Below are 143,177 nucleotides of genomic sequence, written 5' to 3' on the forward strand. Positions count from 1 at the left end.
CCTAGATTGAAGTTTCTATTTTATTTTGCTCGACATATGGATTCTTCATTATACCTAATTCTTGGGATTTAGCCTTAGGATATGATTTCTAACATAAACTCTAGGTTTGCGTGTTGTATCCTACATTAGTTAGTTTTAGAGATAGACTCTTTTGTTCTTCATCATGCCGATGGATACAAGGAACCACGATCTTTTGAAGGGAGATACAAAAGAACACATTAAGTGTGGAGAAGTACGTAGTGCACTTGAGGAAGTTACTATTTGGTTTGAAAATGTTCATCACATAATTGATGAGAGATTAGAGGTGAGTTTAAAGCAAATTCAAGCCAAGTACGACAAAGAATTGGCAAACTGGACATGTATATGTATATATTTCAAAAAGTAGTCTCACATATTGTAACAAAATATATAAGGCTGACTTAACAAAACCATATACGTTGAGATAAACTTATCTTTCAAAACTATAAATGGACTCCTGATTCATACTTTTAACCTATAGGTGTTTTGTGTGATAGGATGAATAACAGGAGTTACAGAAATTCATCTTTCAAACATATAGTTATAGCATGCACGATTAATTATTCAAAACATTAAAATAAAAAAGTTTTTTAGTAATAATTATCGAGTAATTGAAATCTTATTAAGCATGATAAGACATCAATTATTCATTTTGATCAACAATTTAAATATACAAAATTCAATTCTATCACATAAAAAAATACATAACACAAACATGACAAAGTAGTTGATAAGAAAATCAAGGTACACAACTAATATACACCTCAGTCAAGTTAACTAATTGTCCCAATACTTGACCAGTGTTAAACCACATCGTTCTTTCTTGATTTTGCGGCTAGTCGGTCAAACCACACTTAGGTGACTATTTATCCGGTTCAAGTTGGCCGTTAACCAAGATCCTTGTATAAGGATCAATTACATTGGTCATTCATTTAACGACTGTAGACTTAAAATTATCACTAACAAGCCTAGGAGAAACTCCCGCGTCTAAAACCAATCTAGCATACAATGTGAACCTCGAAAATCTCTACTCTCTACAAATATTGTCTTTACATGCAAGTTCTTCAATAAAATGAAGGCGAATCTCATGAGTGATGCTATTTTCTAGGGCGTCCCACACCACCAAGGATATTAGACATCTTAATTGTTATCCTAGAGTAACTAGTCTCTTCCGAAATGCATAGCTACAAATTACTCTTTTTAGGCATTCACCAACTTTTACTGAATCACAAAATCATTTTTATAATTATTTACTTACGACATATTTTGATATTTTTATGAAAATACACTCAAGTATGTGCAATGATTCTCCATTTTCCACCAATATCATGACTCACATGGCATAGCCCAATGGCATTTCGTCACTCTCTCACCAATAGGACTTACATGGCATCACCCAATAGCATAGAAAACCTAATGGAGTCACCCAACATATACCCAAACATGTCAACCCAACTTACTTGGGTTGTTCAAATAACAAGCCCAAGATTTATAAAAATTATTAATTAAATCTGAAAATTTCAACTCAACACAAATCTTGGATTGTTAGTGAAAGTCTATAACATCACTAGTCCATCAGTTCTAATAGAAATCAACGCTACCGCTACACATCTAAATATAATTTTCAACTATTATCTTCCCCAAAATAATAATACTACATATATATGTTAAATGCAACATTTTTCCAAAGCTTATTGTTTAATCCATAGTTGAAACATCAATTTAGAGGTTTGAAACCAATTTTTGAAGTTCTAGAGAAAACAAAGGTCAAACACCCGAAATTTGGTAACTTACAAGGCTGGTTTTTGGCTTTCAAATTTGGTTGTTAACCCCATGATTCAGAATTCTGTTTTTTAGTCTTTGACAATTTAAAAACGTAATTTATTTTCAATTTTTATTCGTCTATCTATTATATATTTCAGTTATAACATAGAATATGTAAAAACAGCAACATAAATGCATGAACATGATAAAGTGAATTTTAACATGTATATAACATTGAACATATATAAAACAAAACTCCTGCAGCTATATATGAGAATAGATAAATTCCTACCTGATATTTTTCCCTTAATGGTCCTTACTAGTTCTTCTCCAAAACTCTTGGTGAACTCAGATTCTTTAGCTCTAAATTTGATGTAGCTTTGTATGTTGAAAACTGTGATAAAGAAGAACACCTTTTTGAAGCTCTAGTCTTGGTGAATAATTTCCTCTCGTGCTTCTCTTTCCAATTCTTAATTTATGTTGAAGAAATGGTGAGTTGTAGGTTGAAGGTAGTTGAAAGATAATAGGTCTTTTACTAACTTGAGCTGAGAGAGGTTAAAAATCTGCTTTTTAACATTAATTTTATGTTTTAATATCTTAACATCAAAATTTGATGATTTTGAGGTTGTCTGTGTAGCAAAATTAATTTAAAAAGATTTACTAGTTCTAGCTAAATGACACCTCTCCAGCTAGGTGTCACAACTTATCTTGACTCTGTACAAGTTGGTCATTGACCCGGTCAATCAAGTAAACTCAGTTTGACTTTGTTAAGCCAAACTTTTGGCTATCCCATCTAGTTTAGTCCATCTCTGATTTTGATGATCAACTACTCTATTCTTATTAATTTTTTGAGACAATTCTAATGGTGTGCTTTGTTTGTTCCGAAAATGTTTCAATAAAAACTCATTTTTCAAACTTCTAATTGCACATGTTTCGAGATTTTCTGTTTGAGTGTGGATTTGATTAATCTTACAATAGAAACTATATTTTTCGATGCCTTTGATTTTAATGAAGTCCATTTATCCTTAAAATCTCGCTATCACAATTTGGATATTTAATTATTAACGATTCAAAATCCTTCATTGAAATTCTTAGGGATACATAATTATTTTTTCAAGTCGTTACATATATGCCGCAGAGAAGCACTCAAGCCAGCAAATTCTAGAATACATTTATCTATTAAGAGCATTTCCAACCCCTCTCTATAGCTATCTCCTTAATGTGAAGATAATTTCTTGTCAAACTGTTCTTTGACTGAAGCGCCCTCGATCCGCAGGGTACGCGGATCCGCTTTTGACCCTTGAGGTTTGGGAGTCGCCACCTAGTTATTATGGTCTAGGAACCAAACTAACTCTAAAATGGATAAAAAACTAATCTACTATAGAAAATCTGAATCCGGGGATCATGTTACGGGGTTGGAAGGTGTTAGGCACCAACCCCGCCCGGCCAATGCCGGTCTCTACTTATCCAAAGTAAGACTACATTGCTAATGACCAAAACCTAGATAAAAAAATAGAAAAATGTTACCTTCGATACGCAAAGGTTCTATTCCCTCAGATCTGGTGAAACTGCTCCTTGTATCGTACTCCTTGCTTTGTTCTGTTTCCGGATCTGATTTCTGATCTCCGAGGCAAGGTATCTCTTTCTTGGATCTGGCTGCTTTGATTTTTTATGGATTTTTCGGGTGTTTTTGAAAGGTTTCTAAGTGTTTTTTAGGCTAAAATCAAAGTAGGGGTGTTAGGTAAGGAATTGGGACTCCAAAATTAGGGTTTTGGGGAGGTTGGGGAGGTTTCTTTACCTAATTTTTCTAGGATTTTTTCTTTGATGCGAAAATAGGGTGTGGAGGCTTCTATTTATAAAGTTTTTTAGGAGAATTAGGGTTTGATTAGGGTTTCTTTTAGGGTTTCAATTAGGGTTTAAACTTTGGTCTCATGAGATGGACTTAATCTTTAGGGTTTTAATTTAGGGTTTTGACTTTTAATCTTATGAGATTGACTTGATTAGTTTAGATTAGGGTTTTGATTTTAGTCTCATGAGATTGACTTGATTAGTTTATATTAGGGTTTTGACTTTAGTCTTATGAGATTGACTTTAATATTTTAACTTTAGTCTTTTTTGGTTGGCTTTTAATATCTTGACTTTAGTCTTACTTGATTGACTTTAATGTTTCAATTTACGTTGTTTAATGATTTATTTATTAATTTCGAAATTTTTAATTATTAAAGTTGTAAAATTACCGTTTTACCCTAAAAGAGGATTTTTTACGTTTTAAGTCGTTTTTCAATGGTCCAAGATGTTTTGGAATCAGTTTTTCATAAGAAATTTAATGGGAATGTTGGTTTTTGTCATTTATGAAATTTTTTGTGTGAAATGGTCGTGAATTTTATGAGGGGTATTTTCGTAATTTTGTCAAATTATGTGAAAATTAGCGAAATAATTTATTTGATTTCGATTTGTTGTTTTATGTGTTTGAATGGGTTTTCCTAAGCGTAATGTAGGCTCTAGGGTTGTTTTGAAGTTAGGGGTATTTTGATAATTTGGTCATTGTTAGTGATTTTTATCGTGAAACTTCTTTTTGGTATGCAAAATGATGATTTCTATGTTCCTGGGGTCGTATTTTCCTAGCGTAGCGTGGTTTCTAAGTTTTATCAGTTCGAGATACCTTATCCGGATTTCTGAAACATATCTGATAACAAAATAAAGCATTGGAATAAACATCCATCATTGGGAACCATTGCGATCGGGTTGACGAGTTGATTAATCAGGCGAGTGCAAAAATGGGGTGTCTACATTGACAGCCGACTTTAAAAAATCACAGTAGTGGAGCTCTTTAAAATAAAGATCCATGTCATCTCTCATTCTCTCCATCTCTCCCTCTTATATATACAATTATATATATATATGAATGATCTATTAAGAGTATCTCCTACGCCACTTCAAACTATCAAATTTGAAGAGTGCATCCTCTCCAATATTGAGCTAAAAGATAAAACTATTTACTTTGAGCTTCACACTCTCCAAATATAAAGATTAACTATACACTTCTCAAATATGTCACATGAACATTAAAAAAACAAAGTAGCAAGAGAGTTTCTATCCAACATTTACTTTTTGAACATTTCTCTCATTTATCAGTAGATCATGAATATATACAATTATATAATATATTACTATTGCTTGTACCTACGCCACGGGCACCCACTTCGAGGTTAAGGGATAAAAGAAGAAAAACAATAAAGTTAGAGGAATATTCTTAGAAGGGAAGTAGAAGAGGAAAGACAATAAAATTGAAAGGGTATTCTTAGGAAGGAAGAGAAAAGGGAAGACAATAAAGTTAAAAGATTTTCTCCAAATTCGTAGTGACATTCAATCTTAACCCTTCTTTATGGAAAGGATAAAGGTAGTGGGTCCACCCTTGTGGTTTATTATATATATATAGATAGATAAGAAGGAAGGATAAAGTGAATGTGAGATAAAAAAGATGACGTGACTCTTTATTTTAAAGAGCTTCATTGTTGTGATTTTTTAAAATTGGTAGTCAAATGATAGTTTACAACAACGTTATCTCCATATTATGGAGATAACGATAGAGAGAGGTTGAATAACCACCTACATTGAATAAAGAGCCATGTCATCTTCTTTGTGTGTTAATTTAACCACCTACATTGAATAACCTTGTGCAAAATACTTCTTTAACCACTTGTTGTTGACTGGGTCGTTTAGTTCTTCGCCCTCAGTTGTCGCAAGTTTGTAATATCCGTTGTCCAAGGTTGCACGAATGACGAAGGCCCTTCCTATGTGGGTGTTAATTTCGGTGTTGTCATACCCCTTCTTAAATGTTTATTTGTTCATAGCACCAAATCTTTCCTCTTGAAGCGTCAGACCTTAACTAATTTTTCGTATGCTATGGTCATCCACTTTTGGTAGTTGTTGACATTGTCTTCGGCTACGTTTTGCCTTTCTTCTAACGATTCTAGCTGAGCCATCCTCTACTCTTCATCTCCTACAAGTAACTCGCTCGTCGCGGCTATCCTTGCTAAAGAGAACTCGATTTCTTTTGGTAATACAACCTCTGAACCGTACACCAAGGAGAAAGGAGACGCTTTTGTAGACATGCGTAGAGATGTTCGGTAAGCTCATAAAGCAAGGGACAAGTGTTGATGCCACTGTCTGTGATGGTCATGGACCATTTGGTTCAAAATCCTTAAGAGTACCCAATTTGGGCCTCTGCCCAAGCGTTCCCTTGTGGATAAATCAAGATTATCCTTCCATGATGTATTCTATAATTCAACAACATTTGCTATATATACTGATTGATAAAAGGTGTTCCATTATCCGATATTATTTTCCTGGGGATGCCAAAACGACATATAATGTTTTCCTTGATAAAGTCTACCACTATGGCCCCCTTAGCCATTTAAAGTAGGACCGTTTCGACCCACTTGGTAAAGAATTTTGTGGCGGTGATGATCTAGATGTGCCCCTTGGCGGACTTAGGGTTAATTTGCCCAATAAGGTCTAGGCTCCATGCGAAGAAAGGTCAAGGGGTAGCAATTGCTTGTAAAGGGATAGCTGTGCATATATCATGTCCATGTGCTTTTGGCACACATCGCATCTTTGCACGAACAATGCAATATCTCTTTCTATTGTTGGCCAATAGTAGCCCAACTCTAGCAATCGTTGGAAGAGGAAACTCTTCCCTTGGTGTCCGCCTGCCAAGTGCTTGGTCTCATCCATTTCCACTATCAATCAGGAGCTTGGTATGATTCATCTTGCCACTTTGATTTTGGACTCTTTGCCTTCGAAAGACAACTTCGTTGCCAATGTCGCCAACGCATCCGCATGACAATTTCGTGACCATCCAATATGTAGCATCGTAGTTTGCTCATACATCTTCAATATGCGTTGGGCGCTTGCTCTATATGGGACCAAGGTAAGCTCTTTCAAGGCGAAGGTGTCATTCATCTGATTAACTAACATGTTGGAGTTCCTTTTGATGTCGATGTGAGTTACCCCCAGATCTCTTGCAAGTGTTAAACCAATGAGGAATGCCTCATATTCCAATGTGTTATTTGTGCATGGAAAATCGAATTTGAAGAAATAGGAGGAAGTAGTTACATATGGCACTATAAGCATTATGCATACTTCTCCTCCATTCATTATGGTCAATCCCTCAAAGTACATCTCCCACTTACGCTTTTCAGTTACACATGACATGCTCTCACAGGGGCGCCCGACACACTGTCATAGCAGACAAAATCACCCGATCTAGGGAATGCAACGAGCAAGTCAACTACTAATTGTCCCTTTGTAGCCTTCTGATCATAGAATTCTATATCAAATTCTAACAATTGAAGCAACCATTTGGCGACCCATACTGAAAGAGCCGACTTTAACAATAGGTAACGCACTAGAGTTGACTTCGTCATAAACGTTACCTTGTTAGCCATTAGATAATGTCGAAGTTCTTGAGTAGCGTACATAAGTAAAAGGCACACTCGCTTGACCGTTGGGTATCTAAATTCGACAGTCCTCGACGCATGACTTATATAATAGATGGGTTTTTCACCATCTGGTCCTTTTTGTGCGAGTAATGCATCGATAGCCTTATCAGTGGTAGCTATGTAGAGTAAAAAGGGTTGGTTCATATCTAGTGGCATCGTTGTTGGTAGAGCACTCATCAATCGTTGGATTTTAGTAAAGGCCTCAGTTTGATCCATTTTCCACTCGAATGCTACTCCTTTCTTTAACAGTCGTCCAAAATGTTCAATCACTTGAACTAGACCAGTATGAAGCGCCTAACATATGACACTTTTCCGAAAAACCTTTTCAACTTACGGAAGTTTTGTGGTGGCTTCATAGACATAATGGCTGCCAACTTATGACCATCTACTTCGATCCCATGTTTATGGACTACGAACCCCACAACATGTTCTTCCCTTGTCCTACTCTTTACCACAATGTCATCCACATAGTTATTGAGATCCTTATGCAGAATGTCACTGAATATAGCTATCATCGCTCTTCGGTAAGTAGCCCCCGCATTTTTTAGGCCGAAGAGCATGACTGTATAATAAAAAACATATTTAGGATGATTGATTGAGTTGATGTTTAGTCCAACATATCTCCCAAGTGGGTGTTGCAGGGGATTTCTTAGGTGGCTTATAGTGACTTGCACACTGCATTTGAAATACTAGAGTTTGCCTTTGCCTACGGCATGGGCATCCTCTATGGAGTTAATGGGGTAAAAGAGGGAAGATAGTAAAGTTAAGGGGGGGAGGAAAGGCAATAAAATTGGAGGGAGTGAAGAGGAAAGATAATAAAATAGGGTAGTCTGCACTCCACTCCACTAGAGTTGGAGTTAGATCCACCGTTGTGTTTTATAAAATAGATGTTTATATAATGCGGCCTGTATATGTGGCACTTTTAATGATAATTCCCTTGTTTTTTATTTATTTCTGCATTGAGTTACTTGAGTTCATGCTTAAAATATCCAAGTACGGAATTGCTACTTAAAAGGAGGTTTTTTGCATTGGCTTGTATTCCTTCTCAAAAAATGCATGGTGCTTCTGCTGACCATTTTCAGATTTATTGTAAATAAGGGTTCCCCTGGACTGATGGCCACTAAAATACAAAACAAAATTGGCCAAAGGATTGTTCAGAATGGGGATATTATCTTGAAGAAAGTCTTTGTTCCTGAAGAAGATAGGTTACCTGGTGTTAGTTCCTTTCAGGATGCCAACAAGGTATGATGTTATACCAATTCTCTTACAGTTACTTAATTGAGTAGTGAGGGAATCTTTTAATTCTCTACAAGAAAATATTGAATCAGGAACCAAACTACAAAACGGATTTAAACCGTTTTACCTATTAAAGCCATTTTAGTCCTCTTTTAAACGTCCCATTTCCCATCTCATTATTGGGAACGAACTTCTCTCTGTGCCTCTCTCTTTCTCTCTCCGTCGATCTCTCTCTCTCTCTCTCGGTCAATCTCTCTCTCTCTCTCAGTCGTTCTCTCTCGATCTCCTTCTCTCTCTCTCTCTCTCTCTCTCTCTCTCTCTCTCTCTCTGTCGCTCCCTCGATCAACCTAATTTTTCTCAAATTTTCGACACGGAGCAGGTATGTAATCGAATCGTGTTTCGCTTCAATTTATTTTGTAATTTTTTATTCTGAAAAAGAGATCAATCGTCTCACTCTCGCCTACTTCATCATCTCTGGCCTCAACATTCTACGTGCCCTAGATCGAGTAATTAATAATTCGTCTCTACTCTCTCTTTCACTCTTTCTGTTAGTTATCTTTGTTTCTGATTTTCTGTAATAAATTTCAGCTTAATTTCATCAATTAATTGGGTATTTCCATGATCACAAAGTCGAATTCTTGAATATTAGAACTTAAAAAAGGGAGAGATGATTTATTGGTTTGCAATGCATTTAAGTGACCTGAATATTGGTTTTATCTGAAATGTACAAATCTTTACTATATTTGATCTTTTAAATATTAAATATAATTTCAGCTTAATCAATTAATTAGGCGTTTCCATGATCACAAAGTCGAATTCTTGAATATTGTAAGTTAAAAAAAGAGAGATGATTTATTGGTTTGCAGTGCATTCAAGTGATCTGGATGTTGTTTTTATCTGAAATGTGCCAATTTTTACTATATTTGTTCTTTTAAATATAATTTCAGCTTAATTTCATCAATGAATTAGGTGTTTCCATGATCACAAATTCGCGTTCTTGAATTATCTTGTAATTGTAATTATTAGAACTTAAAATGGACATAATTTATTGGTTTGCAGTGCATTTAAGAGATCTGGATGTTGTTTTTATATGAAATTTGCAAATCTTTACTACATTTGTTCTTTTAAATATTCTGCTTAAAATCAATTAGAGTTTTAAAGATTCAGAATTTTTTTGCCCCCCCCCCCCCTGAAATTACATCTTGGGTTGACATTGGAACAAAAAATTGACCCCGAAACATTGAATGTCGCAGATTGTCTTGGAATTTACCAAAATATTACCTTTAAGTGATTTTTCTGTTAGTTATCTTTGTTTATGATTTTCATCAACAAATTTCAGCTTAATTTCATCAATTAATTAGGTGTTTCCATGATCACAAAGTTGGGTTCTTGAATTATCTTATAAATTTTTTTTTTTGTAAGTTCAATTTAAAAAAAAAGAAGTTAAATTATCTTTTAATTTTTTTTGCACATGGTTTTTTGAATTATCTTATAATTGTAATTAGAGTCCGGATCGTATGCACCCAGGGTGGAGGATTGAAAGCCTCTGCCCACAGCTCAATACATGCCATGTAAGCCAAAATTCAAGGAATTAGTACCTAAAATATCTCGTTTTTAAAATTTCCTTGCATTATTACGTGGCATATGTTGGGGTGTGGGAGGAGGGTTTCAATCCTCCACCCTGGGTGCATATGATCCACACTTTTGTGATTATTAGAACTTAAAATGGAAAAAATTTCTTGGTTTGCAGTGCATTTAAGTGATCTAGGTGTTGTTTTTATCTGAAAAAATGTGCAAATCTTTACCATATTTATTCTTTCAATTTTCCGCTAAAAATCAATTAGAGTTTTAAAGTTTTATTTTGTACAAATTTCAGAATGTGTTATCCTAGAAATTACTGTTTGGTTGAAACGCTGGATGTTTCAGATTGTCTAGGAATTCACCAAAATATTGCCCCAAGATGAGATTTTAAACCTGGGTTGTTACTTAGCTTATTTAAACTGATATGATCATTACAGGACCAGGAAAGCTTAAGATGATCTTTGGTAAGCGGATTTTAACTTTTTAGATGCTCTCTTAAACTGTTAAAAAATTTCAATGCATCAAATAATTTATTGTTTTCCGTGTTGTCTGCTGTCATCTTTGTTCTTACCAGTCCCAGATGAGGGGGGCATGGCAGTGGAGCTTGATGTTCATGATTTCAAAGGTCCTGGAATTGCATTGGCTATGTACAATGTTGATGAGGTTTGTTTGATTTAACCTTTTGTATGGAGAGGTGGATCATGATATACTTTCTCACAATTTTAAGAAGTCCTATGTAATTTTTAGTCGATTAGAGCTTTTGCCAAATCATCAATGGCAATGGCATTTGCGAAGAAATGGCCGCTTTACTTGAGCACTAAAAACACGATCCTAAAGAAATACGATGGGAGGTAACCATAGGCTTTCACTACTGATAGAGCTCATTCTTATGCCTATGATGTAGTCAGAAATTTTAGTCAATTAGCAAATTTGCAACCCATAAGGATTAAACTATTATCATGGGACCATTACAGGTGTAAGGATATCTTTCAAGAGGTTTATGAAGAGAAATGGAAACCAAAATTTGAAGAGCATTCCATATGGTAAGTGTGCATCTTTGACGAACTGCGACCCATTTGCTTATATTGTTAACATATTTTGAAAAACGAAATGGTTGATAAAAGATTGATTCTTTGAGATTCAGGTATGAGCATTGGCTGATCGATGACATGGTGGCTTATGCACTAAAAAGTGAAGGCGGGATATGTGTGGGCTTGTAAAAACTATGATGGAGATGTCCAAAGTGATTTTCTTGCTCAAGGTCCTATTTTTTTGCTCTGATCATTTTAACTAGTGGGCATACTACTCTCGCTCCTTGCATATAATTCATTTATTCAAGATTGGCTTCTTAGTTGATAAGATATCTCCATTAAGATTTTAATCTAAAGCAACCTCCCAAGCAAATTCCTTCTCATTAAGAGAAGATGAATTATCCCAAATGATCTCAATAGAATACTCTTCTCAAAAAACTCGCCAAAATGTTGAGAAGTACTTTACTGAGAATTTACCTTTTGGAACCACTTTCCATAGGCAAGTCTTCTCCATTGGTAAAAATAACTACGTCAACACGATGGGACTAACTACATCAACATGAATCCCTCAATTTTGTTATCCAATGACCCTTTCTAAAAATCAGGCCTTCACCTGTTCCTTGTTGCTTATAATGAAACATTGTCATCCTATTGAAAAGGTGTAGAAAAATTGAATTTATTGAGAATTCTTGGATGATCATTACAAATGCCCCAATAGTGGTATTTATAGACCAACTATCCTATTACAAGAATAATCTAGAACTTCAAGAATATTCTAGAATAATAAACCAACTATCCTATTGTAGAACATTACAAGAATATTCTAGAAAGTTAAGAGTAATCAAGAATAATCAAGAAGAATATCCTATTTTCTTGATTCTATGAGATCAAATTTCTGGATTCTTCTACACTCCCCCTCAAGTTGGTGCATAGATGTCAATCATGCCCAACTTGCTTATCAGATGTTCAAAGTTAGGTCTATCAAGCCCCTTAGTCAAGATGTCGGCTGTTTGCTGACTAGAAGGCACAAACGGCAAGCAAACAGTTCCAGCTTCAATTTTTTCCTTAATGAAATGTCGATCAATCTCAATGTGCTTCGTCCTATCATGCTGGACAGGATTGTGAGCAATACTTATTGCAGCCTTATTGTCGCAGTACAGCTTCAGAGGAAGTTCCACAGTCATCTTGAGTTCTTCGAGGATTCTGTATATCCACAATACCTCACAGATCCCTTGAGCCATTGCTCTAAACTCAGCCTCTGCGCTACTTCTGGCAACAACATTTTGCTTCTTGCTTCGCCAGGTAACCAAGTTTCCCCACAAAAAGGTGCAATATCCTGAAGTAGATCTCCTGTCATTCACTGAACCTGCCCAATCTGCATCAGTAAATACCTCAACACTCCTTTGATTTGTCTTTTTGAAAAACAGACCTTTTCCAGGAGTAGACTTTAAATATCTCAAAATTCGGTAGACCGCCTCGAGGTGTTCTTCATAAGATGCGTGCATAAATTGACTAACAACACTGACAGAGAAGGCAATATCCGGTCGAGTATGAGATAAATAGATTAGTTTTCCAACCAATCTCTGGTATCTACCAGTATCAACAGGAACACTTCCCTCTTCCCAAAGCTTTACATTGGGATCCATGGGAGTCTCAGCCGGTCTGCAACCACTTAACCCGGTTTCCTTCAAAAGATCAAGAATATACTTTCGTTGAGAGACAACGATTCCTTTCCTTGAACGAGCAATTTCCATGCCAAGGAAATATCTTAGTGCTCCCAAATCCTTGATTTCGAATTCTAAAGCAAGGCTCTTCTTCAATCTCTCTATTTCGATCACATCATCACCTGTGAGAATAATATCATCAACATAAACTATTAGCACAGCAACCTTTCCTTCATGAGAAAACTTGAAAAACAAGGTATGATCAGCTTGTCCTTGAGAATATCCTTGTTTTTTGACAGACTGTGTGAACTTCTCAAACCAAGCCCTTGGAGACTGTTTGAGACCATACAGGGACTTTTTTAGTTTGCATATTCTTGAGCCAAACTTCTCTTCAAATCCCGGCGGACTATCCATGTACACTTCTTCCTCCAAGTCACCATTGAGGAAGGCATTCTTCACATCTAGTTGTTGCAAGGGCCAGTCCAGATTAGCAGCAATAGATAAAAGTACTCTCACCGTGTTTAATTTTGCAACAGGAGCAAAAGTCTCAGAATAATCAATGCCATATGTCTAGGTGAATCCCTTTGCCACCAACCTAGCCTTGTATCTTTCCACTGAACCATCAGAGTTGTACTTCACAGTGAAGACCCATTTACAACCCACAGTGGTCTTCCCAGCTGGCAATGCCTCAACACTCCAAGTATTGTTCTTCTCAAGAGCTTTCATCTCTTCAAGTACTACTTCCTTCCACTTTGAAATCTTTAGAGCCTCCTGTACACTATTAGGAATTTCTACACTGGACAATTGAGAGGTAAAAGCAGCAAGAGATGATGACAATTTCGAGTATGATACAAATTTAGACAGTGGATGACTAGTATAAGATCTAACCCCTTTACGAAGAGCTATAGGAATGTCTAAATCAGAAGGCTTAGACTGACTGTTGGAAAGAGAAAGAGAATTACCTGTAACAGACTCAGATTGTTGATTCGTCCTTGGTTCAGAATCATGGCTGTGCTGTAGAGTCAATTCGTCTTTCCTTTTCTTATGATTCTTCTTCAAGTAAACAATCCCTTTCCAAGTTCGGTCACCATCCTTGAATCTATTATCATGTTGTGACATTATAGTAGGTTGTTCCTTATTTTCGGTTTCCAAAATTTGTTGTTCAGAATTCTGATTTTTAAATTGTTTTTCAAATGTAGGTCTAGACTCAGGGGAAACATCACTCATAATAGGAGGATTTTCAAGGAATGAATCTTGGCCATTTACTGTAGGTGCAGAGATACTAGACTCAGATTCTTGCAAGAGAAACACATCATCTAAGAGAAAAACATTGCCCGAGTTAAATGAATCTTCCTTAAAAATCTCCCCCTGAAGATGAATATCCTTAAAATATAGTTGTTTTTCAAAAAATGTAACATCTATTGTGACAAAACATTTTTTCGATATCGGGTCAAAACATTTATAGCCTTTCTGAGTTGGGGAGTAACCAATGAAGACACATTTTATAGCTCTGGGCTCAAGTTTTCCAATTTTTCGATGTTCATGAACAAAAACCGTACAACCAAATATTTTTAGAGGTAGATCAGCAGAAAGTCTAGTAGTTGGAAAACAATTTGTGAAAACTTGGAAAGGAGTTCGAAATTGTAAAACTTTGGAGGGCATTCTGTTTATTAAGTACGCAGCAGTTAAAACAGCCTCTCCCCATAGATACTTGGGAACTTTAGTTGTAAAAAGTAATGCACGAGCCACCTCCAACAGATGTTTATTTTTTCTTTCTGCAACACCATTCTGTTGGGGTGTATCGATGCAAGAACTGTGATGAATTATTCCTTTTTCAAGAAAAAATTTTTCCAAGGTCGTGTTAAAATACTCTTTCCCATTATCACTCCTGAAAACTTGTATGTTAGTTTGAAATTGAGTCTGCACCATATTGTAAAAAATTTTAAAAACGCGTTCGGCCTCTGATTTTTCTTTCAATAAATACACCCAGCAGAGTCGAGTATGATCATCCGTAAATGTGATGAACCATCTCTTGCTAGAAGGTGTACTTATCTTATTAGGACCCCAAACATCACTGTGAATAATAGTGAAAGGTTTTGATGGTTTATATGGTTGTGAAGGAAAAGATGTACGGTGGTGTTTTGCAAATTCACATATTTCACAATGAAACATAGATGGATCTTTATTGCCAAACAACTTAGGAAATAAATGTTTTAAATATTTGAAACTTGGATGACCTAATCTTAAATGCCATAACATAATATTATTATTGGAAACAGAAATAGATTCAAAGCAGGAACTTATTTGTTGAGATTGTCGCCTCGATTCAGATCCATCATCAAGGAAGTAGAGTCCTCCACTCTGTTTAGCACTGCCAATCATCCTCCCCGAGGTCAAATCCTGGAACACACAATGAGTTGGGAAAAAATTAGTTTGACAATTTTGATCACGGGCTAGCTTGCTGACAGACAAAAGATTACAGGAAAGTTTGGGAACGTGAAGAACATCGTGAAGAGTGAGTGATGGAGATACTATAATAGAACCTTTTCCTGCAATGGCTGAAAGAAAGCCATCTGCAATCTTAATTTTCTGATTACCTGCATAAGGATTATACGAAGAAAAAAGATTTGACAACCCTGTCATATGATCGGTTGCACCTGAATCGATGATCCAGGTGCGATCAGGGTTGACACCAATGAGAGCTGTTTTCAGGTAATTACCTTTTTGAGCCAAAGAACAAGTAGGATTTTTCTGAGACTCGAGAATCTTGTACAGTTGGTCTATCTGCTCCTTGGTGAAAGGAAACGAATTTGAAGAAGACTGCTGCTCTTGATCCGAGACACTGGCCTGAAGTGCACGCCTCGCTCCACCAGACTTCTTCCAGTTTTGAGGCTTGCCATGAATTTTCCAACAGGTTTCCCGTGTGTGCCACGGACGTTTGCAGTGATCGCACTACGGCCGTTCAGAACGCTTACCATCCTTCTTCACCTCCTCCTGAAAATCTCGAGTTACAAGGGCAGAACTTTCTACTTCCGAGTTAGTAGTACTAGGAACCGATTTGTTGTTAAGCATCACACTCTGCCGTGCTTCTTCTCTCCGAACATCTGAGAAGGCCTCACGAATTGTTGGCAGAGGAGTTTTCCCTAAAATTCGGCCCCGCACCTCGTCTAATTCTTTGTTAAGTCCTGCTAAGAACATAAATACACGATCATTCTCCTGTCGTTTCATGAACCGGACACTATCATTCGCACACTCCCAGACATCATCATAACAGAGGTCTAACTCCTGCCATAATGTCATCAACTCGTTGTAGTAGGAGGTTACATCTCGGTCACCCTGTTTCGCGTGCCAAAGTTTGGATTTTAAACCAAAAATCTGCGAAGAATTTTCTAGATCGGAATACGTATCCCTGACTGCTTCCCAAACATCTTTGGCCGTCGGTAGGAACATGAAGGGCTTGCCAATTGCGGGTTCCATTGAGTTCACTAACCACGCAATAATCAAAGAATTTTCTGATTTCCAGGTCTTGAGAGTCGAATCTACATCGGCAGGTTTTGTCACTTCTCCTGTCAGATATCCAAGCTTCCCCTTGCCTTCCAAAATCAAACGAACGATTTGCGACCATTCCGTGTAGTTTTTTCCATTTAGATGGTGGATATTTAATTGGAACGAATTCGTGGACCCTTCTGAACCACTAAATGAGATGGAAGAGTTCAGGTTCGGACTTGTGGTGCTTTCCTCTGACACCACTAAGTCCTTACTAGTCGCACCGATTAAAGCCGTCTTCCACGGATTTTGACCCGCCATAGGTAATCCCTAGATCAGAACCTAGTGCTCTGATACCATGTAGAAAAATTGAATTTATTGAGAATTCTTGGATGATCATTACAAATGCCCCAATAGTGGTATTTATAGACCAACTATCCTATTACAAGAATAATCTAGAACTTCAAGAATATTCTAGAATAATAAACCAACTATCCTATTGTAGAACATTACAAGAATATTCTAGAAAGTTAAGAGTAATCAAGAATAATCAAGAAGAATATCCTATTTTCTTGATTCTACGAGATCAAATTTCCGGATTCTTCTACACAAGGATACAACACTTTTAAGTTTTTTTTCTGTGTTGGCCACAATTCAACACATCGACGCCCTAACATACATTCTAACTCTAAGGTAGTGTCACCCTTTTTGTAGTGTTTTTCTCTAAAAATGACTTTTGAAACTTGAAAGAGGGTTGGCACTATCCATCTTCCATATGGTAATTTATTGAGTTATACAGAGCAATGACTTTTTATTAGAAATATACTTTTACTAAGCTAGGGTGTTTACTTTTCATATGTTTCTTCCTTATCTTATTTAAAAAATTATTGTATCATTTTTTTTATAGGTTAAAATATCATATTATTATGCATGTGTATGAAAAGTATGGCATTTTGGGCTTCTCAAACACGTCTTGAAAGAGCCTCTTCTTCTCTCCACTTTGCACATAACTATAAATCTTCTCAAACACAAACTGCAGAATTTATTTGGTCTACAGTATTTCTACTTCACAATATAGAATTTTGTCTTTTCTTTACTTTTTCATATCTTCAACTTATATTCCCTCAATGTCTGTTGGCGGATACAGGATTTGGTTCCCTGGGCTTAATGAAATCAGTGTTGGTTCATATCATCTTGACATCACCTTTTTTTTTTCTTTGTGATTTATATTAACTTCCTTGTGTTAATATGAATAATTACATTTGTTTTATGGTTATTATTGTTGTTATTGTATCTTTCATATAATGAAATTATTTTCCCCTTTCAAGCATCATATAGGTTCGGTGAAGAATGTGGAATATTACGAGACGTGTTAGATCTCACACTTCTCAACAGACCCAACAGCCTTCCGTTCAACAATTGACACCATTTGCCAGACATCAACAGTCTCAATAATCTTTGCACCAACAACAAACACCAATACTTAAGCAGCAACAGTCGCTATTGGGACAAAATAGTGTCCAAGATATAAGACAACAACAACTTAATTTGCGAAATAGTATTCCAGATTTCCATCAACAGAAGTTGGGCTCACAAAGTAGCAACATTTCTGAATTACAGCAGCAACCACATCATCATCAGGCATCAGATTCCTCATCCAGTAGGTCATTTTCTTTATGTTCTCATTTTTGTTTTTGTTGGTGGGAAATATGCGCCATCATAATGGCAATATAATTTTTTTTTTTTTATAATGGCAATTTTTTAAGGAAATATTGGTAGCATTTGGAATAACATTAAACATCTAAAAGCATTTTATTATTTATGTTCATGCATGTTACGTAACAGAGACTTTAGTTCATCTCTTATGCATTATTTTACAGGGTTCCATAAAAAATGTAAACGAGGACATACACACCTCGAGTCTTTGTGGAACATAGATCGACAGACCCCAAAGATAAGAGTTGATGTAAGCTTATTGGTGTCGTGGCCCGTGAGTTAGGCCAATTCTTGGGCACCGTGGTACGTAAACCACGGTTCTTTAGCATGATGTATGAGATTGTCCGGGTAGCATAAAAATAACTACCTTGAAGTATTATAATTATTAAGGTTAATTCTTTATATTAGAATCTTCATTCCTATTCTTTATAAATGTGATGTAGGATGTATTTGAAGTGGACATCACCTTGAAGGATTGGATACTTGAATCCTTCAACGTAAAATGGAAGGATTACAAAGTCTAAGTTGAAGAGGAAGCATTATATTCCCTTTAAAGATAACCTGAATGTGGCTAAGAGAAACTATCCATTGGATGTCGAGCAGATGGAGTGGGAGTGGCTCATCCGATTTTGGGAAAGCGATGTCGGTAAGGTACTAATCTACTCTGATATTTTTTCAGCAATGCCAACCTATGCATAATCAATATTTCTGAATTTTAAATTTGTTTCACTAAATGGTACCCTTTCTCACCGGTTAGTTGCCAACCCACTAACCACTCGTCTTGTATGTACATGATTTCTTATAGTTCAAGATCATCAATCCATATTTCTAATGTCTGCAATGTGATAAAGTGCATTAGTATAAACATCTTTAATAGTTCATGATTTATTTATTTTTATTTTTTTGAAATTCTGCTACTCATTTTAGAATCACAAAGTGTAGAATTCAAATGAAATTTGGTATTTGTGCAGGTAAGTCTCCATGGAAGGCAGTTAATGTACCGGTTGTTACACAGAGATCCCAAAAATAGATTGGGCTCACGTGAAGGAGCAAATGAAGTTAAGCAGCACCCATTCTTCCATGGTATCAATTGGGCTCTAGTCCGTTGCATGGTTAGAATCATAAACCTTATCACATTGAGTTGAAGTAATCGTCAATATAAGCATATTAATTTGAATTGATTTTTTTTATGAACCAATATGATTTTAAACAAATCACAAGAAGGGCTACTTGTGTTAGAGCTCATCATCATCATCATCAAAGACCTACCAAAAAAGGGTCAGCAAGCCATGTCATTCGTTCATTCGAATGTAATCTGCTTTCGGCCTTTGTTACACGTAACCAAACCATCTCAAACGACTTTCCATTGGTGTATCACCTACTGGAGTAATATTTTTGCAAATGTGTTCATTTCTATTATGTCAAACTGTTCTTTTGTACCAAAATACCGAATGCTATATATTTAAAAAATGAAATTTTAGATATCATGATCGATTACTAAACTTTTTACTCTTTTTTTTTTTTTGGCTTAAAGAAAACAATATCAAAAGGGATTCAAAAGAAGTCCTTTTTTTCATGTAGATGCATGCTGCATTATTCTCCTCTTGCTTTTGTTTTTTTGTGTGTATTATTGTATCAGATTTTAGGTGCTGATATTTGCATATTTATCCAGATCCCACCTCAACTTGAGGTTCCTATCTTTACTCATGCTAACAATGAAGCTAAAGTTGTAGATCCTGAAAAATCTTGAAAAATCGTGGACCGTCCATTTTTTGTGAACCATTTTTTATGGGGTTAGAAGTTTTGGAATGGGCTGATTTTTGATGAGGATGATCTCCTCACCATAGAGATCATCCTCACCAAAAATCAGCCTATTTCAAAACTTCTAACCCATGTAGGACAAAACACGTTTGGTAAAGCGTAGGGTGGTGAATGGGACATGTATATATATATATATATATGGGTCGGGTTCCGTAGACCCCCATTACGACTCACATTGCGACACACCATTTTGTCTTATATGGGCAAAAATGTTTGGAATGGGCTGATTTTTTGTGAGGATGATCTCTATGGTGAGGAGATCATCCTTGCCAAAAATCAGCTCATTATGAAACTTCTAGCCCCATGTTTACAAGTTGAAAAATTTTAGACCGTCCAGTTTTTGTAAATCAATTTTGATGGGGTAAGAAGTTTTGGAATAGGATGATTTTTTGCAAGGATGATCCCCTCATCACAGAGATCATTCTCAAAAAATCAGCCCATTCCAAACATTTTTGCCCATATAAGACAAACGGTGCGTCGCAATGTGAGTCGTAATGGGAGTTGTAGGAACCCCACCCTATATATATATATATATATATATATATATATATATATAGAGAGAGAGAGAGAGAGAGAGAGAGAGAATAATGATGAATGCATGCGTTCTTGGTATGCAGCTAACGTGGCAAGGGCACAGAACTGCACATTTTTTCATGTGTATCCCAATGAAAATGATCTATGGTTCTCTGCACTTGCCACGTCAGCCGTGTACCTAACTGCATAGATTTTCCTCGGGAAACACAATTGTACATCCCCATAAGTACTTACATTTGTGTATCACGAGTTTATTTAAAAATTGTAAAAGTAGTTTATTTAAAAATTATGTATAGAATAATGATGAATTGCTTGTACAAACTAAAAATTGTACTTGTGGTAATAATCGAGTGAGTGGTGTAGAAGTATCACAGTTGAGCTTTGCAATGCTAAACCATGAACAACTCTTGTAGTTGATGACCTGTAAATCAATCTATATTCTATAATACCCATGCACACACATATGCAACATCATTATACGTTGTAGTCATTTATGAAGTGCAATTTTTTGAACTAGAAGATTTCTTAGGTTTAACATATCAAATGATTGTCTGCTCCTGCAAGAACGTGTCCTCTCTTGGTAATGTTGAAAAAATGATCACATCAATTAAAATTTGATTTTTTGTTGTCAACACGGACTCTGGGTCCTTTATCTTAGGTACTTTTATTTGTATTCAATTTATTTATGCTTCTAATTGGACTGCCTTTGGAGTTAAACAGTGGACATGAAGATTTCTCACCTTATAGCCCTTGGTTATTTGGTTGATCAGGAGCACTTGCTTCAAACACTCTTTTGAAGGTGCGGAAGCTCATCGTAAGAGAGTGCAATGTGACGACACAAAAGAATTCTTTTATTGATAGTTGCGGGCATTGTGGGGATCTTAAAGAAGATAGGGAGGGATGGGAGTGATGACATTGCTTCCTTGTAAACACTTGTGCTTGTGTAACGATTGTGAATGGTTTATCGATGCATTGTAATTTTGGATTTGTAAATTATGACTCATTGCAACTCTTTTTATGTATAAATTAATGTGATAAAGAACTTCGATGTTATCTATTTGGGTCTATTTTGACCGTGGCTAATAGGTAAGTAGGAAAAAAAAAATTCAATTTTAGATATCAGTTTATGATAATTTTAGATATCGGTTTATAATCGATGTCTAAAGTCTTAGACGCAGGACATCAGTTCTATAAAATCGGATGTCTCAAATCGCATATTTGGAACGGTATTTAGCCGTTCCAAATCATGAGATCTAGAACGGTTTCCAGCCGTTTAAATTCATTAACGACGCCTCGATTTGAGACGGATTCTAAACCGTTTCATACTGGATTAGGAACGGTTTACAACCGTTCCTAATTTATATATTTGTTGTAGTGGTTCTTTCTTTCTTTCTTTATATATATATATTCCTTTTTTTGTGTTATTATTTTTGGGTTTGCATGGATAATTGATTTCTCTAGAGAAAGTGAACATTTCTAGTAGTGTAGACAACATCCTTGAGTGTGGCTTACTAGTGGGTGAGTGTAGAAAGTATATTTTTCAGGTTTCATATTTTATTAAAGTTCTCACAAGAAGCTATCACCACTTTCTTGGATTTTTGTAGACTTTGGATTGTCCCACCTCTATTTTTTCCTAATTAACACCAAATTGTAGCAGGTACTTGCTGTTTCACGTGTCATGGTTGCCTGCAGCCAATTGGCATTTCAATGGGTGTCTATGACATGTGTCAAAGGTAGCAAAAAATGTGCTATTCTATCTTTACTATGTTAAAACACTGCAGTTCATAACTTCTTAGAAGCTAAAACCTAGGTATTTGAACGAGAGGAAACAGTTTGGAGCTTCATTGGCAGCATTCCAAATTAACCAAGAGAAACTTGTCCGCATGTTGGGTAATATTCAAGCTATGCTTCTTGTCGGTTGGCGCCCGGTTATGCTAGCTTGGGGAAGGTAAAGATGTTGCAATGGTCAGTAAAGTTGAAGAAGTTCTACCAATTCCAATACCAATTAAGCAATAACTTACTTCTAAATGTTTAGGCATGGAATACTTTGAAGGCAAGGGAGACCATTTTCCTTGGGCGAGAGTTACTTGGTCGAAATGGAATCTTGGCTGATTTTCTTGTCACGAAGGTTTTTACAACTTTCTCTTGCTTCCAAATTGCTTTATTTGAGTTGATTTATGCACTTCATGCTACTATTGCTTGCTTCTGCTTTCCATTGTTAATGTCATTTATTCCGGATAGATAAAGAAAAAACAAGAAAACAAAGTTGTTTGAGTAGACCTACAAGAAGAAACAAATGCAAGAACAAAAAAAGCTAAAACTAAAACACGAAGGACGGGTTCCACAAGATTACAAGCACACTCCCCATGAACGAGGAAACCCTGATCTAGTGTTTCTTTCCTTCCAAATACCCCAAGTAACCACAAACACTTTTAACGGATGACCTACAGTTCAAGACCACATTATCTAATACTCTTGATTATCCCCTCAACAAGCTTAAGCTTCTAGAATACTTACAATTTCCTGGAGAGTCTGATTTTCTAACTCAATCTGACAAAATAACTCAAAAATTAATTGATGTGGCAGGTGCAAATACCGTAGATTTTTCGCTCGTGATACACAACCGCATATTTATGGGGATGTGCAGTTGTGTATCCCGAGGAAATTTATGGTTCTTGCATATGACTGTTAGTGAGTTGTTGAGTTATTGTGTTAGAAAATCATTAGACTTTCCTCGATGGTCGAGAATATATGATTGGTTTATTGGTTTTGGTGGCTAAGATTTAAGGCAAACTTAGCTTGGATGACTTTGCCCGACTCAAAGCGTAAAAAAGAGAGTCTAGATTACCATGACTCTGTGTGCATATTGCCACATCAATGAGTGTTTTTTTTTTTTTTTTTTGTTGATTTAGCACAGCTCTAAGAGAAATGGTCATGAGTTGCCATTAAAAAAAAAAATAAATGTTCATAAGCTCCTTCGATTCAATTCGAGGAGTAGACCATTTTAACTAACCAACTACTTCAAAAGGTCGATCTGGTGGAGAATGGGAGAACTATGAATATAAGATAATCACGAGGCTTAACTAGGGTATGATACACCAGATAGTGGAGGAAAATATACACGTAACACTCCCTCTCACTCACAAAGGTGGAAATAGTCAAACCGATGACCTATACAAACCTAACGCTTTGATACCATGTTAACCAACCAACTACTCTGAAAGATCAATTTGATGGAGTAAGGGAGCACTATGAATATAAGAGGGTCACAAGACTTAACTGAACTATGACTCACCCGGAAGTGAAGGAAAAAATATATACTCAACAAACCACATGGGTGGTGGTGTGGGAGCAACAAAAACTTGCATATTCTTGATTAGACCTAAAGGAAAAAAATAAAAACAAAAGTCATTAGATATTTTCCATGTTCTAGAATCTTCTCCCTTGTTCCCCTCCATCTCAAAAGAGTAAATATTAATATTTCAGTATTTATAATTTATTATAGTTAAGATTAAAAATAAATAGAATAAAACGATGATAAAGAAGATGATATTTTAAAATGTGGGTCCTACATGTCACTAATGTGGAAGGCAGAGAGATACAGATGGAAATCACTATTGATATTGATATTTAGAAAATAGTAAACGAAGTGGATAATAATTGCAAACTTGAAATTAATTTCTCCAGCACAATGAAATAAGAGACGTGGCCTGGGGTGACCTACGTTACTAGACAGTCCAATCTATCTTCTAATCTTCCACTACCACGTGTCCAATTCACACAACTTTTCCCTATAAATACACACATTGGTGTCCCTGTGTTTCCCACATCATACCATCTCTATAGAGAGAGATCGATAGATAGATAGATTAGAGAGAAAGAGAGAGAGAGAGATGAGGGTTGTTCGGGTTTGGTGGTTATTCTTCGTTGTGTTTGCGATAATATGTTTTGCAGGGAACATCGTTTCACTCTCAGGTGATAAATACTTTTCTTTCAATATGTTTTGTTTTATAACTTTAAATATCAGTCGTACAAAAAGGAGTTTAGTATCTCATGATTTCATCTCCTCCGTTGATTTCATTACCCGTTGGCCTTTGCTCAGCGTTACGAAATGCTGGGTCTCGGTATCGTTTCGCCTCCGGGTCTACATAGACAAAAGTAATGTATTTAAGTTGCATTGTGGATCCTACACGTGGTATAATCAAAACGGAGGAGAGGAGAACAGCGTTGGATTCTCATTAATATGTGGGCCCTCATCCCTTCCGCTATCGCCTTGTAGTGCGTGCAGTGGCACTAAAGCCTAAACAAGGATGGCGAGCAATGACATCTATCCTCAGGCTTCCAATCATTTATCGAAAAAATAAATAAGAGATATTCTATTTCCACCCTTAACTTTTGCTAACACCACTCCAATTCATAGAAAAATCAACAACGAACTATGACACATCTTAGGGTGGCGTCAGCAAAAGTTGGTCTGGCAATAGAAGCTTTCTAAAATTTGTGTACTACCTAAAATACCCTTTAAAAAAAAAAAATCCTATTAAATGGATCTTAATATATGACCTTGGGACACACGTTAACAAAACTTCCCCGCCATAGTTTTAAAAGTTGTCAGACTTCTCTACTCGAGTTTTCATATTGACTCAAGTCAATGGATATTTGAATCATCAACTTTAAAGACTAATGTGGTTGAGAATCTCCCGAGGAGAAGTCGAGTGTTTGGGTAAGTTAAGATCATTATTTGATCAAACTAGGGGATCGGACTTGATCCGAAATTTTGAATTTTATTACAACAACTTAGAAAGAAAATTATATAATATAAAATATAAATATAAATATATATAATTATGATCTTATTATTTTGAATGTAGGGAAGGAACTGGTAATAGAGAGGTCTCTCAAAATGAACACTAATGACTACAGCCCACCATCGGCAAGCAATTGTCATGATCCGCGCAACAAAGGGGCCAACTGTGGTCGGACAAACACACCCTGAACATGGAGATGGCTGCGACTCCCGTGCTGTGTGTGATTTAGTAGTTAGTAAGGCATATTAGAACCTTCAAATTATGTATTTCTTGTAGGTGATGGATCGGATCATTCCCAAAATCTGATTTGCCCTAATATGATAATTTGGATGAAGGATGAAGGATTTGGGTTCCAATAAAAATCTGATTTTATAAGCTATCGGACTAGTTCTGGATCAAACCTGTCCTAATTTGATAGGGCACCAAATAATATGTAAACCACATTATGTATTTTATTTAAATATATGTTTTTAGTTTAATTTTGTATAGCAAATCAATTTTGATCCTATCAAGAGAGAGATTAAATCTTCAATAAATACATAAAAATAAAAATAAAAACTATTTAGGTATGTACCACCAAGAAGTGAGCCATGTATTCATGTAAGATTTTCTTCACTGTTGATTGCTCTAAAACATGCAACGTCTTTCATGTTGTTCATGACCGATACTAATATGACTTAGACGATTCATTTCAATATCTCTATGAGACGAAGGTGTTTTGCACGTGTGTGAACCAAAATGAAGAAAAAGAGGAAGAAGAAATTGAAGGAGAAAGAAGAGAATCTTTGCCATGATATCGTGTCTTGTTTACAAATTATGCCATGGCCAGGTCGATCGTCTTGATCTCAAGTACGAAACCATGCATGTCATAGGCTCCATTAACTAAAGAGTAGGGATCCACAATGGTGTCCCATACCTAACCAAGGTCAGGTGGCACTCCATTTATGCCATATGACATTTTTGGGGACCTATTGACCGTATAGATATGTATCCCTAAGTGAACCAACGTACCAAAAATTATAGTGTTTGATAACTTGTATCTAATAGATCTAAGCTTTTGTAAAATAGTTTAAATCCGACGATTAGAAATCATTCTTACGACAATGCTATCATCAATGGATGCACATCACCAATCAAATTGATCTTTTGTACGTAGATTCACTGAGGGATGGACCACATATCCATACGATCATTGAGTCACTAAAAATGCTAGGTGGCATAAAATGGGGTACCACTTGACCTTGGTTAGGTATAAGATGTTGTTTTGGATCTCTACTCTTAACTAAATGACTCTTTCCCCAACTCTTTTGATTTGCACACAAGAATGAGTGTTCAAGTACTTTTTTGAATTTTGACCATTGAATCTAAGAGCTATTTTGGATACTTGATTTAAGATCGACTCCATTAACATTATTATAGGGTAAAATTGACTCCCTAGCACTTGTCAGTTAGTTTGAGAAGATTAAAAAAAAGGTTAATCTAGTCTAAGAAAGTTTGATTTATGCAATCAAGATGATTCTATGAAGGCTTTTGGTGCTTGCCCTCCCTCTGTCGGACTAAAACCGAGGACGCTTTATTTTATAGGATAAAAATGTTTTTTCATAATTTGTGGTTGATTGGCAATATGTAATAGAAGTTGTTGGGATAATTTGTAAGATTTGAGAGTAAAGAGGGATTTGTAATTTTCTCATAATTTTCTGAGAGAGTCATGAATTTGGAAAATGAGGGAGTTAATTGTAATTTTTAAATAGTTTTAGTCTTTAAATGGATGAGAGAGTTTTTAAGGGGGACTCTCGTTGCTAACTAATTCAAACGTGATTTGTAGACTTTCTCAACTTGGTGAGTTCTTAATTTGTTTCCTTCTTTCTTTGTTTTAATAAGTTAATGGACTTGAATCCATGGGAATTCTAACATAAAAACCCAATTTTGATTCTAATTAGAAAATCACAAGCAACTACAACAATTTTTTTTTTTAACATTTTAATCTACATTTAAGAAGAAATTTTAAAACTATTAATTAGATATGATCATGCCTATAATGAACATGTTTTACATCATTCAATGTGTGGTAACATAATTATATACCTTGAAAATGAAAGTTAACTTTAGAAAGGTGTCGACTTGCTAAGTTGGTTGAAGTCTGAGTATAGATAATAAATTAAAAGGACAAAAAAAAAAAAAAAGTCTCTTGGGTATCGATACCGTCACTAAGTTAAAAAACCTGTCTTCACCTACTAATTAGTGCCCTCATTTGCCTGGCAAAAAATAAAAATAACTACAATTCAAAAAGTCAACAACAAATGATGTTTTTTTTTTCCCTTCTAAGCATTAAAATATAAAAATGTTTCAAAAAGCCAATAAAAAATTCTTATACGAAATGTCTGAAATCAAACTTTTTTTTCCTTCTAAGCATTAAAAAGAATGGTTTTTTTTTAAGCAAAGGTTTCTACTTTTCTTGCTTGAATGTTGGGGAATTAAATTTGTTGATGGCATGAAAATCATTGAAGCGAAACCAAGATAAACCCTCCATCTTTTACTTTTTAATGTTTTATTTTCTATTTTATGTCCATCAAGAATTCTCTATAACCCCATCAAAAAACCTATTCAATTCTCCTTTTATCATAAACTCTTTATACCATTAAAATATAATTAATTCATCTTGAAAACCCTTCACAATGGCCAATAAAACCTTTTAGAATTAAGACCATTTCTATAATTTTTCTTTCTTCTTGATCGTCACTTAACTAATCCTTTTCCCACCAACTTACAAGGGACATTTGAAATATTGCATACATTTTGGAACTGAGTCGTGATGAATGCACACGGTCTTCGTAGGCAGCTGACGTGTGAAGGGCACATAACTATAGATTACTTTCATTGGGATACACTGGAAAAAGATGTGTGGTTCTATCACCTCGCCATGTTAGCCGTGCACCCAACTGCATATCAACACCACATGCATTCATCATTATTCCTTTCTAAAAGACTAACAAAAATGTCCTCATCTTCAAACTCTAGGCAAGTACCCTTGATTTTGTTCTCCCCAAAATTCACCTTGACCTTGATACCTTAAAGAACAATATAACATCTCAAAAAATAAAGGGCAGATTTATCAGTTCATAAAATGTGAAGAATACCCATCACGGGTGTGGCTTGGCGGTAAGACGTAGTACCGAGTTTGCTCTTCTTAGTTGTGAGTTTGAAACTGAGTGCAACCTGTAGATTACCTGTCTAATGGGGTGATCGGTCCCGTGCCGCTAAGGAGACTTAGTCTTAGAATTGTGGGGATACTCCCTGAGTCAACATAAATGTGAAGAAGAATCATTTTATAACCTGAAACAAATACATTTAAGTATATTTAGCACTAAATACTGATTTTAAATATTTTAAGTCAGTTTCATTTCGGTAAATATTTTGTTTTTTTCCTTAACCGAAACATTCCTCCAAAACGAAATTTTAAATGACAACCACCTCACCACCATACTACTTATCCTATAACTATACATGATGGTGAACGAATTGGTGACAATGCATAGATGTTCCTTGGCAACCAGACACACCTACATAGAAAAAAACACTTATCACTAATGACATTGATTTTCGTGTCTTATTCTTTGAAATGAGGCACTAATGGAGGCGCATTGGAGCATTGAATTTCTTGTCTTATCCTTTGAAAATTAGGCGCTAATGGGCACAACTAAGGAGCATCAATTAAAGATTTCAAACACCAATATTTTATTTAAATAGTAAACCAATTAAAAACTGAAGAGTTACTTGCAAATGTCTACAATCAATGCAATTTAAGTGATTATAGAATATTCCTTAGAACATAACTGCAAGTCAAGATTACTAATTTGACATCCAGAACAAAATTGGACAAATACTTTGACTAAATATGAATTAATAATTAGGTCTGAGAACCAGAAGTTACACAAGAACATTATCCCTAGGATAGTATATAGACCCTAGTCCACTCAGGTTGACCTTAGCCTAGTCGATGGATTGTATCAGAGACCGACTTTCGAGTCGGGCAGAACCAATGCCTAACCCCTTCCAAATACTGTAACCTGACCCATGTATCAAAAATCTCAAATGCAGACCGACCTGAATCCATTTTGGAGTCTAATTTGGTACCTAAACCTAAAACTAGGTGGCGATTGCGTGGATGTGATTGCAAGTCAAGATTACTGATTGTCAAATACTGACTAAATATCAATTAATAATTAGGTGTGAGGACCAGAAGTTACACAAGAACATGATAATAATGACTGATAGGGAACATGGATTCTGCTTATTGGAAACCCCAATAAGTTCCACTCTTCTTTAGTAGTGCTTAATACAAGTGATTTTGACGGCAAAGATGCAATTAGCCAAAACCTTGAGGAGTAATGAGTAGGGTTCAAATTGATAAGAAATTAAATATACCAACAATAAAAAATAAAAATAACAACAATAATAAAATAAAAAACATCAGAACAATATCTCAAAAGAAATACTTTTTTTTGACAATTCACAATTTAGTGTCCAAAGTTAAAATCTCAAAACCCAGATCCAAGCTAATGAAAATCAAATTAAAACTGGACCATATTTACAAGTTTTTAATCCCTCAAATAAAAGCCTAACTTGAATTGGTGTTCGTCAGATATTTTGTACTGTCTACAACAACATACTCAATACATAAGATTTGTTTAATAATAGAACTCGTCACAATTGTATAGTACATAAGCAATGGCAAATATCAGGCAGTGGGAAAGAGAGAAAAATTACCCCATGTTCATCTTTTCTTGAACCCGTATTTCTTTCGTTCATAGAAGAGATCAGTTTTGGCACTCCCCAGATTGACAATCTTCGGACAACCATCCCGGTCTTTCTCCAGCTGAGTACACTCTTTGCAGTAATAGGCATCAGAGATCCCCACCCCTCCGCAAACCACACAACGGCCCTGGAAAGATCCATAATTGCATTCATCGCAGACACGCACAAGTGTGCAAGGACGCACAAGTGAATCACATATCACACACTTACCATCGCATTTCTCACACAGCCGTCCAATTGCAATCCCTGGTTGCTTTCTGCACATAATCAGATCAGGATGATGCTTCGCCATGATCTTTCTGAGTCTCTAAGTTCCTCAAATGAGCCTGTAACCTGAGAATATTTCACAATAGTTGTTACTATTCTTAGTATGTTGTAGTTAAACAGCATTTTTAACTTAAAATCAATAGAACAGACCTAATTATCACCAGCAAGTCAGTATTAACACCATTTGAACATGACATCTTCATTTTTTCCAACATTCCCAATGAACAAATTGAAATTCCTGTGATCGTCTCAACAAGTCAATTTTCAACGCAAAATCTGGTAGGTGTCACCCATAGAATAATGATCCTACACTCGCCTGTGTACTGGTATGTTCTTACTCATGGTTTCTACCCTATGTATAGCCACTATAGAAGCAAGGAAATTTGAATCTTATATTTTTGACCCCAAACTCCTTACAATCTGATGTAGATAGGTTTGCCAACACTTATCTCAATGCTTATGATCGAGTTAAGATGCGTCAAAGAAATCGGTAAAATTGACTGAATCAAATCAGTCAAAACTGAATCAACTCAGTTTGACCAACTAAGTCAACTCGGTCCAATCTTTGACCGGTCCACAAGACTTGGTCCAACTTCTCTTAGGACTCTTTCTTTTATTGAGTTTCTATTTTTTAAATTGCTTAAGTAGTCTTACCTAATTTCTATTTCTATTTTAGAAAGTTTATTTTCCTAATTAGTTTCTATTTCAATTTTATAAACTTTCTATTTTAGTATTGGAGAAGGTTTCTAAGTTGTTATGAGGGAATTATCTATATAAGGAGCCCTAATAAACAAATTTTGCAGTTTGTTTTTTTTTGTTTTTTTTTTTTTTTGAGAATAATTAATAAAAGAAAAAGAAGAGACTTTTTCTCCAATTTCTTTGTTTTTCCGAAGCAAAAGAATCCGATATTCATTCTTAATTTTAGTGTTTGCGATTTATTTCCATCAATTTCAAACCTAGATTGAAGTTTATAGTCTATTTTGCTCGACATAGAGATTCTTCATTACTCCTAGTTCTTGGGATTTAACCCTAAGATCTGATTTTTAACATAAACTCTAGGTTTGCATGTTGTACCTTATATTAGTTGGTATCAGAGACACTCTTTTGTTCTACATCATGCTGATGGGTACAAGGAGCCATGATCTTTTGAAGGGAGATACACAAGAACACATTAAGCACGAAAAAGTACGTAGTGCACTTAAGGAAGTTATTGTTTGGTTTGATAATGTTCATCAAACAATTGATGAGAGATTAGAGGTGGGTTTAAAGCAAATTCAAGTTAAGTACGACAAAGCGTTGGCAAACTGGACATGTATATGTAAATATATAAAAAAGTAGTGTCTCACATATTGTGACAAAATATACAAGGCTAGTTAAACAAAACTATATACGTTGAGCTAAACTTATCTCTCAAAACTATAAATGGACTCCTAACTCATACTTTCAACCTTCAGGATAGTGATACACAACATCCTCCTGCTCATCAGAGACCTCTACATGATCTTCAACATTCTCTGTCATCATAGGTTCACCTGTAGGTGTTTTGTGTGATAGGATGAGTAACAGGAATTACCCAGAAATTCACCTTTCAAACATATAGTTACAACATAAACGATTAATTATTCTAAACATTAAAACATATAAGTTTTTCGGTAATAATTATCGAGTAACTAAAATCTTATTAAGCATGATAAGACATCAATTAATCATTTTGATCAACAATTTAAATATTCAGGATTCAGTTCTATCACATAAAAACAATACATAATACAAATATGGCAGTGTAGTTGATAAGAAAATCAAGGTACACAACTAATATACAACTCAGTCAAGGTAACCGATTGTCCCAATACTTAACTAGTGTTGAACCACACCGTTCTTTCCTGATTTTGCGACTAGTCGGTCAAATCACACTTGGGTAACTATTTATCCGGTCCAAGTTGACCGTTAACCAAGATCCTTGTAAGGATCAATTACATTGGTCATTTATTTAACGACTGTAGACTTAAAGTTATCACTAACAAGCCTAGGAGAACAATCTAGCATATGATGTGAACCTCGAAAATCTCTACTCTCTATAAAGATCGTCTCTACATACAAGTTCTTCAGTAAAATAAAGGGGAATTTCACAAGTGATGCTATTTTCTAAGGTGTCCCATACCACCAAGGATACTAGGCATCTCAATTGTTATCCTAGAGTAACTAGTCGCTTCCAATATACATAGCTACAAATTACTCTTTTTAGGCATTCACCAACTTTTACTGAATCACAAAATCCTATAATTATTTACTTACGACATATTTTCATATTTTTATGAAAATACACTCAATTATGTGCGATGATTCTCCATTTTCCACTCATATCATGACTCACATGGCATAGCCCACTGGCATTTCGTCACTCCCTCACCAATATGACTTACATGGCATCATCCAATAGCATATAAAAGAAAACTTAATGGAGTCACCCAACATATACCCAAACATGTCAACCCAACTTACTTGGGTAGTTCAAATAACAAGCCCAAGATTTATAAAAATTATTACTTAAATATGAAATTTACAACTCAACACAAATCTTGGATTGTTAGTGAAAGTCTATAACTTCACTAGTCCATCAGTTCTAATAGAAATTAACGCTAAACATCGAAATATAATTTTCAACTATTATCTTCCCCAAAATAATAGTACTACATATATGTTAAATGAAACATTTTTCCAAAACTTATTGTTTAATCCATAGTTGAAACATCAATTTAGAGGTTTGAAACCAATTCTTGAAGTTTTAGAGAAAACAAAGGCCAAACACCCGAAATTTGGTAACTTACAAGGCTAGTTTTTGGGTTTCAAATTCAGTTGTTAACCCCATAATTCAGAATTTGTTTTTTAGTCTTTGATAGTCTAAAAACATAATTTATTTTCAATTTTTATTCATCTATCTATTATATATTTCAGTTATAACATAGAATCTGTAAAAACATAAATGCATGAACATGATAAAGTGAATTAAAACATGTATATAACATTGAACATATATAGAACAAAACTCCTGCAGCTATATAGAGAATAGATAAATTCCTACCTGATATTTTTCCCTTAATGGTCCTTACTAGTTCTTCTCCAAAACTCTTGGTGAACTCAGATTCTTTAGCTCTAAATCTGATGAAGCTTTGTATGTTGAAAACTGTGATAAAGAAGAACACCTTGTTGAAGCTCTAGTCTTGGGGAATAATTCCCTTCCTTGCTTCTCTTTCCAATTCTTAGTTTATGTTGAAGAAATGGTGAGTTGCAGGTTGAAGGTTGTTGAAAGATAATAGGTTTTTTTTCTAATTTGGGCAGAGAAAGGTTAAAAATCTGCTATCTAACATGAATATAATGTTTTAATATCTTAACATCAAAATTTGATGATTTTAAGGCCGTATGTGTAGCAAAATTAATTTAAAAAGGCTTACTACTTCTAATTAAATGACACCTCTCAAGCTAGGTGTCACAACTTATCTTGACTCGGCATAAGTTGGTCATTGACCTGGTCAATCAAGTCAACTCAGTTTGACTCAGTCAAGTCAAACTTTTGGCTATCCCATCTAGTTTAATCAATCTCCGATTTTGATGATCAAATACTCTATTCTTATTAATTTTTTGAGACGATTCTAATGGTGTGCTTTGTCTGTTCCGAAACTTTTTCTATAAAAACTCATTTTTCAAACTTCTAATTGCACATGTTTCGAGATTTTCTATTTGAGTGCGGATTTGATTAATCTTACAATCTAAACTATGTTTCTCGATGCCTTTGATTTAATGGTGAAGTCCATTTACCCTTAAAATCTTCCAATCACAATTTGGATATTTAATTATTAACCATTCAAAATCCTTCTTGGAAATTCCTAGAGATACGTAATTATTTTTCAAGTCATTACATATATGCCACAGAGAAGCACTCAAGCCAGCAAAATCAAGAATACATTTCTCTATTAAGAGCATCTCCATCCCCTCTCTATAGCTATCTCCATAATATGGATATAGCATCTTGTTAAACTGTTCTTTGACAACTTTAAAAAATCACAGTAGTGGAGTTCTTTAAAATAAAGAACCATGTCATTTCTCATTCTCTCCATCCCTCCCTCTTATATATACAATTATATACATGAATGATCTACTAAGAGTATCTCCAACGCCTCTTCAAATTATCAAATTTGAAGAGTGCATCCTCTGCAACGTTGAGCTAAAAGATAAAGCCATTAACTTTAAGCTTCACACTCTCCAAATATAAAGAGTAACTGTACACTCCTCAAATATGTCACATCAACACAAAAAGACAAAGTAACAAGAGAGTTTCTCTCCAACAGTTACTTTTTGAACATTTCTCTCATTTATTCAATAGATCATGAATATATACAATTATATAATATATTACTATTGCATGTACCTATGCCACGGGTACCCTCTTTGGGGTTAAGGGGTAAAAGAAGAAAAACAATAAAGTTAGAGTATTCTTGGAAGGGAAGTACAGAAGGAAAGACAATAAAGTTGGAAGGGCATTCTTGGGAAGGAAGAGAAAAATGAAGACAATAAAGTTAAAAGATTATCTTCAAATTCGTAGTGACATTCATCCTAACCCCTCTTTATGGCAGGGATAAAGGTAGTGGGGTCCACCCTTGTGTTTTATTATATATGTAAGAAGGAAGGATAAAGTGAATGTGAGATAAAAAAGATGACATAGCCATTAATTTTAAAGAGATTCACTGTTGTGATTTTTTTAAAGTTGGTAGTCAAAGGATAGTTTGAAACGTTATCTCCATATCATGGAGATAACGATAGAGAGAGGTTGAAGATGCTCTAAATAAATGATAAAAAATGCACAAAAAGCAATCGTTGTTGTTGGTGAGCAATCTCTTACTACTTCGTCTTTGTGTGCTGATTTAACCACCTACATTGAATAACCTTATGCAAAATACTTTCTTAGCCACTTGTCGTTGACTGGGTCGTTGAGTTATTCGCCCTCAATTGTCGCAAGTTAGTAATATCCGTTGTCGAAGGTTGCACGAACGACGAAGGCCTTTCCCATGTGGGTGTAAATTTCGATGTTGATAAGTGTATCTCAGTCAATTAAAGACACTCCATTGATCATGGCCATGATGTAAAGAGGTCTCATATGGCCAATTAATTTTCGCTCATTCGATTTTGAGAAGTGTACCTCAATTGGCCCAACCCTTCACTCACACGCCTCATTAGCGCTTTATGGTATGTCATGACACGACCACGATGGGTTTTGATATAACAGCCAAAGCAAGTGCCGCCTCATATCTCTTTGAATAGGTTTGTATCCTATAGTCATTGAGAGCAACAACGTTTTGGCCCCTATCGTTCACATGTTTGTCTTCTCCTAGGGGGAAAAGATTTTCAGTTCAAATCTTTTTTTTTTCTTTCCACTCAAACTAATTCGCCCACTTTACTTTTTATATTTAAAGTTATTTGTGTATCTACTCCAATGATAATATTGTTCCGTACCATTATGGAAGAAGATCCGAGTAAAATATGCACCTCTTTGGGAATGAAAAAATCAGCGCGCCCCAACCTTTTTCTGAGGTTGTATCCCGAAGGGCACACAATCTGGCTAGCCCCACTTCGTAGTTGCTTCCCCCCTTCGCCTCGCCAGTGCGGGTCATAGTCATGATGGCGTTACTGTCGTGTCTTCTCAGCTCTCCCTCTTCTAGAGCGCCTTTCGAGGGTACTTGAAGCTCTCCCGTAGCACACTTCTCTGCGAAGATTCGTCGTAATGGTCGACAACTCCACGTATGGTGACCGACTATCTTATGAAAACGACAAAATTTAGGGTGTTCTTCATCCACCAAAGAGAGCTCACAACGTATGGGCGGTAGACGAATCACTTCATCTTGAATCCACGCTTCTAGTCTTTCCTCCACGTCCTCGACGCTACAAGGAAAGTCTGGGATGATTCCCTCCTCTCTCTTCATTGTGGATTTGCGATTGAATTGACTTTGGATATCGCGCTCTATACCCTGTCTTTTAGGAGGGGGGGCCAACCACAAAGGCCTGGGGGGCTACTCTCTTGTCGCTTGTCTAATCTCTCCCCTTTCTATTTGACCCGATGCAGTCGTCCTCTAAGTGGACTCGTGTAGTGTCGAGAAGGTCGGAATCCCTAAATTTTCCAACAAGGCTCTATAAACTACCTTCATTCTGTTTGCGCACATCTCTACTAAGCTTGCCACTGTAATTTGTTCGTGGCAATCCATTGCCAAATGTCAAAATCATCTCACGTATTTGTTCAGGTTCTCTGACTCATTTTGTCGAGTTCTCCCTCAATCAGTCAGTATAACTTGTTAGGCCATGAGAAATAATTTTCTATAAAAGATATCCACCATTTGCCATTAGGTAGTGACGGAGCCCACTGGTAGGTTGTTATACCAAGTGTAGGCTCGACCCGTGGTGACTTGGAAAACTCACGTAAGCGTTGATTGAGATTCCCGTTTTGTCCTCTTAGGGCCTTTATGAAATGTGAGACATGCTCTTGGGTGTTTCCCATCCCATTATACATCGTAAAGTTTGGGGGGGATGTATCCTTGTGGGTATGAGCATTGCTAAAGCTCAAAGGGATAAGGCAGTCTGTGCTTGTATAAGTGCACTTCGCTATTGTTACGTTCATTTTCCAACAAGCGTGTAGGTCGGACACCGTGACAAACTCTGTTGTATGGGAGGGTCGCACTGAGATGTCGTCACCTCATTTACGCTCCCCTTGCGATGTCATAGGCGTCTCAATCAATTGGTCTATCACATCTGACGTCTCTCGAGTGTCAACCCTCTCCCCATCGGAAGGCACCGTTGGTGGTGTTTGTACAACATTTTATCCAGACTGCTTTAGGAATGAGATAATTTCCTTGTTGGTGGTGGTAAAGCCCCGAATAACCTCTGCCAACGATTTTTGTGTAGCCTCATCCTCTTCCCCTATGCTTGCTCTTTTAGGTGGTGGGGGATTGGTCGCTGTCGTGTCTGCGGCTAGGCTTTGCTGACGTTCGCCCAACCCGCTCCCTGTACGAGTTCCTGCTTGGCTTCGCAAAGTGCCTACTCATTCTCTAGAGCCTCTCGGCATGTTCAACTAAACAAGTTTATCTATGATCTTGTCCCATCCTGATCGCCAAAATGTAGCAAGTCAAGTCCTATTTTGTTACAATCAATAAATTATTGTGAATCTTCTCCGAAAATCGTGTGCCAGGTTATTGTAGTTGGGGTATTTATAGCCATCGTAAGGTCTCTTTCAAAGTACGGAGCTTATCCCTTCCCTGCACGTGTCCACTAATACCTTCCTATGGGAGAATACCAAGTTTCTCTTACTCTCTTGCCCATTCTGACCAAGCGTCCCACAAGCTCTTTATCCACATGTTTCCACGAGGGCTCCCAGCTTGTCCCCTTGGAGGCTGACATGGCACCTCCACATCATGCCCCAAAATTACGTCATCTACAAGCATCATGATACTTGAAGCATAAAAAAGAAAGTCATATGCCGCCTTTGAGTCACCAATTTTCATCTTCATAATGAGCAATTCTCCATTTTATTCTTGAAACTTTCTCACTTCGAAATCATATATCCTTTACTCCAATAGTATTACAAGTGAACCTAATTACTTTGACGAAAGGATCCCAAGAATTAATTTTCTAGATTTTAGCAATACAACCCAAATTCTAAATGTGAACCCATACCTTTGATCAAAACCATTACCCCTTCCTCCTTCCCTTAGATAGTCCCTCTTCCTTCACTTTTAAATTTTCAGTCCTTTTTAAACCTCATAGACACCACATGAGACATTCCTTTCCCACTTCTAAATCAATTGGCTTTGGAGTACTTAGAGAGAATTAAAAAATTCGTTAACTTACCTAGTGATGAGACCCTTTGCTTTGATACCAAATGATGGAACCCAAATACTTTGGCTCAGAAGCAGAGATAAAAACATTTTGATTGTGTGGGATTTCCATCCTCACGTCCAAAACACTAAAATATAAACACTCCTCATGGGAAAAGAAGAGAAAGTTCTAATAAAAACTTTACCCAACTACATTTTACATTCCCATCCTTCTTATCTACTCTCCATCACTAGAAAATACCCAATACGACATCAAGTATGACTTAAAACGAATAATTCCTAACAAATCCTTTTCTATTTAAAATTTCGAACAATAAATTATAAACATTATTGAACTTCTAATAAAATACTGCTTCCTAACATTATTACAACAATAATTTGTACTTTCTCTATTAAAATAAATAAATAAATGTTGTTCTATGTCATAAAGCTTTAACTTAGATGGATATTTCTAACAGTCCATTTGTTTTGGTCTCCATATTCCCTCTACCCATGGTTCAACATGAATCACTCATGGATTTTCCCTTCTGCCAAATCTGAAATAATTATAATTTCAGAACCATTTCATGGATAAAAATTAGTGCTTGAACGGATTCAATTTCACATTATTCATCAATACTTAGATGTTGTATTCTGGTCAGAAGTATACTACAGATTCTGTTACGTACCTAGATATCAGTATTAGGGAGTATAATAATATAATAGGTCATGTTTCATGGTAGTATTGCTAATTGAGATTAGGATTATTAGTTGAGATTTAGATTATGATTAGGATTGGATATGTATTAATTTGAATTTAATTAGGACAAAGATTAGTTAGTTTCATTTATGTATTTTGGTTTTACATATCAGAAAATTAATCAAAATCCTTCTTGGATTTAGGAGATTGACCATATCGAATTGGTCAAGAGGTCCGATCTGCCTTGAATCAGATCAATCTCTCATCTTATTCAATTTTTGTTCTTTATTTTGTGGTTTCATCGTCACGAAACAATCTAGGATCGTATCAGATTCCATTGCAAATCTTCACATAATCGATACTCAAGAAGTCAAACATACAACAAATTCTTTCTACCAATTTTTCTAAGTGATTCTGCTAGGGCTTCTGTGATCTAGTTTTAAGATACTAAATTCTAAAACGAGTCAAAAAAAAAAAAAAAAAACTGGATTCAGCTTTCTATAGTTAATGGCGGCTTGGCTTAATCCTAAATTAAGAAAAAAAAAAAAAAAAAACATGAAATTGGACAAAAGAAAACAAAGCTCGAAGGATCTAACCTGCCTCGAAGATTGCTGGTGCGATCCTGAACTTGTCTAACCTGCGCCAAAGAGATAAGAGAAATGGGATTTTCCCTCTCGTTTCGACTGAAATATTTTCTTTTCGGAGACGTAAGAAAGAGATCTTAATGGTTTTTAAACTCGGTATCGCCTCTCGTCTCGTTCAGCTCCGATACCGAGTCATCTCGGACGAGTTTTCCGATACGTTTGAGACGTCTCACGAGATAACTCGAAAATTTGTACATGAGTTGTAAAACTCGGTCAAAAAAATCACTTTGTGAGTTGGTCTCGTTCAGCTCCGATACCGAGTTAACTCGGGCGATACGTCTCGGTCTCGGACGAGTTTAAAAACCATCTTAGAACATGGCAGCGAAGGATTTATTATATTAAAGAGATCTTTAAAAATGTGATTTAGACATCCGCCTCCACGTTTTGGTCAACTACCCTTGTTTTTAAATTGATGACATGCCCCTTTGTCCTAAGTCTTCTTTGAGAGACTGATATAATGACCAAAATGGCATCACCTTCAAACTCTAGTTGATTTTCTCCCTAAATCCAATCATCTTGGCTCTAGATTTTTTTCTACCAAACTAGTCATCTTCAACTTTACCTTCTTATTCAAGCTTAAGATCCATCTTCTTCGACGTTCAATCCGTAACAACAATATATGATTTTGGAGAAGATTGATAGAATTTTGGATTAAAAAAAAATCAAGAATTTTTATAAGAGATTAAAGAATAATTTATCCTTTATTGAAAATTGAAGATTTTTTTTCCTTTGCCTTTATCTTTTACCTTAAGATTTATCTCCTACTTTCGAAATTCAAGATCAAAATAGTTTTTTCGAAAAAGATATAATTTTGGGATTTCCACAATACTTTGAAAACAATGGACTAATTACGCAGTTAAGTTAAAAATACTTAACCTCAAAGCTTAGTACTAGAAGAAAATATAAGGGGTTTTTCTTTATTAGGTCATTTAGGTCAAGGGATAGGTCGGGATCGAAAAGTTAATGTTGAAAATAAAGGTTTTTTAGTCATTTTTCATTTCTCTCTCTTCGCAAAACCTAGGTCAAGAAAAAAGAATTGAAAAAGGGTAATGCACCAGCCGGGAATCGAACCCGGGTCTGTACCGTGGCAGGGTACTATTCTACCACTAGACCACTGGTGCTCAATACGTACATGTTTCTTAGAGATATCTATTAATAGAACAATAACATATGTTTGTTGATTGCCATAACAACAAAGACCGTAAGAAGATAATTTAGATTGACCCCACCGTATCTGTTTTCCAGGCTAAAAACAATGAAATAGGATGAACAGAAAGCATGAGAAACTTTTCATCTCGATCACCAATCACATTCTCAAGTAGGGACCATCCAAAAGTTATGTAAGAAATTGTTGATAATCATTCAATCCCCCCTGATGGGATGAACTGTCATACAACACCAAAACTGAGCCAAATATACATCATTATTTCCCATTTGCATATTACCTTCTACACACGATTATCATCACACACATACATTAAGAAGACAAGCCAAGGGCCCAAGACATTGAAAGAGAGAGAGCTAACAGCAATGGTAGCTGTGGAAGTTTTAACTACTTTTTGAACAATGTTGCAAGCTCACCTTTCTCGTGCATGGATGTAAGGATATCACACCCTCCAACCAATTCTCCATTTACGAAAATCTGTGGGAACGTCGGCCAATTACTATACTTTTTCAATGTCTCCCTCAGCCCGTAATTATGCTCGTCGTCAAGCACATCAATGCTCTCGAAATCTACTCCCTCACCCTCTAATATCCCAACTACCTTTTGTGAGAATCCGCACAATGGGGCACTTCTTGATCCCTTGATGAAGGCTACCACTTTGTTCTCTTTCACTAGCCGTTCAATGAGCTCCTCTAGAGGAACTGTTAATTGTACATGGCGACCAGGTGTTAAACGGAGATCGGCCTTCTTCTGTGTCCGCTTGACCCATGTGGTGTTACCCGATTCATTCCCGGGTGGAACCTTTCCAGTGGCTTTGATGTACTCTTCCATCCATGATTTCCAAGCTTGGGTTAGAGCTGTTCGATCGGGTTCATCTACCACTCCAATCTACAAAGAAAATCATAATTAGTCAGAAATAAGAAACAATTGATATATTATAGACCTAATAAGCAAGTGTTTGGTTACGAATTTTAAATTGCTCGGTGAAAATGCAACATCAGATAACCAAGAGAAGACCAAACTGTTTTCTGATTTTTCACCTGCACCGTGAATCATTCAAAAGAGCATTTAGTGCCACTATGAGGATACTATCCACATGCCCTGAAAATAATGGAAGCCAAAAGCCCCATCAATGCCATACTTGTTTTAAATCTGTGCTGCACAACTTAAATCCACAACAGAACAGTTCCTAAGATATACAAGTGGGGCACAAACATACCAATTTGAATCATTCAGTTATTGTGTCCCCCTCCCCCACAGAAAATTTGTACAATGAAAACTGACCAAATATAATGATTTTTATTACAAGTCAAATAGTATCGCCTCTCACGTTACCCAAATTCATCTCTTAGTCAACTTTTTTTCTTTACTATTATGACGCTTAGTACTGTCATTTCTACCATGGTTTAAAATTTCCTTTTGTCTTAGTCTTTCGATTTTCAAAGACCGAAATATTCCCAAAACATTCAGAACACTGATAAAAAAAAACTTAAGTCTCCCTCGAGAGACAATGGTCAAGGGTCATCTCGTCAGTTTTAAAACAAGGCGGTTGGTCTAAATGACCCAGTCTTCAACAGGAGACCAAGGTCAAGGGCATCTCATCCATTTGAAAGCTACAGGAAACGAAGAGAAAGCTGCATAATTTCGTTTCAGAGAGACGAAGAGAAGAAGATAGGAGAGACAGTATAGCGAAAATGATTGAAACTTCGAAACTTTAGGTTTCAAGATTGTTTCGTCTCAAGAGGCCGAAAAACCAAAATGTTTCATACAAAACATTACGAAACGAAATGGATCTTTAAACCATGGTCAATGCGCATCTTTTACCCTTCAGGGGTGGAAAAGTATAATAAACCCAATATGAAAGGATTAGCGAAACAACAAATGACTACGAAGAGAAGCATTTTAATATTACTTGCTAAGTACATATGTGTCCTCAATTCTAGATGACCATAGAATAACCAAGTCCCAAAAACAAATAAGTTCCAAAAGCATCTATAATTGTGAACCAGCTTCAAGAACTATTACTAAAAAAGATACGTGTGGAAGTTGCAAATAAACCTCTTTGAACTAGACAACTATGGTAAACGGGTACCCAATAGATCCAATGCAAATCCATCTTTCTGGACCAGTTAATAATCTGACTGGTTATGGATGCCCTGATATACACGTTTTCTATATTATATCTGGACCCAATGAACCCAATTGGTTCAGCCGATCTGAGGTTCAACTTCACACCCAACTTATAATTGGTCCTTGGAGAATACAACATATCACAACTGAAACCCGTAGTGCAAGAATTGTGTTTCAACCCATTTTTCTTCTTTTTTTTCTTTTTTGCTCTTCTTTTCTTTGCCAAGTAAGTTGTGTTTGAATTGATACTATTATATTACAGTTCCTTCCAGATACTTCCCAAGGAAAATCCTGAATTGGGTCACAAATTGATGGGTTACTGTGAACTCATTCATGCAGTCACACATTCTTCGTATAGGAATCAATTTTCTGCAAGATTCTGGTTTTCATGCTTTGGTGGATCATATGAGATTATTTTGATGATCTATGTTGTGTTTTAGGGATATCTATATGATACGATCATACGATCGATTGCTTGAGTGGAAAAACAAAACAGTTAGTTTTGGTGTGGTAATGGGATCACTAGATTAGATGAAGTATTTCACATGGAATTTTTCAGGTGGTAGAGAGAAAACTTTGCCCCCATATAAGACAACCCGGGGGGCCAAAATGTGTGCCCACTCCGGAAAGCTGCAACAAAATCCAGAGATTTCATAACATAACCAAACACCTATTCTTATCTTAGAACAAAAAAGACATTTGTTCACAAACCAAGAAACACAAATCCAAACGGGAAATCTTCAATTTTCTGTTTAATTTGATTCAAATCTTTGGAGGTAGATCAACCATGTTCTTCTCAAAAGAGTTGAAAACTACATTTTTTTCAAAAAAAGAAGAAAAATATTTTGTTTTCACAAAGACCAAGACAATCAACTGTGGCTATGGATGGATCTCGCTGTTTTCTTGTTCTCTTGAAAAGGAGACAAGGCCATACCCAGTATTACAGGATTGGGATTTTTGTCTTCTCTAAAAGGAAATGCTCCAAGTTTAATCATGGCATCTTCAGTTTAGTTCGGGACTTGTATTTTCCTTTAGCAGTCAGAAAAGTCAAGAATTTCCTGACATTTACAATCCTATCCTAAGGTTAGCGTATGATGCCTAGGTCACACTTAATATTTTAAGCCCAAATGTCATCTTTTATTGTAAAATTGGTGCATCAACTTCTGTATTACAGTTAATAGATAGGATGGTTTCAATCATCCAATCTGGTTGAACTATAAACCCAATATATCCCCTACACCTAAGTAGTACCCACCAAATCATGAGACTATTCCCAAATCCCAATATAAATGTAGGGCTATAAGGTTTATACAGAACCATAGTTCAAAGTTTAGTACCCATTTGAAACATAGAATGTTTTGGGATTGCCTTGAATGTTTTTGGTCAAGATTTTCTCAGCTTTTCTCCGAATTGAAACATTGCCTCAAGACGAGATTTTAAACCTTGGTTACTGCTACTAGCAGGAAGCACGTGATGCTTAGGTAATGAATTGTTCTCAGATCCAATTGCCAGAAATCATCTACCAGGCAATCTTTGGAGTGAAGGTCCACCAATAATATGTAGGGAAAGCTCACAGAGTAATGGGAATCCCAAATTGCAATATTTAACACAACCACCATATTAGACAAGTATTTGTAACCAACACCTGAGGTTAGTTCTTAAGATAATCCACAGATATCAATCTTGAATTACATAATTGTTCTCAATTATAAATTATTTTCCCCTCATTTTCAACCTTAAGATTATATCTCCTTCAACCTTCAAGTGTCAAGAACAATATATGATTTTTGAGTAGAAAAAATCAAGGGTTTTCTACAAGAGGTTGAAGACATTAAAAGTAATTACCCACCCCAGAGGTTCATGAACTTGAAGAAGATAACAGCTTTTTGGGATTGGGTTTTTGGCTGGAGATTGAAGATGAGGGTGTTTAGGTCATTTCATTAATCTTCCAATGTAAAATGGGCCCAAGGGATGAGCAAAACTTGGATGGGTATCTTTAAATCACCCATTTTTATTTTTATTTTAAATATTTAGATGGCATTTCTGTAAATTCACCAAACGAATGGAAACCTATAAAACAAGAGAAATTAGGGCAAAAGCATGTTAGGCTTCTTACTTAGATCAAGAAGAAGAATATTAAGAAGATAATGGAAGATTAAGAACAAGAAGAAGAGTTTCTGAAAAGAGAAGATAAATTTATTATTATTCAAGCTTCTTGGAGATAAATACACTTTTAGATAATAGTAAAGAAACAATCTTGATGGGAAACAAATCCCTTAAAGGAAATAAACTGTTAATAGGAAACAATCTATAGTTATTGCCTAAAGATAGAACTCTTAACGAGAAATAACCCTTACCTAGTAACTAGGAAACCTAATAAAACTGAAATAGGAAACTAATCAGATGAGGACAGGGAGTCCTAACGCCCCCTCCCCCTTGAAAATGACTAGTCCTCAAGTTAGAAAAATCTCAATGGCAACATTTCTTCAAGTGTGTTTGCATGATTCTTAGTGGAAGGAATATCAACTTCCAAAAGGAATAGAAGAGGTTTCTTACAACGGTGCCCGGTTTGAATTGTTCATCACAATTGAAACAAAGACCCTTGGCTCATCGGTCCACTTGTTCTATTAGGGAAATTTGTTGAATAGGAGGAAGCACGGTAAAAATTGGCCCACTTAATGATGGTGTAGGTTCAATAAGAGGATAGGAATTCACTCGAGATGTTATCTCCGTCATAGCTACCACTTCTTTATGAAATTTTGCAAGTTCAAAAGCTTGTATAAGTGTAGTATGTTTCCACTGTTAACAAATCATTTACCCCAAAAGACCGATTTGATGGGGAAGGCGCAATTATAAATATAAGAGGGTCACAAGTCGAACTGGAGGACAATATGTGAGCATGTGACACCCAAGAGAGGAAGCGGATAATAGAACACTCAACAGTCAACACTCCCCCTCACCCATAAGGGTGGAAAATTCCTTCGAGGAGACTTGAACCCGTGACCTATACGAACCTAGCACTCTGATACCATGTTCATGAAGGTGAGAGCGAATCCCATTAAAAATATATTCACCTCCATTATCAGGCCGTAAAACTTTAATAGTAATGTTGTATTAGGTCTGAATCATTTTAAGAAAGTTAACAAAAATAGGAAGCACTTCAGACTAAGATCACATCAAGTAGACCTAAGTACAACGAGAATAGTCATCAATAAATGTAACATAATATCGATGACCAATAAAATAGTAACAAGAGAAGGCCCCCATACATCAGAATGAACTAAATCAAACATAGTGTTAAACCGAGATATGTGAGGGATATATGAAGTACGAGTATGTTTGGAGAGCTCACACACAGAACACTGAAACTTATGCCCACTACAAGAATTTTTTTAAGAAGAAAATAAAGAACAGAAGTGTTGAAAATTAACATGTCCTAAGCGAGCATGTCACAAATCTAAGGACTAAGAAGAAAAAGTATGACTCCCAGAAGAGGATAACACAGAGGCCGGAGCATCAATATGCGGAGATCCAAATAAGTACAACCCATTCCTCTCATACCCCTTGCCAAAAATCTTCCTCCAAGTCAGATCTTGAAAAGTACAATGAGTAGGAAAAAAGGTCACTGAGCAATTTAGAGATTTGATAAGACTACTCACAGACAAAAGATTAAGAGATAGGTGAGGAACATGGAGCACAGAGTCAAAAGAAATATCATATGATAAGGGGATGGTACCCTTACTGTGAATAGGTGTAAAGGACCCATAAGCAAGGCGAACCTCCCTATGAGTATCGGATGAAGTGAAATGGCTAGACTCACCAGTCATGTGATCAAAGGCACCATAATCAATAACCCATCTCAGGAGAACTGGACCAAACTAGGTGACATGAAATGCAGAAGCTATGCCTGAGGTCACAATTGGAAATGAGCAAGTACAGATCTTATCACGAATAGAAATGGCAATTTGGGTCTAAAACTGTTGTAAACCAATAGTGTCAGGAGAGATAATGGTGGAAATAGGTGAGGAATCCACAGTGGCAGCACAGGGAGCAGAATGCCCTAATGAAGGAGTGGCAATACAACTCAACAAATGAGGATAGAACGGAAAGCATCGGATCTTCACATGGACTGTCTTCCCACAAAGACTGCAAATAAAACTATTCTCTTGACCATGACTACGGCCCCCTCGACCACAATGAATAGTAACAGTACCCAAAAGCCATCTAGATTTGGTATGCTTCACCAGTTGGCTTATCCCTACACCCCTGAGCAAAACAAGGTGACGGAACGCAAGAATTGCCCCCTTATGAACATTGTCTGCTGCCTCCTTCGAAGCATGCATGTTCTAAAGTTATATTGGAACATGACAGTCCTCACTGAGGTTTTTCTTCTTAACCATGTTCTGAGTCGCATTCACACCTTAGAGGGGACAAGTGCCTCTTCATGTTCTTCGCCCTGATAGCAACCTCTTTCCGATGTGTCTTCTTGGGTTGTTCATCCATGTCAAAGTGGTATCGTTGTTATAATCTTATTTCTCAATGTGTCATACATTCTATGGATGTCACTTTTTTTGAAAATATTCTCAGCCACATCTTCTTTACAGGACTCTTCTTATGCTCCTTCTCCTATAGTGTTGCATTCTCCAGTCTTCGATCCAACTTCGCCAACACTTAAGGTTTACTCTCGTCGCCCTCGCCTCTCTCCAATCTTGTCAACCTTCTCCTTGGACTCAGATATATTATCTCCTACCCTGCTCTTATCCCATTTGTTTCTAACTCTCACTTACCTATTTCACTTCACAAAGATAAGCGGGGGTGTGTTACTAATCATCATATTACCCAGATTGTTTCTTATTAGAAACTCTCTCCTTCTTATCAGGCCTACCTTGCCGTTATTGCTTCTATTAGAGTTCCCCGATCTATTTCAAAGGCTTTACAAGATCCTCAATGGATTGCAACCATGATTGCTGAGATGAATATTTTGTAGAAGAATCATACTCGGGTATTTGTTCCGCTTTCCTCTGGGGAGCGAACTGTTGGTTGTTAATAAGTTTTCAATGTTAAGCTAGCAGATGGCACTATTGATCAATACAAGGCTCGTCTAATTGCTAAAGAATTTATAAAAATTCTAGGAAAGGATTTTGGTACTACATTTATTCCTATAACTAAACTTTTTACTGTGTCTTCTTATCTCTTTAGTTGCATGTTAGTTGTAGCCTTTTCACCAACTTGATGTGAAGAATGCCTTTTTAAATGGTGATCTAACTGAGGTTATCTATATGGACCCCTCTTAGGTTTCGCCTTCATGAGAAGTATTCTGAGAAAGTATGTCGCGTTCTTAAATTGTATGACTTGAAGCAGTCTCTTCGAGCCTAGTTTCAACATTTTTCTGAACTTATTTTATTTATGGAGTTCTCCATATGCCACTCAAATCATACTTGCTATGTTCATCGAGGATTAGATAGCCATTACACCATTGTTCTGGTTAATGTGGATGATATTATCCTGACTGGAGATGATGCGCAGTGGATTGACAGGTAAAGATGTTATTGGGTTGTGTTTTTAAGGTTAAGGACTTGAGTCCCCTCAAATACTTCTTGTAGATAGAAGTGGCCCGCTCTCATTGTGGTATTTCATTATCTCAGTGCAAATACACATTAGAGAGATTTAAGAAGGCGACATACTTTCTCAAAATATTCTCCCTAAAGACGAAACCCAGAAGAAGGGTCCATATAGATAACCTCAATCAAATCACCATTCAAAAAAAGCATTATTCACATCAAGTTGGTGAAGAGACCACGAGTGACATGCAACTAAAGAGAGAAGAAGGCGTACAGTAGAAAATTTAATTACTGGAGCAAATGCAGCACCAAAATCCTTTCCTGGAGTTCGCGTAAATCTCTTAGCAACTAGATGAGCCTTGTATCGATCAACAGTGCCATCTGCCAGATACTTGACATTGACAAACCCATTTACAACCAACAGTCTAATCTGATTGGGAAGGTACAACTATAAATATAAAAAGGTCACAAGTTGAACTAGAGCACAATACGTGTGCACGTGACACCCAGGAGATGAGGCGGATAACACAACACTCAACATCCACGTCTGAACTCCTATCATGATTTTAAATCTCGTCCGAAATCGAGATGACTTGTCTGATACGTTTCAGTATTGTCCTCCAACGAGACGAATAGACAAGTCATATATATCGGACAAGATTTAAAACCATATTACATTTTTCTCATTATTGAACAAGACGACTCAAATGTATCGAAAAACTCGTCTGAGACGACTCGGTCTCGTTCATGGACAAGACAAGATGTCAAAATGAGTTTTCAAACCATAACTCTTATTCGTAATTCATCACTCAACCCTAAAACAAAACAACTAATTAAGAAATCTTTTGGTAATCCTCTTATTCTATAAGCCAATACTCAAACTGCAATTGCTAGTAGCTAACCGCTCCCGTTTGATTCAACAAGGAAAGTGTTCCACTAGGATCATTCTAATCTACCATGCCAAATTATGTACATAATGCTCATGTAAATAGTGCCCAATTCAATCCGCCTAAGGTGTGTTCTAACTATTAGTATCATGGAATCGCATCTCCAAGAAGATAAGCCGATGCCAAAGTCACCATTTGTTCATCCGTGATATTGGTGATCTTTTGATATCATTCCGCGTGAAAATTTCAACCAGATGGACCATCTTCATTAAACAACAAAAAATCAACAAGAAGGGTGCGGCCTTGAATTATAGCCCCACCTTGTTTTGCGCGGTCGTATATCTCCTATTGCAACCTAGGTGCCATCGGTGCCAATTGCTCCAACCGTTGCCATATTCGCTCCAACATCCCAACGGGTGGATTTATAGTGAAGGTAGTTGCCCCCACAAGATTTTTCAGTCTTTAATGATTTATGAGTTATTGCAACAGATAACAGTGGTGGATAAAAAACCCATCATATTGCACCCCAAAAATAAAAATAAAAAATTGGTTGCCCCTACGTGGGCAAAATCCTGGCTCTGCCCCTAATCCTGGCAGCTCATTAATTCAAATCCGGTTCAACATCTCAAAATTTTCTTCAAACTCGTTGTGTTGGGGATATAACTTGAACTTTTATCTCTTTAACCTTCGTAGTAAACACTAGGAAAGATGTTCTGATACCAAATGTTCTTAGATGGAGAAGAAGAATAATAAGAAGAGGATAGGAGATTAAGAACAAGAAGAGTAGTTTCTCAAAAAGAGAAAATAAATTTATTATTACTTCTTAAGCTTCTAAAGGGAGGCAAATCCTTTAATGGAAATAAACTCCTAATATGAAACCCAATAAAACTGAACCAGGAAACTAATCAGATAAGGACAAGAAATCGTAACAAAGCACCTTACCTTGACAGAGTAGCAGAGTTCAGGAATCGATTTCTTGTGAGAGAGAACGCTAGCTGCGATGCTTCGCGAAATACCGATAAACTGAAGGTCATTTTTCTCGTCGTAAACAGCGTACACGCCGGAATCTGACGGAAATTTTCCGGCCAGTTCCTCTGTTCCTGACGGAACGGAGACAAAATCCGCTTCTGATAGGTTCTTGACAGCAGAAACGATGGTGAAATTGCATAATCTATTTCTGGGTTTGTAGGTGATGGAGGGAAATGGGGTGGAGGGATTGAAAGGTGAATAGAAGGAAAGATGAGGGGTATTTTTGGGAGAATTTGCTGAGGAAATGCGAAGAGAAGATGAGAAATGGAGTGTGGAGAGGCTGATTGCAGCCATTAATGGAAAAAAAAAAAGGAGAGTTTTTCGTAGGAAGATACGAAGAGGGGACGAGGAAAAGAGGTTCGTAGTGGCTTTCTGGATACTTTCTTAATCATAAAGAAAGCTACTATTGGCACCCCTGACTATTACTTATTACATCTCTAATTAAAATAATAGAGAAAGAGAGAGATTCCTAATCCGTGAACAACGTTACCAAATAAAATTTGTCGAATATAACTTAAAAGTTTCATTTACTAATTTTTGTGAACATAGCTTCTTGAGAAAATCATCCTCATAAAAATTCAATCTAATCTTAAACTTCTAAATTCATCAAAAATAATTTACAAATTAATATAAAAAAATTGACAATTCACAATTCTAAATCACTTTTATTAGGGTTAGAAGTTTCATATTAGACTGAACATTTTTTTAAGATGATCTCCTCGCTATAGAGATCATCCTCACAAAAAATTAACTCAAACTTAAACTTAAACTTTGAAGCCCTATAGGACAAATGTTATCTCCCAACATAGTTTGTCGAACGCTACTTATATATATATGGATCTCGCCAGGGAGCCAACACAGAGCTGCATTTGTCCTATTTAGGTTAGAAGTTTTGGAAAGAGCTGATTTTTTTGTGAGAGTAATCTCTATGGTGTAGAGATCATCCTCATAAAAAATAAAATAAAAATCAATCCAATATGAAACTTCTAATCCCATAAAAAAAAAAATTAGAATTGTGGATCGTTGATTTTTTACCGTTAGTTTGTACATCACTTTTAATAGGATTAGAAATTTTAGATCTTCTCACTAAAAATCAACTCATTCTGAAACTTCTAACCCATGTAGAACAAAATATGTTGGCCTTTAAATTTATGAGAATAATTAAAAGTTTGAGGCGCCAATAAAAGCTCTCTTTATTTTTTTCTCGACTAGATTTTTATTTTTTCAATTTAAGAATTTATGAACATAATTATAATTGTAAACCACTACTGAAATCGTCTCAGTGTTATTATGTTTTGTAATGTTGAGATTATAATTTGAGCCAAATTTTTATAATGTTTGAAGAGTTTAAATCTTTAACTGGGGTGTGATAAATAATTTAAGAAATTGAGGTGTAATAAGTAAAAAAAATTGTGCGAATAGTAACCCTCATTAAAAATAAAGAAAATTAAGCGAATAATTGAGGGTAAGTAAAGATTCAGTACAAAGACAACCTCTTTCACTTTAAAATATTGGCTTTTAATATTTCTTTATTTATGGTGAAATTTTTATTTTCTCGACTAATCATATTGACTTGTCTAGGTGGACTATCGAAATTAGACTAGGTAGGATTATATTATGTTTTAACGTCTTAAAAAATCAAAATACGCTAGAACAGATTATTCTAGACCAAATTATTATTGAAAAATAAAATCTTATTATAGAAGACCCAGACCAGTTGATCTCCAATTTGAAGAAAAGATAAATCCAATAAAATATTATAATGATAATGAAATATACGAATAGAACATAGATGGATATACTGATTATCAAGTAATAAATATATATTTTTTCAAATGATAGTATTTGAAAATGCCTGTACTTGTTTTAATCTACCAGAAAAACATATGACAAGAGTCATTGCTGATGATTTTATTGCCCAACTTTATGGATAGTGGCATAATATATTAAGTCAAGAAGATACAGATAGTATAATCAATCATATGAAACTGAAAGACGATGACAAGCCTTAATTAAATGAAAAATGATATAAAATACCAGAACCCTTTATTACATTCATTTCAAATATCCCCTTTCATTTTAATGGAAAATTAGATGATCTAGGACAAACATATTTTAAATACACTACAAATTTATTTTTAAATACACTACTAGTTCTATTGGACTATTTTAATTTAAAATTAACTAAATCATACTTTTTCAAATCAAATTAAAATTCAACAAATTCTTATTTTTCTTTCCTTTCAAATAAAATTTACAAAATATTTGCTTGTCTACTATTGTTCAAGAGATCTACAATAACATATTAGTCTAAAATCATATAAGAACTTCTTCATTGTCAAATCAATCACCATAAGAGATATCAATTACTCCAATATAAAAAATAAAAATAAAAACCTTCAAAATAGACATTATTATTTATGATAATATTAATTAAAAATAATTTTTAAAAATGAAAATTTGGGATGTGTTGGACTCATCATTATAGTATATATCATTTTTTTAAGAAAAATAATTTTGTACTCTATTATTTACTATAATATAGTTAAAAATGTTTTTGACCATAAATTTGCAAAAGAAAAAATTTGGAACATATTGGACTCAAAAGTACTATTTTTTCTATAAATAATTTGTCTATTAACTTTATAATAAAAATAGAAAGACTCTATTGCCAAACCAACTTCTGCTAATGCCACCTCATATCATTTGTAATAATGTAAAGGGTGAATCTCCAAATGGTACATTGAGTATGCCGAAATATCAGTTTTGATACACTTTCCATTTTAATTCCTAAAACATGCACACGATACACTGTTCACTTTTTACATGTTTACGAATTCATAAATTCATCATTGTTAAACTTACGAGTTCGTAGATGCATAAAAGTGAACAATGTATCGTGTGTATGTTTTCATAAATAAAATGAATAATGTACAAAAACCATAATTAGAACAAAAGCCATGCATGTTTGTTAAATATCTCTTATGTAAATCACCAAAGAATTATCAAACATCTTGGGAGTGGCATTGGCAAAAGTTAGTGCGACAATAGAAGCTTTCTAAAAATATTAATAATTTTATGGGTTTTGTTAATGTGTGCTCACCCCATAATTTAAAATATATTAAATTTATGGGTCTTGTAAGGGCACACGTTATGATGCAATAAACACACTTTGGAAAATTGGAATCTGAAGGTATTTTGATAATAAAAAAATAAAAGATTTAAGAATTTTTTCTGTATAAAATCTAATTTCGAAAGTGTGTGGTTTTTTTTTTTAATAACATTTTCCAAAGTGTATTTATTGTACTTTAACACGTGAACTTAGGGCGTTAACAAAATCCTAAATTTATTTCATTTATTAAAGATTAATTTTAGCATTTAAAAATCGTAATTTAAAAAAAAAACTCCAATACAGTGTTACCCATTCCTATAAAAAAAGGAACGCCATCTATGTGGATGCTTTAGTACACCTTAGTGCTCTTAAACAAGTGGTATACACAGTCGAATGTGTATATTCTTCAATCAAAATTTGCCATGTAGATATCATCCGTTGGATTACACGTGACATTTCCAAGGAGGTATTTCAAATGAGTCGTGATAAAATGACTCGTCAAATGGCATACTCAATTGACTAACTAACATAAAAAGTTTGGAACCGTAGATCTGTACATCTCGGTATATACAATTATGTTTTTCCATTATATAAAAAAAGTTTATCCTGAGGGAATTCTGTATCTCGAGGTGAAAAGATTTACGATTTTCAAGCTTGTCCATCGAGTATTCCAATTAGTGAGTCATTTTATTAGGAATCATTCCAAATTTTAGCGAATAATAAGGGCGTGAAATAAATGATGCCACGCGTCTTATAATTATAGGGTAATTTTGGAATTTCCATCAGGATGAAAAATTCCAAATCCTAGTACGAAACGAAAAGCGATTCATATAAGAAACTTCAGTACATTCTCTCTCTCTCTCTCTCTCTCTCTCTTGGATTTCTAGTTTTGATCATCGTTGTCGTCTTCTTCTCTTTCTGCTTTTGTTATCGTACGCACTCTAACTTTATCGTACGCACATTACATTCTTTAGCTTGCGAAATCCTTATTATGTGGAGTTGTTTACTTCATGGCGGTTCAAGAGATGGTTTACGAGAGGAAGAAGAAACGGAAGAGAGAAGAACTAACTACAAATTGTAACCGAAAGCTTCTTGTGGGAGAGAAAGTTGAGGTAATGTGTTTATCTCAAATTGGATTTTAACCATTTAGAGAGATTTCATTAAAAATGAATTAATCCTATTGTATTGTTTTTCTTTTTTGATGTTTTAGGGTATAATTTCTTATCTCCATCGCATATATGTAACAGTTGTTATGTTTTGAAGATTGTTTCTATTTTAATTATCAAAATATGCATAGATTGTTTAAAATTGTTGATGGGTTTTCTCTGTTTTTCGTTTTTCTCTGGTTTTGCTTAAGATTTGTGTGTGTTTCTTGATATTTTATTGGGAAAATTCCCAAAAAGGTAGACGAAATTTAAAATGGTAAATTACCATTTTTAGACTTAAAATACTTTCGTTTAAGTGGAATTTTTTTTTTCTTTTTATTCTATAAAAAAGTAAATACTTTCCCATTTAAATTTAAGTAAAACAGTTTTTTTATTTTTTTTATTTTTTAAATCTATTTTATAAATCAGTGAATTTTTCCCCACTTTAACAAAAATATTTTAATTCTGAAAAGAGGTGGATTATCAATTTCGGAATTAAAATGAACAATGCTGTTTTGACAATCTTTGAATTTTCGGTGCATGTTTTGATAATCAACCTTTTTACATGTTTGGATGTTGGAATTTCAAGTAAGAAGTGTTGATGGGTCTTGGAATTTGGTAATCGTTGCTGGTCACGACAATTTTTCCCGTCACATGAGTTATGAACATGTTCTTGATGATGGACCTGCGAAATTAACTCAATCGATTGGTTAATTTTATTTTATTTCTCTTTTGGTTAATTTTTTATTTTCTTTTACATAATTTTTCTTTGTAAATTTTTAAATTTTAATGTTTATTTATTTATTATATTTTTTTAATGTTTTCAAATTTTAATTTAATTATTTTCCTCTCTTTAATATTTTGATTTGATTTTCATTATTTTTAAATATTTGATCTTTTTAATTATTAATGTTGAATTTTTATTATTTAAGATACATGAACTATGAGATCAGTCCAAAATCATATAAGAATATGTCCATCGAAGAGAACCATTACTCTAAAAACAAAACCTTAAATTGATTTTTTTAATAGTAATTAAATTAAAAGAATGATTGATTAAATTTTTTTTTGAAAAAACTTAGAGTATATTTTATTATAATATAGTTAATTTATAAAATAAATTTGCGAAAACAAAATTTCTGTTGGGTTTAAAAGGACTATTTTAATTTAAAATTAACTAAATCATACTTTTTCAAATCAAATTAAAATTCAACAAATTCTTATTTTTCTTTCCTTTTGAATAACATTTACACAACATTTGGTTATCTACTACTATTAAAAAGATCTTCAATAACATATTGGTCTAAAATCATATAAGAACTTGTTCATTTTCAAATCAATCACCATAAGAGATATCAATTACTCCAATATATAAATTATTTTTCAAAAATAGACATTATTATTTATGATAATATTAATTAAAAATAAATTTTAAAAATGAAAATTTGGGATGTGTTAGACTCATCGTTATAGTATATATAATTTTTTTAAGAAAAATAATTTTGTACTTTATTATTTATTATAATTTAATTTAATTTTTTTTCGACAATAAATTTGCAGAAGAAAAAATTTGGAACATGTTGGACTCTAAAGTACTATTTTATCTAGAAATAATTTGTACATCAACTTTATAATAAAAATAAAAAGATTCTATTGCCACACCAACTTTTGCTAATGCCATCTCAAATCATTTATAATAATGTAAAGGGTGAATCTCCAAATCGTACATTGAATATGTCAAAATTTCGGTTTTGATGCACTTTTCATTGTAATTAATTTAATTTTATTACATGTCTACGAATTCGTAAGTTCATCACTTTTAAACTTACGAGTTCATAGATGCATAAAATTGAACAATGTATGCATATATGTTTTCATAAATAGAATGGACAATGTACCAAAATCATAGTTAGACAAAAGCTGTGCACGTTTTCCTAAATATCTCTCATGTAAATCATCAAAAAATTAGCAAACATCTTGGGGGTGGCATTAGCAAAAGTTAGTGTGACAATAGAAACTTTCTAAAATATTAATAATTTTCTGGGATTTGTTAATACGTGCCCTTACCCATATTTTTCTTACCTTTTCTTTAAAAAATATTAATTTAAAAATAATTATTATTAATACTACTCATAAGCATGCAGAAGAACGACTCTTCGTTCACTACTATTGGTTCACGATCCAGCGAATCTTGATTCACGACGCTTTGTTCACGATTCTTCGTTCACTACTATTGGTTCACGATCCAGTGAATCTTGATTCACGACGCTTTGTTCACGATTCAGAACGACTCTTGATTCACGCACGAAGAAACATAAACATATTCCAAAAAAACATCTTCTTCATCGTCTTTCAAAACTCTATAACCATCATCTTCTGCATAAATATATTCCAAAACCCTATTCTTTTTCTCATTTTGGATTTTGGATTGGATTTGGATTCCTCCAAGGCGTCAACAACAAGCTGTTACTTTGGATTGCTCGAAGGCGTGAACAAGCTACTCCTTTGAACATAGTACTTTCTCTCCACAAACACACAAATTAATTCGTTTATGTTGTTTCTTGGGTACATTGTTTGGATTTTGCTTCAATTTACTTATTTCTCGTACTATTTTGGTCGATCTGTTTCTTAATTAGGGATGATCAAGTTGTTTCTTAATTTGTTTTTTTGGTTGTATGATTTTTATACAAAATTGTTATTGAAATTTATTCTTTTTAAGATTTAAGATCAAATCATGTGGTGTTTGATCAAATTCCTAATAGAAGTTTGTTTATTATAGATTTTTGTTTGTTGGTTACATTGTGTGGATTTTCCTTGTTGTTTCTGTTTGAAACCTTGGTGAACCTACGTAGTAAAAATAAAACCACTAGGATAAAGACCTTGAAGACGTTGGATGAGTCAGATATAATATGAGAGAGGTGACTCCAACTGTTACGATCTACAAGTTTCCCCACATTTCTCTTAGTTTAGTTGAGTCAACTCCTTCCTATTAGGGGGATAAGTTGTTGAGTCAGTCCTGGATTATAGGTGAGGTTGTTGAGTTAGTAACTCACTCCTTCTATTGAGGAGAAGAGTAGGAATCAGTTTAGTCATTTAGTTTATAAATTCTGAACCTCTTACAGAGAAGAGGCAGAGAAGAATAACTAGCTAGTTTAATTTCTGTTTTGTATTTCGAATTCAGTTGAGTTATTTATATATTAGCAAGCAACAGTTCCTATCACCAACTTCTGTCTAAATCAAGTTGATCGTCATTAAGTAGTTGTTGTGTCGAGGGAGATAAAAGGAATAAAGGCACTGGAGTAACAACGAAATGGGGGAAAAGTAGAGGGAGTGACGACATCTGGGTCACATAATAGAGAAAGTTAGAAAGAGCTTCAGCATAAGATTTTTGTCATGTGAGTTAGAATGCGCCTTTATGGGTGTTAAAACATGCTGTGACACCTATCAGAACATTTAGTTTTATGACATGGTCTCTAACAGGAGTATCCTTGTTACATCAACACCAATGTGTTCTATATGGAAGCATCAATGAGTGCTTATTTTCAGGGCCCATAAAACCTTGCCTCCTATTATATCCCATAATAACAACACCATCAAATGAGGTAATGCAATGTGTCGCAGACATTAAAAATTTCCACGCACGATGAATGTCTTGCTAAAATTACGTCATGTATTTCAAGTGTTTTGTTGGTGTATTTGTGGCTTCCACTAGCACTTAGTTGCTCGATGGACTGTTTCTCGAGCCTTCATGGTGCTTAGTGTCACATAGTTGACGACACATGGCACTTGGGCATACAATCCATGTGATGGTTAATCTGACATCATATATGGGCCTCTCACCTTATTTTACAAATGAACTCTTTAGGAATCTTTGTGCTAGGGGATGTAGATATTAAATATTGTGATTTTGAGTTTAGTAGGATTATATATATACCTTAAAACTAAGGTGAAGGACCAACGAAGGAATAATGTATAAAATATCATAATGAGGCCATTGAACTACAACCCATAAAAGATATCGTCCAATGATTCATTTAACCAACTTTTGTATATGGCAAATCCACAAACAATAGGAGCAAGCAAACAAACCGTATCCCATATTTGCAACTTTATTGGCTTGCTATCAATTGTGATCATGCTCACCCCAAATTCAACACCAATGGTTAAGTCGTGCACTGGTTGGAACCGTTTGTCAGTGAATTGTAGAAGAAGACATGATTTTCCAACTCCTGTATAATAGATGACCATACCCACATAAATTTTGTACTTCCTCTCGTTGGGATTTCAAAAGATAAAGCATCCCCATAAATTAAACTTAATAGAAGACAAAACAAGATAGGTGGAACAAAATAATGCTCAAATATCAACATTCAAGGCACATGAAATTGTGTTAAACAGTACAAATATATCACACCCACAGTGGTCTTTTATCCATTAACAAGAAAATCATTACCATAATTATAAACCCATGGATCAAACTCTCCACATTATGTTATAACATTGATTCGTTTTTCTTTGATTTCTTTTAATTTATATATTTTTAAATATTATTTATCCTCTATTTTAAACATGCATAAGTGTTTGATTGATTAACCTTACAACGACTGACAACCCTTAATGGGTCTTCAAAGCTCAACATATAGAAGACATATACAATGACCAACCAGGACATCTAACATGATAATAAAACATTAAACACATAAACACCTTCTTAGGGTTTATATCAATGATCCCCATCAACCACTGTCATAAAACCAAGGAAGAAAACACCATTGAATTTTCATGTTTTTTTTTTTTTTTAAGCAACCTTAGTAATGAAACACGTATAAAAGAAGGTCCAATAAAAAATTAATCGCCAAGAAATACCCCAAAGAAACCATTTTTTTTATCGGTACATTCCTCTTCATCACCATGGTTCTTTTATCTATGAGATCATGACAATGGAGAGACTGAGGAGGACACTGTCCATAAAATTAGAGTTGGTTGGTTATAGTGGAGATGTGCTTCTAGAGTGTCATGTAACCAAAAAGTCCCAATACAATCAAAATTAAAATTAAATTTTACAAGACGATAGAAAGACCGGATATGCTTTATGAATCTGAATGTTGATTAATTATGAAACAAAATGTTCATAGATTAGGCACAACTAATAAAAGATAAAATTAGAACTGAAACCCAATGTGAAAATGAATGAGTAGTCCTCTAAAAGATCGAGAGGAAGGCTGAAAGAGTTATGGATTGAGAAAAAGAGAGATGATATGAACACACTCTAACAAAAGACATGACTAGACAAAATTGAAGGAAAACAGGATTCCTTCTACCCATCTAAAACTTTTGGGATAAGGTTTTGGTGATTATCAAGAAGAATTTAGATGAAGAACACACCTAGATTCACAAAAAAAATAAAAATAAAAAATGGGTCCAAGGTCCAAATCAATAGGAATTCAAACAAAGGGAAATTCAAAAATTACCAAAAATTCAACCCAGACTACATAGAAATGCTTCTTAAAATAAGCTAGAAATATCCATTAATAATCTTGCATGAACAAGTCATCCAAAGAAGGCCTATTATTTGACCATTTTATCCTTCCAAATGGCTTAGTTTACCAGTCAGGCTGATTTAATTTTGGTGTGTGCAGATCCTTTTGGGTCAGTAGTGGTTCAAAATACTTGTCACGTGGCAATAAAATAGGAGTGGTGTTGTTGTGGGTAGTACTAATCATCCCTTAGAGGAAGTTAAGTTTTCCTGCCACTTTCGGCCAAAAAAATTATTGAATTGACCCATATATCCTTGAATCCAATGCACTATCAACAGCATCATTTATCATCTCTTCAATCACTCCTGCCTACAAACCATGTGCATGGTATGACTAATAGTTACTTCCAGGCAAATAATTAGTTGAAATGAGGATGTTTTAACATCTGTCTACCAACATAAAGGAATATGCCATAAAACATGTTTCATCTTGAAATAGTATGCAATGTGGCAAAACTACTGAGTTACCAACTCCCAACTCCCAACTCCCAATTTTCAAATTTCTGTTCAACCCAAATTCCATGCTCCATTGTCATTGTCTGGAGCAATGCAATCTTTAACAAGGGTGCCTTTGGTATAGGATAGGGCATAAGTAGAGGGAAAAGTATCATGCAGAGGACACTCACCTTGCCATAAATCATTCCAAAAATACATCAAATTGAAGGAGTATGCAATGAAATGTTAACTCACATTGAGCTCCCTATAGATCTTGAAGTAGTATCCCTATTGTGTATGCGTGTGTGTGTATGCGTGTGTGTGTGTGTGTGTGTGTGTGTGGTGTGTGTGTGTGTGCGTGTGCGTGTGCGTGTGCGTGTGGGTGTGTGTGTGTGTGTGTGTGTGTGTGTGTGTGTGTGTGTGTGTGTGTGTGTGTGTGTGTGATATGTAGATAATTTGGCTGATGGGAGAAATCTGACATGGTTATTTTCAGGTTGGTACCACTTCTTCAACAGCCATAGATCCTTTATTTGCATTGGGAAAGATAGCAAAGGTAACATGTATAAAAGTTACAATTTTGAAAAACTAATAATGAAAATCTTTTCAAGATAAATAGATACAATACTCTTGTGTCAGTACATTGTACATATTTATTTATGCTGATTCAGTGTCCCTTAATATTTGCACTTTATGGGCCTTATTTATTTCATGAGGGAAATATTGTTACTTTTAGATGAATTTCTAACTTTTTCTGTTGGCTTATATTAAAGAAGGAAACGTCATATTGTAATTTATTTTTGGATTATTTTTATGATTTTGGGTTATGGAAAGATGCTGTGATGGGAGTGGGTTCATAAAATTAAGGCTTGTTTAAGTAGTAACTAGATTCTCAATAGCTCTCTTTTCCTTCCAAGAAAATTATTTTGTTTTATTTTATTTTATGGGAGGACTAGCTGATTGGTTTGAACTAAATTTGAAACCATTGTAATGATACGTCCTTTCCTTTGTGCAAAAGAAAGTACATCTTCGAAATCCTATTCCCTGTTAATTTTGAATTTATTCAACTTTCTGTTGTCTCTCTGATTATTGGGTTAATGGGTTACATATAAACATGCCACGTTGCATACTATTTGAAATCCACTAACTCATGGATGTATGTTTCAAACCTTGGTGAACCAATGTAGTAAATAGATTGTCGTTGAGCTTTTAGCATATTGTTGATGAATTGGACAAATTGGACAAGATTATGTTGAACAGTTTGAAGATGCCAACTTTTTAAGTGTAAAATTGTAAGGATTTGGGCTGTTGGCTAGATGTCAATATAAGAAAGTAGGGCTATAGAGACGGAAAAACAGTCATTATAGGCCATAAATCCATCGTTCTATGATATAGCGACGACAAATCTACCCATCTCTATAGGGTGGTGTCGCTATATGTTACAGTGACGGTACTACCGTCGTTATATGTAAATTTTTTCGGAAAAAGAGGTGGGAAATTTTTTACAGCGACAGATACACAGTTTTTAACGACTGTTATTTGTTGTCGCTGTATAACAAATAATTCCCGCCAAAAGAAAATGGGAAGCTTAAGCCTATAGCTACGGGTATACTTCATTTCATGTTATTCTCTGAGAGTTGAACAAGGTCAAGGGGGTATGTCTTCAGTTTAAAGGTGTAGGGGCATCTCAAATATTCACCAAAACCTCTATGTTAAAATCACCAAATTTTTTATATTGAAAAATACTGTTGTACCCACCACATACACACACACACACACACACACCCCGAAAACTTCGAAGAGTCAGGTAACTTCAAAGAATTGAAGGAAAAGTACACATGACCTCCCGATGTTTTGGTGCCCTTTTACTTTTCTTTCTTTGAGTCCAAAGTGGGTTGAGTTTCTTATAAGGCAAATCATGTGATTTGAATAAAAAAAATCATTGGGAGGTAGTATTGTGGGAAACTAAAAAACTTGAGATTTTCTTATGGAGTTTACAATGTGGGATTCTAAAGATTTATTGTTCTTTTTAAATGAAATCCTAAATTTTTAATTAATTTGAGACACCCCCTCCCATGCATAATTCGTCCAAGGGGGTCCTTGTTGGAATTTTAATTTAAAAAATTGTTAAAAGTTCAAATTTTATAATGGTTTAAAATTTGTTTAATGGTTTAATGAACATTAATTTGTTTATCATCAATTCATGTATTAATCTTTTATTCTCCTAAATGTCATGATGCATAACTTGTGCTTTCTTTGAAAATCATTCTCTTTAGATTCCATGTTCCACATTTTTAGTTGTTAGAGTGAGATAGGGTCATGTATAGAGTATAGAATGGTAGTAGAACAAAAAATTGGACTAAGCAGATTTCATGTTTGTAAAATATTTCTTTTTATTCTATAACAAAGTAAATACTTTCCCCATTTAAATTTAAGTAAAACAGTTATAAAAAATAAAAAAAATAAAAATCTATTTTATAAATCAGTGAATTTTTCCCCACTTTAACAAAAATATTTTAATTCTGAAAAGAGGGTAGATTATCAATTTCAGAATTAAAATGAACAGTGTCATTTTGAAAATCTTTCAATTTTCGGTGCATGTTTTGATAATCAGCCTTTTTATATGTTTGGATGTTGGAATTTCAGGTAAGAAGTGTTGATGGGTCTTGGAATTCGGCAATCGTCACTGGTCACGACAATTTTGCCTGTCATGTGAGATATGAACATGTTCTTGATGATGGACCTGCGAAATTAACTCAATCGATTGAAGGAGTCGTTTTCCACGATAAATCCCCAAAGTGCAACCGAGGTTTGATAAGACCAATGCATCCTCCTCCGTTAGTTATCTGTAAATGGGTCCTACATTATGGATTATGTGTAGATGCATATCTAAATGAGGCATGGTGGGAAGGCGTGATCTTCGACTACGAGGATGGTTTCGAAGAAAGATTGATTTTCTTCCCAGATATGGATGATCAAAAAACAATCAGTGTCGAGCAACTAAGGATCACCCAAGATTGGAATGAAGTGTCGGGGCAGTGGACGCCTCGTAAGAATTGGTTATTTCTTGAATTGCTTGAGGAACATATGCAGGGGATGTTGGTAGATGTTTCGGTGAGACAAGTTTGGCAAATTTTGAGGTCAAAAGAGGAATTTGAGAAGAGAAAAATTGATTGGACTTGTGGTGAGCGATCACTTTGGGATGTTATGGTACTAGAGGTTATCTGTGACATGAAGCTGACTGCAGACCGTGTTCGCGATGGGGTGAATTTGCTCGAGGGATCAAAAGAAATGAGGAATGAAACCAATGGGGTTGTTTCAAAAGGGCAAGAGGAGGAAACCCAGACTTTATTGGCTTCAGCTGATTTTGATGGAAATGTTCTCTTGAAACCCGAATCAGATTTGATTACTTTGACTGAAGTAGAGGAGGACTCTATTCCACAGCTTATATTGCAAAATGAGCAAAATCGTTCTGTTTCAGAATTACCTTCTTGTTGGGACTCTTGTGCTCTTACACTCACGGGGAATGATGAGTCGTCAAATGATCTTGGGATGAAGGATTATAATAGCTGGAATAATATTCTAAACTTCAGCCGTTACGTCTTGGATACTGAGGTGCTGCCTACTGATCCAGACCCAACTCCAATTTCAACCATGGGCGACGATGAATTGGATAATTTGAATGGGTCCCATGACGATAATGGGGAATTCATTCAACCTCGGGCTTTATCGGGTTTACCTTCTAATGGGGATAAATTTGCTTGTATTAGTTCAGATGTGGGCCAAGAAATTGAGGTTCACGAAGCGGGAGGAGCTGTTCTAGATGCTGCGAAGAGTCATGGGTGTTCGAATGATTTGAGTTCTAGCGGAGCTTTTGGTAATTTTTCGCTCTCTGATGAGGCTCAAGGAATTGGTGTTCGAGATACTACAAATGGTCTAAGAAATGGAGATGATCCAACACCAAGAAGAAAAGGAACTTGGCTACCTATAGTAGGCCCCGAAAAACTTCCTGGAGGAGCCAAATACTGCCCTGATGCACTAATAAACTGCTTACAATCGAGGTCTCATAGAAGAAAATCAAAAGATAACGGTCATTATAGTGTACTATTAAGGACTAGGATTAATCTCTTAAATGTAGGCTGGAAGATTGAGCTTAAGAAGGATGAAACCAAAATTCAAAGATTCCGTTATATCTCACCTGATGGGAGACAGACCATGTATTCTATTCGAAAGGTTTCTGAATATTTGACAGAAAACAGGGCAAAGATTCAATCACAAAGCCCCCAAAATGGTCACCAAAGTTCAGTTAATGTAAATGTAATTGATGAACTATTGGATTCCAATGTTGAGGAAGATGTCGGGCGACACCAAAGGAAAGTAGTACCCATTAATGTAGCTTCTTCCACGTGTTCAGAAACTCCGGCTTTGGATCTTCCTGAAAGGGACGTAAAACCCAAGGATTCTGCTTCGGAGGTAACGGTCATTGCAGCTGAATATTGCCCTCAAGCTGTGATAGATTGGTACAATGTAGCGTCTGACGGAAGGCGGCCAAAAGGTGCTGCTGCTAGCCTTTTGATTTTAAGAGCAAAAAAACATCTCTTGGCTGTTGGATGGAATTTCTGGTATACTCAGAAGCATACTCGGCAAGAATTACGTTATACTTCACCGAAAGGGAAGAACTATATTTCTCTTGTAACAGCTTGCAAGGCATATATTGAAGAAGGAGAATTTTTGGGGAATATGGGACCGATACATGGGCAGTATAAAAAGGGTGGTATAGAGTTATATGGTTCATCACAGTCAAGAGAACTTCCTGAATTTGATAATGTACAAGTCAACAATTCCTTTCCTCTTGCATTCAATTTAAATCGAAATCAAACAAATGCCCTTTCACAGAGTAGCCAAGATGAAAAAAGGTCGGTGTTGGGCCACAATGCAACCTCTCAGCAACCAAAAAAACGAAAACCATTTGGAGCTCCAGTCAAACAACTAGATGGAAACAAGCAAACCCGGGTGATGCGATCAAGCAAAAGAGTACGACAGATCCTTGTAGCGACTCCTATGCACCAAATGCCTCGAACTGTTCTTTCTTGTTTGATAGACAATAATGTGGTGTTGCCAAGAGCAAAGGTTTACTACAAGGGTAGAAATGATCATCGTAAGTTGGCCGAAGGTCGGATAACGCATGGAGGAATTAGATGCAATTGTTGTCATAAGGTTTTTGGTCTCACTAAATTTGAAGCTCATACGGGTGTCACTTCTCGCCAACCGGCTGCCAATATTTTTTTGGAAGATGGAAGATCTTTGTTGCAATGCCAGAAACAAATGTTACATGATAATAAGGCAGACAGATTTGCATTAGAATCCCGTGGGAGAATCAAGAGAAATCAGCCTTGCAACAAGACGGACGACATATGCTCCGTATGTCACTATGGGGGTAAATTATTACTTTGTGATCAATGCCCGTCCGCATTTCATTTAAGCTGCCTTGGTTTGAAGGTGGGCTCCTTGTTTTTTGTTGTTTGACATTTTAATTTATTCAAAAGATTTTTAAATTTTACTGTTGGACTAATTGAAATCTCTTGTTGGTTGTAGGCTTTGCCAGAAGGACAATGGTTCTGCCCATCTTGTCGATGTGGTATATGTGACCAGAGCGAATTTAACGGAGACACCCAACGGTTCACAGGGAAGACGATTTTATATTGTGATCAATGCGAGCGTGAATGTGAGTATAACTCTCATCTATATTTAGTAGCTAAATTATATGTATTTTGTGTTAAAATGTCTAAATATACTTCTGCCCAATTTTATGTAGATCATGTCGGTTGCATTAGGCAAAGAGGAGCAACGGAGCTGGAAAGCTGTCCAAAAGGAAATTGGTTTTGCAGTGAAAAATGTGAAGAGGTACTTTACTTTTTTCTTTTTCTTTTTTTGTTTGGGTTTAACATATTTTTGATGAATCTCTCTGATCTTGATCTTATTCATTGATCAATGATTTTCTTCGTTATTGCAGATTTTTGTTGGTCTCCATAAACTTTTGGGGAAACCAATTTTGGTGGGTGTGGATAATTTATCATGGACCATTTTGAAAGCCTCAAAAGATGATTACCACAATCTCGTGGCATCCGAGAGTGAGACCAGAGTAGAGCATCACAATAAACTCAATGTAGCACTTGGTGTGATGCACGAGTCTTTCAAGCCTATTAAAGAACAATATACCAAGATAGATCTCATTGAAAATGTTCTTTTTAATAAGTGGTAAGATTCTTATTTTCTAATACCAGAAACCTTCATGACACCTCTTTGTCTGAGCTTAAATTTCTTGTATTTTTTAGTGGCACTTTATTTACGTATTGTTGCCTCTATGTCCGATGCTTATATTACTACGAACTTTGAAGGTCGGAGCTGAATCGGCTGAACTTTTGGGGATTCTACACTGTCCTGTTAGAGAGGGACGATGAACTGATCTCTGTGGCCACAGTTAGGTATGTTCTACTGTGTCGTAAATCTTATTCATGAAATGGTTTTTTTTTCTCTTTTCTTCTCATCATCTCCTATGTAATGGTATTCTGAAAACTTGATTCTTCTCTTCTCAGGGTATATGGTGAAAAGGTGGCAGAAGTACCTCTTGTTGCTACTCGATTCCAATATCGTTGCCGAGGAATGTGCCGCATATTAATGGATTTTCTTGAAAGGGTAATTTTCTAAACATATTCACCATGATATTCAATATTTAGGAATGAGAATGATTTAAAATAAACAAAGAATGGATGGTTAAAACGGTCCTAAATCGGGACCATTTTTGCCTAAAATTATCTCCTTGGTTGAATTACAGCTTTCTCACTATGTAGTTTCTATGTTTTGTTGATCAGAAGCTTGCAGAGTTTGGCGTGGAGAGGCTGATTTTGCCTGCTGTTCCACAAGTGTTACACACATGGACCACATCATTTGGATTCTCCAAGATGACAAGTAAAGAAAGATTGGAGTTTCTCAAGTATACTTTCTTGGACTTCCAAGACACCACAATGTGCCAGAAAATCTTGACGATGATGCCTACTAGAACATCAATTGAATCAACCGGCATGTGTCACTTTCCCATCCCCCTCAAAAATGAAACAAATATGAAAAAAATACATTTTCTTTCGAATTTTAATTGGGTATGTGCTTATTCTCTCGTTATTCTTCCCGTTTTGTAGGAGGCCGAAATATACTTGGAGATGTGCTCAATCAAAGTGATGAGAATAACGAAATGGACATGTCGAGTGTGGCTTCTGAAGTAACTCGAGAAGAAGAAGAAATCGAACAAAGTCAAGTTGTCGAGCAAATACCATTGAAGAAGTATGTTCTCCCTTTTCATTCTGTTTCTTTCTTCTCTTAAAATCTAATAGTATTGAGGAAATTGTTATAGACTTTGCCCCATTTCAAGCCTGATAGTTAGGATCGAAGCAGACCCAGGCCTTCAATCTGGATCTTACCCATGTCATATCAGACCCAATCTATCCAATCTGTTTCAAAAAAATTCCTAAATTTGGATTTTGTATCCTTTAAAACACACAGATGGATTGGAAACTCTTAACATTATACTACAAATTCCCTTTCATATGGAACCTCATACTAATTTAAAGCTACTTTTTTTTTTTATTATTATTATGTTTTTTCCAAGATTGCACATCATTATTTCATGTCCACAGGTCACGTAAAATGGCTGATGACCCCGATTGGATCCCAGGACAATGGTGAGATATGTATACATGGAAAATGGTTTATGTTCTTATGGAACAAAGATGGGAATAAGGAAAGATGGGAGCCTCGGTCAGGGCTGATACAAGTACCACGGTCGACATAAATATTGGTCAATAAGAGCTCATTATTTGCGTATGTTTTCTTTAAGTTTAATAAAGACTCAGATGTATACTGCAATGGAGACTCAGACAATGGTGATACTAGCGAAGACAACTGAAATTTTGATTTGTGGGCGTCGTTCTGTTCAAGCCAAAAAAACCAAGACCGGATGATATGTGTACATGATCAGTCAAGCACGTCACTTTTAACCTTTTTATTTTTTTATTTTTGTTTGAATGCAGTAAATTAGTATTGTTATCTTTATCTTAATTTGGGAGGGAACTGTAGATATGTTGAGTTTATCTTATGCAAATGAGGTTTCGAATAAAATTTGAAAATAAGCATGTTTGTGATATTGATGAAGTGCCAGATTCTTATTGTTGTGTTTATTTTGATTAATGTTCTTGTTGTATTTATTGTCCAAATCCAAAATGGAAGTTGTTTCACCTCCAAGAACATTAAAAATAAATAAATTAGTCTGTATTATCGTCCACGGAAAATAATTTTCCCTGAAAATGCAATTTTCAGGTGTATGATTGCTGACCATTTTCCCAAGAATTGCAATCGTATAAGACACGAACGACAAATGAGGAATTTAATGCTTTGGAGATTCAATCAAATATTGATTATGGATAATTAAGGTAGCTCACATTTTTTACATTTTTAAGGTTGCATGAAAAGGTTTTAATGAAACAAGTCCCAAGAGAATGAAATTCAAGAGTTTCCTTAATATGTAACATTTTATGAGAGAAGGAGGGTTGTTTGGTTGCAGACATAATAATAATGCAAAAACTAGTTATAGAATCTGAGTCTTCTGCTTTTATTGAATGCTAATGTGCTTATATTCCAAAGTGACACGTGGCAATTCTTCTTCTAAATAGTTCATTTACCCTTGGAATTCTGAGCCCATATCTGACAAGTTCTTGTGAGACCATCTTTAATCACGGATCGGGCCCATGGGTATAAATATTGGATTTGAAGCCCATAATAAAAATGGGCTAATCAGGCTGATTTTGGTGTTTAGGGGTACCAAAGAATGGGCCTAATGTCCGTGGATCAGTAGACAAAAAGTATGGCAAGTAGCATTTTGGGGTGGGTGTGGGGTCATAACATTTGAGGGTTTTTTTATTTTCCCCTCTTGGGATCTCATGCTATAATAAATAAATAAATAAAATGAGAGCTGCTATAGGCACCCCAAATTTTACTTATTACAAGTCAATTTCTTAAATTATTTATCACCTCACCCCCCAAATTAAAGAAGAAAAAAACACATACTCTTCAAACATGACCAAGGTTTGGCTCAAGTTATAATCTCATTATCTCAACATTATAACACTCAGTTCAACCAATTTCAGTAGGTCTTTACAATTATGATTAAGTTCATATAAAATCCTAAACCCAAAAGTTAGAACTCTAGCATAAAAAAACAAATGAGAGCTCTTCTATTGGCACCCCAACTTTTGCTTATTCTCAATCATTCACTTATTTTCTTTCTTTCAATTAGGGTGCAATAAGTAAAAGTTGGGGTGCCAATAGCAGCTCTCTAAGAAAAATGCATGTCATTAAATTCATTCCAATCCACAGACTTATTGATATGAAGTTGGCTCCATCAATGCTAAAGTAACCTCAACAGAAGCTTTATAATTTATAAGGTTTTTTGTTTGTTGTTATTAATTTCAATTTTTGAGTTATTTTAATTAGGGCTGTCAACAGATGCTTATTGGTTTGGATACAACAATATCTGGATCCGAATCCGAGTCCGAATTCAAATCCGACGGATGTTCTAAAACTCTATCCGAATTTGAATCCGATTATCTTATCGGATATCGGATAATATCCAATTAAATTCGGATTATATATATATATATATATATATATGGGTCACGTTCCTAAGACTCATATTGAGACTCACATTGCGACACACCGTTTTGTCTTATATGGGCAAAAATGTTTGGAATGAGCTCATTTTTTGTGAGGATGATCTCTGTGATGAGGGGATCATCCTGGCAAAAAATCATCTCATTCCAAAACTTCTAACCCCATCAAAATTGATTTACAAAAATTGGACGGTCTATAATTTTTCAACAAAAATTGGACGGTCTAGAAGTTTCATAATGAGCTGATTTTTGACAAGGATGATCTCCTCACCATAGAGATCATCCTCACAAAAAATCAGCCCATTCCAAATATTTTTGCCCATATAAGACAAAACGGTGTGTCGCAATGTGAGTCCCAATATGAGTCTTAGGAACGCTGTTCTATATATATATATATATATAGGGAGGCGTTCGGAGCCATCTGTTTTAACAGTTGTTTTAACAAAAGAAGCTCCATCGTTGGATTTTGAGGCGTTGGACGGTCGAGATTGAATTAAATAGTATATACGTTTAACTTATAAATTTATAGACTTTTTACAGCGCCATCCCTCATTTGTGAGCTTATTAGTGCCACCTCCCTGGTACAATTACAACTTGAGAGTGAAAAAGAACAGAGAGTTCGTTCTCGTCTGTACTCTCTAACAGCTGAAACCCTCAAACCTCTCTCTCTCTCTCTCTCTCTCTCTCTCTCTCTCTCTCGCTCGCTCGCTCCGCTGAAACCCTCGATCCATTTGAAGAAAAACATTGGTAGGGGAGGTTTAATAAGAAATATTACATTCTCAAATGTGTACATGGAAAATACTCGGAAAGGAATACGGATTGCTGGGGATGTTGGAGACCACCCGGATGACAAATTTGATCCGAATGCTCTACCTGTCGTTAAGGGTGTTATAATTCGAAATGTGTGGGGTGAGAAGGTTCAGCAACCGGGCTCGATACAAGGGCTGAAGAACTCACCTTTTACGGGGATTTGTCTCTCCAATATTAAGCTTCACGGTGTGGCTGGACCGGTAACATCTTCTCCATGGAAGTGTTCTGATGTTAGTGGTACTGCTCTTGAAATGAACCCATGGCCATGCTCAGAATTGACAAGCTCTAATGGGTCTGGTTCTTGTTCTGTTTCTTTTAAGGTTTGTTGTGTATTCTTTTGAACCATGTTCATGGTGTGATAAAGAGTCTGAAATTATCTTTAATTTTTATTTTTTAATTATTAATTATTACGTCAGAGAGAGAGAGAGAGAGAGAGGTAGGTTTGAGGGTTTCAGCTGTTAAGAGAACAGACGAGAACTCTCTGTTCTTTTTCACTCTTAGGTTGTAATTGTACCAGGGAGGTGGCACTAATAAGCCCAAAAATGAGGGATGGCGCTGTAAAAAGTCCATAAATTTATAAGTTAAACGTATATGCTATTTAATTCAATCTCGACCGTCCAACGCCTCAAAATCCAACGATGGAGCTTCTTTTGTTAAAACAACTGTTAAAACAGATGGCTCCGAACGCCTCCCATATATATATATATATATATGGGAAATGTTCAGCACCCTAAGTTTTACCACACACTTTAACAAACGTTTTTTGTCCTACATGGGTTAGAAGTTTTGGAATTGGCTGATTTTTGGTGAGGATGATCTCTATGATTAGAAGATCTTCCTCCCCAAAAATCAGCCCATTCCAAAATGTTTAGCCCCATGTTTACACGTTGAAAAATTGTGGACCGTCCATTTTTTGTAAACCATTTTTGATGGGGTTAGAAGTTTTGGAATGAGCTGATTTTTGGTGAGGATGATCTCCTCACCATAGAGATCATCCTCACCAAAAATCAGCCCATTCCAAAACTTCTAACCTATGTAAGACAAAACACGTTTGTTAAAGTGTGTGGTAAAACTTAGGGTGCTGAACGGGACCCTATATATATATATATATATATATATATGGGTCCCGTTCGCCACCCTTAGTTTTACCACACACTTTAACAAACGCGTTTTGTCTTACATGGATTAGAAGTTTCGGAATGAGCTGATTTTTGGTGAGGATGATCTCTATGGTGAGGAGATCATCCTCACCAAAAATCAGCTCATTCCAAAACTTCTAACCCCATCAAAATTGATTTACAAAAAATGGACGGTCCACGATTTTTCAACGTGTAAACATGGGGCTAAACATTTCGGAATGGGCTGATTTTTGGGGAGGATGATCTTCTAATCATAGAGATCATCCTCACCAAAAATTAGCTCATTCCAAAACTTCTAACCCATGTAGGACAAAAAACGTTTGTTAAAGTGTGTGGTAAAACTTAGGGTGCTGAACATTTCCCTATATATATATATATATATATATATATATATATATATATATATATATATATATATATATGTATATATAATCCGAATTTGAATCTACGGATGTTCTAAAAATCTATCTGAATTCGAATCCGATTATCTTATCGGATATCGAATAATATCCAATTAAATTCGAATAATTTATATATATATATATATATATATATATATATATTATATATATATATATATATATATATATAAACATAATTTTTCCTTATCCAACTAATTTTTTATTTAAAAAATTATTATTATATATTATATTATTTATATAATAAATTAATCAAATAAAATAATATATAACATATATTATTTCGAATCGGATATTACCGGATTCGAAATGTTAATATCCGAATCCGTATTGAATATATAAAATTATCTGAATTCGAATCCAATATTCAAAATTTTCAGATAATATCTGATTTTTCGAATTTGAATTCGAATCAGATTCGAATTTTCGACTATCCATTGACACCCCTAATTTTAATCTATTATATATTTTATCTGAGATAATGTTATTAAAAAGTTATAACAGTCCTAAACTAACTCAACCGCAACTATTATATAGTGGTGTTGGTGTGGATATTTAATATATGGATGAGCTCATATTTATTTATTTTCTGTCCCACCACAAGCAACTATATAGTTGCAATTAAGAAACACTTGTATTTGTTGTTTGCGTTCGCCCTTTTCATTTATACTTTCATGTGGATGGCCCACAATCAATCAATCACTTACTTATGATTGCAACTGTTCTCGAGTTGACAAAGAAGCTCTCAGACTCGCTGGACCAAAGAAAGAGACTTGTTGGGATCTCCACTAGCAAAGATAGAGAGGAATTAATAGATTATAGTAAGTGAAGACGGGTTTTGAATTTAGGTCATGACATCTATACTCATAATTTTGATTTTTTTTTAATTCATTGAAAATATATTTATTATTGTCTTTTAGTTTTAAATAAAGAAAGTGTTTAATGGACTAGATCCTTAAACTATGGAACGTACAACATCAAAGTTACACCCAAGAGGTTGGCTTAACGATATGATTAATTACTAGAGTTTGCTTCTCCTGGTTGCATGTTTGAAATTTGGTTATCTCCTAACTTATCCTATTGCATGTTGGAAAACTTCCGTGAGATTAAGACGTGCGACCATATGAAATAGTATATATATGGTGGTGATTAGAGGCCCTGAAGAAAGCCAAATATTTTTTCAATGTATGGGTTAGAAATTTCAGAATGAGTTGATTTTTTTTTCTTCGTAAGGACGATCTCTATGATGAAGGGATCATTCTCACCAAAAACCAGCCTATTCTGAAACTCCTAACCCCTATCAATAGAGATTGTTCTCGCCAAAAATCAGCCCATTCCGAAACTTCTAACCCTATTAAAAGTGATTTACAAAAAACGAATGATCCACAATTACAATTCTTCAACTTGTCAACTAAGGTTAGAAGTTTCATAATGAGTTGATTTTTTGTGAGGATGATCTCTACATCCTCACCGAAAATCAGCTCACTCTGAAATTTTCAACCCCTATTTTGAAAATTGTTTGGCACAAGATTTGACTCTCTTTTAAGGCGTCCGAATATATATATGCCATCAAATATCATGGGAGGAGCTCTTCTCCCCTAAATAGGTGTGCCATTAAGAAGGGTTAGGAGAGTAGTCGAATTTCATGTCAGTGAAGTTGCTTTCTTCCTCTTCTTTTCATCCAATGGTTCTTATCATGACAGTCCATACTTAATAGTTAATTGGCATGTTTAAAAGTAGCCAAATCAATTTACTAGTTAAGTTGAATCATAATTGGACCCATATTTGGTCCCCATCTTGACATTCTTTGCCTTTTGGTCATGCTTGTAGTTGTTTGGCACTTTTTATATGCAATTCATAATTGGGACCATTAATTATAATAATACATAATAAGTAATAACAACTACCATTATTATTGCAGAGGAGGATTAGTTACAAGTCTTTTTTCTCAAGCTGTACCAGTTGTAGCCTAATGTACTACAAAGTATTGAGTCTTTGAAATATGGTTTATTGAAGATAAATCTAAGTGATCAAACAATTTTGATTGGCACGTCACCTATAATATTCACCTTGACCCGTTGGTCCGAAAGGCACGACTTTGTATAGAGTGGAATGGAGGAACAAAATTCATTCAATCAGACCCAAATCTTTAGTATAAGATGATGATGACAGAGATAATTTTGGCCTGGATAGAAGTTGGAAAATCCAATAAACGATTGGTTGATTGGTCATAAGATGTCAAACTGGTTTTGTATCAACATGCTCATATTGGATCGAATTTGGATCTAAGTGTTGAGACCCAATCTAATATTTATTATGGGACCATTTCCATATTGACCTAAACTCTAATGACCCAAATGGATCCGATTGTTATTGGATCAGTTTTCGACTATCTAATAATTCCAAACCCAATTCCTTGACAGTCCTACTTCTCCCATTGGATGGAAATTATACAGAATTTTTTTTTTCTTCTTCATGATCCATTGATGGTATATAAATGGATCCTTCACGTTGTGAATTGCCAATAATGTAATATATGGTGACAAGTTGTAGATTTCATTAATAAAGCAAAAAAGTCCTATGAGGAGAACAGATCTGATAACACGTCTTATAAAATGACCTGAATCCCCTTATTTGATTTTTTTCCTCAAAAGCAATCATCTACAACCTTAGAGATTCTATTTATTTCACCATTCAAACCTCAAAATAAGACATAATTTTTAGGGAACTATAAATCCACGATATTTTTAATGAAAAATCAAGGATTTTCTACAAAGAACTAAGTGAAAGTTGAAAATGATGGATTGAAGATAATGTTGAATCGATTAACGGTTCGGCACTCTCGTCACGTCAGTTGAGTACAAATCAAGTGAAAATTTTCGAGTCAAAAAATCATTAACGTATTAAATATTCACTAAAAAATGGAGGTGTATATCGGGTAATAATTATCCAAAGTTAATCTTGTTTTCTAACAATAAAACTTGAAATCCAAATAAATAAGTCACACAAGAAGAATATATCTATGCAATAACGATGGTTAATCCCAGAAGAACACTACTCTTTTTAACCATGGCTTCTATCTTTATTTTCAGAAATTCGATTTTTTTTTTTTTTCATCCCAACGCACAGTGTTACGGGCTTTGGTCTTAGATTTCCAAGATTTGATATTTTATTAAGTTGAAGGCAAATATGCATAGAACAACACTCCAACTTGTCAACTTATTGCCCAGTGTAGGAAAAAGTGGTAACATGAAAAAGCTTTCCAACTCTGCCCTGTAGTACTGAAGTAGGTAATCAAAACTTCTCTTCAAAGGTCCTCAGTCCAAGCCATGTTAGTTGTCTCACACATAAAAAAGCAAGAAATGGAATATTATCTTGTGTAAAAGTCACCACAACCACAAAACATGGTATTAACTAGGGGCTTGTGATTGTGGGCCCTTCGAAGTGAACTTTCTAGATCAATGGGTTTGCCTCATATTTAAAGCTTAATTATTAGATTTAATTCTATAATGTAGAAGATAAAAGATAAGTTTTATGTAATAGTTACTTATAATACACCAATTTATAAAATTATACCCCTACAAAATTAAGACTTATGAAACACCAATTGTCCCAATCTTCTCCTGAGGTTTCTTAGAAAATCTTAAAATAAAATAACTTTCAGGAGAGGAGAGGGAAAGCGAAAGGAAGAGAGAAATAGATATTAAAGGAGACAAGAAAAGAAGGTCTTAGGAGAAAGCATGGGTGGTGGCCCTCCCTCGAAAGTAAAGAATGGCCATCTACATCATATCTATATAATTTGATTGGAAAGATTGATGTTTTATAAGTAAGAGTAGAATAGGTTTTATAAAAAGTAGAATATGTTCCCTATGTATTTGTGAAGGAAATCAAAGATAGATACGAAATACTTTCTTTTGGCTGAAATAATCCATTCCTCATTTTCAATAAAAGTTGGGAATCCAATATGGAGGTGCTTAACAAACAAGCAAAACATTTTGAATTTTTTTAAATAAAACTTCAATAAACAAAGCAACCAAGTGCACCCATTAGTTAGCAGGAGTGGATCCTCTGTAGTGCGGCTTCCCTGTAGTTCAATATAGTGCCTTTTAATTAGTAGAGATTGAAATCTTGAAAACAAAATCAAACAACTCTACATTTTATGGATCATGGTGTAGATCAGATTTGAAAACAATAGAATTCTTTGAGTTTGATGAACGCTTTGAAGATGGACGGTCCAAGACCTCCAATTTTTTAACGAAACAAATTTTGTGGCTATGTGATGTGGCTATCCTTCAATCATCCAATATATGTTATTTTTATTAAATATGACAGTATACTTTCTCTATTGAAGAAGTAAGTAAACACTACCCAATGAAAACTGAATTATTTACAGTGATGTATACGAAAAAACAGAAAAAAAAAATGTATCAGACTGAGACTAGAGTTTGATTCTAAGTCTTTAAGACAATATTTGCCCTACACACGGTCTTTGGCGATTGTCTCCCAGGATATAACGATCTCCTTCTTGTGATAGTAGTATTTCAACCCACAAGAACAATGAAACAACTATGATTTGCACACTCAGTAATGACTTGAAATTTTTAATGCACATCTCGAAGAAAAAATTATAGATTTTGACGTTGATTTAAAAGTATGGATCCTTAATTTCAAATATTTGAGGTAAACTAACTTCACTAATAGATTCAAAAGGATATAAAAACATACTTTAACCTGTAATCATGTTTTAATCAAGAGTCGGACGAAAACGTTATCGAATCATCGAGTTTCGTGTCAACTTTTACCCAATAGGTAAAAATTTAATTGAAAGACATAATTTGAGCAAGTCAATTTCACTATTAGATTTGTGTCGAAAAATCACCCAAAATAAAACATAAGAATGTCCAAATCAACATTCGGAAAGAATAATTTTTGAAATGACACTTACGTCCCCACTTAAGTATAAATATCAGAAACCTAAAGAAAAATATGATATTTCTTATTTCTCTAAAAAGAAAAAAACTCAACCCTATTTTTTTCCAATCTTTGCAACTCAGATCTATATCAAACGAGAACGATCCAAGTCTTACCGCAAGAAAGAAAGTCGCTCACTTCGTCAAGGATTACATGTGAACATAAATAAATTTGATTTTCGTTGCAAGAAAATTCTATGATCAACCGAAGGCGATTTTTAACTTCGATCAACCGTCGAAAATAACCCGATATAAGATGTCTTCCCTTCTACACTCTAGTTATACAAAAAATTTCATAGAAAATAATCTTGATTGATGATATTATCCTTATATTTTTCTCTTATCGATAAATTGACGAAGTTCACGTATGTCCGATTTGATTTAAGCGTAGTTTTAGGTTTCTATTGATTAGATTTCGTTTCATTGAAATATTGATGATGTTTTAAGTGGTTAGAACTTCAATTATTCATTAGTTTTTAGTGATTTAGCAAACAAACAAAAAATTTTTAACTCCCACAACGAAATAACAAAATCGCGAACAAATCCGTAATTTTCAGCTTGTTGCTGGTTCCATTAACCCAAAGTAATGTACCCACTGATTTTTGTAAATTTTTATCAAAAAATATTTTTAAAATTTTCTTTTACTTTATGAAGGTGTACACATAGGAAAGTCACTTTCATTTCATTAAAAACATTTAAGTGGATGTATCGTCAAAAATCAGCTGTACGTATATACGTAGATTTCGTAACTTCGACCTCGGATTTCATCCGTTTTGGGGTCAAACCGTCTTTCGCCGTAGAAGGGAGAAGAGATGAGCACATCGAGATCTTCGAAACCCGATTTCAAAAATCAGCCGCTTCGAAGTTCGGTCTATCTCGATTTTCGTGCTGATATCTTCGATTTTCGCGCACATGCTTTGATCATTTCGTCTAGAGATTGTAAGGAACTTTCAATTTCTATTAGTAATCGTAGATTGTGAAAATTGCATTTAGGATTTTATTGAAAAAATTTCGATGTATTTCCAAAATATAGAATTCTTTTGTTATTTAAAAATTCATGCCAGAAATTGCATGTTTGATATGTTTAATTATATTTTTAACAAATTATACGTGGGTAGGTTATTTTAACAGGTTATTTTCATCAATTGGGTCTTGTGCACTGCTCGGACCCTGTTTTGATAAAAAAAAATTATATTTTTTTAAATATTATTGATAAAAATAAATTCTTCAGTTGGAAAATGTGATTTAATATTCAATGAACTCATATTGAGTTGATGAATATCAGAAAATGTATATTTTATTGAAGAGATTGAAAACTGTAAAAATCGAAAAAAGAGAAAAAGGTATGAAACGATAAAATGTCAGAGTCACACTCGAGGGGTGATGTCTGCATTTTACGTTGTTCTGTTGTGTATAGGTTGGTGAATAGATATCCAGGGATAATATTGTTGGTTGCATGTTTATTTAAATTTCTATTAGCGCGAGGCGCTGTTTACGTTTTCATTATGTTATTTATTTTAGGCGGGGTGGCCACACTTGCATGGTAGGAAACTAAATATCCATTCCCAACTTTGTATTGTTAATTTCTCTTTTATTTTCAAATGAAAATGACATATATATGTAGCTATTTTGTGAGCTGTTAAAGAGTTTGTGAATGCCTGAAGGGATAGTGCGTCATATCATCCGGAGTGGTGTACTATCCTGGGATGTACGGTAAGGACCTCCAAGCTCATACGTGGTATGGGACGCGTATGAGAGTGGAGTCACAACTGGAATCCGGGTTATTCATCTTTATCTTTACCAGTGAACTTGTTATGTAAAGGTGGTCGTATACGAATGATTTGTATATTTGGGAATCACAAACACGCCTGATAGGCATAGACGAAGATGATTAGTTAGTGATCGCTAACAATCTATAGTAGTCGAACGTTCTGACACATTGAAAAGAGACCCATTGCTTACGGTCACGTCAAACGGCCAGCCTGAGCCAGATAAATGGTCAACCAAGCGTGGTAAACAGCGACCAGCCACAAAATCAGGAACTAAAAGCCAGAGAAGAATTGTAACATCATGTCCCGACAGGGATCGATCTAGTCGTGAATCCCAACTCTCTAATTCCAATACTCCACCATTGTGTATTATGTATCTGTTGCTTATTTTGATATATAAAATAAAATCCATGTTTACTGTTTCTATTTGATCAATTAGATTTGTATAAGAAGATAATGTTATAGTGAGTAATGATGATTGATGTAATGTGAGTTTTAAAATGGTTAGTTGCTCATCCCTGGCTATATGTACTAGTTAATCGTAGTTTTTTCTGTAAAATTTTACATATTTTTAAATGATTCAGTATGTTTATTCGTTCATGTTAGGAGAGGTTATTGGCAGAATTTGTTGGTTTCTTTACTGGGTAACCATTGTTACTCACCCTTTCCTTCTCTATTTTTTTTAGTTTCAGATTTGAAGCTTGGCGAGACAAGTATAGAGCACAAGTGAGAATCATCTTGTGGGTCAGATAGACAGTCAGAGTTCGTCATTTGGTGAGTTTTGGGATTACACCCTTCTAGTGGTGTTAGTTTGTCTAGGTAGTAATATAGATTTTGTTCTGAGTGATAGAAATTTTGTTAGAGTGAGGAATTCCTGTATAATCATGTATATAAACTTCTTCTTCTGCACTCTGATTTTTATACGTTATTAGATATATATAGGCTTCCACTAGTATTATATTTTGAATGTATATATACATGAATGTATGTCGTTTATCAGGTGCAGGTTGAACGCCTTGGAATGCTAACATAAACAGAGGAGATCATGCCGAAATTTCGAGGTGCCATCTAATACCTCGAGATCTGACATGGGGATTTGTGTTAGTGTTCGGCGGGGCGCTACAGTTTATGTTAGCATTCCAAGGCGTTCAACCTGCACCTAATAGATGACATACATTATCATATATATACATACAACACAAATCCCGTATATATATATATTTTTTCAAGATATTTTTCTTCAGGATAAATAAGGAAAAGATTAACGACTTAGTATCCTTGTCATGTCGGCCAAGTATAAATTGAGTGAAAATTTTCTAATCAAAAAATTATTAATCTTTCATAAAATGTACTTCATCACAAAAACAAAAGAAATGAATACTAAAATCAGATTCCTATTGACCATAAGTTTTTTGTTTAGATCTATTAATTAAAAATCTTGATTTTCTTTTATTAGTGAAGCAAACTTGCTTCATGACGTTATTTCCTAAGTTTGATTATATTTTCTTATAAATTAAAATTAGTTCAAAGTAGATTATAAGGTACATGATTCTTTGAATGCCTCTTCAACTTGCAACTTGGTGGTTATTTCAATAATCATTATCAAAAAATTATCCCAAAGCTTTGATTTTTATTATATGAATCTTATTCTTTCATTTAATTTGAGTAGAATTTAGTTCGATGAAAATGTTATTTTTCAATGGGATAATAAATATTTTCACCTTTTTGGACGTTATTACATTCGGTTCTTCTCATATTTAAAATCTTATTCAGTTAGTAAAAAAAATGTTTTTCATTTTTTAATATTAAAATAATTAATCTCGGAGGCTCTCTACTTGCAGGCCTCACTTTTTATTTTAACATTTATTTCTAAAGAATGTGTTGGATTCAATTTGTTTTCCTTTAAAATAAGAGTTGTGATGAATGCACGTGATTTTGAATACTCGGCTGATGTGTTAAGGGCAAAGAACCATAGATTTGTTTTTGGGATACACATAAAAAAAAATCTACGGTTCTATGTGCTTGTTGTTAGTGGGTATCTAAAACCGCGTTCATTCGTCATTATTATTCTTAAAATAAAGAGGCATCAGACTATACGTTCCAATCGAGGAGGGCTAGAGTGGGCTAACCTTGACTTCTGACGAAAAGCACCGAAAACCCATGTGAACTGTCAAAAGGACCCATAAAAAGAGAGAAGATATTTTTAATTTTTTATGTAATTTGAACTTACCCCTCAATATGCTCTAGTATTTCATATTTTAAACTAATGAGAAAAACAATAAATAAATAAAAATGACCATATAATTTTTTATTTTTTATTTATTTATAACAAAAATCAATTTTGTATGAAAAATAAAAATAAAGGATTGCCAAATAAATTAAAGTTTTTACCTAAAAATTGAAGAGTTTGAAGGTAAAGAGTTTTTGGCAAGTGTATGAAGATGAGGATGGTTTCTATTTATTAGTTTCACATATGAGTCCATGGTCAAGGGAGTATTATGTTATCAGTCTGAAAATATAAGGGTCTATCTCAAATATTCACTAAAATTTAGTGACAAGGAAATCCTCATTCATCATAACAACTAAGACTTTCAAACTAGACGACAAAACACTGATATTCTTGAGCGCGACAAACACCACTTGACTCAGGGCCCACAAATGAGCTATATTTAAAGCCCATGACCATATGTGTGGACAAAAACTCTGCTCTCTCCCAATTCCAACACCTTCCCCTCTCTCTCTCTCTCTCTCTCTATATATTTATCTCACGTGACCCATCTTAGCTACCGATATTTATGTCACGTGACCTATCTTGGCTAGTGGCTACCTTCACATGCACACCACAACAAAATTCCCCTCTTTTCCTCTAAAAATATAAAATAGACACACAAATCTCTCCCTCTCTCTTTCCTTTCCTTTTTCTCTGCAACTCTCTTTCCTAAACCTTTTTTTTTTTTTTCTTCTCTAATGGCTTTTCTTTGTATCTCTTTAACTTATAATGTTGTTAGGTTATGTTTAATGGTTCAATATTTGATTTTGTTTCAAGCCCATATGGCTTCATCAGCTCTATTATTAAGCTTAAGGAAACACCATTACGACCACCAACATAGAAGACCATTCATCCTAGCAAATCAAACAAGTTGTAACTTATTCATGGGTAATTGGGTACGCGATGATACATACCCAATGTACCAATCTTCGAATTGTCCCATTATCGATCCCCAATTCAATTGCCAAATGTTCGGTCGACCCGACACTGATTACCAAAGATATCGATGGAGACCTGTTAATTGTGAGCTTCCAAGGTTTGATGGGCTTGATTTTCTATTAAGAATGAGAGGGAAATCTATAATGTTTGTCGGTGATTCACTCGGTAGGAATCAATGGGAGTCATTGATTTGCTTGATTTTAGCTTCTGTGCCTCGATCCGAGGTTCAAATCATTAGAGGAGTTCCTCTATCAATTTTTAAGTTCTTGGTAATTCATTTAAGTTCAAATTCTTTCTTTTTTGGCCCAATTCATAGATTTAATTTGTATGAATCGCTATTGGTTTAATCCATTTTTTTTAAATCGACATTAATCATGTATGTATTATACTTGTAGGATTACGGTGTATCGGTGTCGTTCTACAAAGCTCCGTATCTGGTTGACATTGATACGGTACAAGGGAGGCGAATTCTACGATTAGATGATATTTCAAGTAATGGGTATGCTTGGAGAGGGGTTGATGTGTTGTCGTTTAATTCGGGACATTGGTGGATACACACAGGAGGGCTTCAGGGGTTGGTTTTCTTCTTCTTCTTAATCTTATAAACTATGCTTTAAAGGAATAATTTTATTCTGATTTTTGGGGTTTAAAATTAAATTTGTGTATATAGGTGGGATTACATGGAATCAGGAGGATCGTTTTATCAAGATATGGATCGTTTGGTTGCTTTTGAGAGAGGGTTGAGAACATGGGCTAGGTGGGTTGATTCAAACATTGATAGAACAAGAACAAGGGTTTTCTTCCAAGCTATCTCTCCCACACATTACAAGTAATCTCTCTCTCTCTCTTCCTCTTTTGGTTAGGGTCTGTTTGATTAGAGGGAATTCTTTTTCAAGGTAATAACAACTTTTAGGGTAAGAAAATTGTCATGGAAAACCACCAAGAAAATAAATTCCACTATTTGATTACACCTAGGAAAATATCAAAAAGAAAACTCTTGTTTAGCAAAATTTTAAAACTTGTAGAATCAACTACAAATTCAAATTCAAATTCGGTCAAGTCAGCTTTAAAATGCACCTGATAAATCCAAAAATCAACTATTTTTTCGACAATATATGGTATTTTAATAGAGAACAAAAGTTAAATACATTACTAATTTTAAAATACTAAAAATTATTTTGTAAAATTGTTAATTAACTCTGTGCACATCCTAGTATAGTTTTAAAACTTGTTTTGTCATCTCGTCCATGAACGAGATCGAGTCGTCTCGTCAAATAATGAATGTCTTCGACCTTATTTGAGAAATACATCAGGTTTGAGATGACTTGTTTATCTGTCTCATTAGTGGATGATACCAAGACAAATTGAATGAGTCGTCGGGATCTCGCATGAGATTTAAAACTATGTTTCATGGTTTGGGGTAGGAATAACACCAAGAAGAGAATCATTTTCACAAGGGTGTGTGATGAGAACCCATTTTCCCTCCAAAGGTAGAAAAGCACTTTTGGACAAAAAATTTAAACTCTATTAAAAAGTAGCTTTTTTTTACAAGGGAATTCATTTTCCCGCCATTTTTAATGCAATATCAAACAGATCCTTACACATTTCTTTTCTTCATTTTAGAAAGAAAGAAGGAGAAATATCTACTGAAACACCAATATACAATTTTTCCGCACACCTATAATCTTAGCCAAGTACTTTAGCAATGACTTCATGATTGGGGACATCCAATTGGTTTGATATTAGGATCATGGCCCACTGAATGTTTTAAATTGGTAATCTAACGATCAGATTGATTGGAAAATGTGACATTATGTTTGATCATTTAGGAGTCACGCATGTTAATAACTTGCAATCGTTTGTACGTTAGAATTGGGGGAGGAATGAAACAGTCATGCAGTTTCTGTCGGTGAAATTCAAGTGGTGGTACTGGAGAGCAAAGAGTAAAGGGTAGACTGATGGGGGCAGAACAAAATTAAGACCAGATTCACCGAATCTCCAACACGTGAATATGATGGACACGTGGCAGACATTAGGGATTTGGAAGAAATCTTCAATTTGGGGGATGGACATAGGAAAGTAATCTGATCGAGCGGTCTAGTATTATGTCATTCATTTAGATTTTGGGGTTGAAAAATTAAGAGGTGTTTTACCAAAATGGCCTGAATATTTTGCAAAATTTACTGAAAGAATCATAAGAGTAGAAACAATAAAATTTAAAGAGTTTTTATTGAGAAATGAGTAGAAAAGTAAAATCAATAAAGTTAGAAGAGTATTATTGAAAAAAAAATGAAAAAAATAAAATAAAAAAAGAGTTCAAGAGGTATTATTGGAAAGAGTGTTGATACTATGATGGAGTTTTGGTGGACGGACTCAACACGTTAACGAGGAAGCATATAATTTATTAAAAAAAAAAAAAAATTTCTCTCTTGCTTGTTCTCTACCTACATTTATTTTTTTAGATTTCAAATCTTAAAAAGATCGTTGAGCCCACATTGATTATCACATTCAGAATCCAACAACGTAGACATCTAGATTTCATGAAAATATTCATATTAAAAAATAGCAAAATTAAAAATAATTGTTTTTCAAACTTGATAATCCAAGGTGTTTAAAATAGATGACTATCGAGCACCCACATTTAAAAATAAAATTCAACAATGAAAATTAATTATTTTTTATTTTATTTTTAAAATTCATATAATTTTATCTTCTACAACTCCATTTCATTGAATCATGATTTTGATTGTCACAAGGTAATCATATCCAAAAGTTTATTTTCTTCATTATGGGTAGAAGAGAGAAATTATCTTTTTTTTATTTTTTATTTTTTTAATAAGTTATGTGCTTCTACATCAAGGTTCGTCAAGTTTGTCAAATTATCGACACTATTGAAAAGTGGACAATAAAGTTGAAAGGGTATTCTTAGATAGGGAAGAGAGAAAAAGGAGTAGTTGTGAAATATTCCTTGAAATGCGTTAGAAATTTATAATATTGAGGGAAGACAACCTTTGTATTTTATTATATAAATTTACTTAGTAGTCACTTGAAAAAAATGATTGAAGAAAAAACATACAATTATGATAGTATAATTGAGACATCCAACAAACAATAAGGATTTATACGTAATAGATAATTTCAGCAAAACTAAGCAAGTTTTAATAATTTCTTTAAAATATTGAAACATGATTGGTTCAATGTTTGAAATACCATATACTTTCAAACTGATGACAAACCTTTTGATTCAAGAACAATAAAAATAACCTAAAATCTCTCATAATTTGTAACAAATATTAGTTCATGTTTAGTTTATGTAAATTTGGTGTAATTGTAATACTTCCATGCTACAGTTCCAACGAATGGAAAGCTGCTCCCGTGACAAAGAGCTGTTATGGTGAGACAGTCCCACTTACAGGTGGGCCCTACCCTGGGGCCTACCCAGATCAAATGAGGGTAGTTCAAGCTGTGTTGAACGACATGATCACCCCGACGTATCTGCTTGACATAACGGCACTCTCCGAACTCAGGAAGGATGGGCACCCGTCGATCTACAGTGGTGATCTGAACCCGGGGCAGAGAGCGAATCCTGATCAATCATCAGATTGTAGCCATTGGTGTCTACCGGGACTACCCGATACATGGAATCAATTATTCTACATTGCAATGTTCTATTAAGTAGGTTTCAACAATTATGCTAAGTTTTGTGTTTTACATTCTCAATTGTACCCTTAGAAGAAGGTGCCAATTGCACCCTCTCTTGCAAGTTGTAAGTAATCTATTCAACATAACCTTCCATTAATGCATATGTGGGTGAGAAAAATCTCAACTCTTAGAAACATAACATGCACAATTCTATAACTCAAATCAAGAGGGCTTAAAACTAGGCAACACCCTTTGGATATCAAACAGTCAGGCATGATGCTACTTCTCCATTTACTATTGTTTTTTTTCCTTATTTATTTATTTATTATTATTATTAAAAAAAATAAATTGGGAGTTGTATCCAAACCTCTTAGAGCACTAGACTAATCCTCAAGGCATGTGTAATTCCTCTCCCAACATGCACCAAATAATTTCTTGAATAAATCCCGAAGGATGGCCCTAGAGGGGGGATTCGAATTCAAGACCTACGCTTCTTGAAGTGTGGTCTTGGCCATCTCACCAACCCTTGGGGGTTTGGGGGAGAGGAGCGGGGATGTATTTTTCTTTCTTTAAGACTAAACAACCTGAATGTTGAGACAAAGTAAACCCAAGGCTCCGGATTGGTACTCTTTTGTGTACTAAACTACCAAAAAAACAAAATATTCCTTGTCCAAGCAAGTGCTAGGAGGGGTGTGGAGCCAGGATTTTCGTGTATATGTGTTGAGAAAGGGAGGGGAGTTGGGGTTGAAGAAAAGTTAATTTCTCATTTATCTATGAGCGAAGACCTATGTTAATGAGGCAGTGTCCCCGATTTAAAACATAGGGTATCTCAATATTGACCAGAAGTTAATTCTCATTTATCTAAGAGAGAAGACCTATGTTAAGGAGGCAGTGTCGCCGATTTAAAACATAGGGTATCTCAAAATATTGACCAAAATGCCTGCATGCCGCTATGACCTCCCTCTTATCTAATAGACATTATGCAAAATGACCTTAATACCTTTGCCTTCAAACCTAAAATAAAAAATCCTTTGATTTCTCTTCCCAAAACCAATCTCCTAGATAAAAAAAAATTTACCATTGTTTAAATCTCTAAGATTAATCAAGTATAGCCTTCAAACCTAAAGAACAAGATAGGACTTTTGAAGTTGAAGATAAGATTGTTTTAAAAGGGATTTAGGCAAGGTTCAAAATGATGGATTGAAAATGAAATTAAATATATTAAAATTAACTTTCTATAGAAGTTGAAGATGGGGGTATTTTGTTACCTTTAATTAGTGTAGAAAAGAAGATTAAGGACAATGGGGCATGCTGTCAGTTTGAATACACAGGGTATCTCAAATATTCACCAAAATATGGAGGGGTGTGAAAATCAGCCAAAATATTGGGTAAGAGGCAAGGCAACAAAGTTAACCGGTAAGTCGTCATTTGAAAAAAAGAGGAGCATCTAAAAAATCCACCAAATTTTTTTTGAGAGGCAGGAAGAACAAAGGGACTGTCATCAATTTGAAAAAAGAGGGGTATCAAAAATGTCCACTAAATTTTTGAGTGGGCAGCAAGATCAAAGGGGGCATGTCATTGGTTTGCAAGCACAGGGGTGTCTCATATATTTACCCAAAATTTAAATTTGAAGGGGGTTTAACAAGGCAAAAATATGTATGCACGGGTTTGAAAATATAGGTGGTAACTCAAATAATAACCAAAACATATGGGGGCTCTTATCACCCAAAAATTTGAGAGAGAGGGCTGAGTGCCAGTACTCAGCAGATCTGCAATATAAGTTTCCTGCCCTCATGCCTTCAGTCACGGAGACCTCATTTCCACACGACAACACATGTTTGTTTTTTTTGTTTTTTTTTTTTTTTTTGGGGGGGGGGGGGGTTGGGGGGGACCCACCATCAGATTGATTGTGGACTTGTTGTAACATACTGTATTTTCATTTGCACATTCAATTATTATAATACGGTAAAGAATCCATAAAAAATGTACATGAAATGGATGGTTACAATAATACAATCAAGTTGGACTTCACATAATCAATCCCACCATCCATTGAATGGTAGTAGTTCTCAACTCTTGTACCTATGCCGAGTGAGCATATGTGGAATGGTGCATTGTCATTGGGCTCGATTCACAAGAGGATCCTAGACATTTTCTTTTCTTCTCTTTTTGTTTTAATAGCGGAAATAAGAAAAATGTTAAATAAAAATAAATCCAGAAAACAAAAACATGTTTATAACCAAAGAAAGAGTACCTAGACTTTGCTTCATATGCATTGTTTAGAACGTCAGATCGGATTATTATATCCCAAACTACATCAATTAGTCTCATCGAGTTTGTTGTATTATATGTCAAAATTCTTCTGTGGATCAAATATTTTCTTCTGATGAGTTATTGGTGCCTATGATTCCCTAATAATTTTATTCCATATAAAATTTATATACTTCATGTACAGAATGTACGGGCACTTACCAGAAAAGCATCAGAATGGAAACATCTAGCTTAGTGAACTCCTCAGCAGGAAAAAGAACAGCTATGCCCTCGACCATTTCAATAAATAAAATCTGCTTGAGTAAGATAAAGATTTCAGTTGAAGAAAGTTACCATTTCCATGAATAAAGAATGAAACAAAGAATAAATAATGCATTAAAAAAAATTCCTTCTCGTACAAACCTTAGTGAACAACCTATAAATTCGGAAGGGTGGTTCTTGTCACTAATTCTACTTCTCATGTCTTTGTCTTTTTCTATTTGATGAAGGAGGATGCGCTACCGTACGGTCATGTATGAGTGCAGGCCTAGTCTCATTATTGTCTTGATTTCCCTCTATGGGGACTTGATTACTTCCACGAGTTATGTTCCCATGATGTGGCATTCTAGCAATGCTAATATTAGTACCTACAACTCTTTCCATCAGTATGCCAAGATCATGCACTGCCACACTAAAGCTTTGTGCAGATTTTGCTGCTTCTGCTGCAAGTTTCATTTGGAGACGACATAGATGGTTAAAACGCATGACCTCACACTTCATTTCATTACCTAGAACATGAATGTGATTTTCGGCCATCACACAATTAACACTCGCCTCCATTGTCCATCGTCTCAAGAAGTATTTACATGGAATGGTAGATGTACAAGTTGTTGCAAACACAGCTAACACATGCCTACATAGAATTCCAACAAAGTCGAACACATGGCAACTACAACTTACTGTTGTTTCGATGGCATTGAATGTCACACTACACATCCTCTTCTCTTCTTCATATTTCGCCACCATGTATGTGCTGATTGCTCCATCATCCCCTATTTTTTTGGCAAAGTGACCCGTACTTTCAACCATTTCATCTTGAAATCTTTTAAAAATCCCTCTAGTATAAACAAGCCCCGCCTGTTTTTCCAAAGGCGATTTCGTCTTCAAAACTCGGTTGGTGCTAATTGTCTCAAAGTCCGCTTCTTTTTCCTTATCGAACTGATTTTGTAGAGCTGTATCATACAGATCAATAAATTGTCTTATACTTGTCCTTTCGCTTAGATGCCCATCGAAGAAAGAATTAGTACTCTCTGAGAATCGAGTAGTAGACATGCCCGCAAAAAAATTTCCTTTCATATACGATGGGACCCATTTTTTGCGATCTTCATATAATGCTTGAAGCCATTCATCATTATTTAGAGCATACATATGAAGGAGTGATTCCCATCCCGATTCAAACTCTTCAACCGTGCCAGAGATGCATTCTTCTAAATCCCTTTTGAAGTTCTTATGTTTGCGACATGTATGGCTCAATTTCTCACTAACTTTTCTATGAATTCGCCCCAAGCAAAGTCGATGAAATGTTTTAGGGAAGACTTCCGCTATTGCTGCTTGCATGACTTCATCTTGGTCAGTGATTATTGATACTGGAGGACATCCACACATTGCCTCAAGCCATGTCTTTAAGACCCAAATAAATGATTCCTTGGTTTTGTCAGCAATAAGTGCACAACCAAATAGCACAGACTGTCCTTGATGATTTACTCCTACAAATGATGCAAGTGGTATCCGATACTTATTTGTCAAATATGTTGTGTCAAATGTTACTACATCACCGAATTTCTCATATGCTATCTTTGACCTAGCATCAACCCATAAAACATTATGAATGTGTTCCTCATCATTCATTTCAATTGCATAGAAAAAAGATGAATTTTCACTTTGTTGACGTCTGAAATACTCTAGAGCTGCTCGAGCGTCTCCCTTTAAAAATGCCCTATGTGAAACAGAATCAAGATTATTAACATTGCCTCTCTCTTTGAAGCAAATGTTGTTAACTCCAGTACCTTGTTGTGCCAACATGGACATTTTCTCTGTTGTACATGTTCCAACAACTTGGTGATCATACACACGTCTTTTATCACCATTTGATATGTTTCTACGCGGTCGGAGAAAATTGACACTATTTGGACCCATAAGTGGATGATTATGAGTCCTTTCAAAAGTGACCACAACCCATTTCCCATCCTCATGTTTATGGACCTTCATCATTGCCTTACAACCCACCCTTGTGACTGCTCGTGATTTCCTGACTTCATGTGCATCACCAACTCCAAAACCCTCCTTGACACATACAAAAAGTGCAGCAATAAACTGGCGGTCCTTCAATGAACGGCGAGAGGAATTAGTTCGGGCACTAAAACCCAGCAATTGAGCGTATTTACAATAATGCTCTTTTGCATCATGCAAAGAATCAAATTTCATACCCTTATATGGCTCTAAGTCTTTTGCAGTTACAAAATCTTCCCTTATTGTTGGAATATTTGGTTCAATGTTGTTTCGATCTTCCAAAACAAGTTCTGCGTCTCCTCTCTGTAATGGTTCTGTACAATTAACTTCTGTTCGGTCATCATCAACTACAGGAGGTTCCGTAATCCCTTCAGTGTCCCCTTCATAATCAACATTTGACATTGGTAACAATTCTGTACCCTTGGATTTTGTACAATTAACGTCTGTTTGGTCATTCTCACCTACAGTCGTGCTGTCCATGAGCCTTTCTACTCTGTTCAAGACCTATGTTTGACATCTCCCTCTTAAACAATCAAAAGTTTCCAACCCGACAAGGATTGAGCATGTAACTGATAAAGAAACAAGCAAAAAATGGAACGCGTGAGAGAGTAATATAAGTATTCAACTACAATATACTCGAGATATGAAATTTCTTTATAATTTTAGACAACAGTCTAGAGCAAGGGAAACAGCATGTTTGTTATCTTAATCACTGCATTGTAAATATAAATTTTTAGCTCATAACCCATTGCTCAGCCATATGGCATTCTTGCATTAGATTTGTAAGCATAGTCACAAAAATCAACCTGTTTTTTTTTGTTGAAAAAGTCACATTTAAAAGTGTTTTTAGTTCCTCTAGCAAGTACAAGCAATTCCAACCCATGTCTCTAAATTTTTGCTCCAAATTGGCATCTTCTCTAAATTTAGATAAGATGCTCTCCTCTGAATAAATTTGATCTCCAACTGAATCCTTTTCTAACACACTATTCATTCACTTGAAAAAGTTGAAAAGCAAAGGGGACAAAAAAGGTAATTTAAATCATGTTCCATGAAAAGAGGTCAAAAATGAAATTTATGAAAAAAAAGGGGGGATAAAATGGGCATTTAAAAAATGTGAATAGTGATTTAGAGAGGCACTCTAAAATTTCTCAGAATCCCTATATTTGTAGACGTAAACAGTGATTTAGAGGGGGTTTCTCTAAAATAGAGACCGGTTGGAGTGGCTCTAAACTAGGAGATTTAAAAAAAAAATGTTTTTATTTATTTATTTATTTATTTTATATTTTAGACATGAAAAACACTATTTTTAATTTTGGAAAAAAGGTTAGTTTCTTTTTTCTCTTTTTGTCTCAGCCTTTATAAGTTTTAAGAGAGGAGTATATTTTTATTTTTTTATATATATATTTCGTTTTCCCCTCTTTCTTTCTTTTTCTCCAAAGTTTTCCCTTGTCATTTTAAACCCGTACTTCGACTTAGTAACCATGCTTGTAAGAGGGCATTTGATAAAAAAAAGTTTGCAAAGCATATCTGAGTTATAAGAGTAAATATTGTATTATATTATTGATTTCGAGAAAATATTTGGATCAACCCACTGACTAGACATCCTTGTTTGAACTCCGGGTTTTTGTTAACTGATTTTTCAACCGAATCCCAAAGCTATTTTACTCCAGAATCACAGACAACTTCAACCTCATTACCAAACACATACATAAATAAACCTTCTAACTACAATCCATTTGTAGCTTCTCTCTAACATAGTAACCAAGTTCGGATTCCACAATTATTTGGCTCAAGTCAGTTGGGTTTAATTTGAGAAAGGTTCATAAACAATTCGGGGATTATAAAAATGACATTTTAAAGCAATAAAATAGGTGCATTCAAGGTTTAATTAAAACATTGTATCAAAGGAATGTTTCCGTTAATGGGAAAACCGATACAGTATTGGCCAATACAAATACGAAAAAATGAATGTTTTGGGGTCAATGTTTCGTATGAGTCACGGCTGATACGGATATGTATCAACCTATACATTCCGATATTTTAAACGATGGGTGCATTATAGAATTATGGTTTCAAGAGATGGAGAGAGGGCAGAGGCTACGGCTTAATCATTCGATAAAAAAGTATTTTTTTATTCAATGATCCGTGGATTAATTCACCAGGCAACCCCTTATTCGCCAAATTTTACCTAATTTTGGGGAAAATTCGGAGAATTTTGTTACAGAGGTCTCCAATACACACCAAATTTTCAATCAATAAGATTCCAACTAGATAATGTGAATCATGGGAGCTTAAATTTGACCAAAATGAATGTTTAAATCTAAATAAAAGATATTAAAAATTTTAAATTCCCAGACCAATTACCTCAAACTACTCATATCTTCACAAACAAACACAATTTTTCCCAATTTCCATGAATTAGAACTAATTAAAGCGATAATCAGAGACTAAATTATGTTAAAATCACATCAAATTACGCAACAGAAATGCTGTTCGAAGGAATGTTTAACTCATGCGTACCTCTCTCATCCTCTGAATCCAGCGAACTTCAAAGATCCAGACCTAGAGTTAGTGTATTTTTTTTTTCAAGGGTTTTTAAACTTGGGATTCCATCGAGAGAGAGAGTCCGTTGTTTCCTCTTTTTTTTTTTTTGCACACCACGTGGCACAAAATGAGCCTGACAGGTCACTTCTAGCCATTAATGGGCTTGGAATCCAACCATGTAAAATACAGTGTGACCAACCGGGGTTGGGCTTGATGGTAAGACTGGGTGTGCTCCCCAGGTCTTGTCTTCGAATCCCCTTCCCACCACCATGTGTGGCACTTAATGGGTTTGGGTTCGTCCCCTTAAAACTCGTATGGGGTTGGTCATGCGGGGCCCCCAAGGGAGATTAGTCTGTCACGCTTACTTGAGAGTGTTGATGGGATACTCCCTCGGTTACAAAAAAAAAAAAATACAGTGTGGCCCTCTAATGCGGGAAGGCTGGATCATATGTGGATTCTTTACGAGCCGTGATTTTCTTATTAGAAAAATTTCACTCGATCTCCACGCGGCTGAAGTGGCAATGGCACAGAAGCATAGATCTTTTTCTTTGGGATATACAAGGAAAATGATCTAATGGTTCTATTCCCCACATTAGCGAAGTACGGATCGAGTGAAATTATTTAAGAAAGAAAATCATTAGTGATTTTTTTTTTATATAAATAGGGACCCATTTGGCGTCTTATTGTTTAACAAACGCTTTGTAATCGTTGGATATGAAGAGATCAGATGGACAATATTCAATCTCGTACGATTTAACGTTTAACTTATAACTTATCAATTATTATAGCGATGTCCTTATAGTTTTCAATAATTAGTGCTACCTCCTTGTCCCTTTAAAATCGAAACAAAACAAAGAGCGAGTCTCTCGATAGAACTCTCGTCCTCTTACAGTTGAAACCCTCTTTCTCGCTCTCTTATTCTCACTCTTCCTCTCGCTCTCGCTCTCTTTGAACTTAATTGTTGAAACCCTCTCTCTCACTCTCTTATTCTCTCTCGCACTTTCTCCTTATTCCTTGCTGCAACTCCATCTCACGAACACAAATGACTACAACTCTCGGCCTCACTATTTATCAATCTCCCTCGCACAAATGATTGCAACTTTAAAGAGAGTCAAACATTTTTCAAAATAAGGGTTAGAAGTTTTGGAATTAACTGATTTTTTGTGAGGATGATCTTTATAGTGAAGAGATCATCCTCACCAAAAATCAGTTCATTATGAAATTTCTAGTCTTAGTTTACAAGTTGAAGAATCGTTGACTGTCCACTTTTTGTAAATCACTTTTGATAGGGTTAGAAGTTTCGGAATGGACTGATTTTTGGTGAGGATGAATATAGAAAAAATGTTTGGCACAATGTTTAATTCTCTTTAGAGCCTTCAAATGCCACCCTATATATATGTTTGATCATTAAAACAATTGGGTTGAATGAAAATCGTATGAGTAGAAACAAGAACATACACCTTTATATACTCAAATTTAGTACCTAAAGGATCCACAACAGGATGATCGAAGAGACGAAAAACTAGAAGATCCTTGGTTTTAGCCTTTTAAGGTAAGGGCCAAGAAGAAATACTCAACATGATGAATTCCCATTCTGGATATCTAGGAGATAGTAATTAGAATTTCTTTAGCAGGTACCACGTCAGAGCTAAAAGTCTTTGGCATTAATGTGTGCCTCTGAGTTGAAGAATTGAAGAAAGAAAAAATTTCATATTGAGAAATTTAATTGGTATGGTTTACCCACTAGTTTGAAATATTAGAAAAAAAGAATTTAATTGGTTTTGTTTTAAACAACGTTTAAGAGTATTACATATATAATTTAGGTATTATTCATGACAACTAAAAGTTCAAAAATACATAATTTAAAATAATTTTTGAGAAATTCAAAGATTTGCATGGACTACAACTATAATTTGTGAACCAGCAAACTATGACCTATATGATTATCTTCTTGCTCTATAGAGGAGAAAACTAGTTCAAATCAAGTCGACGATCTTGATGATATGATGCAGAAGAATGGTTGAGTTTGAACCAAAAACTAAATGTTTATACTTTAACGCGATTTTTTCCTTTGATTGCGTAGTTGAATGCAACCACAACATTTGCTTATAGGGTCAACTTGAAAATATGGGCTTCAACATGATTCCACCACAGATCCTAACAAGACCCATGTCTTCTTTTATGGAAAAAATAATTTGAACATGAAATGAAAATCGAGACAGAAAATGCAAAAGAAAACTATAAGATTTCCAAGCATAAATACAAAAGGATGGTAATACTTGTAGCCTAGTAGCAAACACAAGAACCTTACATTTCAGAAACTAAAAGATATAAATTTACATAGCTTTTTGATCCTACCATATAAAATTTCTTCTTCCCTACATCAACTAATGAGTTTAGACATTAAAGCAACTAAAATTTCTAATATACTGTGGTTTCTACCTTCACATCTTTATATAATTCATTCCTTCAATATAGATCTTAGCCTCGAATCGTGAGGTCCGGAGTACCCATTTGTACCATTCTTGCCACATTATTCATGATCGTTGTAGGAACTTTCCCATTAGCAACCGATGCAGAAACTTGTGGCTCATAAGCCGAAGCATGGACACCCAATGCAGCTCTGCCCGAAGGGTCGAGATTGTTTGACCAAGATGCATCCCACTCAACAGCCTTGGCTGTGCTACAAGCCACACTTGCGCCCCCTGGGATAGTTAACTTTGCCGAATTCTAAATAGCAAATTAAAAACAAAAAAATGAAATATCAGCACTTCTCAAGTTGAATTTCCTATGTTTTTGTTTTCTTGACGAATTTTTTTAAGGTTCGATTGTATCACCTGTGGGAAGAACCTCTCGAAGATCATTCTGTAATAGTAGGCTTCTTTACTTTTAGGTGTATTATGAGGGAAAATGTGCTCGGCGTTAAGCATCATTTTATCGGTCACCTATAATGAAAATAGTGCCAGTTATATAACGATTGATCATTTGATTAAGAGAAATAAGGACCATTTTCTCCACCACTAGAACGAAAAGATGGAAATGAAACAAGTGAAACATATAGAGAAGTAGTACATGTTCAGAAGCATGGGCCTTGAGTCCATCAATCCAACTATATCCAACACCATCACTAAATTGCTCTTTCTGCCGATAGAGAATATGCTGAAGAATGACGAGTAAGTTGTGTCGTTAGCTAATAATCGTCGTTATTAAATGAAATAAGAATTAAGAAGATTGAGAATTATTTTCAAACCTTTGGCAAGTAAGGGTTTTCCTCATCGTCGAAAGCCCTCCTAAGGACCCACTTTTCGATCCGTCCCTGATCCCGTTTGATCTGACATATGAATAATTTATGAAATTTTTTAGTACACATCTTAAACGGCGATTTAGGAAAAAATCTCAGTTAATAAATGCATCTTTTCAACATACCATCTTCCATTCGGGATCAATAGCCATTGCAACGTTAATGAAATCTTTGTCCAGGAATGGAACCCGAGCTTCCAAACCCCATGCAGAGGTTGATTTATTAGCTCTTAAGCAATCATACTGATGGAGGGCCTTTATCTGAAAATTTAGAACAAAAAATAAAATAACATTTTTCGTCATCTCTCCTATGTCTTCCGTCTAGAATTTATCGAAGATGGCAAAACATAATGAAGAGTTTAATCATGTACCTTGCGGCATGTCTCGTGATGAAATTCTTCTTTGTTAGGTGCCTTGTGAAAATACAAGTACCCACCAAATATCTCATCGGCGCCTTCTCCCGAGATCACCATTTTCACTCCTAATGACTTTATTTTACGTGACATAAGAAACATAGGGGTGCTCGCCCTTATTGTAGTCACATCATATGTTTCAATATGGTAAATAACATCTTCGATGGCGTCAATGCCATCCTACCACAAATCAAGAAAATAAGTTCAAGATTGTTCTGAAAAAATAAAACGAATAACAATATACATCCCATAACTTGAAATAATTGTGTAAGTTTCGATACCTGCACGGTGAAATGGAACTCATGATGAACGGTACCCAAAGAATCGGCAACCTCCCTTGCAGCCTTCAAATCTGGTGAGCCCTGATAGAGAAACAGAATTGAGACTAAAGACTTAGATTACCAACACCAACACGAAAAACATTGGGTTTTATGATGAAAATTTAGGACTAATTAACCTCTAGGCCGACACAGAAGGAATGAAGTTGTGTTCCCCAATGTCTGGCAGCCTTTGTTTTCATCAAGTGACGAGCTGTCACAGCGGCAACTAATGATGAATCAAGTCCCCCAGATAGAAGAACGCCGAAGGGTACATCAGTCATTAGCCTTTTAATCACAGCCTGTGAAAATTAGAATGTACACATGAGAATTGAATTCTCGATTTGATGATCAAGACTCAAGCGAAACTTTAAAATTCAGTATGGGTGTTAAAAGAATACAATATAGTGTTTTAGAATTCTCACGTTTTCAAAAGCGTTTCTTAGAACCAATGGATCATATGGAGTCGAAGGAATATCCTCTGAGAGCCAAGTGGGGTTGTACCATCTACGAAGGCCACCTTGTTTGCTCGAGTACAAGTGACCAGGAGGAAAGAATTCGAAGTGTTCACAATCATCATTGAGTCCCTTCAGTTCAGACGAAATCCAAATTGAACCTACAGGGGAAAATAATGGACTAAGAAAGACGTTTGGCATCGTAAGATTCAATATCTCTACTAAATATTGGAGATTAATGAGATTTACCATCTAATCCCCAACCGATATATAGGGACGTGATCCCAATTGCATCACGGGCAACGATGAAGCTGTTGTCACGAGTGTCCAATAGTACAAACGAGAACATACCATCCAACATGTCGATGAACTCTTCCCCATACTCCTCATACTATTAGAAAAAGATCAAAGAAGATAATTAGTTATGTTAGTTACAAGTAAAACAACAACAAATCTAATTAAAAATTGAAAATATATCAACCCATTTATCTTTATCTTAGTAAGATTGTTTGCATCATTGTGTCATTTCTTTGTTTGATAAATTATGAGAAAAGAATTTTGTATCTTTTTATTGTATTAATGTTTCTTGAGCCCTCTGAATTTCTAGTTTTTAAAGCAAAACAGAACAACAAAATAACTATAAAAAAAAAAGGCTCACCAAATGGGCAATAACATCACAATCACTTCCAGTTCGGAACTGATGATTCGGCAAGCGCTTCCTCAGTTCTTCGTGGTTGTAAATCTCTCCATTCACCTGTTTCAGGTTATCGAAAATTAATTAGTAAAATAAAAGATCGAATAGTAGAAAATTAAATGGTCTATGTTCTAGTTTATTCCTGAATTTTATGTATATAAGTGATTTTATATTGGTTCGGCAATAAGGCAAGCCATGCTTTATGAGCTAATTTTTGGAGTTTGGACAATCAAGAAATGTCATATTTATAAATTGAGCATAACAGAGATGAGAATGTTGAGATCGATGAGTGGAAAGAGTAGAAAAAAATAAAGTTAGAAACTAACGCACCAATAAGCGATAAGCTAAGAGAAAGTCATAAAGGCCAGGCCAGGCCAATTACGATCTTGGTTGAAAGAAATATTCAAATTAACGATTCAAAAAGAGCGATAGAAAGACCTAAAAAAACTTGGATGGAGATAGTAAAAGCAAATATGAACATACTTTCAATAACATAAGACATGTCTCTGGACATAGTGGAGTAACAAAATTCATTCAGTCGACCCCAAATCTTTCTAATAAAATTTAGTACACTAGTAATTTGTGGTTTGTTGGTCTTACGGTTACAACGATGCTCTTGTCTTCGTTAAAGAGAGGCTGATCACCGGAAGCAGGATCAATGATCGCGAGTCGTTGATGGGATAGAAAGCAATCCCCATGCTGGTAGAGCCCACTCCAATCAGGTCCACGGTGCTTCAATCTGTCATATATGTGACAATTTTTGGATCAGACTCGAGGTCCAACCATAATATGTAACATTTAGAATCTCTAAGAGACTCAACAACTCATCATTTTATAAAATCACACCTTAAGTGGAAATTATTGTTTTTAATTAAAGGTTGTTATAATCACATAATTAATTAATTAATTTAAGATTGGCCAATTTTGAAGAATTCCTCAAACTGATGATGTACCCATTCCTTGACTCCACTTTTACTTGAAAAACTAATGTAAAATGACTGAAATGACCCCACCCTCAATTTGTGGGAATAAAAAAAAACCCTTGATTTTTTCCCTAAGAATCTATCATATTCGACCTAGGGAATCTCTCTCTTTCAACTATGGTTTTAAAACTCGGTTTCGCGTCTCGTCTCGTCCAGGCTTGATTCTGAGTCGTTTCGGACGAGTTTTCTGATACGTTTGAGACGTCTCGTCAGATGAGTTTTGAAACTATGCTTTCAACTATCAAACCTCAAAAACAATTAAAAGGGTTTTTGAGGGAGGTTGAAGATGATGGATTTTTGAAGAGAAAATCAAAAGTTTGCCAAGATGTTTAAGATGATGGGTTGAATCCAAGCTTATATAGGTAATGGAGGGTTGAAAGCAAGCTTATGAGGGTGATGGATTGTGAGACCATCTCTCCTAACAGACACAAAAGAACATGAAATCATCAAAAATATAATGGTTGAAAAATGCCAGACATACTACGCAAGAGACAAAAGTGCTTCCCACAAGTGAACAAAATGTTCAAATGTAATTCAAACAAACAAAAATTATAAGTTTTGCAGGTCCTGTGCCCCAATGTTAGGCCCACCATTTCTTTTAAATTTTTTAGTAAAATACTCTAAATGAGGGATCTAAGAATTTAGTAATTAGATCTGCGTATTGGAGTGACGTTGGCGGAGATAGACGGGGACACTTGAAGTGGTGGCACACATGCCCATGCCACCACGTCCAGATGTTCCCCCTGACGTCACTCCAGGGGTAATCTATTAATTAATTACCTAATAGGATAACATTTTTCCTCATCACCCTAGAACTTTTGACTTCTTCAACATTGTAATCACAAGGACATAGGATTTTTAAAGAGGTTTAAAGATAATGGATTTGATATTTCTACTAAACTTTCCTGAATTTATACCAATTAAACAAATTGAACCCACTGAGTAATTATCTAATCCGAACTTGGTTACTATGGATCCCTACACAACTAAAATTATTAGATGATTTTTAACCACCGGATTCGAATTATTTTTACATGGGCTTCAAAAACCATGGTCTTTTCATAAAGCCCAATACTAAAATGCTAAAAGGGATGGATCAAAATCCATTAACCATAAAAAAAATAAAAAATTGTTCATAGAGCCTAAAACTTGAAAAACATACTCAAAATATACTCAACCAACGTGTAATACGCATAGAACCATAGATTTTTCTTGTGTATCTCGAGAAAAATATATGATTCTTTACACATGCCACGTCAGTTGAGTATTGTTTGAGTAAAAGGTAAAAAGGGATCAAAACCCAAAAATGTGCAGAGAGAGAGATTGCCTGCGTGAAAGCTCAAGAACTCGAACACGTTTGGCTTGGGAATCATCAGAGCAACCCAAAACAGCTAATATCCCACACATGATGGTGATGATGATGATGATGATGACTCTCTCACAATTTCAACACAAAAAAGATAAATTAACTTAGAGAAAATTTTCAATCTTGTTATATATTATATGTAAAAAAAGAGAGAATTTGTAAACGAAAAAGCAACAAAAGCGGTGGTAATTGGTATAGCTAACACATATACAGACACGAGGGAGGGCTACGTATCGTTCCTGCTTTTATGGCCTAAACCAACCCCCCCTATTTATAGCAAAAGTAAGCGCGAAAAAGCTACTTCAAAGAAAAATATATAATTAAGCGCGCGGCGACCTTACATCGCTCACTAAAAGATTAGATAGCACCTTTCATACATCTGGGACCCCCTCGCCTATCTCTATCTCCTATATCCTATCTCACACGTTTCCTCACGTGTCCTTTTCTTCTTCAATCTCCCATTTTCTAAGAGATGTTTATCCACTTAGAATTCTACGATGCTGACTCAGTTTTTTTTTCTTTTTTTCTTTTCAGTCAATGCTATATTTTCAACCATCCACGTGTACGTGAGAAGGATTTTTGAACTTTTCACACACTATACAATTTAAATACTTTGGATTTGAGACATTTTCGGACTTTTGGTACCCTATAAAATCTAAATAATTGGGGTTTGGGAGCCTTAGAATTAAATACATTTAAAGGAAGTTTGGGGTTTTAAAAGAGGTTATTAAATATTTTATTTCAAGTTTCAAGAGGTTATTAAATATTTTGTTTCAAGTTTCTTATCGAGAGTAAGTAGTCATCACAATTATACATGTGCAAGTTAGTTTAATTGATAATTAAAGTCTGATCACGTATAAATTTTTTAGTTATATATAAAATTATGATTTTCAATAAAGATATGATGATGTGCCTTGCAAAATAGTAATAAATTATCTAAAGTATGAGATAGGACTTGAGTTAATCGAGGTACACATTATCCCAAACATGCAATTTTCTATTTGACAACTTGTTATTTCAAAACATGGTTTATGTTGATTTGATGTTTCACCTCTTTCTTACAATGTAAATAGGAGAAAAAACTCACTTTAAAATTTTGAAGAAACCCTCTCCATTGGATTATACGTGGCATTTTCAAGGAGGTGTTTCAATTTTTGACAGAAATGTAGGGAGTGTGAAATAAATTCAAAACACCACATACCTCATAACGAGGATGTTCCTTCAAATTTTGAAGTGGGCTGTCTGGTTCAAAGTTGGGTTCGTAAATATGAGGGATTATTTATAAATTGCACATGTAATCTGAGAACGGAAAAAATGCGATATGAGAGTGGTTCGAGTATAACTCAAGTTTAACACACTAGATAATTTTTAAAAATTTCTGTTTATAAGTATTAAACTCGTCGCACGTATCCAGATCTATGTATTTACAAAACTCTCCAATCTTTTTAAGATTATTATTTTTTTGTAATCTCATTTTTCAAAATCATTATCATTAGCCTTGATCTTTAAACTCATCCTTTTGTGAAATAAGAATTTATTATTCTTTTATGCATGATTAATTTATCAAACATTTGAGCCTTTACAAAAAAACACTTAGATACATATATATTTATATGATCTTTTAATTCATATTCTAAAATAGCATAGAAAGAATTTAAAGTTACGAACATAATTTTTATTTTTTATTTTTTAAGATTAATCATACTATTAACACAGGTCTTCAATTGAATTATTAAGATTCTTGTTCAAAAAATCTAGAGAGAAGAGAGAAAAGAGACCTAAAAGAAGTGAAAAAACTTATTGATTGATAATCTTGAGATTTGATAATGAATGATGTTTAGTGATTGTCTAATAATGAAGTTTTAGGTGTAAAAAGAGAATAATAAAAATATTATAATGCAATATTAAGATAAATTTTATGGGTCCCGTTCAGCACCCTAAGCTTTACCCTATACTTTAACAAACGTGTTTTGTCCTACATGGGTTAGAAGTTTTGGAATAGGCCGATTTTTGGTGAGGATGATCTCTATGGTGAGGAGATCATCCTCACCAAAAATCAGCCCATTCCAAAACTTCTAACCCCATAAAAAATGGACGGTCCACGATTTTTCAACTTGTAAACATGAGGTTAAAATTTTCAGAATGGGCTGATTTTTTGTGAGGATGATCTACTAATCATGGAGATCATCCTTACCAAAAATCAGCCCATTCCAAAACTTTTTACCCATGTAGGACAAAACACGTTTGTTAAAGTGTAGGGTAAAGCGTAGGGTGTTGAACATTTCCCAAATTATATATATATATATATATATATATATGGGAAATGTTCAGCACCCTAAGTTTTACCACACACTTTAACAAACGTTTCATCCTCCCCAAAAATCAGCCCATTCCAAAATGTTTAGCCCCATGTTTACAAGTTGAAAAATCGTGGACCATCCATTTTTTATAAATCATTTTTGATGGGGTTAGAAGTTTTGGAATGAGCTGATTTTTGGTGAGGATGATCTCCTCACCATAGAGATCATCATCGCCAAAAATCAGCTCATTCCGAAACTTCTAACCCATGTAAGACAAAACACGTTTGTTAAAGTGTGTGGTAAAACTTAGGGTGCCGAACGGGACCCTACCCTATATATATATAGGGTAGCGTTTAATGGCAAACTTTTTAACAAACTTTTTGGCAAAACATTTTTCAAAACATGAGTTAGAGGTTTTGGAATGGGCTGATTTTTGGTGAGGATGATCTCTACGGTGAGGAGATCATCCTCACCAAAAATCAGCCCATTCCAAAACTTCTAACCCATGTTTACAAGCTGAAAAATCATGGACTGTAGAGATCATCCTAACCAAAAATCAGCCCATTCCAAAACTTCTAACCCATGTTTACAAGCTAAAAAATCGTGGACCGTCCATTTTTTGTAAACTGTTTTTGATGGGGTTAGAAGTTTTGGAATGGGCTGATTTTTGGTGATGATGATCTCCTCACCGTAGAGATCATCCTCGCCAAATCAGCCCATTCCAAAACCTCTAACTCATGTTTTGAAAAATGTTTTGCCAAAAAGTTGGCCATTGATCGCCCCATATATATATATAGGGAAATGTTCAACAACAAACATTTTGGCAAACACATGAGTTAGAGGTTTTGGAAATGGCTGATTTTTGGTGAGGATGATCTCTACGGTGAGGAGATCATCATCACCAAAAATCAGCCCATTCCAAAACTTCTAACCCCATCAAAATTGGTTTACAAAAAATGGACGATCCACGATTTTTCAACTTGTAAATTGGGGCTAGAAGTTTTGGAACGGTGAGGAGATCATCCTCACCAAAAATCAGCCCATTCCAAAACCTCTAACCCATGTTTTGCCAAAATGTTTGTTGCTGAACATTTCCCACACACACACACATATATATATATATATATATATATGGGAAATATTCAGCACCCTAAGTTTTACCACACACTTTAACAAACGTTTTTTGTCCTACATGGGTTAGAAGTTTTGGAATGGGCTGATTTTTGGTGAGGATGATCTCTATGATTAGAAGATCATCCTCCCCAAAAATCAGCCCATTCCGAAATGTTTAGCCCCATGTTTACACGTTGAAAAATCGTGGACCGTCCATTTTTTGTAAACCATTTTTGATGGGGTTAGAAGTTTTGGAATGAGCTGATTTTTGGTGAGGATGATCTCCTCACCATAGAGATCATCCTCACCAAAAATCAGCCCATTCCAAAACTTCGAACCCATGTAAGACAAAACACGTTTGTTAAAGTGTGTGATAAAGCTTAGGGTGCTGAACGGGACCCTATATATATGGGAAATGTTCAACAACAAACATTTTGACAAACATTTTGGCAAAATATTTTTCAAAACATGGGTTAGAGGTTTTGGAATGGGTTGATTTTTGGTGAGGATGATCTCTACGGTGAGGAGATCATCATCACCAAAAATCAGCCCATTCCAAAACTTTTAACCCCATCAAAAATGATTTACAAAAAATGGATGGTCCACGATTTTTCAGCTTGTAAACAGGGGCTAGAAGTTTTGGAATTGACTGATTTTTGGTGAGGATGATCTCCTCATCGTAGAGATCATCCTCACAAAAAATCAGTCCATTCCAAAACCTCTAACCTATGTTTTGAAAAATGTTTTGCCAAAATGTTTGTTGCTGAACGGAACCCTATATATATATATATATATATAAGAGTTAATTTTTTTTTTTACTCCTTTGTACAAAAAGCTTTAATTGATGAGCATTTTCATATCTCACCTACTAAAATATATAAAATTAATGGGCATGTGCACCTTAATTTCAAATAGGTGACGTTGAGAACGTGAGATTACGTTCTCGTTGGTTCAGAGATTTTCACCAAATTTATTAATATTATATTATGAATTATATATATATTCTTACGATCCACGCATCAAGGGAGGTTGGTAAGCCTACTTTACTAGTAGGTTCTCTTAAGGTCACACATCTAATTAATAGCCTCATCACGCCCCAGTAGGATGGAATGATGTGGACCTAAATAGTAGGTACTCCTCAGGAGGACTCCAAAGTTTCAGTCTCCTCACAAAATAAAGAGAAGAGAGATTTTCCAGGCAGACCTATACATTGCGCTATTTTATTTTAAAAACTCCCTTACTTTATCAAGTTTAATCGGGAATAAATTTTACTACATGAATCATGCTACCAAAACTAACTTAGTAAGATTTCAAATCTTATTAAAGGCCTTTGCCCTACATACATAATAAAATTAGCAATCCAACAACATAAAAATTTAGGTTACCAGATTCAAAAAAAAAAAAAAAAAAAAATCACAAAAAATAACTTTTTTGAACTTGATCTAATGTTGAAAATGGATGATTACCAACTCCCAAATTTAAAATAAAAATTAAATAAAAAAATTAATATTATTTAAAAAAATAGTTCTTAGAATTTTATCTTTTATAACCATGTTACATCAGATCATGTTTTAGGATGCAAACAATTAATGCCGTTTGAATCCACTCCAAGGTATGTCAAGTAACAAAATATGAACGCAAATTTGAATTTTATAACGTGGATGCCAACTCCAGGGTTCGTTTGGTAACAAATTTAAAAAGTGAGATTTGGTGGGTAACAAATTTTATAAAGTAAGGTTCCCTTGGAGTTGAGTTGTCAGAAGAACTCCAAGTAAGTTTTTGTAATAAATGCAACAGTTGGGTCTGCCCGGTAAATCTCTCTAAAGAATATAAGAATATTCTTATGATGAGTTACTATTGCCACACTAAATTTTACTAATGCCACACCAACTGTGTGTAATTCTTTGGTGATTTACATGTGGCAATAGCTAACTCTCAATTCTTATTTCTTAAAATTTTAATTGGTGATAAGGATTTCAAAATGCAAAATAATTATTAATGTTTATCACATGGAGGTAATCTTGAAAGATGAAAATCTAGGAAAATGTTGGAATGACATAGGATATTTACTGCGATTCTCACAAATCTGACGTGGGATGTGCACATAACCATAGATGTATTTCCTTGCGATATGAGTAAAAACCATCTACAATTATGTATGCATCTCCATGTTAGAATTGTGAGAATCACAATAAATCTTGTGTCACCCTACCACAACTCGAAAATCTAATACCCACATTTCTTAAGTGGGTTGTAATTAATCTAAATTCACTGTATATATTGAAGGGTTGTGTTAGAGTGACATTGGATTTAATACGGTTTTTACATTTTTGACAATAGGAGGAAACAACATCTACAGTTATGCGCGCACCTCCACCTTAGAAATATAAAAAATCGCAATAAGTCTAATGTCACTCCAGCATTAGTGTATAATGAATTGACACTTATTATGTCTAACAACCTAAGTTTATTGTGGGTATGTTTATAGGGTTGGTGGGGATTGGGGATGTGAGGGGGAAGGTTGGGTACAGCTTGCTTCATTCTTTCAATTTGAAAAAAAAAAAAAAATTGGTGGAAAGATGGGGCAAGAGTAAAAAATGAACTGAGAGAGAATAAAAAAAATTATCTTAAATACATTTAAAATTTTAATGCAAACCACCAATTTCAATTTTATTTTAGAGTAGAATAGACCATTATGGATGTATATACATCCTCTTTAGGGTTGAAGGGGTAGAAGAGGAAATGCAATAGAATTGGAGGGATATCATTAGAAGGAGAGGGGGAAGAGAAGAGGAAAGACAATAAAATTAAAAGGGTATTATTGAAAAAGAAAGAAGATGAAAGACAATATATAAAGTTGAATGAATATTCTTCGAAAGATGGTAGAAAAAGAAAGATAATAAAATTGAAGAGAATTTTTAGAAGGAAAAATTATATCTAAAAAAAATTATTATAAAAAAGTAACATATTTTTTATAATTATTAAAAGGAATCCAAATCAACACTTGAAGTGTCGAATTTAAAAAAAAATTTATATTGGCATTTAAAGTGTTGAATTTGCCAAAAAAAATTTAAATAAAATAAAACTAAATTTTTTTTAAATGATCCACGTCCTATGAGATTAACTCACAGCCCAACAAATGTTTGACATGTGACGCAATGGCATTTACCATAAAGAGAGCTTCTCTCTCTTGGCCATTGCTCCCATATTTATTTTTTTAGATTTCAAATCTTAAAAAAGGTTGTTGGGCCTACATTGATTATCACATTGACAATCCAACAACACTGTCTTTTGAAAGTCACAAGGTGATCAAATCAGAAACTTTACATGAAATCTAAAATGTTGTGTTGTTGGATTGTCATTGTGATAATCAATGTGGGCCCAATGACCTTTTTTAAGATTCAAAATCTAAAAAAATAAATATGTGACAATGGGCAAGCCAAATAAGTTCTCTCTATTGCTGATGTTATTACGCCACATGTCAAACATTTGTTGGGTTGAGAGCCAACTTCATAGGGTGTGGGTCATTTAAAAAAAATTAAGGAAAATTTATTTTAGTTTATTTTTAAAATTTTTTTGACAAATTCGACACTTTAAGTGTTGATATTTTTTTTATTTAAAAATTCAGCACTGCAAGTGCTGATTTGGGCTTTTTTTAATAATTATAAAAAAAAATATGTTACTTTTTTATAATAATTTCCCCTTTTTAGAAAGGGGGACAAAAGTTAGAGGTTGTCCTCGAGATGTGTATGATACTACAAAATATTTACTCATGAAGAGGGGAAGTTTATCCATTTTGGTTCATGGTTTCTCTTGTCTATATGATTCATATGGAAGGGAGATAGAGCTTCAAGAAATAGTGAACAGTCTTATCAATACACAAATGTATATCTCTAAAATAATTTCAAGAAAACTTAAACGCTTGTCAATTTTGGGTGTAATACTTAACTCGTAAATGAATGGTGTATGTCTAGTGCAAATGGCCACTTGCCATTTCCTCTTGCCTCTCAAACACTCACTAATGAAATACAAAATCAAGGCTTAACTAACTACATTACACTTTCTCTTTGACATTAATTACGCCACATTGTGTCATGGATTAACTTCAATTTATGGTCATTTCAACTATGTATAGTGGGGGTTCAAGCACTTGATTTCCTCATTTGTTCGAGATCCCAAAGTCTGCATGTGAAACACATGAAAATGGAACAAAAAGGGATATCAATTATGCAAATTTGGCATTATTCCAAACTATTCATCATTGAAGTCAAAAACAAATTCAAAACCTTCATAATTGAATGGTTAAAACATTTTATTGAGTTGGTTTTAAATCATTTTATTAGCAAAAAAATAAATAATATTTTAAATGCTTGTTTGGGCCTCATTGTAAATGCATGCATGTACTAACTCATTCAACTTTGATTGGTTGAATCTCCTGTGAATTGTTTAAATTTAAAACATTTTAAATATGAATGTTTTGGAGTCTTTCTTGTTGCTATTGATGCCTTGAGACAATAATTGAATTAAAGACCTACTTTAGGGGTTTATTTATTAAAAACTATATTTTAAGTTGAAAATCTGGATAAGTGCCCTATTAATTGATAGTAAATTATATATTTTCTAACTCTTATCAATTTTCTCATCTTAAAGATCATCCTCACAAAAATCAGTCCATTCCAAAACTTCTAACCCATATAAGACAGATGCGTTGGCTCCCTAATGTCGACTGCCAAATGGAACCATAGGCACGATAGTGATCCAACATTTTATCCAACATGTTTTTGTCCTATATGGGTTAAAGGTTTCAGAATTGGCTAATTTTTTATGAGGATGATCTATGTGGTAAGGAGATCATCATCCCAGAAAATAATCCCATTATGTGATTTCTAACCCCATAAAAATGATTTACAAATAATTGACAACCCACAATTCTTTAACTCTTCACCATAGAGATCACCATCACCAAAAACTAACAGATTTCAAATTGCTAACCCCAGTTTATAAAATATGTTTGATTTATATATATATGGACAACATTCGGAAGCCAAAATTGGGCGCGAAAGTTATATAGTCAAAGTTTTGTCCTATATGAATAAAAGTCCTAGAATGGGTTGATTTTTTGTGAGGATGATCTTTATGGTGGGGAGATTCTTCTTATAAAAAATGATCAGATTCCAAAGTTTCTAACCCTATCAATAGTGGTTTACAAATTAACAGTAAAAATTAATTTCCACGATTCTTCAGCTTGTAAAGTCAGGTAAGAAATTTCAAAATGAGCAGATTTTTTGTGAGGATGATCAACTCACCATACAAATCACCATCACAAAAAATCATCCAATTTTAAAATGTTTAGCCTGTAACACCCCGGATTTTCAACTCATATCTCGAGAAAATTAAATGGTGAGATTTGGAGGAAAATGTCGAAGGAGAGACTTAGAGTAAAATACTCAAATATTGCTATGATTAATTTCAAGGAAAATCTACTTCGCCATTAGATTCAAAAGGATCGGAATATATACATTAGCCTGTAAGCAAATTTGAATTCGAGTTCGAGGGAAAAAGTTAACAAATCATCGAATTTCGCGTTAAGTGGGACCTAAAATAGTGGAATTTTGTTAGAGCAAGAATTGAAAAGATTTGATGACACCATTAGATCCGTAGCGAAAAATTATTCGAAATGGTATATTCACTTGTCAATTTCCGAGTCCGAATAGTCAAGTTACGATCGAAACTAAAAATAAGGAGGAAATTACAAGTATGCCCCTCAGCTTTATTATAAAAAGGAATTTGATTTCTTTTATTTCATTCTTTCCTCTTCTTCTTTAAGAAACCCCAAACGACAGCTACTTTTGATCCTAGGGTTTCGACCCATTGCCATCAAGTTTGTGCGCAAACGAAGCCGAGTTGAACCTCGACGAAGAAGGCAAAGTTGTCGGCCACGACGAGGGCTACAACTTCACCACCTTTGGTTGTTCATTCTTGTTCGTTTTCCCCATCCTCCATCAAAATCAGCCGGGTAGCTCGAGTAAACCTCAACATCTTCCATCCGAGGGCTTCATCGAGTTAGGAGCTAGGTCTATACTTCATTATAGAGGAGAAGGAGAACGTCATTGTCGGATACCTTGCAAACCCTCGCTTGTTTCGCATCAAAGTCAGCCCAACCTCGACTCTCGAGCCATCCAATCCTGATTTGTAGTGCTAGCTTGTATCCTTGGCGTCCACAACCAGGTAAGGGACTTTCAATTCCTATCAGTAACTTTAGATTTCTCAAATGTGCAATTAGGGTTTTGAAACAAAACTTATTGTTTGCATTTAAATCGTAGAAATTGGTGTTTGATTTCAAATTCATGGTAGAAGTAGGTGTTTTGATTATGCTTTATCGAATTTTGATAACAAAATCGTGGGTGGGTCGAATGGAAGAAGAAATCGAAAAGGGGATCGAAAACTCGAAAGTTCGAGTGAGGTTCAGGCTGTAGGCGGGTAGGGTCGGTGCCACTGGCACCTACCGAAGGCATTCTGTCGGTCCCACTGACAGAATGAAGCTTTTGCCACCGACGAAGCTAAACAGCACGAGATATTTTACACTGTCGGCAGGACCGTCGGTCCCACCGACATCTGTCGATATGTATTCTGTCGGTTCCACCGATAGCATGTTGATTTTGCCGCCGACAGCCACCGATAGGCACAGTTTTCATCAGAACTGAGTTCTGACTGTTGCCTTGACCTCCCCATTGCATATACTGGATTTCCCACCCTTCATTTCATTAAAAATAATTAAGTAAATGTCCTCTTTAATTTTTACTTTCCATTTACTTTAAGTTCTTTAATGAAATTAAGGTTTTACCCCCCATTTCGGAACAATGGAAGTTGTTTCAAGATCCAAATCTCAAAGGATCAAAATCCGAATTTTGGTTTCAAGAACAAAATGTAAATTTTGACGTTTTCGGCAAGTTTTCAAAGTGTAATAACTTTCGCATCACTTTGAATTTGATTACAAAAACTATATGGTTGCGAATCTCGTGATCGAAACTTTCATTTCGAAAAATCCGTTTTCAATTTCGAGAACTTTGAAAATTTGAGTTTCTGATACTTAGCCAAATTTTCACCAGTTTACCTTATTTTTAACAGCTTTGATTTCGTGCATCGTCGGGATCTTGTTTTGAATAAACTTTGATGGTTTTCAATGGAAAAATCAAAAGAATGAATTTGGAAGATTGGAAATGGATGGTTGATTTAAAAAGATGAAAAGTGAGAATGTCGAGAGAATGGGAAAAGGGAATGAACGGTAAAATGTCAGAATCACACCCGAGGGGTGATGTCTGCATTTTACATTGTATGTTGTATGTAGGTTGGTGAAAGGATATCCAGGTTATTAATGAAAGGGTTGCATGTTTATTTTCGATTATGTTAGCGCGTGCGCTGAGTACTGTTATTTATTTTTAAGCCCGGTGGCCACGGTTGCATGGTAGGAACTGGATATCCATTCTCAACCCTGTTCTGTTAATTTCTCTTTTGTTTTAAATGAAAAATCATATATATACGTAGTTATTTTGTGAGCTGTTAAAGGGTTTGTGAATGCTTAAAGGGATAGTGCGTTACATCATCCGGAGGGGTGTATTATCCTGGGATGTACGGTAGGGATCACCAAACTCATACGTGGTATGGGACGCGTATGAGAGTGGAGTCACAACTGGAATCCGGGTCCATTCCTTTCTTATCTTTACCAGTGAACGTGTATTGTAAAGGTGGTCGTATACGAGTGGAGTGTCTTTGGGAATCACATGCACGCCTGATAGGCATAGACGAAGATGATTAGTCAGTGATCACTAACAATCTAGTAGTAGTCGAACGTTTTGACACATCGAAAAGAGACCCATTGCTTACGGTCACGTCAAACGACCAGCCTGAGCCGGATAAATGGTCCCGCAAGCATGGTAGACACGACCAGCCACAAAATCAGGAACTATGATGTTATTGATGAATATCATGTCCTGACTGGGAGCGATCCAGTCGTGAATCCCAACTCTTTAATTCCAATACTCCACCATTCGTATTATGTATCTATTGTTATATTTCGAATTACAAACTGAGAAGCATGTCTATTATTTCAATGTTGTCAACATTATTTGCATAAAATGGAAAATGTATAATGAGTATGGATGATTGATGTTATATGTAATTTTTACAACTGTTTAGTTGCTCATCCCTGGCTATATGTACCAGTTGATCGTATTTTATCTTGTAAAACCTTGCATGTATTAAAATGTTCAGTATGCTTTATTCGATCATGCTTAGGAAGGGTTATTAGTAGGAATTGGCTGTGGACTTACTGGGTAACCATTGTTACTCACCCTTTCCTTCCTATTTTTTTTAGTTTCAGCACTTGCAGCTACCGAGGCAGGCGTAGAGTCAGTAATTGAGGAGCATCTGGTCGATCAGATCGACGACCAGAATCTTTTGCCTGGTAAGCACTAGGGCTACATCCCTTTGTGTTGTTAGTTTCTTCTAGGATGTATGTAGGTTTTGGATTGAGAGTTTAGGCCCATGTTAGAGTGAGAGTATTTTGTAAGCCTGTATATGGTTAAATCTTCTGCACTCTGATCTACTTACATGTTAGATGTATTTAGTCTTCCGCTGTTCATTTCCTGTATTTACAGCTTTATATACAGATTTTATTATAAATTGGTTTATCAGGTTTGAGTTCCGTGAAACGCTAACATAAACAGATGAAACCATGCTTAAATTTCGAGGTGCCACCTAGTACCTTGAGGTTTGGCATTGGGATTTGTGTTAGCGTTTGGCGGGACGCTACATAGCCCATATAGGACAAAAATACTTGCTTACCATGTATATCCTCACTCTTCGGGTGAAACTAATGCTATAGTAACACAAATCGCCCCTCAAAAAGTGCTACATCCAATTGGTCGAGTCGAGGGTCAACCAAACCCTAGAGGGTGGCTTTTGTTGAAGAATTATGTGATTTGAACAAAATATAACAAATAAATTAAAATCTGACTTGATTTCACAAGTAGGGTCGTTCCAGTGAGGATTGGGGGATTAATTTATTTGAATTAAAAAAAAATTAAAAGAAAATAGTTTAAAATTGATGTTGAAAGAAAACTAATTTATTAAAACTAGAAACTCTGCAATTGGAAGACTTAGGAAAACTGAATCCACCAAAAAAAATTAATTAAAACATAATTTTAATCTCAAGTTATTTTAATAATTCAAATCAAGAAACCAACAAAGGTTCTTGATTATGAAGATTAACAATAAAAATACACAATTTTGATAAATCTAGATTATTTGTCAATACTTCCTTCTCTTTAGTAATTTTATCATCTAATGATCTTCCATCACAATAAGCATCCAACATAAGAAAACTTAATCCAATGACGATGGGTCACGTCAAACATGAGGGATAATAAGGAGAAGTATATGACGTATTATGAAGATCCAATGTTGGAGGAAGCAAAATCTATTAAAAATATTAAAGCATTTAAAAACTTAAAGAAATTAAATTAAATTAAACTAAATCATTATGGCTTCATCAATTTTCTCGGATTGGGAGATTAACCAAGAAACATCTTGAAAACAATAATGATGAAATTGAAAAGGAAACTCATCTTTAATGCTTCTTAATAGTCTTGAAATAAATTCTTGTTATCTTATTCAATTATAGCAAAAAGTAAAATCCTAAAAACTAACAAAAAAAATATTAAGAAGGAAAAAGAGAAAAGGGAATCCAAGACAGAATAAAAAGTTAGGGACTTAAACTCATATTATTTTAAAAGAATTGGTTAATTCTGGAAAAAAAAACTACCAATTAATCTCATAGGCATTTATTACTCCTTTAATAGATAACAAAAATAATAATTATATTCTTCAAAATTCATCTGAAATAAATTAAAACAAATTTACAAGTATGATGACCTTTTTAGGTATTTAAGAATTATAAACATGCAACAGTATATCAAAAGTAATAAACATGCAGGTACATTATCTTATGGTTACCATCTTAATTGCATCTTATGCTCTATTATACAGTGCTCAAAGGTATTCTAAATCTAAAAATTCCTCAACACAAGCACATATAGTTGAGAATTTCAATTTCAATTCCAACCAATCGAGAATCTCATTCTTGATTATAAACTATCAAGACTTTCATTTTTTTTTTATTTCATTTTAAACTTAAACATTTTTTTATTATAAATTATTATCCAATGAAAATGTACTTTCAAAACAAGTTGTCTTAACATTTTTTTAAAATGAACACTCCACAAAAATTACTATGAAAATCAATTTATTGAACAAATTGATTTTCTGGTTAAGCTCATCTAAATTCATTTATTTTTATTTCACAATATTAAAATATTAAAGAAAAGATATAAAACAAATTATTCTACAATTCAATGCATGGATTTTGAATTTAAATCATAATAAATTAGAAACTAACTATCAAAATTGAAATAAAACATATTTCATTGAAAACTATACTACGAATTTGAAATTATAATCTTTCTACCTTCGTAGTTGAATTTTTCGTGTCCTTACGACTTTAAAATGATTTTTCTAACTAATCTCTTAGATAATTCTACAAAATATTTTAGTGACTAAGTAGATCTCGACGTCTACAAAATATTTTAGTGACTAAGTAAATCTCGACGTCTACAAAATATTTTAGTGACTAAGTAGATCTCGACGTCATGAATGTTTTGTTCTTTAGTGTTAAATCTTAATTCACACCCGAAACATATTTAAATATCGATTGAACTTACACGAATCTACTAGTCTCTATTCTATTTCTCTTGCAGTATGAATGAACATCAAGTAAGATTATAATATATAATAATATAATTTTATAATATATAAAATGAATATACTTAGGTATCTAATCGGTTAATACATTTATAACTTATAATATATTATAATTATAATATAATAATATTTATATTTATATTAATTATACCTTACCCCTTTAAAACTTTAATAATTTCAAATCTATCCCTCTTATACAAATAATTATAATTAAACCCAATTTTATAAAAATAATTTATTTTAATATTTTAATAATAAAAAATATAATTAAATAATAATATTTTATATATTTTTATTTTCTTCGTTATGTTTAATTGTTCATTACATTAGACTAATTCGAACTGTGTGTCTTGAATTTTCGAAATTTCTCATTGATTTTTTTTCTATTGATCAAAATTCCTTTTATGTTCTAAGTTTTTCTTATAAAATTCATATTTTCATAACTTATCATATTAAAATCAAATTTAAGCATGCTGACAGTCTAAACTATATTTTCCGAAACTTTTGAACTCAATGGTAATGTCCATTTGATTAAAAAAGCTTCATATAAAATTTTGATTTTTATCTACTTCGACTAAATGTTCTAATTCTTTGATCATAATTATGGTAAGATTCCTCAAATTATACATTTCTTTTATCAAATTCTTCTTTTAGAAAATCCTTATTTTAGATCAACAATAAGACGATTTGTTTTTAATATATTTTTTTAAAATTAAATAGGAAAATATGTCATTATAGTTGAATTAATTCTTCGATATACGTAATAAAATTTCATGGTGTTACAAAGATGGTCATCTAACATAATACAAAAATCAAAACAACACCCTTTGTAATTATAAAAAAACCCTACCATTTAAATAAAAAATCTTCGAAAGAACTTCATATAAACTCACGAAACTTCTTGACCCAAAAGAAAACAAGCCTCGAAAAAGAGAATAAGACTTATTGGAAGGAATTTTCCTTTCTTTGAAACACCATGTTATTTCGTTCAAACCAAATGTCTCAACAAATGACAAATGTGATTAAAGACCATGGGATACATCTTTTCAAAGAAAGGTTCTTTACAAGCTAGCTCTCACTTAAAATCTGAAGAGACGAAGGAAAACACCATTTAATCTTAAATAAGGATAGAAAATGTGCCCAAACTTCAGTAAGAAACAGAAAATGATTAGGATATGATTGACCAATCGACTTTTATTGGTGGTTGATTTAAAAATTTTAACTTTATCAAGAGACATAGGAAGAGTTTAAAATAAATTATGGGATTGCTTTGAAAATTTTAAAGGACAAAAATAGTATTTAAAAGAAGTTGAATGAAAAGAGAACGATAAAAAATGAAAATTAAAGAAAGTGAATAATGATATAGAGAGGCTTTTATAAATTCCCCCCGCCCCCCATTTGAGGAAGTGAATAGTGATATAGAGCACCTATACAAATTTAAATATTGGTTGGAGTTGGATTTCGCAAAACGGTTTATATATTTAAAAATATGGAGATCAATTGGAGATATTCTTAGTAATTTTTTTTTCCTTAATGCCCCTTCACCTTGATAAAATGACAAACTCAAAATTTCAAAATCCATGATTCAAATCGCTAAGATCAATCATTTAAATTGTTTATCCCAACAATTTGAATCATTTATCTTGATGATTCTTGTTCACATGTCAAGATCAAAAGTTTATAGTCTTTAATCACAATAATTGTAAAAGGTCAATATCAACGATTGGAACAAAGTTTGATTTGAATTGTTGATCTTGACAATTTGGTGCATAGATGTTAACAATAAAAGAGAGGGGGGACCAAGAAAGAAAGAGTTTATAAAATATACCATCAAGTTACCTCGGAAAAGGTCAGGAAATATTTGAAAAAAAAAATCCCTTTGTCACGGTTCATTAAGTAATTTCCCAAGTATCTATGTTTTTGCCCTTGTATCTACTGTTTATAATAACTTTGCACTTGAGAGAGAACTATGGCTAGTTCATGGTTTTAAGACTCGTTTCCAGTCTTGAAAGCAAAAGATAGTTAGTGATGTGTGTTGTCCTTCACATTAACTTGTCTATGATCCAAAATGGTTCATCAAATATTAGGAAAATTTTGAAGATTTATGAAAAATTGGCTGAGTTAACCAAGTAAATCTAATTAAGTAGGATTACATTTATCTTAAGAATCCTAAATTAAGAAGTTCTCCCATTTCAACTGTATGCTTAATAGAGAACCTCAAACATTGTTTGAGGCTCGTGTTTTCCGAATTACATGTAAATCTAGTTATTTTTTATTTATTTATAACAATATTTAAAAATCTTTGTACATTTCTCACCATTAAGTTTAGATTCGACAATTATTATGTGGGGCTCAGTTTGATTAATTCCAATAAATTTGAGTAAGTTTTGAAAAAAATTCAGTAGGGATTGGCTAAAAAATTGATTGAAGGGATTGAAAATAATTGCCCGTGAAATTTTCTATAACTTACACGACTTTTTATCGCCACGAATCCTTCCTTGCACCGACACTACAAAATAATGTAGGTAAAGTCAATGTTTCCTTTTCATGAGTGATATTGAATTATTGATACTTGTTTTAGTATTATGTAATTATGATGATAATGCCTTGTTTACCCTAGATTTCTAGGTGTGGAAAATACTAGTTGTCCTTGTTGACGCAACATGTATTGTTGTTAATTTAGTTTTATTGTCGTGCAACCAGGGGCGGATTTAGAGTAGGAGTTGTGAGGGCACTTGCTCCCATAAGAATTTTCAAATTCTACGAATTAATGTCCTATTGCGACAAATTTTAGCGATGGATAAAGAAATTTATCACTATTGCCCCCATAAATTTTTTCCCACTCTTGGTTGCCCCCACAATTATTTTTTTCACTCTTAATTGTCCCCACATTTTTTTTTTCTACTCTTGGTTGCCCCCACATGAGCAAAACTACGTGCAACCTAGGATTTTTCTTTTTCTTCAAAGCAAGAGAAAATAAAAATTCTTGGAAAGAATTGCAAAACTTTATCAAATAATAGAAACATGTAAAATAATCTCTAGAAGTATGAAAGAATTCATACAAATATTGGAGATTCTCTAATTTACTATATTTTTATGTGTAATGTTATGTGCCACAATAAAATTTAAGTAGTTAAAAGATTTCATAAAAAAGCATACAATTAGTAGAGTTCTTTGAAATGTTCTTTAGAATCTTTGTACGTACGGATGCAAAATTCCCAATTAAATAATTGGTCAAATCACTAAAAGGAATTACAAACGAGCTTTATACTAGAAAATGTCGTGAGAATCATCACTACTAGAAAAAAAGACTTTTAAGTGATTTCTTTAGTAAAAAAATGACGTCTATTATCCAGACGAAGAAGGGTGCATAAAAGATGATTTTTATGTCGATTTCTCAAAGATCAATGGTTATAGTCCCACATTTTTTGGTGTAATCCCTCTACCCAAAAAATTGCATTTTATATTTTAATTTTTCAAAAATTAATGCTTATTTTTTTAAAAAAGTGATGTTTAAAGTCTTTTTTTTTTCCAGTAGTGATGAAACCCTTTGAGACATATTGGACACTAACTCTAGTGACATAAAAGCACTTTGTATCGATGCCATGCAATCATTTAAAAATGATTGTGAACTTCATCATAGGGGCGACACCCATGAAATGGATATTAGCTTTTCACGGATCATCTTGAGATGCAAATTATATGATTTTATAGGTTGTTGGACGTTGCAAGATCTCGAAGAAGGGTATCATATGGATAAAACTTGTCACCAATACTCTCCATAGATGGTCTTTGCCTTATCAACATAATCTCTAATATAAGATCGATGTCATCTATACAAGAATTCTACAAACTCATACGAAAAGTTCGATTCACACATACAAATTGATAACCTGATCCCTAAAATTTTGAGATGCAATCGAAGGCATTCTACAAATTACTAGAAGAAAAGAATTTACTGAATTTGTTTGATTTATAGGATTCTAACTAATAATATACTAAGAAATTTATCTATGCATTGGAGATCTATTTGAAGGTATTAAGAAGTAAAAGAAGATTAATGTCAAAGTCAATCATGACACGCATCCCAATGTATGTGGATTAAAAAAATCACGTGAATGAGAAAATTCTTAATTACATCTAAATATTTGTATTAATCAACATTTATGATTTATATATTAATAAAAATATATTATTTTTTGTGTTCTATATTTGAAAATTGAAGATGTGAAGATAACAATAGTTTTATTTGTCTCCTTGTTAGAGTCTTTTTCACTGTTCCAACGACCGTAGGCCTTATCTTATCCTGTCAGGCTTAAGGTACACGTGGCGAACTATGGCTACAAGCCCCACCAACCTCAGCGTACATTATCAGACCTATCTTGGACACGCTAGATAGGGCCCACAACCAACTTTCGTCATCGATGATTCCGAAAGTAGGAGAAAGAGATTGGTGTACGTAAATCGTAGCTGGCTGGTCACGTGAGTTTTGTCTTATATAATCTTTAACTGTACACGTGGCAATATATCAAATGTTGATCTACTTTCATGCTTACTGGGTAGTGAGCAGAGTAGCAGACAGCCAGACACACATGTAGGGGTGTAAATGGACAGTCAAACGTTCGAATCCGATTATCAAAAATTGGATATTATCGAAAATTTTGATTATTGCATTCGGATTTGAATAGTTTTATATTCGAATCCTTATTAGATATGAATTCAATATTAACATTTCGAATCTGATAATGTTGGATTCAAAATAATATATATTATTTTATTTAATTTATTTATTATATATATAATATAATATATAATAATTTTTTTTTTAATAGTGAAAAATCAGTTGGATAAAGAAAAATTATATTTTTTTTAATATACAAAATTTTCATAGTCTAATCGGACATTATCCGATATCTGATAGGATAATCGAATTTGAATTTGGATAGAATTTTAGAAAATTCGTCAAATTTAAATTCGAATATTAGATAAAAAATTTGGATATTATTGTATTTGAACCGATAAGCATCCGTTGACAACCCTACATCCAAGTGTTATTTACAATACTCCCCGAAAATTGAAATATTTCTTTCTTAACCTTTCTTTTTAAATTTAGTTACAAATTCTCCCTTCATAAAAAGTATTTAATTTTAAGTAACAAAATACCACTAATTTTCAGAATAGATTCTTAACTAAGAAAAAAAAAAAAAAAAAATATCACAAATAAAGATATTTTTGAATAATTCATTTATGAGTAAACCTATTTTTAAATAATTAAAAGAGAAAATTATTGAAAAGAGGGTAAAATATTTTAATATTTATAAATAAGAATCTATTTTTTTCAAAAATTACCAAAAACGATTTAAGTTACTGGACAATCTAGCTTTTTAGTAATTTGCTGGACTATCTAGCGTTTTAATGTGTTTTATATGTTAGTTTACCAAAAATACCTTCTAAAGGATTAAAACGTTGGACTATTTTTTAATATATATCTCTTGAGCATTTCTGTACATGGGAGTAATAAAACATATTAAAATGCTACACAGTCCAACAAGTTAATAAAACACTGGATTATCCAACGACTTAAATTTTTTGATAATTTTTTGAAAAATAGATTTTTTAAAATAAATATTAATTCACTTTTAATATTTTTTTCTAATTAAAATATTAAAATTAGACATGATTAACAAATACAAAGTTTTACAAAATGTATGACAATTTCTAGCATCAAAATCAAGCATTGCATGTTAGCAACCTCCAAATTATTGATATTCCAAAGTGTAACGATTTTCTGACGCCCCCTTTGACCCACGCCCCATCACAAAATCATAGATTATTGCTTCGAGATTTGCATAATAATAAATCTTTTTCTTGTGTATCCTGAGGCAACTGATCTATGATTCTGTGATGGGGGCATAGGAGGGCATGTGTCAGAGGAGGGGTGTCAAATTATTACTACTCTATTCCAAAATAGCCCTTTTAACATATTGGTTTACAACAAAATTAAAATCCTCATGTTTTAATATTAAAAGATTAAATATAATTGATTTTAAAAGTGTTTTTTTTTAGAAAAACTAGATTTCATAGGTTACTAACATCCCGTGCTTGGCTTGGACAAGAAAATATTTCAATTAAACTAAATAATGTTTCTTGAGATGAAATTTGATTTTAGAATTTGAATTTAGATTTTAAATAATTGCAATAATGGTTAGTGATTATTGTTTTACTTAAGTCAACATTCCTAGAAAATGACTGAACAATGAAATATTGGTTTCATAAATTACAATTATAATATAAGTTGTTGAACCGGGTCACCTAATGGATTTATCTCCAAAAAAAAAAAAAAAAAAAATCCTAAACATGAATCGGGCTTAACCTGTCCAACCCAATAACTAAAATAACCTAAAACCATTATCCAACCCAAACCACAACAGGCCAGAATGGACTGAAACCCGGCCCATTGCCAGCCCTATAGGACTAATAATTGTGATAGAGATGTATCATTGACTTTTTGTCAAATTGTTAGATGTACTCCAAATGCCAATAATTGGTTTAATTGTTGTTGCGTGCCACGACATGAAGATGGTTCATGTTGAATTCTAAATTTTGTAGCTTCGACAGAATCATTTTTTTTTTTTTTTAAATTCTAAAATAAGTGGAATCAGAATTAGAACTCTGGTTTTCGCAAGAAATGGAACTCTGATATTAGAATTCTTTAATATTCTTTATATATATAGATTTTTTTTTCTATAAAAAAAATATAAGAAATAGGAGAAAATAATTTTTACGAATCCTTACAAAGCTTTTCCATTTACAAGAATACCATACGTTATCTACAAAAGCATCAACAAGAACAATTTGTTCAAGTAAAGATATGGGTTAATGCTTTACGAAAAAAAAAAAAAAATAAATTAGCAAGTAATAAACTTTCATAGGAGATGACCTAACTTTTTATCCGGGAAGATATATTAAGTGTTGAGCTTGAAAATTGAAATCTTTGACCACGATACCTAATCATTGATCATGATGATTCAATTTTTATTTTTATTTTTCGAGGTGGACTTTGAATAGAATTTTCTAAAATGTAAAAATTATAACGACAAAAAAGATATTCGTATTAAACATTACAATAAAACATTCAAAATTATGAGTATGTCATTTTTCATTTGTCTTTTGTTATTACAAATCATCGAAATAGGCCGAAAGTTAGATCTAAGTTTACGAAATAGTGAGTATATATTCTTCATCATTCATGGTCACAAATATTAAATGGATCGTAATCGTCGTTGAAAAACTAACGCAAGCTAAAAGAGGGGCAAATAGAGAATTTTTTTTTAATTTTATTATTTAAAACTTTTGTTAAGGTGAGGGATGATTAGCTCGGTTATCATGTTAGTACCAAAGTTAGGGAGATCTAGAAAGAAGTCCCACCCGTAGGATTCATTCAGTAAAGAGTACGACTACCCTGGCTAAGATAGTGAGAAAAAGTGGCTTAAAAAGGCCTTTTCCCTCACTATCTTAGTAAGAAAAGAGCTTCTCGTAAGTAAATTTCCTACTTGCTTAGAAATTTTTTTTCTGAATAACATTTGTAGTAATTTTTGGCATCATCAACATTTTGAAGTGATTTTTTCATAATCAATTACACCATCAATGTTTTGCACTTTAAGTCCGTAGTCGTCTTGTATTGATGTGGTACTTGCCAAAGAACTTCAATGCTTAAGTTAGATTTCAATTAAAATAACTAAAATCAATCTAAAGACCCCATTAATTTAGGTCCCTTAATCAAAATATAGGTTTATCTTCATGAAATCCTAATTTACTAGTTTTCTTGATTTATATCTCTTCCACGATCTTTTAGAGATTCATCCTCTTGTACATTAACCATGCATGATTGTATTTTCTCATCCCTATTCGACATATATCTCGAGGTGACACATGTCCATATTGATCTTGCTGTATATTTTTGTATATCATCAAACCCTTATCCCAAAAGAATAAACAATGGGCTATATTCAGGTTCAACACTAGTCCGTGGGAATAAGCCCGTTAAATAAATTGATTGGGCTATAAATTGTGATGGCCCAACTAGGCTTGGCTACATAAGAAAGGGAAAGGCAAACTCACCACTGTTGGGCTTTCATAGATGGGCTCAAGTCCAGTCTACTTGATACCTTAACGTGGACAATGCTGTCATGACCTTGGGTTAAAGAGACCAAAACTGATGGCTTGATTTGATTTTATGTTATTTTATTTTTTGAACAGCGTAGGGTATCGTAGTATTTGCAAAATAATCGTGTTTATATAATGTTGTCGATTATTGATTTTCAGAAAGTCACACTTGATCGTGATTTAATCAACGATTTTTTGAAAAAAATAAATCACAAATTATTTTTATTTTTGATATTTTTAAATGTTATTTTATCATTTAGTATACAATTTTTTTTAAAAAAAAAAAATTTATTCAATGTTTTCTCGACTTTATCGATCTTTTGGCAACTTTTTTCCGAAGCTTTCTATTGCTGAATTACTCTCGAACCTTGAATTTGTCACTATGACGAGGATTAATCCACAACCCAAAGGATTTGGGATACCCCACATTATTAAAAAAAATGCTTGATTTATTTAGATCTTATTTATTTATTGTTATTGCTTTGCATAAGTCTAGTTGTGCATACAACCTAGTGATTATAGATCAAAGCTAATAAAACGTGCTTCGTAATTGATCTCGTTTTTTATAATTTCAATTTTTCTTTGTCGGTAATAATCTTTCGGAATTACAAAGATATTTAAATTAGATCACAACAACAAGACTACCTATATCCACTTCTCTTTTATGAGTATAGTTATACACTTGCTCATGAAAACATTTCGTATAGGAATCTGGTGTGTGTGATGTGCGGGCATTGTACGTGCCTAGGGCTAGGGAGGGACCCATATGCTTTGGTCCGAGCCCTGGCTCACCCTGTCCCACTAGTCGGACGTAAGTTCGAATATCCCATTAAAAAAAAATAAAAAAATAAAAATTCAACAATAGTGTCCTTTCCCATTGTGAACTCAATTCGATTTGAAATTTCAGCACAATCCTTAGGTTTAGAATTGAGCATGCCATGATGTTGTTAGAATCTCATACAAACATTTATGACCCTAATCTCTAAATGGACTTTTATACAAGTATCCCTCCATGTCTTGGTGAATGACACACCCCCTGCCCTTAGAATTCTCTGAAAGACCAACTGAAAATGACATAAATGCCCTCATCATCATCATCATCCTCTAAGTGAAAGTTTATCAATTTTTCTCTCCCAAATCCATCATATTTTAATCTCTCTTTGGCAAATAAAATTTAAATTTACTCTAGGCTAGGTTTTAACCTTAACATTCATTTATGGAGATCAAGAAATGAATTTTGCAAAAGTAAAAGATGATTTATTTTTGGTAGGAAAATCAAGCATTTTCTACCAGAGGTTTAGGATGATGGATTGTTGACAAGGTGAATTTGTAAGGAATAATTTACCCTAGATGTCGAAATACTTGAAGATGACAGATTTTGGGGAGAATAATCAAAGGGGTTTTGACTATAGAATATGGATCGAAGATGAGGGTAGTTAGGTCATCTTGAGTTAGTATTTTAAGTGGACCAAGGTTAAGGGTTCTATAATCAATTGGAAAGTACGGGGGTATCTCAAATATTCTCCAAAATGTGGAGGGTTGGTATTTTTAGTGGACCAAGGTTAAGGGTTCTATAATCAATTAAAGATGAGGTCATTTTCTTGGTTAGTTTTTGAAGAAGACTGAGGTCAAAGGGCACGTTGTCAGTTAAAAAACACAGAGGGTATCCCAAATATTTACCAAAAGGTGTTTGGTGGGCTTGATTAACAAAGCATGCTGATTTCTAGCCATTTAATTGAACTATTTTTCACATGGACCAGGCCCATTGGGTTAAAATAAAATGGACTTGAAGCCCATAATGGAAATGTTCAAATCCAATGGCTTTTAACCACTGATTTTAGAGTACAAAACCGAAGGTCAGTCGTCAGTGAACCCGAAAGAAAGAGTGCCACGTGGCAATTAGAAGCATCGATAGAAACAGATTTTAGATGGTGAATTGTGATCTGGGAAAATCTGGCCCCACTTCTTAAACGGCTTAGATTTATGAATTGGGGAGTAATGATGTGACGTTAGCATAGTTTCTTTCCCTTGCTTGATTAAGTTGATTTATCAATTTTTTTGGAAAGTTTGAAAAGGTAGATTGTTAAATATTTTAATTTACTTTCTTCCATTTTTCATTAAATCTTTCTTTTATGATTTGATTTCATTGACTTATATAAAATAGAAAATACTGAAGTGACAATGAAATTGACAACATTTGGTACATTGCTGACGTGGATGTGTCTATAAATACTTTTCATCGAGAAAAAATGAAAAATATCTTTGGTTCTGTGCACACTAATGTCCCAAACCATGTGAATTTCAATGTTACTCTAGCACGACTCCTGTAAAATATATTGTAAAAGATTATATATAAAGATCAATATTGGAAAAATGGAAAGATTGGTTTCCAACCCAAATTTTGGAAAAAACAGAAAGAAAGGGGTGACCTATTTTTAGTACGGTTTTTCTTTTTTGTGAAAATCATTTTTATTCAAGGAAACAATTTGCCATCTTGGAAGGAAAACATCTCGAACCCAATTGTCCAAGAAAATGCATTTCTTATTGGGAGAAGAGATTTAAATAAATGTTAGAATTGTGATAATCTGACTAACCCACTTGGCACATCCAATCGACTCTCCTAATGTGATAAGTTCGAGAATTTTAGATCTATATGCCTTGTATTCTGTGGCATTCATTTTTCCTCGTAAAGTGATTTTTCCTCAAAACTAAAATCTAAAGTCTCTTTTTGACATTTTCCCACGTGCAATCAAACATGGAATTTGTTCTTTTCCTACGAAGTTCACTATCTCATGTTTATATTCCCTTGAGATTGATTTCCATGCAATCATACAAACCCTTAAAGCATTAGTCTTTTTCTGGCAAATAAGTTTTCCAAAGAAACAGAAATTTGGCTTCTTCAATAAGAATTTTTAATAACTTTTTTTAATCTATAGCATGGACATTGCTTAAGCTAACCTATTATATGAAGAAGAATAGAAACTAATTTTCATGAGTAATGATAATATTCAAAATACTCACCTGACGTGGGGTCTGCCAGTATCATAGATTTTCTTTCATTGGGATACGCAACTACCCAGATTTATTAGGTGAGTATTTCACGTGGGGAGTCAGGTTATCATGCCTTAATTTTTATTTCTCTTAAAGCCTGCTGGGACTCATATAGAAATAATTGAGACAATCACAAATAGAAATAAATTCCAGGAAAATCTAATTTACTGCATATTTATTCTAATCGTCATAAGAAGACATGATTTGGTGTATCTCAGTACACTTTATTATAGTGAATAATGTAATACTCTTAACACTTACACCCATCTCGAGGTCTCTCATGTTCGCGGCGAATCCTTTGGTGGAACTACACACAAAAAATCATCTTGATTAGTGATTACTAGCCATTGGATCCAAACATTATTCATCAAATGCTTTAAGAACAAGCTCGTGATCTGATTCTCTTGAGCCCTCCAATGGGAAAAATGATGAATCAAATGGCTAAAATCATCAGTTAGGTCCCCATAGATTGTGCCGTTTATTATACATAAACGAACCCTACCCAACTCCTTAAGTGTAGGATTCTCAATCTTACAGGAAATATTCACAAAATTTTCAAAACTAGAAATAAAGAAAGAAATCATAGCTGGCTTCATTGATATCCTCCCTTTTCAATGCCTCATTGAAATATTTGGTTTAAGAGATCTCTCTATAAATTGTGTCACCATTACAATAGTTTGGAGACGCAAAGAGAAGACCATCTCAAACTTCTCTATTTAGATTCATTCTTTCATTCATTTTTGCCCACATGTCTGCAACTAGTCTATTGGGTTTGTGGTTGTCTCTCTTACTGTTGGTTCATGGAGTTGCTTCTATAGACTATAGAGGAGCCCTTACTCAGTCTCTATTGTATTTTGAGGGTCAAAGGTCAGGAAAGCTACCACCTTCCCAAAGGGTCCAATGGAGAGGGGACTCAGGTCTCAAAGATGGGAGAGACGCGGGTGTAAGAATTTCTTATTATTGTTATTGTCGTCTCCAAAGTTTTACCTAAAAAAATTGGATTCAATTCTACTAATTGTTTTTTACTTCTTTCATTTATATCTAAATCCATTTCTTTTGTTAATTTAAGTACGACCGTTAGCTCATTTGCAAAAGACATGATTTCCGACAAAAATGTATTGAGGATTAAGATTTGTCAAGTTGACCCATCGCTTACTGGCTAGTAATTTTTTTGTTATCTAATTATAATATTTGGATTTGGTTGAATAAATCTTGTTTCTTTGGTCATTTAAGTCTAAAGCCATGTCTTTTGCAAATTCAAATATAATCATAAATCAACCGTTACTTGTAATTTTTTGTTCTCTATATTTCATATTGGGGACTATAAGTTGAATAATTCTTGTCCTTTTACATTCATTATGCCTAAAGTCATTTCTTCTGTTAAATCAAATTCTACCGTACCATTGGGATTAGTTGAATGAATCTTATCCTTCCATTCAATTATGTCTAAAGCCAAATCTTTTGCTAACTTAAACACTATAATTCGCTCGTTAAGACATCACTTTTGGCAAAAATATATGGGAAATATAAGATCCATTAAGCCAACCCGTTAATTACTAGTAATTTTTTGTTATCTAATTATGATATTTTGTGCAATAGATTGATCTTGTTGGAGGATATTACGACTCGGGGGACAACGTGAAGTTTGGGTTTCCCATGGCATTCACAGTAACAATGCTTGCATGGAGTGCTGTGGAGTTCAGAACTGAACTCGCAGTGAAACAAGAACTCTCACATGCCTTGCAAGCAATCAAATGGGGTACGGATTACCTATTAAAAGCGCACCCACAGCCCGACATCCTCTACGGGGAAGTCGGTGACGGTTATTCTGATCATGAATGTTGGATGAGGCCAGAAGACATGACCACACCAAGGACTGCTTTCAAGATTGATGATCAACATCCAGGGTCTGATCTTGCTGGTGAAACCTCTGCCGCTTTGGCTGCAGCATCGATAGCATTCGTGAAATCAGATGCTCGATATGGAAAATTACTTCTTACCCATGCAAAACAGGTTATTTTTCCTATTAATTAGAGAGAAAGAGTAGTTAAAAAATTCAATCAATATTATCTTCATCTTAGGTGAAATAAAACATAAAAGATTAATAAAATCGATAGCTTTTTTTTTTTTTCATTTTAATTGCAGCTCTTCGATTTCGCTAATAACCATCAAGGCCAATACCAAAACAGCATCCCAGTTGTGGGGAATTTCTACCCAAGCAGTGGATTCAAGGTAAAAATAGGTGGTGGTTTTTAATAGAGATTAACTCCACTGAGTTTTATTTTTTATAACACTATATATTAAGAGCTACCATTGCAACACCAACATTTACTAATGTCACACCAATTCCTATATAAATCACCAGAGAATTGCACATTGCTGGTGTGACGTTAGTAAAAATTTGTATGGAAATAGTAACTCTCTAATTTATTAACTGTGAAATTATATAGTGCTTGGGGCGTGGATAATCATTGAATGTTTTTAATGACCCCACCCATTTCTCATTTCTTATTAATTTTCTCAAATAATTACTAATTTGGTTTAGGGTTTTTCAACTTAGGTGAGAAACGAATCAAATTTGGCATCTATCTGGAACAGTGAATGGACCCATCTTCATTGAATTGGCTTCAATTTAGGACTAACCTGATAAGGATTCATTTGGTCTCAGAATCAATCCCAAAATAATTTAATCCAACCCTTTTCAAATAGGGTTTTTATTAGATCTGAATATTAGTATCCAGAACCATTCGAATAATAATTGGATCGATCAAATCTGATTTGATAGATAAATTGTATCTTTATTGGAACCCAACTCCTTGATTCAGACCCCAAGTTATTGATATATCCATTGTTATGGTATTATTGTCCACCTCCTCTTTTTTTTTTTTTTTTACTTTTAACTTTAGAACTTTTGCAAAGAGCACCACAATTCATATGAAATCATCAAAAATTTGTCACAAATATTGGGTTGTTCTTAGTTTTTGACCTTTTAGTATGTCTATATACTTACTTGCTATGTCATATTTTTGTTTAATATGTCTGTGTGGCGATACATATATGAACTCTATGTTCTAGTTATTTTAACTTTTCTTACAGCAAATTTTCATGGAAAAAGATTTCCCCAGAATTTGCCTTGCAAACAAACATGCCCTAAATTTATTTTCTTAAATAAATATTTCCTTGAATTTAAAATATTTCCATAATTTAATAAAATGCAGTTTTGAATTTATGGAAAATATTGTGATTAGTGGAGAAACTTGAAGCATTTGAGATTCGAAATTATTCTGTTATTTTAAACAGGATGAACTGCTGTGGGCAGCTGCATGGCTCCACAGAGCTACTGGTGACCAAAAATACTTAAATTACCTAAGTTCAGCTGGTGATACTGGTGGCACGAGATCGATGTTCTCTTGGGATGACAAGTTCATCGGTGCACAGGTCCTCGTTGCAAAGGTAAATATTTGATCAATTTCATTAATATTCTTCGTGAGTCACTTGATCTGTTTATTTTTGATTGACTTATTAACATTTTTGACCAATCTAAGCATGATTAAACTGCTGGTGCTTGTGTAAACTCCATTGATCAGACTACATAATTAGTTGACTTTAGAGTAAAAGTCAACCAATTATGACTCTCCATGGATCAAATTTCAATTGGGTTATAGTTAATATATGTAATCAATTGATAAGAATTGGATTGGATTCTTATTAGGATCCCAAAAGAGGTATGGACACTTATAATGTAGAGTTGTGACTCCCTCACATGGCATACTTAATCAATTCCTCCGATGTGGCATGCACTAGAACCGTAGACTATACTCCTCGGGATACAAAATTGCACTTATTCAAATCAAAGGGAAATTTTTCTTTTTTTCATTTATTATTAGAGTGCTGATAATATGACGGACTTTTGATAAACGAACTTGATGCACGCTGACGTAAAAACACATAACTTATTAACAAAATAAAAAAGAGAAAAAAAGAGTTTCTCTCTTCTGCCCATAGTGAAAAAAAAGAAACGTTTAAAAATAAGTTATGTGCTTCCACGTTAGCGTGCGTCAAGTCCGTCCACCAAAAGTCTGTCATATTATCAGACTCTTAGTACTATTTTTTTTTTGGTCGTAAAAGTTACTAAAATCTTGTAATCTACATCATATGACACTGGATCATATTTTTGAAGTAAAAGTTACTTAATTTTTGAAAGAAACCTAAAATATTTATTGAATATTTCATATATGGTCCAACCGATTAGACCCACTGATTGGACCGATACGCTCAGTCATACTGGCAGAGCAATGACCAGTCCAAAACATTGTTTTTTTTTTTTAAACAGCAAATTTTCTCCTCTTTAAGTGAATTGTTTTAATTCCAAAAATGGTCGATCTAAAATGACTAGTCTACGTATTTCACAATTTTCTGAGCATGTTTTAGTCTATCAGCCAACAAAATAGATAATATAATTATATATTTTCTCACATATTATGGGATTAGCCCTATATCAGATTAGGATTTAGTTGTTCCTAAACAGATCCATCTTCTTATAAAATCCGATCCTTACTGGAACCCAAATCCTCAATCCAAATATCAAACTAATCGATCACAATGGACGAGTTTTTGGATTTCATCTAATACATTGATCATCCAATAACACAAAGAATCTTCTAATTCTTTTTATATATAGTTTTAAAATTTAGAATTTCTATAATTTTTTTTGTCTTTTAAAGTCCCCAAGTTCCATGATACATGTTCTATAATTCACAGCTGGTGTTGGAAGGCAAAGTCCAAAACAGGGGGACTTGGTCACAATATAAGAGTCAAGCAGAGCAATTCATCTGCTCGTGCGTTCAGAAAGGTAACAACAATGTGATAAAGACACCCGGTGGTTTGCTATGGTGGCAGCCATGGAACAATCTTCAATACACCACAGCTGCTGTCTTCGTCATGGCCGCTTATTCTGACTACTTAACGGCTGCGGGTGCCAATATCCAATGCCAAGGTGGTCTTGTTAGGCCGAAGGATCTAATTGCTTTCTCTCGAACTCAGGTACATAACAGCCCAATTAATACTAGTGTATGTAGCTGCATTGTCTCTCTCTCTCTCTCTTATTAGTAATTGATCTATGGATTGTTTTGATTTGTTAGGTGGATTATATTTTGGGTTCGAACCCGAAGAGGACGAGCTACATGGTGGGATTCGGATCAAATTATCCGACAAAAGTCCATCACAGAGGGGCTTCGATTGTATCAATTAAAAAGGACCCCACGCCTGTTTCATGCAAAGGTGGTTTCAATGCTTGGTTTAATAAGGATGCGCCAAATCCAAATGTGTTGCATGGGGCCATTGTGGGAGGTCCTGATCAAAATGATGGATACGCCGACGTAAGATCTAATTACCAGCAAGCGGAGCCAGCGACTGTTAATACTGCACCTTTCGTCGGGGTTTTGGCTAGACTTGGTTAAGTCTTGTTCATTTCATTTGAGATTAATATGTTAAATGAACAAAAGGGTTTAAAGTATATTGTTTGAGAAGAAAATGAGTGTATTTAACTTTAAAGTACACAACAAAATAACTTGGTGCGTTCCCTCACTTACCTGGTGCGTGTGTTGTGCAGGCGTTGCACGTGCTCAAGGGAGGGAGGGTTCCATTTTCCTTGGTTCCGGCCCTGGATCATCCGGTCTCCCTAGTTGGACGTAAGTTCAGATACTTCCGTTATAAAAAATAAAATATAATAAGTTCTTGTAGGGAAAATGATCAAAAGGCTAGTTTATTGAAAATATGTACCTAAACATCCCTGAACTGCCCATTTGATAATCCCTTTAAAACTGTACAAACTGTGTGTTGATTGGCCCTTCCATGTTTGAGTGATTACTTGGAGTATCCATATATTTTAAAATTAAATTAAAACCCCTTGACCTTGGTCTTCTCTTATAGATTAAAAAAATGATCTAATGGCAGAAGAGCTCTTATTTTTTCTTTTCAAAACTAATCATCTTACCTTCTTATGATGCAATGATGATATTGATGGGATGATGATGATCATCCAATTGAATGTGTCGGTAGACTGATGTAAGATCTAAAATAGTTAGATCACATCAAATCGTACCAGCTTGAAAATCCAAAGTGGATTCAAATGAGGCAAATTAAATTATATTAGATTTATAAAAATTAAAATATATTTTTAACATTAAAAAAATATATTTTCCCCACAAAAAATATTATAAATAACCAAATAACTTGATCTAAATTTTGACCTTATTAAGTGCATTTTTGAGTTGACTTTGCAAGTTGATTCCATTGAGTTTGGGCCCTAGTCACTACAAATTCTAATCGAGTTGACTCAAACAACCAAGTTCTATAGATTGCTATCAACTCGATTGGACTTGTTAATGATTTGACACCAAACTTAGTGGAACCAAAGTTTCGAGTTAACTTATTGGAATAAACTAAAAAATTGTACCAAGTAACTCCAAAAACTTACCTAAGTTATTTGGTTATATAAAATAATTTTTGTGGGGAGCAAAATATATTTTTTATTTATTATAATTTTTTTTTTAAATATTCATAATATTAATATATTTTTATTCAACTCACAAGTTTCCAAGTTTTTCAATTTAATGGAGATTTGAGTCAAGTTTACTTCCGAGTGTCGTGTCCTTGCGCAAGATCCGCTGTTTTCTGTCGCAAGATCTACTGTTTTTCTATCGCAAGATCGGTTGTTTTTTTTATTGAGTTTCTGGGCATGGGTTTGTTCCCCCGCCTTGGCAGGATGGGGGGTTCTAATCCACTTTCCATTATCTTTCAGTTTTCGGCTTTGAATTCCCTGTTGTTCTATAGGTGAAGTCCATTCTTTCTCTATTTGATTTGGGTCTTTCTTGGTCACTAGCTCTGGTCTCCGGGTTTAAAACGTGAAGAATTGCCATTTTATGAGCTTGTAAGGCCCGTTGAAGTCCCCGAATAAAGGGGAAAAATGGGGCTATAAGTAGGCCGTTTGCTATTGCTATAAGGGCTGCTCGCCTTTTTACGGCTTGGCTTCGCTATCGCTCCTATGTAGTGGTCGGCCTTCAAAGTGTTATTCCTTACATACCTAAATGCATTGAGTCCTCATGTGTCCGAATTTCAAATAACACACATTTACGGTAATTGTCTGGTTCTTTCATCTCTATCTCTCTTGCACGTTCCATCAAGTTAAGAAAATAAGAGGAGTCCAACTAACCTTACTAAGTTGATAAGGATTTCACCCTTACTAAGGGTCTTTGGGATCACTTTGTGGCATCCAAAAAATGATCCGAGACTGCATGATTGCAGACGACAACTCTATGAACTTTGAAAACAAAAAATTCTAAATATAATTTTATTTTTACCATTGAATTTTAATTTTAAATTTGAGAGTTATGTCGAAGTTTGGTAGCCGTTTATTTTCAAAACCTTGGATCATGCCCAAAAGAAAATAGTTTTTGAAAAATTAATTTGTTTTATCCTATTTTTTCTATGAAATCTAGAGGGTCGTGGCGTTGGATTTCTAATGTGATAATTCATTTGGGCCAAATCAACCTTAGTAAGGCCTAAAATTCTACTATGTTAGTAAGGAAAATATTTCTCAAAAAAAAAAAAAAAAAAAACCTCAAATCCAACGTTTATACCCAAAATATTGTTAATTTCGTAACAATTTTAAAAGTGCTGATTTTCTAATCTAACATAATAACTCAAAAACTCCCTGACATGGAATGTGCAATAATCATAGATTTTTTCACTTTGAGATACATAACTACACATGTTTACGGGGAAGTGCAGTTGTATATCCCGAGGAAAAATCTACGGTTCTTGCATATGCCATGTCATTGAGTTTTTGAGTTATCTTTCATAGTTGAGTTAGAAAATCATTACAACAATTTTAAACAATCCCATCTTGAAATTTTTATTAAAAAAAAGAGAAAAAGAAAAAAACCGTCCACGTTGGATTGTATCCACTTAGAAAAATAAACCTATTACATTTAAAGTTAAAATAATAATAAACATTCAAATTCACCGACATTGGATCGTATTTTCCAAAATATGGTTAGTTTTCAAAATTTTGAAAACCCTAACTTTAAACTTGAAATAATAATAATAACAATAAAAAAAAATCCACCCACCATCCATTTAGGCTAAAATAAAATTAGCTTATTCCATTTAAAGTTTTTAAAAAATACTCAAATTCCACCTATGTTGGATTGTATTCTCAAAAAAAAGGTTAGCTTCCACAAATTTTTTAAAACAAACCCTATCTTGAAATTTAAAATAAAAAAAATCTTTGAAACCTTGAACAGGATATATTAGCAAAATTTAAATGTAAAAGCATAATTAGTAACTATGTATCTCAAAAAATAATATAAATATTTTTTATTTAAATAATTTGTTCTTATTTATATTAATATTTTAAGTGGGCGGTTCATGGGACATATGTAAAAAACAATGGTTTTTCAAAATATGGGTTAGAGATTTTGGATTGAGCTGATTTTTTGCGTGGATGGTCACCATGATGAGAAGATCATCCTCATAAAAAATCAGCTCAATCTGAAACTTCTAAATCCATCAAAAGTGATTTACAAATTATTGGCAAAAATTGACAAAAAATCGACGGTCCACATTCTAAATCACTTTTAATGGGGTTAGATGTTTCAGATTGGACTGATTTTTTTTTCCGGATGATCTTCCCATCATAGAGATTATCCTCACAAAAAATCAGCTCAATCCGAAACTTCTAACCCATATTTTAAAATTTTATTAATGTTAAATTGTTTTTACATATGTTTTTTCATATGTCCATTGATCCTGACCCATATTTTAAATATCAAAAAGGCCTAATTATAAAAGTTTGCCTTAGGCCTCAACTTGTATCGAGTCCGCCCTGAATGCTTATGAAAGAATATGTAGATTTATATCTTTAATGAGTCTTTAATAATTGATTACTTAAGGACTTGCGATCCTTAATGAGGTAATAATCTATGTCAACTAATAGTTGATTTGTTGGATGCCCAAGAAGATTAGTTGGGCCTCGCAGACCAACAACCATTGCATTATCAAATCCAACAAATAAATATTTTTGTCCACCACTCTGCATATTGCAGCAGCACATAATATCAAGTTGAGGCAGAATAAGAAAAAATCTTAAATAAGAAGCATTGAGGAAGAATATTCAAAGCAATTGAATCCAAAGTTTATGACCTCAAATTCACTAAGGGTTGATTTGATTTGAAATTAAAAAGAATACTTTATTGAGTGCTTTGGGTACTTGATCAGGGCTCAGAAAGTCGTTTCTGGGGCCCGATTTATAAAGACTGTAAGGAAAATTCTATGATAAATCTCCTAAATTGGCATAATGCACGCATAACTCCCATTTATGTATTATTTTCGTATTTATTATGAATTAGGCCTAATTAAAGTAATTTATTTATGATAGGTCAAAAACATGAGCAATAGAGGAGATTTGCGAGAGTCCATTACATTCAAGAACCCACAGTCAGGATCTAGTCCAAGATCCAGGCCCATCTAGCCCACTATGGCCGTGACGCGGTGAATGGGTATGGCTGCGCAGCTATGATGATGATTTACGTAAAAATTTTGCATTGACGTGTTGGTTACATAAGGAAAAAACGCAAACAACTAGGTTTGGTTTTGTGATGCCATGGAAATTTAGATTGGAGATGAACCCTAATTACTTTATAAAGAGAAACTAAGCCTGAAATATCCAGATCTCTCTCTCCTTTTTCAATTTTAGTATTAACTTTTAGTTTTTTAGTTTCTCGATAACTTTTATTTTGAAGCTAATCAAAGGAGCAACTACTAGATTCAGACCAAGAATCAATAAACGAAGCATTTTTCCTCTCCCTCTCATCTCTTTTATTTTATTTTCTATTTTTAATGTATGCTTTTGTTTTCCTTGTAATGATCCATGGCTAGACCCTTCATTAGAGAGGTTAAGGAAGCCATGAACAAGATAATTTTATCCAGTTGATCTGTGTTTGTGTTTTATGCTTCAAATATTTATGTGATGATATTTTAGTAATTAATGAGTATATCTATCTTAAATTATTCTAATTTAGATGATTTAGACTTATATTAGTTCAAGCTATATCATGTTTTGTTTAGAATGAATTAAGTAGTTAATGATTTTGATTATTTAAGATTAATCACATATTTTGATTTATTATCTGTGCTTAAAAAGATCCAATCTTCTGATCCAAAAATATAAGATTGTTGGTTGGATCGAGATAAAAATCAAACTCAAACAATCAAATAAGATTGATTGTTTTTGGTCGATTTGACCAATCTAAATCTTTTTACACTGCAATCTCATATCTTGCTATTTTTGTTGTTTTCAAATAGTTTAATCTTCAACAAATAGGTTTTCATTAGCTATTTTAACCCTGATCATTTTAAGTTAAAATTTTAAATCATTATTGTCTTTGTGGATCGACCTTTGCTTGTCAAGGTTTTATTTTTTGTTATATATTATTTATGTGATAATATGCAATGGACATCACCCAATTGAGTAAAAAAAAAAAAAAATACTTATAGAGATTTATAATCGATTAGTTAACAATCATAAAGAAATAAATATTGCAGAAGAATATCTTAGCATTTGGAGTTAATGTTTGAAAAAAATGTAATTCAAATGATTTGATACATAGAGTTTGTAGACACCCCGATTTGATCGAATAAGCCTGAGAGCTCATTCGAATCCATGCATCGATGATCAAATTGAGAGAATTTCGATAAAAAAAATGGGACCCACTTGGACCAATAAAAAATGATCAATTTTGATAATTAAAAATCAAATTTTGCTTGGCCATATGGTTTGTACGGCCAAACATAGTTTTGCATGGCTGTACAGATCATATGGCCAAGCCATTTTTTGTACTTAACTTACTTTTGTGATGTGCAAGCTTAAAATTATACTGGCCTTATTTCAAATATGGCTAGACATAATTTTTTCTGATCGTACCTAGGATACATCAAATTTAGTTAGGTAGTTAGAAATCTCATGTGTGCACAAGATTCTTCACAAGAAATGACTTTCTAAAACCATTTCTGGATGATTTATTCTCCAAGAAAATCCTCCCTAATCCTTTTTCTACCCATGCTTTAAATTTTCAAATCTCCCCCACCAAAGACCTTATGGTAATTGTCTTATTCTCCTAAAATTGACCAAAGCTCTTGTTTGGTCCCACTTAAGTATAATTACCTCCTCTAACATTGGTTTGTTGAGACACATTAGGGTCAAATTCTTCTACATTTTTAACATTTTTTAAATATCCAAAGGATTTTATGACATTCATGGTAAATTGACCACTTTGTAAATCTTATGACCATCTTATCTAACTTCAAGAAGTCTTTAGTATTTGTGTCCAAAGACCTTTGTATTAGCCTAAGGAAGTTACAAAAAAAAAAAAAACCTTCATCAAATTACATGCCATTTGACTTAGATTTCTCACAATTGACCCAAATCATAAGGTCTAGGATTATTTTACCCCCAGTAAGAATTCTCTAGAATTTTGGGTGCAAAGACTATCCTATTATTTGATAATCAAGATTGGTGTGACTCTATAAGAGGTTAAAGACTATTAATGCCAATGTTAGAAAGTGAAATTGATATTTTTCCAAAATATTTTTCCTAGAATATTTAGGATATCAAGGTTTTAGGATAAGTTTACCCCCAAAGTCTTAGAAATAGAAAACCCATTCAAGTCAAAAGAGGAGAGGAAGAATTAGAGTTCCAAAATTCTATTAAAATCATTTCTCAGAGCTCCTTAGACATCCCAAAATTTTGTCTAAATTATCTCAAGAAGAAAACCCCAAGAAATAAAAAGAAAAGAAGAAGAGTAAGGTGAGAGAAGTTCTACCACAACCCCATTCTTTACTTTAGTTGTTTAATTTCAAATTTTCATTTATATTTCTTTAATAATGTAGATATCTAATCTTTAATCTAGAGGTTTGGGGTAAAGAGTAATCCCTCCTAGAGGTGATCTCCTCCAATAAGTCCTTAATAAGCTCTTTGAGAGTATTAGAATATGTTGTCTTTAATTTCTTTACTTATGTAATTTAAATTCATAATGTAGATACTTTATTTACTTGCATTCTAAATTTTTTAGAATAATGGTTTTTTTTTTTTTTTTACTTTATTTGACACTGAAGATAGGATTAAATACCAAGTTATGTTAGAAAACCAAGTATTTGAGACATAAAAATCATTATTCTAGGACCAAACTAAGCTTCGTGCCAAAATTGAAAATTTGAAAAATAACAAAAATACTCCTGACGCTTGAAACTCACTTAGGAACCACATTATGATTAGGAAGACATCCCAAGACACATGAAAATGATAATTGAGATAAAATATAACCTTCAAAAAAATTTGCAATAACTTCCCATAATTACCAAAACACCTTAATCCAATGAACTCGACCATAAATGATACCGAGTCACAACTGAATCTTTAAACCCAAATCTCTAATTTGTAACATTTCCTTTGGAGTTAACTCCCCAGAAAATAAATCAATTTCAAAATCTCAAATCAAATCAGGTGGCCATTCACACCCAATTAACTCCATGATTGGCGGCGACTCTGTATCATGCAACAGTCGATTCTATCTAAGAATCTAATCACTACACTCCCAAATTTAAATTGAGTAATGTTTGTAGGGCTCCAACCTGGGTAGGTTAGATGGTCAAATTGGGCTCAATTCATGTGGCAAAGCCTTCAACAAGAGCTTGAGCTTCTAAACACGAATTAAACTTGGGTTAGCCCGAGTTATGTAGTTTCAAGCAGGTCGGACAGATTCGGTTCGTTGAACAAACCTAATTTTATTTTGATTAGTAAAGAAAATTTATATCTTAAGCAAGAAATGAAATTTATATAAATAAAAATTTATATCCTGAACAAGAAATAATTAGAGAATACTTTAAAAATAAATAAAAATATACAAATAATTAATATAAAGATCTTTATATATTACTACTAGCAAAAAAACTTTAGACATATCTTTTTAAATGATGTTTATAAGAAAGTGATGTCTATTTTTAGGATGAAAAAGTACTTGTAAAAGGCAATTTTTAGACATTGATTTTTCACAAACCGATGTTTAAAGATTAAACATAAACCGATGTCTAAAGTCCCATACTTTTTTGCTCAATACCCCACCTGCAAAAAATGTAGTCCCTGCTTGTTTGCACCACAAACAGTTGCAAATACAAACATCTATCATGTTTCCAGAATTACAGTTGCTTGACTGGTTAATGTTGTGTGGGCACACTCGTAAAAAGTGTGCAGTTTTGTAAAAAATGTCTCCCAAATGACATAAAATTTGTGGAGATCTCATTGCCCCTTTATCTCTCTCACTGAACTGGGTATGTCTCTCCCCCCTCTCTCTCTGTGCATTCTCGTTAATCATCAAATTGGGAATGGTTTCTAAACCTTTAACCAAGAAATGAAAAAAGCCAACACTAATTGTAAAGGAGAGGCCTTGTTAGAATACGAATCAAATGTCAGTAGCCAAGTCACTTCCCATATATCCATCCAAGAAATCTTCTCAGATCCACTAAAAAACACCAATAGCACCTCCTTCTACCATGCAAATCTCATTGAGCTTCCATAAGGTCTCGACTGGGTCAAAATCTCCCTTTGAGTAAGTCTTAATCTTACTCCTAGATACAACACTAATGATAGAGAGTTATTAAGGTATAGCAAAGATCAGTGGGATTATTATTAATGGGCTTGAAATTTCTTATCCATGGTTTTGGTTAATTTTGTTTTGTGGGTACAGATTTCAATGGGTTGAATTCACTTCAGTTTCACATCTAATCAGAACTAATTAAAACCTAAACTAATTTCTTACCAAAGATTTTGGTTAATCACTAGTTTAGGGTAGTAACTAGAGATTGGAATGACTGATTATTGTGTACTAATTTGTATCCAAACTTTGTTGTTAATGCCACTGCATTGTCTCAAACTCGACATGACATTGAGAGAAGAATCAACAAGGTCAAGTTAGGATCACAATAGCTGGAATAGTATATTATACAATTTGACATCAACATAACCTATTTCCCTAAAATGATCAATGGAACCCATCTTAAGTGGAGTTCTACTAAAATGACCTCGAGCAAAAACATAACTAAAGAGAAATCAATTGAATTAGATGATCTTAACCATTTGTTTGATTACATTCTTTTGGCCTTGAATTTACTATATTGATCATATTAGGATATTTAGGACATTAGGTTTTAAACAAAATTATTTTTAAAAAAAAATGAATTTTTTCAAATAAATAAAAAATTGTGTGTGTGTTTTTTTTTTTTTAAAGTATCTGGATAACCAAGCAAACGTAAAATTTTGCATCAGCCGCAACCAAGCAATCTAATCGCAAAACACATAAAATTATGTTGTAGATACGTGAGGTTCAAAAGAATGATTGATCCACATCTATAATAAGTTTAGGAGTCGCCACCATTCAAAGAGTTTATGTGTAAATGGATACCACAAAGAGTTTAACTAGGATCATTCTATCGATAAGAAAAGTTGGGAAGAGACCTAATATTAGGGTGGTATGTTTGGCTATAAGAGTTAGACATGGGTTTCCTAAATGTACTTTATGAGTTGATGTCATTGGCATGCTCAACCTTACTTGTGGAAAAGTTTAGATAGTACTCGACTGTGTGTTCAGTGCTTTCACATAAAATGGATATGATTCGATGTTCACTCCCTATGTTTATAACAGAGTTGGTTTTTTGGAGCTGAACTGTGGGTAGAGATGAAATAGCAAGGGTATTGATTTTCCGAGTTAAATTATAGACTCCACTAAATTATTGATTTTCAGACTTGACCTCATAGATACTTGGCCTTCAAGTTCACAAATCCCTTTATCATATTCTTTGTCCTGCACTAATCCAACTCTTAATGCTCTTGGCTAATTCGACAAAAAATGTGTAAACCTAATTAAAAGTTTAGTATAGGAATTTTCCCTTATACATGGACTTGATTAAGATTTTTTGTGTTATTGGTAAGCCCTTGTAAAATGAGTAGATTAGCTACATTTTTTAAGCCCGTGGTGCGGGAACTTAACCTATAAGTCCTAGAATCTCTCCCAAGTTTGGGTGAATTTCTCATTGGAACTTCTTCTAATGATTCTAATGGTTTTCCTAATCCTCTCAATTTTGTCCACTAGACAATATTTGGCTATGAACCTATTTGAGAGTTGATCCCATGTGTAGATGAAATTTGGAGTGAGTGAGTTGAACCATGCAGTTGAATGATCCTCAATGTAAGATGGAACATGCGCAACTTTACACTCTTATCATCCAAGTTCTTTTTCTTGAAGTGTTATAGATTATCAAGAACTTGCCGAGATATGTATAGGGTTTCTCATTCTCTAGTCCATGAAATTTGGGCAGGATGTTAATAGTAGCCGAGTTTACTTCAAAATTGTGTGCTTCAATTCGAGATAGAACTATATAAGAGGAAGGATGCATCAATATGGGAGCCAATAGCTAATGTATGGTCTTATCTCTTGTTAATGCAATGTGCACTCTATCAACGGGATTACCTTGATTATTTTACATATTTTGCATGAAGAACGTAGTACCTCGGATTTTACAAATAATAGAGAGAGTTCTCTCAATCTTGGGATCCAACGATAGAATGTTGTCTCCAAAATTATGTATACCGAGCATGTACTGAAACACCCACAAAAAGGAAAAATAATGTACAACCTAGCAACTAATAGGATTTTAGTAATTAGACTATTACTAACTAGGCGAAACTGCACAACAAGCTTTCCAACTTTGATTTCAAACACCAAAATCAATCAGTTTAGTCAACCAGAGGAAAGGGTGGTGCTAAAAGCATGTTTACAATTTTCCTCCTTGTTGCCAAGGCTAGACACCGATTAAAAATAAAGAAAATTTGTTGGGACAACTCGAAATGGGACTTCTCCTAATAAGCCTGAAGGTTTGATCTTTAATTATGAAAATTTTAATTGAGGTTGCTAAGTGATGTGAGTAAATTTTTATTAAACCTGAAAGGCAAGACTTGGTGATCAAATCCAACCCTTATCTTATCATGGGTCCTCCCCGTAGAGGTGTCCTTTAATCTAAAGATAGCGTTGCGCTCGACGTATCCTCTAACCCATTGATAGGAAGATGTAGGTGTTAAAAGATACTTACCTCCTGTTCTGGACGGGGGATGCTTTATTGAGTTGACTCAGACCACCAATACCAATTATGGCGTATGAATCCAAGGGGTTTTGACAATTGCATCCCATTATCACTCCATCCTTAATACTATTAGAATCCCGACCTTCCTAGATAATTAAAAGTAAATAACGAGTAAAAAGGTATTGCTCCAAATTTTAAATCTAAATTAATCATAATTTACTTTTAATTTGTACTTGAAGAAAATTTGATCTTCTTCTTCACTCCGTTTCAAGATCCGCTTATTTTAATAAAAAGAAAAATTTTAAGACCTAAAATAAAAACTAAAGTAAAATAAATTTTTTTTAAAAAAAACTAAAAGAAAGAAAGAAAGAAAAAGAAAAACTAAGAAAATTAGAAGAATACCCTAATTTTCCTTCATCCGAAAAAAATAATTTCACCAATCCAAAGTAGTGGCATTAATTTGTTCGTCATGTAAGATGTCTATGAAAACTAAATAACAAAATATAAAATTAAAATAAAAAACCTACTTTATATTGGCTAGTTGGGTTGTTCAACTAAGGATTAGGGGATTAATATTCTATATTTTAAAAAATCAAAGGAAAAGAATATGATTTTGAAGAAAAACTAAATTTATTAAAAATAATTAAATTAATAAAAAAATCTCTGAATTAGAAAACATTTAAATAGATTGAATCCACAAAGGATAATTAATTTAAATCAATTTATTTTTAAGTTTTTTTTTTTTTTTTTAAATAACTGAAATCTAGAAACCATCAAAGATTTTTATTTGCAAAGTTTAACAATGAAAA

The 143,177-nt window shown here is 34.2% G+C and overlaps 6 protein-coding genes, 2 long non-coding RNA genes, 1 other non-coding gene and 2 pseudogenes across 34 annotated transcripts; 5 read left to right on the forward strand and 6 right to left on the reverse strand.

The window, feature by feature from the left end:
• Window positions 1-6,549: 6,549 nt before the first annotated feature.
• LOC147386301 (uncharacterized) lies at window positions 6,550-7,502 on the reverse strand. Its single transcript, XM_086424531.1, has 2 exons — window positions 7,221-7,502; window positions 6,550-7,023 (listed from the first exon to the last, which is right to left on the reverse strand). Exons 1-2 carry the CDS (start codon window positions 7,500-7,502, stop codon window positions 6,550-6,552), a joined length of 756 nt encoding a protein of 251 aa, XP_086280657.1.
• A 1,389-nt stretch (window positions 7,503-8,891) lies between these two features.
• LOC147386302 (uncharacterized) lies at window positions 8,892-10,772 on the forward strand. Its single transcript, XR_015172329.1, has 3 exons — window positions 8,892-9,028; window positions 10,449-10,567; window positions 10,678-10,772. It is a non-coding gene; the product is annotated as an uncharacterized LOC147386302 (long non-coding RNA).
• Window positions 10,773-23,067: 12,295 nt separating this feature from the next.
• On the forward strand, window positions 23,068-25,642 carry LOC147386303 (uncharacterized). The gene is made up of 2 exons (XR_015172328.1): window positions 23,068-24,330; window positions 25,227-25,642. It is a non-coding gene; the product is annotated as an uncharacterized LOC147386303 (long non-coding RNA).
• A 2,553-nt stretch (window positions 25,643-28,195) lies between these two features.
• LOC147386304 (PHD finger-like domain-containing protein 5A pseudogene) lies at window positions 28,196-39,535 on the reverse strand (annotated as a pseudogene). 24 transcript variants are annotated; one of them, XR_015172315.1, is made up of 6 exons: window positions 39,398-39,525; window positions 33,328-33,429; window positions 31,694-31,777; window positions 30,396-30,483; window positions 29,931-30,311; window positions 28,196-28,457 (listed from the first exon to the last, which is right to left on the reverse strand). The product of XR_015172315.1 is annotated as a PHD finger-like domain-containing protein 5A pseudogene, transcript variant X12 (transcript). The 24 variants fall into 24 exon arrangements; XR_015172314.1 differs by having other exon boundaries at window positions 31,687-31,777; XR_015172320.1 differs by lacking the exon at window positions 33,328-33,429 and having other exon boundaries at window positions 39,402-39,525.
• Window positions 39,536-40,495: 960 nt separating this feature from the next.
• TRNAG-GCC (transfer RNA glycine (anticodon GCC)) lies at window positions 40,496-40,566 on the reverse strand. The gene has a single exon. It is a non-coding gene; the product is annotated as a tRNA-Gly (tRNA).
• Window positions 40,567-40,781: 215 nt separating this feature from the next.
• On the reverse strand, window positions 40,782-50,581 carry CXIP2 (CAX-interacting protein 2). Its single transcript, XM_086422831.1, has 2 exons — window positions 50,131-50,581; window positions 40,782-41,498 (listed from the first exon to the last, which is right to left on the reverse strand). The coding sequence occupies exons 1-2, from the start codon at window positions 50,509-50,511 to the stop codon at window positions 40,998-41,000; spliced, it is 882 nt and encodes a 293-aa protein (XP_086278957.1). The 5' UTR covers window positions 50,512-50,581; the 3' UTR covers window positions 40,782-40,997.
• A 6,152-nt stretch (window positions 50,582-56,733) lies between these two features.
• Window positions 56,734-68,784, forward strand: LOC147386307 (uncharacterized). The gene is made up of 11 exons (XM_086424192.1): window positions 56,734-56,988; window positions 60,939-60,998; window positions 63,089-65,941; window positions 66,038-66,167; window positions 66,258-66,346; window positions 66,456-66,700; window positions 66,841-66,927; window positions 67,039-67,138; window positions 67,315-67,522; window positions 67,639-67,780; window positions 68,134-68,784. Exons 3-11 carry the CDS (start codon window positions 63,266-63,268, stop codon window positions 68,180-68,182), a joined length of 3,726 nt encoding a protein of 1,241 aa, XP_086280318.1. The 5' UTR covers window positions 56,734-56,988; window positions 60,939-60,998; window positions 63,089-63,265; the 3' UTR covers window positions 68,183-68,784.
• Window positions 68,785-82,131: 13,347 nt separating this feature from the next.
• PMR5 (Pmr5/Cas1p GDSL/SGNH-like acyl-esterase family protein (DUF828)) lies at window positions 82,132-86,317 on the forward strand. Its single transcript, XM_086422387.1, has 4 exons — window positions 82,132-82,745; window positions 82,872-83,050; window positions 83,147-83,305; window positions 85,827-86,317. The coding sequence occupies exons 1-4, from the start codon at window positions 82,236-82,238 to the stop codon at window positions 86,149-86,151; spliced, it is 1,173 nt and encodes a 390-aa protein (XP_086278513.1). The 5' UTR covers window positions 82,132-82,235; the 3' UTR covers window positions 86,152-86,317.
• A 1,684-nt stretch (window positions 86,318-88,001) lies between these two features.
• Window positions 88,002-93,335, reverse strand: LOC147386309 (protein FAR1-RELATED SEQUENCE 5 pseudogene; annotated as a pseudogene). The gene is made up of 3 exons (XR_015171727.1): window positions 93,178-93,335; window positions 88,792-91,226; window positions 88,002-88,682 (listed from the first exon to the last, which is right to left on the reverse strand). The product of XR_015171727.1 is annotated as a protein FAR1-RELATED SEQUENCE 5 pseudogene (transcript).
• Window positions 93,336-95,430: 2,095 nt separating this feature from the next.
• On the reverse strand, window positions 95,431-100,893 carry LOC147386310 (asparagine synthetase [glutamine-hydrolyzing]). The gene is made up of 13 exons (XM_086423483.1): window positions 100,691-100,893; window positions 98,981-99,119; window positions 98,345-98,440; window positions 97,936-98,077; window positions 97,657-97,847; window positions 97,372-97,533; window positions 97,196-97,276; window positions 96,873-97,094; window positions 96,628-96,762; window positions 96,452-96,532; window positions 96,274-96,360; window positions 96,039-96,146; window positions 95,431-95,931 (listed from the first exon to the last, which is right to left on the reverse strand). The coding sequence occupies exons 1-13, from the start codon at window positions 100,768-100,770 to the stop codon at window positions 95,683-95,685; spliced, it is 1,773 nt and encodes a 590-aa protein (XP_086279609.1). The 5' UTR covers window positions 100,771-100,893; the 3' UTR covers window positions 95,431-95,682.
• Window positions 100,894-126,882: 25,989 nt separating this feature from the next.
• LOC147386311 (endoglucanase 12-like) lies at window positions 126,883-132,008 on the forward strand. Its single transcript, XM_086423365.1, has 7 exons — window positions 126,883-127,120; window positions 127,777-128,190; window positions 128,323-128,409; window positions 129,478-129,630; window positions 130,939-131,220; window positions 131,319-131,631; window positions 131,789-132,008. Exons 1-7 carry the CDS (start codon window positions 126,926-126,928, stop codon window positions 131,869-131,871), a joined length of 1,527 nt encoding a protein of 508 aa, XP_086279491.1. The 5' UTR covers window positions 126,883-126,925; the 3' UTR covers window positions 131,872-132,008.
• The last annotated feature ends 11,169 nt before the right edge of the window (window positions 132,009-143,177 follow it).

The sequence above is a fragment of the Akebia trifoliata genome, chromosome 14, assembly GCF_017979445.1.
Source record: "Akebia trifoliata isolate Shusen 1 chromosome 14, ASM1797944v1, whole genome shotgun sequence".
NCBI lineage: Eukaryota > Viridiplantae > Streptophyta > Magnoliopsida > Ranunculales > Lardizabalaceae > Akebia > Akebia trifoliata.

Excerpts from the sequence above, each read along its gene's own strand:
- LOC147386311 (XM_086423365.1), top strand. The coding sequence starts at position 126,926 with ATGTCTGCAACTAGTCTATTGGGTTTGTGGTTGTCTCTCTTACTGTTG. Across the intron at positions 128,191-128,322 it reads TTCTTACCCATGCAAAACAG|CTCTTCGATTTCGCTAATAA; the intron begins GTTATTTTTCCT and ends TTTTAATTGCAG. Across the intron at positions 131,221-131,318 it reads TTGCTTTCTCTCGAACTCAG|GTGGATTATATTTTGGGTTC; the intron begins GTACATAACAGC and ends TTGATTTGTTAG.
- LOC147386307 (XM_086424192.1), top strand. The coding sequence starts at position 63,266 with ATGCATCCTCCTCCGTTAGTTATCTGTAAATGGGTCCTACATTATGGA. Across the intron at positions 65,942-66,037 it reads TAAGCTGCCTTGGTTTGAAG|GCTTTGCCAGAAGGACAATG; the intron begins GTGGGCTCCTTG and ends TGTTGGTTGTAG. Across the intron at positions 67,781-68,133 it reads GAGCAAATACCATTGAAGAA|GTCACGTAAAATGGCTGATG; the intron begins GTATGTTCTCCC and ends TCATGTCCACAG.
- LOC147386301 (XM_086424531.1), bottom strand. The coding sequence starts at position 7,502 with ATGGATCAAACTGAGGCCTTTACTAAAATCCAACGATTGATGAGTGCT. Across the intron at positions 7,024-7,220 it reads ATTATCTAATGGCTAACAAG|TGTGTCGGGCGCCCCTGTGA; the intron begins GTAACGTTTATG and ends CTGCTATGACAG.
- CXIP2 (XM_086422831.1), bottom strand. The coding sequence starts at position 50,511 with ATGGCTGCAATCAGCCTCTCCACACTCCATTTCTCATCTTCTCTTCGC. Across the intron at positions 41,499-50,130 it reads AACTCTGCTACTCTGTCAAG|ATTGGAGTGGTAGATGAACC; the intron begins GTAAGGTGCTTT and ends TTTTCTTTGTAG.
- LOC147386310 (XM_086423483.1), bottom strand. The coding sequence starts at position 100,770 with ATGTGTGGGATATTAGCTGTTTTGGGTTGCTCTGATGATTCCCAAGCC. Across the intron at positions 99,120-100,690 it reads GTTCTTGAGCTTTCACGCAG|ATTGAAGCACCGTGGACCTG; the intron begins GCAATCTCTCTC and ends CATATATGACAG. Across the intron at positions 97,095-97,195 it reads AGTTCCATTTCACCGTGCAG|GATGGCATTGACGCCATCGA; the intron begins GTATCGAAACTT and ends GATTTGTGGTAG.
- PMR5 (XM_086422387.1), top strand. The coding sequence starts at position 82,236 with ATGGCTTTTCTTTGTATCTCTTTAACTTATAATGTTGTTAGGTTATGT. Across the intron at positions 82,746-82,871 it reads TATCAATTTTTAAGTTCTTG|GATTACGGTGTATCGGTGTC; the intron begins GTAATTCATTTA and ends TTATACTTGTAG. Across the intron at positions 83,306-85,826 it reads ATCTCTCCCACACATTACAA|TTCCAACGAATGGAAAGCTG; the intron begins GTAATCTCTCTC and ends TCCATGCTACAG.